Consider the following 144,179-nt stretch of genomic DNA (forward strand, 5'->3'; position numbering starts at 1 on the left):
GCTCCCCATCATACCTACAAAATGATTCAAAATACTTTTGTACTGCTTCATTTTCACCTTGATTATCCATCAATCTCCTCTACTTCGATCCATTGCAATTCAGTAGCTCAGGAATATCTGGCCTGTGACTTGCTCTTTAGAGAACATACCTCCAATTTGACCTTGGACAAACTAATTGGCATTGCTCCATACCCATGGTCATCAGACTATGCCCTGCAGACCAAAGCCAGCCTACAACCCTTTTTTCTGCTGCCCAGAACTAAGAATGTTTTTTGTTTTGCGGTACGCGGGCCTCTCACTGTTGTGGCCTTTCCCGTTGCGGAGCACAGGCTCCGGACGCGCAGGCTCAGCGGCCATGGCTCACGGGCCCAGCCGCTCCGCGGCATGTGGGATCTTCCCGGACCGGGTCACGAACCCCTGTCCCCTGCATCGGCAGGCGGACTCTCAATCACTCCGCCACCGGGAAAGCCCCTAAGAATGTTTTTTACATTTGTAAATACTTGGAAAAAAATAGAAAATTATTTATGAACATTGGTGTTCATAAATAAAATTTAACTGGAACACAGACACAGTCACTCATTACATCCTATCTAAGGATGTAATGAAACAAAATTCAGCTATTTGTAGTGAGGTAGATGGACCTAGAGTCTGTCATACAGAGTGAGATAAGTCAGAAAGAGAAAAACAAATACTGTATGCTAACACATATATATGGAATCTGGGGTGGACAGAAATAAAAAAGCAGACATAGAGAATGGACTTGAGGATATGGGGAGGGGGAAGGGTAAGCTGGGATGAAGTGAGAGAGTGGCATGGACATACATACACTACCAAATGTAAAATAGATAGCTAGTGGGAAGCAGCTGCTTCACATGGGGAGACCAGCTCCATGCTTTGTGACCACCTAGAGGGGGGTGATAGGGAGGGTGGGAGGGAGACGCAAGAGGGAGGAGATATGGGGATATATGTATATGTATAGCTGATTCACTGTTATACAGCAGAAACTCACCATTGTAAAGCAATTATACTCCAATAAAGATGATAAAAAAAAAGTGAATATACACACACACACAAAAAGAGTAGAAAACCATAAAAAAAAATAAAGAAGAATCCACCTGCCAAGGCAGGGGACACATGTTCAAGCACTAATCCTGGAAGATCCCACATGCCACAGAGCAACTAAGCCTGTGTGCCAGAACTACTGAGCCTGTGCTATAGAGGTCGCGAGCCACAACTACTGAAGCCCACGTGCTTAGAGTCTGTGCCTGGCAGTGAGAGAAGCCACTGCAATGAGAGGCCAGCGCACCACCACAAAGAGTAGCCCCTGCTCGCCACAACTACAGAAAACCCGCGCACAGCAACGAAGACCCAATGCAGCCAAAAATAAATAAAATAAAATAAATAAATTTAAAAATAAAGAAGAAATCACTCATCAGCACCTGATTCTATTCAAGATTGTTTTACAAGCCAGGGGATTCTGTGGTTCATTTTTGGTAATTTTTTTCCCTAAGAATTGCTGTAATTGTAAACTGAAATATTTTAGAACAGGCAGAGCTCTTAGTTTATATTTCTAAAAACATAAACGCCTCAGTTTATATTAGATTAAGAGGAAGCCATTTTTCCCTTTCCAAAGTCAAAGCATACCATTCGCAGTCCTCCTGCCTTCTCTTGCCATAACTTCCTTCTTACAAGAAGAGGTCAAAAGCATTGTTCCATGAAAATCAAATGGAGGCTGGTAAAGCATCCTATTGCTTCTGTATTTCCAGAAATATTTGCTCTTCTCAGAGACAACTGGTCACAACTGGAATAAGGTGTTTCCTGAGAAACTTCTGGATCTCCTTCCAAGAACGTTCTTGTGCAGCTACATGTGGGATCACCTCTCCTCCCCAGTGCATGAAGAGGTGGAGATTGGAGATCCTCCAGGCACAGCACGGTGGGGAGTAGGGGGGCTCTATCAGGTGGCCTACCCCTGGGTAAGACAGCAGGGTCCAGTCATTCTTCCCATGTCTCCTCAGCTGTTCTGTGGCTTGCCCTGCATATACTTTGCTGTTGACATTCATATCTTCTTCTCCCACAATGAAGAGGAAATGTCCCTGGGCCTTTTCAATGGGGAGAAAAAAATGTCTCACTGGCTTCAGCTCTAGTATCCTCAAAAATGTGCTGTAACTCTACTAATCCTAAGGTACTGATGGATAGTGAATGAGGAGAGAATGGCCAGAGCTGATTTATGTGACCATGATATACCTGTGGAATGTCAAGAATAAAGTTGGGCCCGTTAATAAGCGCGGCAGCTGTGACTTGCTTTAGTGAATAGCCATGGAGAGTCCAGTCTCTGCTGTTTTGGACATGGAGACTACCCCAATACCCAGGCTAAGGACCTGTAAAAAACAAAAACCCCAATTAAATACAATCCGGAGACCAGAAGGGGGAGCTCTCACACCCTGCAACAACAGCAGAACCCAAAAGGTAGAAAGACTGCTCTTCTTTCCAGGCAAGAACTCAGCCAGTGAAAAGCCTTGGGCTCTTTGTTTACCGTAAGCCCTCCCATCTTCCTTTTCCCCTCCAGAAAATCCTTCTCCTTCCCTTGCTGTGCAGGGACTTGCACATGCTTCACCATGGTTTCAGACCCCAAATTGCAATCTCAGCCGATCCTGAATAACTCCATCTTTGCTGGAGAAATATCTGGCATTCTATTTGTTTTAGGGCAACATTTGGTGGCTCATACAAGGCCAGAGGAGACCCCCAAAGGTTCTAGGGCTGGCGAGCAAAGAGTTGCAGTATCCATGGTTGAGCCCTTTGTTGCTCAGTGCTTCTCTTGCTGACCCTGGAGTTTGAGGGTACATCTTTCTCCTGGATTCGAGTCCTTGTGGTCTGTAGAATAAGAATGTGGTCTGCCATATCAGTAAACAAAAGATGTTGTGGCCATCAAGCCATCAGTCATTTACAGCCGCACCTGCCCACCCCCAACCCCCCACGGAGAGCCCTGAGGAAACTTGGGATGGAAACAAAGAGGATGCTGGCTTTAGATAGCTGAGGTGCATATCAAAGGAATGATTTCAGTGAGCCCAGACTATTGCATCTTCCTGTACTTAGAAAAGCACTAAATTCATTAACTTGAGATGTCTGGTTTTATTTAATTAATAGTAATCTTTTGCTGTACCAGGTTTTTGTTGCAAAACTCCTACATATCCTGGCTTCTCCCTTACCTCTTCAGAGCAGTCCCTCAGAGCTGAGAGACTGTTCCTGGGCTTAAGCCCTCAGTTTGTCTGTCACAAAAACATAATTCTCAAATTTGAGGTTGTGCTTTTCTTTTTTCTTATTTTCTTTTTTTTTTCAGTTGACACCTCTTTGCATTTGAAGCTCTTCAGGCTGTGTGCGGGATCTATTTTAAAGTTTCATTGTTTCTGGTTAAGGCCTTGCTCTGTATGCAAGTATTCTTTTGACACTTCAATCTGATTCTGAGATCAGACAGTTTCAACTGAAATAGGCCGAGAAGCTGTCAGCTGAGTTCCTTCAGGTACAGGGGCTGTTTCACTGAAACTCAGTCAGTTCAGCCATCAGCCCTTCCTTTGGAATAGGAGCTGTTCCATGGGAACTAGCTGAGAAGCCTTTGGCCTGGCTCCTCCAGGACCAAGCTGTTCCCTTAGAACTGGCTGGTATTAGGCCTGCAGACACTGTGAATGCAAGCTGTTTAAATTGAGCTGTAAATTGTTTAAGCTGTTGGAAAATTATTCTATTACTCTAGAGAAAAATCTCTGAGAAAAGGGATCCCAGTTATATAAATATTTTGAGGGCACACCCCCTCCCCCGCACTGAGACTCTAGCCAATTTTATATTTAAAAACCTTGGTTCTTCCTCATGCACATTTCTAATTAAATGGACTGACCTGACCACAGGCAATTTAGAATATCAATGGCCATTATGGGTAATTTTGAAATCCCTGAACTTATTTTCTTAAAACCAAATTGGATTACAAGAGCTCAAAAATCTTCAGGACTGAATGGGATGTCTATTCTGACTGGTATTTTGAGGTGATGGAATAAAATTTACGTTTTGAGTCCAGACAAGAAAATTTAAGCGTAACATAGTCCCTGTCTGTATTGGGCCCTCCCTATGTGCAATGTGCACCCGATTATACATTAACCAAATTGCCTCAAAGCAGGAATGCCTGCTTGACCATAAAGATGAACCTTTTCCCTTCTTCATACACCAGCAATGTAACTCCTTGAAAGACAACATCCTTTTTTTTTAAATTTTTTAACATCTTTATTGGAGTATAATTGTTTTACAATGGTGTGTTAGTTTCTGCTTTATAACAAAGTGAATCAGCTATACATATACATATGTCCCCATATCTCCTCCCTCTTGCGTCTCCCTCCCAACCTCCCTGCCCCACCCCTTTAGGTGGTCACAAAGCACGGAGCTGGTCTTCCCATGTGATGCAGCTGCTCCCCACTAGCTATCTATTTTACATTTAGTAGTATATATAAGTCCATGACACTCTCTCACTTCGTCCCAGCTTACCTTCCCCCTCCCCATATCCTCAAGTCCATTCTCTATGTCTGAGTCTTTATTTCTGTCCACCCCTAGGTTCTTCAAAACCACTTTTTTTTTTTTTAGATTCCATATATATGTGTTAGCATACAGTATTTGTTTTTCTCTTTATGACTTACTTCACTCTGCATGACAGACTCTAGGTCCATCCACCTCATTACAAATAGCTGAATTTTGTTTCTTTTTATGGCTGAGTAATATTCCATTGTATATATGTGACACATCTTTATCCATTCATCTGTTGATGGACACTTAGGTTGCTTCCATGTCCTGGCTATTGTAAATAGCACTGCAATGAACACTGTGGTACATGACTCTTTGAATTACAGTTTTCTCAGGGTATATGCCCAGTAGTGGGATTGCTGGGTCATATGGTAGTTCTATTTGTAGTTTTTGAAGGAACCTGCATGCTGTTCTCCACAGTGGCTGTATCAATTTACATTCCCACCAACAGTGCAAGAGGGTTCCCTTTTCTCCACACCCTCTCCAGCATTTATTGTTTGTAGAGTTTTTGATGATGGACATTCTACTGGTGTGAGGTGATACCCCATTGTAGTTTTGATTTGCATTTCTCTAATGATTAGTGATGTTGAGCATCCTTTCATGTGTTTGTTGGCAATCAGTATATCTTCTTTGGAGAAATGTCTATTTAGGTCTTCTACCCATTTTTGGATTGGGTTGTTTGGTTTCTTGATGTTGAGCTTCATGAGCTGCTTGTAAATTTTGGAGATTAATCCTCTGTCAGTTGCTTCATTTGCAAATATTTCCTCCCATTCTGAGGGTTCTTTTCATCTTGTTTATGGTTTCCTTTGCTGTGCAAAAGCTTTTAAGATTCAATAGGTCTCATTTATTTTTGTTTCTATTTCCATTTCTGTAAGAGGTGGGTCAAAAAGGATCTTGCTGTGATTTATGTCATAGAGTGTTCTACCTATGTTTTCCTCTAAGAGTTTGATAGCGTATGGCCTTACATTTAGGTCTTTAATCCATTTTGAGTTTATTTTTGTGTATGGTGTTAGGGAGTGCTCTGATTTCATAGTTTTACATGTAGCTGTCCAGTTTTCCCAGCACCACTTATTGAAGAGGCTGTCTTTTCTCCACTGTATATTCTTGCCTCCTTTATCAAAGATAAGGTGACCATATGTGCATGGGTTTATCTCTGGGCTTTCTATCCTGTTCCATTGATCTACATTTCTGTTTTTGTGCCACTACCATACTGTCTTGATTACTGTAGCTTTGTAGTATAGTCTGAAGTCAGGGAGTCTGATTCCTCCAGCTCCATTTTTCTTTCTCAAGATTGCTTTGGCTATTCGGGGTCTTTTGTGTTTCCATACAAATTGTGAAATTTTTTGTTCTAGTTCTGTAAAAAATGCCAGTGGTAGTTTGATAGGGATTGCATTGAATCTGTAGATTGTTTTGGGTAGTACAGTCATTTTCACAATGTTGATTCTTCCAATCCAAGAACATGGTATATCTCTCCATCTGTTTGTATCATCTTTAATTTCTTTCATCAGTGTCTGCATACAGGTCTTTTGTCTCCTTAGGTAGGTTTATTCCTAGGTATTTTATTGTTTTTGTTGCAGTGGTAAATGGGAGTGTTTCCTTAATTTCTCTTTCAGATTTTTCATCATTAGTGTATAGGAATGCAAGAGATTTCTATGCATTAATTTTGTATCCTGCAACTTTACCAAATTCATTGATTAGCTCTAGTAGTTTTCCGGTAGCATCTTTAGGATTCTCTATGAATAGTGTCATGTCATCTGCAAACAGTGACAGCTTTACTTCTTTTTTTCCGATTTGGATTCCCTTACTTCTTTTTCTTCTCTGATTGCTGTGGCTAAAACTTCCAAAACTATGTTGAATAATAGTGGTGAGAGTGGGCAACCTTGTCTTGTTTCTGATCTTAGTGGAAATGGTGTCAGTTTTTGGACTATATATCTTTGGTGAACTTTATATAAAACATCAGTGTGCCATTTTGATGTATGATCCTTTGTTTTGAGAATGTATATAACTGTGCCTTTGACTTCTAAACAAGTGGAACAGTCCTCAAAAGGAATAGTCCTTTTCCTTTCTGAAAGACTGTCCCCTGGGTTAAAATCCTCAGGTTCGCTTGAATAAAGTTCTCTATTTCTCCTTAAGATCAACTGTTGATTAATTTTTCATCCATAGTGACTTCCTAACATTATCAGGAGTCTACAATTGCCTCTCTGCAAAATAAGATTTTAAGATTAACTGAGGCAAATGAATGATTTAAAAAGATAAAATGGCTCCTGAAGCCTCAAACTCTTCTTTGGCTTCTTCATCTCAGCCTTTGCCTCTGATGCCGTCTTGTCTCCCTCCCTCACTCATGCCCAGACTCTGCCCCAGGCACCATTTTCCTCCTTCCCTTCAAAGCCACCTACACCTCCTCTATACCCTCAATTTATTCATATGAATTCTCTTACCAAATACCCTTTTTCTCTGAAACTCTCCCCATACCCTTTTTCTCTGAACTTATCAGAGCCAGTCCCTTTAAAACTAAGCCTTCTGAGGATGCAAAGCCTTTATTTTTTATATTTCCTGAACTAAAGCTGAACTGTGAGCCACAGTCAAAGATTTTCCCAAAGTAACCAAAGATCCTCACAGGTTTGGTAAGTAATTTAATATAGTCATTCAAACTTATAAACCTGGTTTTTCTAACGTATATCTACTAGTTTATATGCTTGTCGGTGAATGCCAGGCCCAGCATTAGATGAAAACTCCTGATTGGGAAAATCCTAAGTTCCCTCTGATGGAGAAAATTTTCACACATTGAGGTATGGAGAAGTCATCTCGGCTTATACATTGTTCAGCTTGAACTTTGTGTGAACTAAAACAGCCTGTCAAACACACACAACACATCTGCTTTTTTTTTTTTTTTTCAATTTAAGAAAATGTAATGGGATGTGGAGAATATAGTAGTAGTTGGAGGGGGGAGGGCTGCTAGCTTGCCCTTTTTACAATGTGTACAACTGCATTAAGATTTTATAACAAGAGTGGCATTTATGCTTCTTAAAACTACCTTCTATAGTGGAGTACAATACAGAAAAAAAGACACTTCAACAAGAGAAATATGGAATGAATCATAAATCCACTTGATGACAAAGGAAATCAAAATGCTTAAGGAAAACACAACTACATCAAATACTACCATGCACTAAAATTAATCTGACAAACTATGTACACTTCTAGTAATTTTTTTCAAACAATGGTAAAAGATGTGAAACTCTAATTCATTAGGAACAGATCAATCTCTATTTTGCCTGAGTTTCAAACTTTCTGACAGCATCAACTATTCCACTATATTAGAAACAGCAAGCAGTCTTACGTACTGCATCCATACATCATGGACTTTCTTGCAATAAAATGTTTTTGTGTTTTTAACTTATCGTAAACAAACTCACAATCAGGAGGGGAAAAAAAAACAACACTTTTTCCAACTCCCACGTTCTGAATGGGGTTTTAGATAAAGAATCAATGTTTGCCAAAGAGAACAAGAATCTCTGTAAGCATTAAAGCTTCGATGATATAGAAGCCCTTTGTATACATCCCAGTTTTTATCACCAGGTTATTTTATTTTAGATGACCTACACTATGGCTCAGAAATATGTTAACTTTTAACAGGACTCATGACCTAACTCACTAATTACTTCTATCTGTTTAGTCACTTGTACAATCCATGTTTTCATCTTGGCTTCAACCAAGTCTTATAATTTTGTTGTTTTATTTTTACAGCAGTATTGAATGTCCTATAAGTACCTCTCCCAGTTCTATCTGGAAGCCTGTATTAGAGAACAAGCAACAACAAACTTCCTGACTACATACCCCCGGCTTCTCCAATAATACTTAAACCCCTCAGCCAAGAATGTCTTTTTATGGCAGGTCTGGCCTGGGGAGATGGTGATGGACCTGTTCTCTAACAGTCCTATCAAAGCAAGGCCCTAAAGGACAAAAGACATAAGGAAAGTCAAGTTAATTATTCTTACATCTGTCCACTCCCTCTTGGGTCATCAACGCTCAGGTTCTACAGGCACACTCAATAACCTAAGGTGTCAAAGGGAGCCCAACAGTTATCTGCCTTACTTGCCCATAACTGACTAGGCTCTCCAGGTAATTATAAATGCAATAGTATTCTTAAGACACAAGAACTTCCTCTTTGACTCAGAAGAGTAAGGAAACATGTACAATATAAGTGTGTAAAGCAATAAATTCTAATCAATGTTGCAAAAAATGCTGTTATTGTAACACCAATCAGCTCAAACTAACTTTCTTAAAACATTTTTTTTAGGATAGGCTGGCTAACATTCAAAAATTGCCCATATAAGTTCTTAGCTTACATTCTATTTAAACATTTCTAGAGCAAGTAGTAACTAGAATAGACAAAAAACAGACAGTATATCTGGACCTAAACCTAAATGTGAAATTGGGTCCACAGGCACACTCTTAACCATTTTTCCGAAGAAGTATTTTTAAACGGCTTTACCATGCAGAGCTATGGCTTCCCGGAAGGGTTGCAAATCAGTCTCTACAGATGAGCTAGTTTCCGTTGAAGTAGCTCGGTTAGGGGACACTACAGTCAGTCTTGGGGGACCTCTAGAGTTTCGCGGTGGAGGAATTTTTCCACACAGGAAGCTGATCAAATCTTCTCTACGAATAGTTCTTCTGCGCTTTTTAACCCAAGCCAACACATCTTTATTGCGTCGCTGACAGCCAATCTGAATTCCAATATCAAAACTTCGCTGATGGGTATCCACGCTTTCTTTGTAAAGGTTGGTGACGGCAGTGGCTGCATTTTGGAAGGGAACCCAAAGAGAAAGTCCTGGCTGCTGACACACTCGGTCTTTGTAGAGCTGGGCCACGGCGGTGGCCGAGTTCTGGAAGAGGTGCCACAGCTTCTGCTGCTTGTGCTCGGGCTGTGCGGCGGCCGCCGCCTCCTCCTGCAGCTCAGGGGGCAACTGCTCGTCCTCGGACAGGCACTGCCGCTCCCACTTGGAGAACCAGTGCTCGGGCCCGTGCTCCTGGATCTCGGCCTCGCCCTCCTCCTTCCGCTCCTCCATCCTCCGCGGCCTCCCGCGGCCTCGCAGCCGCCGCGGCCACGCCCTGCTAAGGCGGGGCCCCCGCGGGAGCGTCGTCGTCGAGCGGCCCGGCGTCGGGGCCCAGCGGCCTGCGGCGGCTCCTCGCGGCGGCCCAGGCCTCCTGCACCCCGACGGCCTGCGAGCCCCGCCCCGCGGCCCCGCGCTGCCCGGGACGACCCCCGACCCGGTCCTCCCCACCCCCGGCCCCTGCCGAAGTGCGCTGCGGACCGGATGAACACCGCCGCCTCTCGCCTCGCCGGCCTGAGCACGTCTACCGCCCCGCCATGGCGCCGCGGCCTCCCTACGGCCACCGCCGACAGCTCCGCGTAGCCCTGCTGGCACCGCCGAGCCTACCCTGAACACTGAGAAACGTAGTTGTCGCTGACGCCGTCGTCGACGCCTCTGCGGTTGCTGGTCCCCGCCCACATGCTGACGGGGAAGCACCGCCAACTCGACCCCGGCTCCCCTGCCCGGTTGGGGCGCGCCAGATCCGAGGGCTTCTATTGGTCCAATCCGACCGGTTCCGCTTGCCGGCCTCTAAACGCAGCGCCGTGATTGGCTCATCGGCGTGTCCGCCTGACGTAACCAAAGAGCAAGGGGAAGGGAGTGAAAGGAAGGGTGAAGACGGGGAAGGAGGGGGAGGAGCTGACAGTGGTTGCATCCGAGCCAACCTAAGGCGGCGGGGGGAGGGGGGGATGAGCACAACACATCTGCTTTAACCATTAAAGAATGTCTGTTTTGAAGATAAGGATAAAAAAACTCCCTTCTTATGACATCCATATTAACACGCCCTCAAAGAAAAGGTTCACTTCCCAGACACCAGGGTCCTGTTGTCTCACTCTCTATATACTAAACCTGTCTGTTTTGGACACTTGAAGAATATACCCCTGTCGTGTTTGATGTATGTTCTTTGCTCTGATAAGGTACACGACTATGCTAAAAACCGTGCTTCAACTGAGCAGTTTCTTAGAGTTATCTGAGAGGCTGTCTCCTGGGCTACAGTCCTCAGTTTGGCAAATAAAACTCTTTTCTATTCCTATTACAGATTGTTATTGATTATTTCCATCAACACCTAAGAGTAAAACACGGAGACCAACCTGCTAACTTACATATGATCAAGCTTGGGCAATTGCTAGGTGACTTTTTCAAAACCTGTTGATTGGAACAAAATTCAGGCTTTTACATGAAAACCTGATGAATCTGCTCATGACTATTACAATCGACTTCAGATTATTTTTAAAGAAAATTCTGATCTTCTTTTAGAGGTTGATTCCACTCAGATAGCGTTAAACTTTATATTTATTAATGGGCTGAACCAGGACCATTCCCTTCTAGTAAAAAGAACCAGGATGGGATGGGAAACTAGAGTTTTCCACTCCAGAGTCTAGTGAATCTGGCAAACCAGCTGTCTCTCACTCTAAATGAGTCACCTCAATGAAAAACCACTGAAATTCTTAATCTTCAACTCCAGCAAACGAAGGTCCCTAAATGAAACCAAAACCCTCCCAGTTTGCCACAAAGAGCTATTGTCACAAAAAGCCAGGATGTCAGAAAAAAGACTGTTACAAATTTAAGCATTTTAGGCACCTTCTGCCCTCTAACCAGTCTTTCCAATGTCCTCTGAATTCTCAACAATGGGGCTCAGGGGGACTACAGGGGCTCTTCCTAATCTTCCCACTTAATAGAATTGGAGAAACATTTCTCCAGATTGGGGATGAATCTCTTCCAGTCCTAACTGACAGTGGAACCACAATCTTGGTACTCAGTGCCACTACTACAAAGCAGTCCCTGCCTTGGAGTACTAAAACAGTTCAAACAGTGGGATCTCTAATGAACCCCAAGAGCTTCCTATCTCTGAACCTATTCCCTTTTGTTTAGGCCCTTTGAGAGATACACACCCTTTTGTCCTTAGTTCCTCTGCCCTTATCCATTTATTAGGTCATACTTCTTAAAGAAGTATGCATGGCAGAGTTTCTTTATCCCAAAGGGAGGAAGTAATTCTAGATTTGACAATAGTCATCAAAGTAACCAATCATGTAAATTAAATCACCCTTTGACATCTTTAATTGCTTCAGCTCTGACAGTCCTAGAGCTGATTCTGAAAACTCTGATTATTTGTCCCTATTGAATCAGCTACCACCCTCCTACGGACAAAATCTCCACCTGATACTGGCAAAATTTACAGCATGCCTCCCATCACGATTCAGATAAGTCCCTCAAAACCTCTTCCCAGAATTAATCAATACCCTATAAGTAAAGAAGCCCTTCAAGGCATGAAGCCCATAATAGAAGATTACAGGTCTCAAGACACCATTATCCCTGTACTAATCTTTCTAATACTTCTATTTAACCTGTGAGAAAACCTAAGGACCCAGGATGGAGGTTCATCCAGTACCTCCAAGTAATAAACAACACTGTTATCCCTCGACCCCCTGTTGTTCCTAACCCTCATATGTTACTAACATCCATTCTCACTGGAAGTGAATTCTTTACTGTAATTGATTTATGCAGTGCATTCTCTAGTATTCCAGTTGACCAAGCCAGCCAATAACTTTTGCCTTCACTTGGGAAGAAAAACAATTCACTTGGACACTAATGCCTCAGGTTTAACTGATTCCTTATTTCTCAAATCCTGAAGGCTGATCTGGATGATATAAATTACCCTAGAGGTTCTATTTTGTTGCAATATGTGGATGATTTGCTTCTTTGTTCTACTTCTCAAGCCTCCTCATAGGAAGACAGCATCCACTTGCTAAAGCTTTTAGCCTCAAAGGGACATAAAATTACCAAAGAAAAACTGCAGTTTGTCCGAACCCAGGTTTAGGGCATCTGATATCAGAACAAGAACTACACCTATATCCAGGTAAACTTTATAGTGTCCTAAGTTTCCCAAAACCCCAAACTAAACACTATCTGTGACTATTTCTTGGGTTAGTTGGTTATGCTGAAATGAGATCCCAAATTTCTCTCTTACGGCCAAACCTCTGTATGTTTTATTCAAGAATAACAACCCCAGCGAAATTTAATGGGAAAAATCAGATGACGTAGCTTTTAAGGCCTTAAAGGAGAGTTTGAAGAAGCCACCTGCCCTGGGGCATCCCAATTATCAGATTCGCTTTTTCCTTTTTGTATATGAAAAAGGAAATATCCTTGGGGTACTCATCCCATAACACAGGGACCACCATTGACCCATAGGGTATTATAGCCAGCAACTGGACCCTGTAATATGGGGATACCTGCCTTGCCTTAAAGTCATTAGGCCCCAGCTCTTTCAGTTAAAACCACTGAGAGAGACAGGAGAAGATGGCAGAAGAGTAGGACACGGAGATCACCTTCCTCCCCACAGATACATCAGAAATACATCTACACGTGGAACAGCTCCTACAGAACACCTACTGAACGCTGGCAGAAGACCTCAGACCTCCCAAAAGACAAGAAACTCCCCACGTGCCTGGGTAGGGCAAAAGAAAAAACAGAAAAAAGAATAGGGACGGGACCTGCACCAGTGGGAGGGAGCTGTGAAGGAGGAAAGGTTTCCACACACTAGAAACCCCTTCGCGGGCAGAGACTGCGGTGGACGGAGGGGGGAAGCTTCAGAGCCACGGAGGAGAGCGCAGCAACAGGGGTGCGGAGGGCCAAGCGGAGAGATTCCTGCACAGAGGATGGGTGCCGACCAGCACTCACCAGCCCGAGAAGCTAGTCTGCTCACCTGCCAGGACGGGCGGCGGCTGGAAGCTGAGGCTCGGGCTTTGGAGCTTGGATCCCAGGGAGAGGACTAAGGTTGGCGGCGTGAACACAGACTGAAGGGGGCTAGTGCGCCACGGCTAGCCGGGAGAGAGTCTGGGAAAAAGTCTGGACCTGCCGAGGAGACAATACACTTTTTCTTGCCTCTTTGTTTCCCGGTGTGCGAGGAGAGGGGATTAAGAGCGCTGCTTAAAGGAGCTCCAGAGACAGGCACGAGCCGCGGCTATCAGCATGGACCCCAGAGACGGGCATGAGACGATAAGGCTGCTGCAGCAGCCACCAAGAAGCCTGTGTGCGAGCAGAGGTCACTATCCCCAGCTCCCCTCCCGGGAGCCTGTGCAGCCCGCCACTGCCAGGGTCCCGGGATCCAGGGACAACTTCTCTGGGAGAACGCATGGCGTGCCTTAGGCTGGTGCAACAGCACACTGGCTTCTGCCGCCGCAGGCTCGCCCCGCATCCGTACCCCTCCCTCCCCCAGGCCTGAGTGAGCCAGAGCCCCCGAATCAGCAGCTCCTTTAACCCTGTCCTGTCTGAGCGAAGAACAGACGCCCTCAGGCGACCTAAACACAGAGGCGGGGCCAAATCCAAAGCTGAACCCCGGCAGGTGTTCGAACAGAGAAGAGAAAGGGAAATTTCTCCCAGCAGCCTCAGAAGCAGTGGATTAAAACTCCACAGTCAACTTGATGTACCCTGCATCTGTGGAATACCTGAATAGCCAACAAATCATCCCAAATTGAGAAGGTGGACTTTGGGAGCAAGATATATTATTTTTTCCCCTTTTCCTCTTTTTGTGAGTGTATATGTGCATGGTTCTCTGCGATATTTTGTCTGTATAGCTGTGCTTTCACCATTTGTCCTAGGGTATTGTCCGTCCATATTTTTCTTCTTTACTTTGAAAATTTTTTTCCTTAATAATTGTTTTTTATTTTAGTAACTTTATTATATCTTACTTTATTTTAGTTTATCCTCTTTCTTTCTTCCTTCCTTTCTATTTTTTCTCCCTTTTATTCTGACCCGTGTGGAGGACAGTCTCTTGGTGCTCCAGCCAGGCGTCAGGGCTGTGCCACTGAGGTGGGAGAGCCAAATGCAGGACACTGGTCCAGAAGAGACGTCCCAGCTCCATGTAATATCAAACAGTGAAAATCTCCCAGAGATCTCCACCTCAACACCAACACCCAGCTTCACTCAATGACCAGCAAGCTACAGTGCTGGACACCCTATGCCAGACAACTAGCAAGACAGGAACACAGCCCCATCCATTAACAGAGAGGCTGCCTAAAATCATAAGGCCACAGACACCCCAAAACACACCACCAGACGTGGACCTGCCCAAAAGAAAAACAAGATCCAGCCTCATCCACCAGAACACAGGCACTAGTCCCCTGCACCAGGAAGCCTACACAACTCACTGAACCAACCTTAGCCACTGGGGACAGACACCAAAAATAACAGGAATTACAAACCTGCAGCCTGCGAAAAGGAGACTCCAAACACAGTAAGTTAAGCAAAATGAGAAGACAGAAAAACACACAGCAGATGAAGGAGCACGGTAAAAACCCACCACACCTAAAAAATGAAGAGGAAACAGGCAGTCTACCTGAAAAAGAATTCAGAATAATGATAGTAAAGATGATCCAAAATCTTGGAAATAGAATAGAAAAATGCAAGAAACATTTAACAAGGACCTAGAAGAACTAAAGAGGAAACAAGCAATGATGAACAACACAATAAATGAAATTAAAAATACTCTAGAATGCATCAATAGCAGAATAACTTGAGGCAGAAGAACAGATAAGTGACCTGGAAGATAAAATAGTGGAAATAACTACTGCAGAGCAGAATAAAGAAAAAAGAATGAAAAGAACTGAGGACAGTCTCAGAGACCTCTGGGACAATTAAACGCACCAACATTCAAATTATAGGGGTCCCATAAGAAGAAGAGAAAAAGAAAGGGACTGAGAAAATATTTGAAGAGATTATAGTTGAAAACTTCCCTAAAATGGGAAAGGAAATAGTCACTCAACTCCAGGAAGCACAGAGAGTCCCATACAGGATAAATCCAAGGAGAAACATGCCAAGACACATATTAATCAAACTATCAAAAATTATATACAAAGAAAACATATTAAAAGCAGCAAGGAAAAAACAACAAATAACACACAAGGCAATCCCCATAAGGTTAACAGCTGATCTTTCAGCAGAAACTCTGCAAGCCAGAAGGGAGGGCAGGACATATTTAAAGTGACGAAGGAGAAAAACCTACAACCAAGATTACTCTAACCAGCAAGGATCTCATTCACATCTGATGGAGAAATTCAAACCATTACAGACAAGCAAAAGCTGAGAGAGTTCAGCACCACCAAACCTGCTTTACAACAAATGGTAAAGGAACTTCTCTAGGCAAGAAACACAAGAGAAGGAAAAGACCTACAATAACAAACCCAAAACAATTAAGAAAATGGGAATAGGAACATACATATCGATAATTACCTTAAATGTAAATGGACTAAATGCTCCCACCAAAAGACACAGACTGGCTGAATGGATACAAAAACAAGACCCGTATATATGCTGCCTATAAGAGACCCACTTCAGACCTAGGGACACATACAGACTGAAAGTGAGGGGATGGAAAAAGATATTCCATGCAAATGGAAACCAAAAGAAAGCTGGAGTAGCAATTCTCATATCAGACAAAATAGACTTTAAAATAAAGACTATTACAAGAGACAAAGAAGGATACTACATAATGATCAAGGGATCAATCCAAGAAGAAGAGAGAACAACTGTAAATATTTATGCACCCAACATAGGAGCACCTCAATACATAAGGCAAATACTAACAGCCATAAAAGGGGAAATCGACAGTAACACATTCATAGTAGGGGACTTTAACACCCCACTTTCACCAATGGACAGATCATCCAAAATGAAAATAAATAAGGCAACACAAGGTTTAAATGATACATTAAACAAGATGGACTTAATTGATATTTATAGGACATTCCATCCAAAAAACAACAGAATACACATTTTTCTCAAGTGCTCATGGAACATTCTCCAGGATAGATCATATCTTGGGTCACAAATCAAGCCTTGGGAAATTTAAGAAATCTGAAATCTTATCAAGTATCTTTTTCGACCACAAAGCTATGAGACTAGAAATCAATTACAGGAAAAGATCTGTAAAAAATACAAACACATGGAGGCTAAACAATACACTGCTTAATAACGAAGTGATCACTGAAGAAATCAAAGAGGAAATCAAAAAATTCCTAGAAACAAATGACAATGGAGACATGATGACCCAAAACCTATGGGATGCAGCAAAAGCAGTTCTAAGAGGGATGTTTATAGCAATACAATCCTACCTTAAAAAACAGGAAACATCTCAAATAAACAAACTAACCTTGCACCTAAGCAATTAGAGAAAGAAGAACAAAAAAACCCCAAAGTTAGCAGAAGGAAAGAAATCATAAAGATCAGATCAGAAATAAATGAAAAAGAAATGAAGGAAACAATAGCAAAGATCAATAAAACTAAAAGCTGGTTCTTTGAGAAGATAAACAAAATTGATAAACCATTAGCCAGACTCATGAAGAAAAAAAGGAAGAAGACTCAAATCAATAGAATTAGAAATAAAAAGGGAGAAGTAACAACTGACACTGCAGAAATACAAAGGATCATGAGAGATTACTACAAGCAACTCTATGCCAATAAAATGGACAACCTGAAAGAAATGGACAAATTCTTAGAAAGGCGCAACCTGCCGAGACTGAACCAGGAAGAAATAGAAAATATGAACAGACCAATCACAAGCACTCAAACTGAAACTGTGATTAAAAATCTTCCAACAAACAAAATCCCAGGACCAGATGGCTTCACAGACGAATTCTATCAAACACTTAGAGAAGAGCTAACACCTATCCTTCTCAAACTCTTCCAAAATATAGCAGAGGGAGGAACACTCCCAAACTCATTCTACGAGGCCACCATCACCCTGATGCCAAAACCAGACAAAGATGTCACAAAGAAAGAAAACTACAGGCCAATATCACTGATGAACATAGATGCAAAAATCCTCAACAAAATACTAGCAAACAGAATCCAACAACACATTAAAAGGATCATACATCATGACCAAGTGGGGTTTATGCCAGGAATGCAAGGATTCTTCAATATACGCAAATCAATCAATGTGATACACCATATTCACAATTTGGAGAAAAACCATATGATCATCTCAATAGATGCAGAGAAAGCTTTCGACAAAATTCAACACCCATTTATGATTAAAAACCTCCAGAAAGCAGGCATAGAGGGAACTTTCCTCAACATAATAAAGGCCATATATAACAAACCCAGAGCCAACATCGTCCTCAATGGTGAAAAACTGAAACCATTTCCACTAAGATCTGGAAGAACACAAGGTTGCCCACTCTCACCACTATTATTCAACATAGTTTTTGAAGTTTTAGCCACAGCAATCAGAGAAGAAAAGGAAATAAAAGGAAATCAAATTGGAAAAGAAGTAAAGCTGTCACTGTTTGCACATGACATGATACTATACATAGAGAATCCTAAAGATGCTACCAGAAAACTACTAGAGCTAATCAATGAATTTGATAAAGTAGCAGGATACAAAATTAATGCACAGAAATCTCTGGCATTCCTTTACACTAGTGATGAAAAATCTGAACGTGAAATTAAGAAAACACTCCCATTTACCACTGCAACAAAAACAATAAAATATGTAGGAATAAACCTACCTAAAGAGACAAAAGACCTGTATGCAGAAAATTATAAGACACTGATGAAAGAAATTAAAGATGATACAAACAGATGGAGAGAGATACCATGTTCTTGGATTGGAAGAATCTACATTGTGAAAATGACTCTACTACACAAAGCAATCTACAGATTCAATGCGATCCCTATCAAACTACCACTGGCATTTTTCACAGAACTAGAAAAAAAAATTTCACAATTTGTATGGAAACACAAAAGACCCCGAATAGCCAAAGCAATCCTGAGTGGAGCTGGAGGAATAAGGCTCCCTGTCTTCAGACTATACTACAAAGCTACAGTAATCAAGACAGTATGGTAGTGGCACAAAAACAGAAATATAGATCAATGGAACAGGATAGAAAGCCCAGAGATAAACCCATGCATATATGGTCCTGTTATCTTTGATAAAGGAGGCAAGAATATACAGTGCAGAAAAGACAGCCTCTTCAATAAGTGGTGCTGCTAAAACCAGACAGGTACATGTAAAAGTATGAAATTAGAACACTCCCTAACACCATACACAAAAATAAACTCAAAATGGATTAAAGACCTAAATGTAAGGCCAAACACTATAAAACTCTTAGAGGAAAACATAGGTAGAACACTCTATGACATAAATCACAGCAAGATCTTTTTTGACCCACCTCCTAGAGAAATGGAAAGAAAAACAAAAGGGACCTAATGAATCTTAAAAGCTTTCGCACAGCAAAGGAAACCATGAAGAAGATGAAAAGACAACCCTCAGAATGGGAGAAAATATTTGCAAATGAAGCAACTGACAAAGGATTAATGTCCAAAATTTACAAGCAGCTCATGCAGCTCAATAATAAAAAAACAAACTCAATCTAAAATGGGCAGAAGACCTAAACAGACATTTCTCCAAAGAAGATATATAGATTGCCAACAAACACATGAAAGAATGCTCAACATCATTAATCATTAGAGAAATGCAAATCGAAACTACAATGAGATATCATCTCACACCGGTCAGAATGGCCATCATGAAAAAATCTAGAAACAATAAATGCTGGAGAGGGTGTGGAGAAAAGGGAACCCTGTTGCACTGTTGGTGGGAATGTAAATCGATACAGCCACTATGGAGAACAGTATGGAGCGTCCTTAAAAAACTACAAATAGAACTACTATACGACCCAGCAATCCCACTACTGGGCATATACCCTGAGAAAACCATAATTCAAAAAGAGTCATGTATCACAATGTTCATTGAAGCTCTATTTACAATAGCCAGGACATGGAAGCAATCTAAGTGTCCATCAAGAGATGAATGGATAAAGAAGATGTGGCACATATATACAATGGAATATTACTCAGCCATAAAAAGAAACGAAATTGAGTTATTTGTAGTGAGGTGGATGGACCTAGAGTCTGTCATACAGAGTGAAGTAAGTCAGAAAGAGAAAAACAAATACCGTATGCTAACAGATATATGTGGAATCTAAGGGGAAAAAAAGGTCATGAAGAACCTAGGGGTAAGACGGGAATAAAGACACAGACCTACTAGAGCACGGAGTTGAGGATGTGCGGAGGGAGAAGGGCAAGCTGTGACAAAGTGCGAGAGTGGCATGGACATATATACACTACCAAACGTAAAACAGATAGCTGGTGGGAAGCAGCCGCATAGCACAGGGAGATCAGCTAGGTGGTTTGTGACCACCTAGAGGGGTGTGATAGCGAGGGTGGGAGGGAGGGAGATGCAAGAGGGAAGAGATATGGGAACATATGTATATGTATAACTGATTCACTTCGTTATAAAGCAGAAACTAACACACCATTGTAAGGCAATTATACTCCAATAAAGATGTTAAAAAAAAAAAAAACACTGAGAAAATCGTTGTGGGATCCCCTTTAACCTTTTTTGTACTTCATGCATTAGAAGCTTTCCTGAATTCTCATCACTCTCAACATTTCTCAGTCAGCCACTTCACCCTCATGAAGTCCTTTTGTTAACTGCCCCTCACATAACTCTTCTATTTTGTATTAAGCTTAACCCTGCTACTCTTCTCTACATCACTGACGAAGTCCCTTTTGACAGCTTAACACTGAGAGATCACCTCCTGACTGCTCATAATGATCTACAGGAAAATCTTTTGAGTAATGCTGACCTCTCATGGTTCACTGGTGGTTCTTATTTAAAAGGTGCTAGTGGCAAATATTGTGCTGGGTAAGCTACTTCAACTCCTTTGATGTTGTTGAGGCTGAATCTTTACCTATGGCTACTTTGGCCAAACAGGCTGAATTATACACTCTTACGTGGGCTTGTACTTTAGACAAGGACAAAACTGGCAATATTTATACTGATAGCAGATATGCTTTCAGAGTAACTCATGATTTTGAAATGTTGTAGAAGCAACATGGCTTCCTTCCTTCCAGCAGAAATAAAAATTTAAATGGCCCCTATGTTCAGAAATTTTTACCTGCTGCCTTAGCTATTATTAATACTTTGGGAGCATTCTAACCCTGACTCTCTGCAAGCTAAGGAAATCACCTTGCAGAAATCATTTCCGCAAAAAAAGGCTGGCCTTAAAGGGACCAGCTGCAGCCAAACCTTTGTCATGGTCTAAAGAGTTATTTCCCCGAGTGGTAACTTAAGAAAACTCGCTAGAAAAGTCCAAAAATTGGCCTCAGAAAAGGAAAAACAAGATTGGAAGTTCAACAATTGTTGGTTTGATAAAAAGAGAAACCTCTGATTTAGACCAAGTAACAACCCAGTCCTACCAGAGACTCTAAAATTCCCACTCCTCACCACTGCACATGCATTAAACTACAGATCTACTGACAAAATGACAACATTCATGAATCAATATTGGGGAAACACTAACTAACCCATGAAAAGTGCATACCTCACTTGTCCCACTTGTCCAAAATACAAGCCAGGGAAGCCTGTTCATACTGCTGCCAGACATTTTTAACTGCCTAATAGACCATTCGAGGTCTGACAAATGGGTTTCATACAACTTTCTCCACCTCAAGGATATAAATATGTTTTAGTCATGGTCTGTATGTTTTCACAATGGACTGTTGCCTTCCCTTACAGACAGGCTACTGCCTCTTCTGCGGCTAAAGTCCTTTTGGAAATTATCTGTACCTCTTCAATTTCATAGTGATCAAGGAACCCTTTTACTGACCAGGTGCTTTGATAAGTCTGTGCTGTTTGGCTGGTTTTACACATTTCACTGTACTTTCTGCCCTCAAACCTTTGGCTTAGTCAAACACACCAGTGGCATTATTAAGACTCAGTTAGCAAAATTGGTACAGGCCCTCTAAGTACTTTGACCAAAAACATTGCCATTGGTCTTGCTAAATCTCAGATCCATACTTTTTGGAACCCATAAACTCTCACCCTTTGTGACAGTCAAATGACACCCAACGTTTTAGCTCTTGCTTCTTTTGACCCACAACTGATAAAAGAAGAGATACTCCAATATTGCAAAGGCCTAATTGCTTCTATTAAAAATAACTATGTTTTGGTAGAGCAATCTTTTCACAGTGTACTCTTGGGAGACAAGGACCTTATGATTCACATTCTGTAACCTGGAGATTTCATCTACTGGAAAAGACACTTCCATAAAAGCTCTCTTTAGCCTCACAGGAAAGGCCCTTATGCACCAAACTCCAAGGAACAGACTCTTGGATTCATGTGACACATCTAAAGAAAGCATCGAACCCTTAGTAGACCTGCACATCATCTAGTGACCTGAAAGTAAAGATTTCCCAGAATTGAAGCAGATGACATCAGATGAGACAACTTTCCCAAGATATTCAGACCAGGCCTATTGGAAGTTTGCCAAATTTTGATGATGACATAATGCTTTAGATGATCTTGATAACATATGGATTTTAGATTAAAAGTGCCTGATAGTTGTCCTTCCTTGTTACTTGCATGGTACCTCAACTGGTTTCCAATCTATGCACTTGCCCTCCAGTGTGAGACACTACACCCAGGAAAGGTCCTTTCTGGCATTGAGGGACAAAAAGCTGCTGAAACTGGAAAACCTGACTCTTGATCAGTGATGTTTTCAGAGAAAGATCTTGATCTAAAGGGGCAAATGTAAAAAATTAATAAACTAGAAACCTCAATTAAATAGAGTTGGGAGACTAGAAGGGGGAGCTCTCAGGCCCCACAACAAAGTCCAACTAGAAGAAGAAATACTCCTCTTCTTTCCTGGCAAGGATTCAGCCAATGAAAAGTCACAGAGTCTTTGTTTACTATAGCTCTTCCCCCGCCCACTTCCTTTTCCCCTCCATAAAAGTGCTCTCTTTCCCTTGCTGTGTCGGGAATTACATGTGGCTCTCCATGGTTGAGACACCAAATTGCAGTTCTCTGCTGATCTCAAATAAACCCATCTTTGCTAGAGAAATATCTGGAGGTCTATTTGTTTTAGGTCAATAGTCCCGAAAATAACAGAAATGAGATGTTGATTCTATCCATCATTTAGCAAAACCCTACAATCTCAAACAACCAAAGAACTTCAATGGCCAGTGGGAACAAAGCATGTACTAATCCCACCCACACGCCCAGTTCTAGAGTTTTGGAATATGTAACTAATGTCCAAGGAAAATGCTCCTTCAAGAATATATCAGGTTCTACTGACTGAATACTATGGATTTAACATTGCCGATAATGCTGGTGTGTTGACTTAATGTCTGAAACTGCCACAGCCATCTTGTGACCTTGAGGAGAAGTCCAGGAAATTACAGAAATGTCAATCCAGTCTCCTCAGTAAGAAACTCCACTGAGTTTCCAAACTAAAGCTAGAACCACCTATCTCCAGATCTGTTACATGAGAGAATAAAATGCCTTATGTTGATGTTGTTTAAGCCACACTCAGTGACTTTTCTGGAAACATAGCCAGAACATTCCTAATGTATTCACCATGGGAGGAACACGTGCTAAAACTCAGGAGCAGTGTGTTCAGGTAACCATAGTAGCTCTTCATTACTTGAGTTTAGAGTATCAGATAGGAGGTAGCAAAATAAGGCTGGAAAAGAAAACAGCAGCTTGACAGGGAATGACTTTGAAGAACATGCTAATAAGCAGCCTTTACTCTTTTCCTAACTACAGAGGGGAATCAGGACAGATTTTTAGGAGAGGCATAAGATAAGGCAAAAGTACGCAGAAGTCAGATTATGGAAAATTTTATCTAACATGCTAGGAAGCCTGACTAGGAAGCCTAGTAAATTGGGAGATGGCTAAGCAAGACAGTAAAATAACTGTGCTCTAGAAAAACCAGTCTTATGATTCTGACTTGCAAAATTGGAGGCAGAAAAGCCAAGCTTATTGCAATGGTACAGGCAAGAAATAATGGTGCCCTGAGCTAAGCAGCACCAGCAGGGAAAAAAAGGAAACGACAATAAGTTAGTTATGGGTGCAGAATATGCAGCTCCTAGTTACCAATTTGGTATAGGAGAGCAAAGGAAAAGAAGGAGTTAAAGTTTTTGTTGTTGTTGTTCTTTATGGTATGAAATGTTGTTTTTTATGGTACAAAATAAAGTTTTCATTCTCCTTGAGCACTGGCCCCATACAAGGACAGTTTCAGAGAGTCACATCTCTTCTAAAGCCTTACTGATTCCCTAGATTTTCTTAGGAAAAAAAGACATTTTATTAAGTAATGTTTGGGGGTTTTTTCTTACTATTTAGAAAAATATGAATGAATGTACTATCTAGCTGACACAAATGTGAGAAATTCTTATGGTAAAGGGGAAACAAAATGAAACAAATTGAGTCATATATACACTCCATTTTTCATCCTGCATATTAAGAGAAGTGGCTTGAACCACCCAACCCCCTGCCCTTTGGGTTAAAAGAAACTTTCAAGCTCTGAAATTCTATATCAAGTTAAAAGATATAGTCACAGTTATGGCAAGGAGAGATGAGAACTCAGAATGGATTTGGCCATGGAAGATAAAGTAAAAGCCAGTATAACATGGATGAACAGAAAAAAGGTGACTCAGATATATGCAGGCTTTATCTAATTTACTTCTGGCCTTTGGCAGAACACTAACTCTTATTACAACTTCTGCCACCAAATTTTCAATTGGGGAATTTAGAGTCCTTAGAAGATACTTCAAATCAACAGATGGAGAAATAAGACTTTCAAGGAATTGAAGTATCTGAGGTCTATCCTCCTGCAGAAGAGACAGTGTGAAGCAGGTTTAATGGAAATACTCAGAGTCTAGGAAAGAAATCAGGTTTCCAGGCCTGGCTTAGTCACTAACTAGCTATCTGTGTGATACTGGTAGAAAGAATGATAGAAAAGTCACGCAGCACCTACAAGGTGACCCAAGCTAAAAGAGTATAAAGCAGAATCACATAACATTTTAATTTCTCATCTAAGCCAAGCAGAGGGCTAGCACAATGATAACAATGCCTATTTGATAGTTCAAGGACAATTCCATTATCTGCATCAAAAATAGCTATTTAAAAATTCAGTGCATCAGTAGATTGTCAGCAATTGTTGCTCATCTTACAATTGCAATTCTCACAGTACTTTGGTGATCCTTATATGAGAAAGGATGCAGTACAGAGTCTTAATTACTTAGACTGCTCCTTATTAAGAAAAAAAAATTAGCAATAAATAAGGGCTAACATGCATCGACCCTCTTACAACAGCAAAGCACATTTTAAAATTTAAAGGTACGTGGATTAGAAAGTACTATAGCATTATGTTTAAGACCTGTCAAGTAACTAAAAATTCTGACCCACTCTTCAAAGAAATAGATTATCTACCTGGTTAAGTATGGTGATTTAATAATTATCAGAGAAGGTGATAATAATAATAACTGATCAGATTTATTGAGTATTTAGTGTTGCCTGTTACTCTAATAAGCACTTGGCTTCTAGTATTCTTTTTTTTTTTTTTTTTTTTGCAGTACGCGGGCCTCTCACTGTTGTGGCCTCTCCCGTTGCGGAGCACAGGCTCTGGACGCGCAGGCTCAATGGCCATGGCTCACGGGCCCAGCTGCTCCGTGGCATGTGGGATCTTCCCAGACTGGGGCACAAACCTGGGTCCCCTGCATCGGCAGGTGGACTCTCAACCACTGTGCCACTAGGGAAGCCCTAGTATTCCTTTTAATTCTCACAATAACCTTATGAAGTAGTGTCACTACAATATTATTTAATAGAGGAAGAAACTGAGGATTAGGGGTTCTTAATAACTTGCCCAGATTCCCACAACCAGATGGGATGGAGCCAGAAATGAAACCCATTTCTGTCTGAATCCAAAGCCAATGCCTTTGATTCCATGACAGACACAGGCTAACTATGCATTTCATCTTTCTGAGCAGAAGACACGGGATACAAAATAAATCATGTGAATAATATAAATATGTAATAGAATTTCAAGTTCACTGAGGGAGAATCATACTTGGAAGTTAAAAGAAGTCACAGAATATCATGCTTATTGAAAAATAGGGATTGAAACTGACTGAAAAGGTCAAATTTATCTTAGGATGTCTCAGGAGAAAGTTGGCATCTTCCTCAAAATATGCCAAATCTCCTTTCTCTAGTTGGAAAGGGAGGTCTTCATAGTCACAGTACGCCAAGGCCAAGACAGCAAAGCCCTGACTGGCCAGGAGACTGGCTCGGATTTCAATCAGTCCACCAATACCACCAAACAAATCAATAACCACTGGGAAACGGCCCTCTCCTGAAAACAAAACCAAACCAAAAAAAACCACAGAATTGAGTATGAAGGGAAGGTGAGAAGACAAATATGACAACATGAAGAAATGCATCACAAATCTTAGAATTGATGTATAAAATTTCAATAGAATTTCCACATTTTCAGCCTTTTTTTCTGGGGCAGAATTAAAGCTGATTGAGTATATAATGGAGCATAATATTCAGAAGTTTCACTGGACACCATGTTCATTGACATGTTTAATCTCTACAGCCAAAGAGAATTCAGGACTCTTAATGAGTCATATCTATAGTGCTGGAGTAAAGACAGCCAAAGAAATTAGGCAAGGGCTTCTTAACCTACACAAATAGGCTTCAGGAAATCAGCGAAGGTCCTGAAATTACATGCAAGACTATACATTTATATGTGCATTTTACTGATGAGAGCACCCACAGATTTAATTGGGTTCTCAAAGAAGTATATGGCTTTAAAAAAAAAAAGTATTGAAATGATTATGTTAGCTAAAATCCTGATTTAACACTGCTCTGTTACACTCATCTGACTATACAGTGACGAAATTTTACACCAGAATAGGGATGGTCAGGGTATCATTCTACACTCACTGTGTAGGCAGCTTGCTTCCAAAATAAAGCAGAGCTCACATACTGAAAGTAATTTATCATACCCTTATTGGGGATATACTATTATTGTATAAGTGATTTTAGCTAAGAAAGCCTGATCCTATCCATATTTGAAAGGGGTGACTTGATTTAAAGGAGTACTGGGAATTGTCAAAACAAAATATTGCTATAAAAAAAAAAAAAAAAAAAAATATTGCTATATTTTCTCACCTTGAGAAAAGGAGAAATAAAGTGATACTGAATACATCTTGGTTTAAAAGTACCACTTGAATACATGAATAGGGATGTTTTTGCATATTCTGATTGACAGTGCTTAAGAGTACTGAGCCTCTTATTCTGGAAAAATGTTGTTGAGAACTTCTTTGAGACCTGACTCAACCGTTTTTGGCTCCACAGAACACAACCCTTTTCTGTACACCAAGAGAATAAGCACCCAAATCAGGAGACCCAGCACACACAATGTCTAAGAGAGTTCACAAATAGCACACCCTAAACCAGCACATCATCCCAAGGTGAAAGGCCTGAACTAATATTCAGGTTATTTTTAATAGATCTTTATTGGAGTATAATTACTTCACAATACTATGTTAGTTTCTGTTGTACAACAAAGCGAATCAGCCATATGCATACGTATGTCCCCGTATCCCCTCCCTCTTGAGCCTCCCTCCCATCCTCCCTATCCCACCCCTCTAGGTCATCGCAAAGCACTGAGCCAAATATTCAGATTCTTAACTGAATATTAGCGTCAAGGTGGTTTGTGCCACTTACTTCCTGATCCCCACACACAATAAAGCAGTCTATATGCTAAATACTGGGGGTAAAAATTTTTCAAATTTACCCAAAAAGGTGCATGGGTCATGGTGAATTTGCAAAGGGAAGCTTTTTTTCCTTTTACGCCATCTTACACTCTATGCTGTCAGAAATCACCTCTAACACTTCAGGTTTCCTTAACCCATCTCAGTTCTAGAAGGTGACTATTAAAAAAAAAAAAAAAAGGCAGGGAGAGAGAGGGAATACATCCTGATGATGTGACGGCTGTGTCTCAAATCAAAGCACATGTCTGAATAAGGCAACCTCAGACACACCTGAAACCTGGACCTACTGAGGGCTACTTCTGGGAAATTAACTTTGCTTCATTCAGTCCCCACAATAAACTCTGAGAAATGTACCAATAGATGTTTTGAACCACTTTTTGGTATGTTGAGATCACTATGAGAAACTGAATGTTCTGCAAAGTTTTATAGCCATTAGGGAGCATGTTATATTAGCTGCTGATTTATGGAATATCCTATAAATATGCAATATTTATGGAACTAGAGGGTATAAAGTTTCTTTGCATCTATAGTTCTTGCAATATTTCAACCCATTGTATCATCAGCTTATTGTGACAATCATGCAATGACCTATGCCTAAATTAAAACTCAGACATGACAGAACCCCCAAAAGAAGCTGGGATACAGTTCCGTATCAGGATGTGGGTCTTCAGATAGCTAGGCTTCAATGTGAATGAATTTCACATAAATCCAAAGCTATGGAAATCTCATAATGCAGGGACTCCATAAACTACTGTTATATCCTTAGCTCCAGAATTGCTGAGATAAAATTTGAGTTGGAATGAAGTTATCACCACGTTCTTGTTCTGACCCAAAGTTAACTCTGATTCTGAGTCAGGAAAGGAATGCTCTCTATTTTATCCACATCCAAGTAAACTTCTAGGAGGATAAGGGATTTAAAAGAGGAAAAAAAAAAAAGATGACAATAACCAGGGCAATTCCACTCACCTGGAGGGAGAAGGAGGGCTCCTGGATGGAGAAGGAGGGCTCCCCGAAGGCAGCTTTCTTTGACTTGAATTCGGGTGACACCAGGTGCTACATACCACCTCTCCAAAGTCAGGCTGACCTTTGGAGTAGTGATGGTGGTGTGGGTAACCATTACATCTGAATCATAAAGTTTTAATTGGACCTGCAAGGGGTTATTCATAACATCTCTTTTCAGCAGTTTAGTTAATATCTTCTCAAGTTTCAGGGACCAGAGGAGACCCATAGGGTGGACTCCTACACAGTCACCTCCAAGAGAAGATGCATGCTCTAGGTCCACCTCACCAACTTCACTGGCCCTAGAGTAGGCTTGAGAATGAAACAGGATTCCCTTTTCATCTTCCAGTGACGTCCAAAGAAGCACTATCTGAAATGGAGTCAGGTCTTTAGCTATGCGCTGGCTCATCAACACGAGTGCACTTGCAGGGGTAGCTGTCAGCTGAATCCTTGTTACAGTGTGGCTCCTTGGATGATTCTTCACTAATGCCTTCAGTAAACCTCAACACAGAAAGAAATATGGGAGAATGAAATAAGGCAGCGATAAGGTTAACGAAAAGTAAACTGGACCAGGAATCAGGCTGCTTGGGATTCAGCTCTAACTCTCCAGTTACTTAGCAAATACCCTGATATAATCTTCAAGTTCAAGATTCCTAGGAGTGTTCAACAAATTTCTGGAAGATATATAGCAAGGTGATAAGTTTCACAACAATAATGATCCAAGGCTGAGGAAGCAGCAGTCAAAATATGCATGAATGATATTAACACATCCAAGGAAAACATCACAATCTGCCATCTAGAGCCTTTGAAAAATCAAGTACAATGGAGAATAGGAGTGAGAGGTGGGGTTGAAAACAGGGGGACTTGATGACCGTCTCTATGTAAGAAACAGGTGACTCTACTACTAATCCCCTCCCTGAGTCCTGCAAACAGAATGCCTTGGCATCTAAAATTTTACCTACAAGAGCACAAAAAATAGAATGTTCTTTCAAAAGAATGAGAATAAAGTCTCTCAGGAGAACAAGGAGGCTGACATATTGCTCCCTAGGAAAAAAAAATACTCATAGCTTCCTAGTTAGGATTTACCCAGTCCTAAGCAAAACAAGAAACTGACAAGCCCTTCAGGTACACAGAAGTGTTTTTGTTTTGTTAAACTCATTAGATTGCCAAGAATGCAAAGAATCTAAATGAATTAAACTCTAGCAAGTGACAAGCTCCTCATAGAAGAGAAGAAATTTTCACTCCTACGTGGTGACTTTCAATTATGAAGAAGCAACAAGAACAATAACAAAAACCCATAGAGAAAAATAAAGAGAAATCCATAGAAAATTTAATGCACTTAAGATGCAGATCGTCAGACTAATAATTGAAAAAGCAAATTGCTGTATTTTTAGAAAGGTATTGTCAAGATAAAAGACACAGACAGATTGAAAATAAAAGGGAAGAAAAATATAGGCACAGATACTGAACATAAGAAAGCTAGTGGGGCTATATGTATATCAACTTTATATCAACTTATATCAAGACTATATACAGGACTTCCCTGGTGGTCCAGTGGCTAAGACTCTGCACTCCCAGTGCAAGCGGCCTGGGTTTGATCCCTGGTCAGGGAACTAGATCCCACATGCTGCAACTAAGAAGTTCACATGCTGCAACTAAAGACCCCGCATGCCACAATGAAGATCCCACATGAAACAACGAAGATCCTGTGTGCTGCAACTGAGACACAACACAGCCAAATAAATAAATATATTTTTTAAAAGACTATATGTAAGTGTATATATATATATATTTATTTATTTATAGCCATTTATGTCAAGACAAAGAGTATTACTAGAGGTAAAGGGGGATATTTCATAATAATAAAGAAATCAAGTCATCAAGAAAATATATTTTTAAACGTATATACACTCTGTAATAACAGAGTTTCAAAATACATGAAGCAAAATTGAAAGAATTTTTAAAAATCCACAATCATAGCTGAGAATTTTAGCAACTGTCTCTCAGTAAATGACAGTTCAAGTCGATTTTAAAAATTCAGTAAGATACCAAAGATTTGGACAACACTCCCAACCAACTTGATCTCAATGACATTTATAAAACACTATACCTCAAAACTGAAATATATATATTCTTTCTAAAGAAACCAAGTACTGATTTCTGCTTAGAATGTAGGCAGCTAGAAAGAGTGTTGTTCCATCAATAATAACAAGCAAATGTGAATAATCTTGAAAATCATAACTTATATTGAATCTGTCAGAGAGGTGAGGTTGCAGGGACACTAACTAGCCTGAAATGTAAGAAAAGAAGGGTGCCTTCATGATGAAACAACCTTGTAAACCTGCAGCAGAGCACAAGATGGGGCCTCCATACAAGCAGATAACCGGAATTCAGCTAAATTTTCAGTGAATTGCTAAAGGCTGTGTGAGCTAGCATAAACATAGAAAACACCCAGAAGCTGCAGACACAAGAGGAGTTTGCACCCAATAACAGGCTCTTCTTTATGTACCTCACCAGATGGTTATGAGAAAGATTGGGGTAGGACAAGAAACTGGAAAAATGTTTCCTGACTTGGGCAGTCCTGGAGGAGGGCAGCAGCCACCACTGCAAGAAAGGCACAAAGCCCCACCTGAACCTTTTTTCCCTGAGGAATAAAATCCTTAAGCCACTAGGAGAGAGGATGACCAACTGAGCCAGTTTCTTGGGACTGAAGCATTTCCCAAGATGCAGGACTTTCAGAGCTAAAACCGGGACAGTCCCAGAAAAATCAGGAGGAGTTGGTCACCCTACTGGAGAAAGAACACCAAGTCCTGTCACTCTCAAGGCACAGGAGACCTACTGTTGCTGGAGGCAGGAAAAAATGAATAGGGAAAAAACAAAAAGCAAACAAAAAAACCCTTACCCCTGGAGAAGGACAGGAAACCATCCTGGACTCAAATAATTAGAGGTCTCTCATCACTTGGAGAGGGCAGGATCACTGAGAAATCTCCACCCCCAGACAGTGGGGCACAGGGCTTGTCAAAGACTGAGGCTCATCTAGGATAACAGAAAACTATCATGACCTCCCCACCACCAGGCTAGTGAACACCAAGTAACAACCAACAACAGTCTACCATTTAGGGTGTGTAAAAACACGGAAAGAGACACTTTCTAATGTGCAGGCACACAGGAAAGGCCTAAAGTTGAGGGTGGAAAGTGAACATTGAGAAAAATCCTCTAGCAAACCTACCTCCTTCTAAACACAATGTAACACCAAAAGATTTTGAAGTTGGTGATTATAGCGAATATAACTATGGCAAAAATGACAACAAAAAAAATGAGCTCAACTCTTGACTAGATTGACCCCACTAACAGACCAGCAGAAGAGGTATTTCTAGTTCAAGATGTAAATATTTATATTGATTTTTACTGTTCTATATACCATGTCTGACAATCAATTAAAAATTATGAGATGCAACTCAATTGCAAAAATAAACAATCTGATTAAAATATCTAAATAGATATTTTCTCAAAGAAGACAAACAGATGGACAACATCACTAATTACCAGGGAAATGCAAATCAAAATCACAACTGTTAGGACAGCTATTATCAAAAAGACAAGAAATAACAAGTGTTGATGAGGATGTGGAGAAAAGAGAACACTTGTGCATCACTGACAGGAATGTAAATTGATACAGCCACTATGGAAAACAATACGGAGGCTCCTCAAAAAATTAAAAACAGAACTTCCTTATGATTCAGCAATTCCACTTCTGGGTATTTATCCAAAAGAAATGAAAACACTAATTCAAAAAGATATCAACAGCCCCAGGTTCATTGTAGCATTATTTATAATACCCAAGACATGGAAACAACTTAAGTGTCCACTGATGAATGAATGAATAAATAGTATATATATATATATATATAAAGTATTATTCAGGCATAAAAATGAAGGAAATCCTGCCATTTGTGACAACATGGATGGACCTTGAGGGCATTATGCTAAGTTAAATAAATCAGACAGAGAAAGACAAATACTGTATGATCTCACTTATATGTGGAATTTAATACAAAACAAAATACAAAACAAAAAACCCCCACTGAACTCATAGATACAGAGAATAGGTTGGTGGTTTCCAGAAGCAGGGGGTAGAGGGTGGGCAAAAATGGGTGAAGGTTGTCAAAAGGTACAAACTTTCAGTAATAAAATAAAATAAGTCCTGGGGATGTAATTTACAGTGTAGTGACTATAGTTAATAATACTGTATTGTATATTTGAAAGTTACTAAGATAGTAGATCTTAAAAGTTCTCATTGCAAGAAAAAAATTTTTTACCTACCGGTGGCAATGAATATTGGCTAACTTATTGTGGTAATCATTTTGCAATATATACATGTATCAAATCATTATGTTGTCTACCTATAACTAATATAATGATATATGTCATTTATATTTCAATAAAAAAGAAAAAAGCTGAAATTCAAGCACAGGATTTGATGGTAAAAGTAGCTAACAGCCAACAAATGTTCAACCAAGCCAGGTATGTTATGTCAAGTTTAGGACCAAACCTGGAAGATGAGATGGGGACATCTGATGGATGCCCCCAACAATTTTCACTCCCTAGAAGTTTCTGAACATTCTGTATTTGTTGAAGAGGCCCACCCTTTGCCCACTAAGAGCTAGAACTACCCTCTCTCCCTTTCTCCCACCCTAACATGAATAAAGACCATATACAGGTCTTCCCCCATAAGGCAACAGGTGCCTTTGGAAGCTGTCCCCATTCTGGCTACCAGGCCTATAATCAAAATTGAGTCACAGCATAACCTGGCTGGGGCTACGTAGGGCCTGATGCAGGGAAAAAAATGGACTATATACAAAAGTTGCTGCACAACCTAGCCAAAAATAAAAACTAAATAATTGTCAGACACAAGAAAGCAAAGAAAAAAAAATGGCAAAAGACAAAGCATCAACAGAACTAGACCTGGAGAAAACCCAGATAGAACAAGCAGAGAATTTAAAATAACTGTGATTAATATTAAATCTTGCTATAGACTGAATGTGTATATCTCTCCAAAAATCCATATGTTGAAGCCTTAATCCATATTGTGATGATATTTAGAGGTGGGGCTTTGGGGAGGTAATGAGGTTTACATGAGGTCACGAGGGTGGAGCCCCTGTGATGGGATTGATGTTCTCATAAGAGGATGAGGAAGCCAGAGCTTGCTCACTTGCTATCTCTCTGCCATGTGAGGATACAGCAAGAGGACTGTCTATAAACAAGAAAGAGAGTCCTCATCAGAACTCAGCTATGCTAGCACCCTGATCTCGGACTTCCAGTCTTCATAACTGTGAAAAATAAGTTTCTATCGTTTAAGTCACACAGTGCATGATAGTTTTTATAGCAGTCTGAACTAAGACAAAGCTCTAGTGAAATGGGTGGACAACATGCATGAATAAATAGATAATTTTAACGACAACAACAAAAAGGAAACCAAAAGAAATCATCAAATGGGAATGCTAGAAATAAAAATAAAAAAACCCCACAGCAACAGAGATAAACAATGATTTCAATGGTCTCATCCACAGCACATAGCTTGGATAAAATCACCAAACTTAAAGATAGGTCTAACAAAGAGGGAAAGAAAAAAAAAGCAAAAAGAAAAAAGGAACAGAGCACACAAGAATTGTGGGATGATAAGAAATCATCTAATATACATGTACTTGGAAATTCAGAAGAGAGAGATGATGGAACAGAAGAAATATTTGAAGAGATAAAGGCCAAGAATTTTCTAAAAATTGTAAAAGACATCAATCACAGACAAAAGAATCTCAGAGCAGCCCAAGCTGCTCTCATTTTTTTTTTTTACATTTTAAGGCAATCGGAGGAAGAAAAAAAACAAAAAATAAAAAACCCCACAACCCACATTACATACAGAGGAACAAAGAAAAGCTTAAGTATACTCCTTAACAGAAACTATGCAAGTCAGAAGAAAGTGCAATGACAAATCTTGCAGAAAGAAAGGTTTAAAGAACATAAAACGAGAATTTTATATGCAGCAAAAATATCTCTCAAAAATGAAGGAGAGTGGGAGGGAGACACAAGAGGGAGGAGATATGGGGATATATATATACATATAGCTGATTCACTTTGTTATAAAGCAGAAACTAACACACCATTGTAAAGCTATTATACTCCAGTAAAGATGTTTTAAAAAAAAATGAGGGGCTTCCCTCGTGGCGCAGTGGTTGAGAGTCCGCCTGCCGATGCAGGGAACACGGTTCGTGCCCTGGTCCAGGAAGATCCCACATGCCGCAGAGCGGCTGGGCCTGTGAGCCATGGCCACTGAGCCTGCGCGTCCAGAGCCTGTGCTCCACAATGGGAGAGGCCACAACAGTGAGAGGCCCACGTACCGCAAAAAAAAAAAAAAAAAAAAAAAAAGAAGACAAATGCATACAGTTTTGCAACTTCCTGTGAACCTATAATTATTTCAAAATAAAAAGATTTTCGAGACTTCCTTGGCAGTCCGTGATTAAGACTCCACTCTCTCAATGCAGGGGACATGGTTTCAATCCCTGTCAGGGAACTAAGATCCCACATGACACATGGCATGGCCTAAAAAATAAAAAAAAAAATTTAAATAAAACAAAATAAAAAGATTTTCAAAATAAGGGAGAAACAAACATTTATCATACTAAAACTAGTAGAATTCATTACTAGGAGACCTGAACTACAAAAAAAGTGTTAAGGGAAATTCTTCAGGCGGAAATAATATGACACTAGATAGAAAATTGGATGTACCTTGAAAGAAATGAACATCCCTGGAAATGGTTAAAATAAAAGCTAATATAAAATTTTTCCCTTATATTTAATCCTCTAAGTGATAATTGATTCTCTAAGACTCACCTGTCCAATAAAGTTCACACTAGTCACAGGGAGCTATTTCAAGGGAACACTTGAAATGAGTGCCCTACATAATTCACGGCATGGGATTTCCCTGGCAGTCCAGTGGTTAAATCTGCCTTCCAATGCAAGGGGACGTGGGTTTGATCCCTGGTCAGGGAACTAAGATCCCACATGCTGTGTGGCAACTGAGCCCACACGCCACAACTAGAGAGAAGCCCGCGTGCCAAAACAAAGAGCCTGCATGATGCAACGAAAGATCCCGCATACTGCAACAAAGATCCCCTGCGCCACAACTAAGACCTGATGCAGCTAAATAAATAAATAAATAATTCATGGGTCAAAGAAGTAATCATAAAGGAAACAGGAAGACATTTTTTATTGGAGGATATTGAAAACAAATTACCAAAATTTATGTGAATTTAGTTTTTTGAGGGCAGTTACCAGCCTCATCTGCAGACACTCATACTATCAAAGTCAGGGGCAGAATGAACTATAAACTCATGCTTTGTGGGTTCCAGCTTATCCTTTCTCTGTTCTATACCCATCTTCTCTTCCTAACTGCCTGCCCTACAAACTTCAAGTTCTAAAGCTCCATCATTAGATGCAAGGACAACAACCCTTCAGAGGCAGTTAAACCAGTTCCCACAATGGTGTAAGGTCAAAGTTTTAAGAATTATACACCAGTGGAGCTGGAGAGGCTGAAGGAAAGATTATTTATTGTTAATTGATACTTCAAGCAAGTTAAGTTCTGAAACTGCTACTGGATATGCCACATGTTAATCCTTGGGCATTTTTATAGAGAGAACTTGGTGGTACGGCAGAACCTGGCACTACTGCAGTTGAGGAATGAATAGGACAGCTTAATTAATTCAAGAATGAGGAGAGCAATACGCTGGTAGCTGAAAGAAGCGTCAAGGAGGAGTTTGCTTTGTGTCCTACTTTGGGTTCCTACAGAAGCCTACTTTGAGGTAAGAACTCATGAACAAGTAGTTTATTTTGAGGCGATTCTAGGAAGTGGAATGGAGAAGAGCAATTAGAAATATCCAGTAAATGGTTCATTGAGGGTTTCTCCTGGTAGTGGTAGGGGAAGGGTTGCGTTAATTTCCCACCACTTCTAACCTGCCACGTGGAGAGGTAAAGCTGAATCTGAATCCAAGTTTCGGATGTTGTGAGTCAGGCCTGTGCACTAACCACAAATGCAGGTAGGGGTAGGCAATGCCTTTGTATTTTGTTTTTAATGAGTGTGTATGTGTGTGTATTGAGAGAGAGAGAGAGAGGTAGATATGAGATGAGGCATGAATACATGCTGAGAATCAGCCTAGAGAGAGAGAAGCACTGAGAATCAGAATTTGATGGTGAATAAGACACTGTTCTCTGAAAAGCTTAAAAACAAGTGATTTTATAGCCCCAAAGTACAATATTTTACTTGTAAAACTATTCAAGAAATTGAGTACTTAAGGTCACACAAAAATACATGGCAGAGTCAGGAATGGAGTTCATATCTCCAGCTCTGAGTCGTAATTGATTAGAAGTTCAACAAGAATTTATCAAGGGTCTATATGTGATAATCACTAGGAAATTAGTATTTGCCCTAAATAAATCTAAAGATGTAGTGTTCCTTCCACACATTATCAGTTAAGCTTCTCTTTAAGTATCACATGAATCAACCAGTGTATCCATACAGAAAGAAATGGAGAAGTCATTAACTTTAGTTCAATTTATACTTCTTTTCAAATGTTATCTCTTTTTCCTTCATTCCTGAATTGCACAAATATGACATGTAGTCAACCTTCAAGAAATATTTTCACAGAATGCAATTCTAATGTATCATTAGTCTCACATTAAAAGAAAATCATCCTTCAAACAAAATAAAAATAGGACCACAATTCAGCTAAGAGAGTTTCTTCTGTAATATTCCAGGAAACAGTCTTTAAAATAAGAGAGAAATATAAATGGAAATGGGGGATATAGAATAAAGAAAAGTTAATAATTTCAGATAGCCTTTTGTTTTCCCTCAGAAATATAATTTCTGGCTTGATGTCTTCATAATCACAAGTCTCTACTGATATCCTTTCTAAACAAAATTCAACTGAAAAGATATACCCTTACCTAAACACTCTTGGAACTCCACAGCTCTCTGAGATTATAAAATGAGTAAAAAGACTATCTGTCCTCATGAACTGCTAAATTTCAAACACTGGAGTTAAAAATCAGATTTACTTCTCATGCAAGAGCTGATTTTAACCCACCTCCAATCAGACCAGAAGAGACAGCCCTGATTACAAGACAAAGTACCTGACTTTTTCTTCTTGAGCCCTTTTTTCTAGCAGTAAAAGGAAGAATGGCACTACCTAGAGCTGTCCTGGTCAAAATCTCAAATATGTCTTTTGAGTTTAACCAAGCTAATATAAGTGAAATACCAGGTTACTGCCCACTTCTTGCTCTAGTTTCCTATTAACTTTTAAAACTTATAGAATCCAGTCCCCTCCATTTTTCTCTCTTTTCCTTCTCTATGCTCTCTAAATTTTCCCCTCTTAGGAATAGCCCTTACATTTGCCCACATATTTTATTAATTTGTTTAATTAACAAATTTGACCTCTATTGGGCATATCTTTCATCTACAAATACAGAAGAAGTCAAGGGCTTTGACCTGCTACCAAAGGGTTCTGAACTAGCCAAGAACTACAAATGTAGTCACAGTAACCGACAAAATACTTTTTCTCGGGCACAATTTCTACTTTCAGAATTTGGCCAACACCAAACCTTCCACCAATTCCCTTCCCCTCTCAACAAATTAACAGGGGTTCTTGAACTAGCTATAGAATGGAGCATTAGTGGGATTTTTCATGACAAGAAAATAAAAGTACTATCTCCATAAAACTGTGAGCCCTTATTTATTTGAGGTGATGGACAAAGCATTTCAAAATTACAAACTTAAGGAAACTATTAGTAAATTTAACTTCCTTAGTTTTAAGGACTGCTGATCAGCCAAATACTCTATAAAAAACTTTCAAGCTCAAGCCACTAACTTGCAATAGACTTATGCTACACATAAAACTGATGAAGAATTATTAAAGAGAATACATAAAGAATTCCTTAAAAAATCAATTTATAAAAATCTCAGTTGAATGTAAGAAAAAGACTTACACAGGAACTTTACAGAAGAGGAAACACAGTATAAGCATGTGGAAAAAAAGGCTTAATCTCATTAGTCATCAGAAAAATGCAAATTAAAATCATGGGATATGTTTAGACCTACAAGATTGGCAAAAATTAAAAACTCTGAAAACAAGAAGGGTGGGTTAGGAAGTGGATCACCAAGACTCGAACTCTACTAGAGGAATGTAAATGGGTGCAACCACGTTAGAAAGCAATTTGGCACTATCTACTAAATGTGACAATACAAATAACTTTTGAATCTGCAATTTCATTACTAGGGATATACCCAAAAGAAATGTGTGCACAAGTGCATCAAGAAATATGTACAAAAATATCTATAGCAGCATTTTTCAAGATATTAAAAAAGGAAACAACTAAATATCTATTAACAATAAAATGAATGAATGAATTTTGGCATATTTATACAGTGGCATACTATAAAGCAATAAAAATAAATGAGTCACAGCTACATGTAAGAACCTGGATGAATCTCAACAAACTTAATACTGAGTGTTAGATGCCAGTCGTAAATGAATACACATAAATACACATAAATGAATCTTATAAATTTATATGTGCTAAAGTAAAACTATAGAACATACTTTTAGAGTAATTCTTCAAACAAAAGCAAGGAAGGGATTATCAAGCTTCAGGATTGTGGTTAAAAATTATTAGTGTAGTTCACATTGACAGACTGCAAGTAAATGGAGGAAAAATAACATACCATGAAACAGTGAGCAAAAGAAACCCAAAGTGGCTATAGTAATGTCAATAAAGTAGATTTCAAGACCAAGAGTACTATCCGAGATAAAAGGTAGTGATGACAAGATCATAAAAATCATAAATCCTAATAAAGGATTTCAAAATATATGGAGCAAAATTTGACATATTTAAAGGTAGGAATAGACAATTCCATAATCATGGTTGGAGATTTTAACATACCTCTCTCAGCAATGGATAGAACAACTTAACTAAAATCAGTAAAGGCATAGATTTCAACAACACTGTCTGTAACCTTGACCTAATTGCTATTTGTATAACACTAAACCCCACAACTTCAAGTGCACAAGGTATGTTCAGCAAGATAGGCCATAAACTGTGTCATAAAATTAATCTTAGTAAATGTAAAAATATTGAAATCATAGATTTTCTTTAACCACAATGGAATTAAATTAGAAATTAATAACAGTAGGATATCTAGAAAATCCCCAAATGTTTGAAAATTAAACACACTTCTAATAATTCATGGGTCAAGGAAGAAACAACATCAGAAACAGAAAATACTTCAAACTGAATAATCATGGAAGTACAATATAAAAAATTTGAGGATAAAGTTAAAGCTAAAAAGGGAGGTTTACTGTTTTAATAGTTATATTAGGAAAGCAGGTCTTAAATGGCCTAAGGCTTTACCTTAAGAAGCTAGGAAAAGAAGAAAGTAAACTCAAAGTAAGTAGAAGGAACTAATAACAGCACATACCAATGAAATAAACAATAGAAAAAAATTAACAAAGACAAAAATTGGTTCAACTTCAAGCTAGACTGGTCAAATTAAAAACAAGAGAGAATACAAATAACAAATACCAAAAATGAAAGATGGTTTATCATTGCAGATCACAGCAGACATTAAAAGGAAAATGAGATTATAACAACTTTATGCCAACTAATCTGACAACTTAGATGACATGAATACATTCCTTACAAAATAAAATTTACTGAAAAATTGTTTCAAGTAAAGATTAAGGAGACATGATAACAAAATGTAAAGCATGAACCAGGAATAGATCCTGGATCAGGGGGTGAAATTGCTATGGAGCTCATTACTGGGACATTGTTGAAATAGGAATATGAATAGTGTATTATTAGTGTTGCATCAGTGTTAAATATTTAGAACTTGATATTCCATGATAGAAGGAAGCAGAAATTTGATGGCAGCTGCAGTCTGCTCCTGTACAACTAAGATTAACACTGGAATTCTATGGAATCAGAAGTTAACTTTACTGACTACTTCTGAATTCATAAACCATTCAAGTAAAACCTTTAGGACCTTTGCACTGTGAAACAACCTAATTAAAATGAAAGTAATTGTAGATAAGATTTATTTCATGCATGCAGATATGATTGAGTTAAAGGTACCTGTCACTTTATACTGTAGGATGCACAAAACACATAGTAATGGGATTACAAATCAAAGAAGCAGGACTAAGTTGGCCATTCCTAGGTTTAGGGTCAAGACATTTACAGTGGGAGGAGCTTCAAGACGGTGGAAGAGTAAGACGTGGAGATCACCTTCCTCTCCACAAATACATCAGAAATACATCTACATGTGGAACAGCTCCTACAGAACACCTACTGAACGCTGGCAGAAAACCTCAGACTTCCCAAAAGGCAAGAAACTCCCCACGTACCTGGGTAGGGCAAGAGAAAAAACAGAGACAAAGGAATAGGGACGGGACCTGCACCAGTGGGAGGGAGCTGTGAAGGAGGAAAGGTTTCCACACACTAGGAAGCCCCTTCATGGGTGGAGACTGTGGGTGGCAGAGTGGGGAGCTTTGGAGCCACGGAGGAGAGAGCAGCAACAGGGGTGTGAAAGGCAGAGTGCAGAGATTCCCGCACAGAGGATCTATGCCGACCAGCACTCACCAGCCCGAGAGGCTAGTCTGCTCACCTGCCGGGACGGGCGGGGGCTGGGAGCTGAGGCTCCGGCTTAGGAGGTCAGATCCCAGGGAGAGGACTGGGGTTGGCTGCGTGAACACAGCCTGAAGAGGTAACTGCGCCACAGCTAGCTGGGAGGGAGTCCGGAAAAAGTCGGGTGCTGCCAAAGAGAAAAGAGACTTTTTCTTGCCTCTTTGTTTCCCGATGCGCCAGAAGACGGGATTCAGAGCACCGCTTAAAGGAGCTCCAGAGATGGGCGCGAGTCGCGGCTATCAGCGCGGACACCAGAGACGGGCATGAGACACTAAGGGTGCTGCTGCCACCACCAAGAAGCCTGTGCGCAAGCACAGATCACAATCCAGACCCCCCTCCCGGGAGCCTATGCAGCCCGCCACTGCCAGGGTCCGGTGATCCAGGGACAACTTCTCCAGGAGAACACACGGCGCACCTCAGGCTGGTGCAACATCATGCCAGCCTCTGCTGCCGCAGGCTCGCCCCGTATCCGGACCCCTCCCTTCCCCAGGCCTGAGTGAGCCAGAGCCTCCGAAACAGCTGCTCCTTTAACCCCGTCCTGTCTGAGCGAAGATCAGACGCCCGTAGGCGACCTACACGCAGAGGCGGGGCCAAGTCCAAAGCTGAACCCCGGGAGCTGTGCTAACGAAGAAGAGAAAGGGAAATTTCTCCCAGCACCCTCAGGAGCAGCCGATTAGAAAGAGAAATTTCTCCCAGCACCCTCAGGAGCAGCGGATTAAATCTCCACAATCAACTTGATGTACCCGGCATCTGTGGAATACCTGAATAGACAACGAATCACCCCAAATTGAGGAGGTAGACTTTGGGAGCAAAGATATATATATATTTTCCATTTTTCTCCTTTTCTGAGTGTGTATCTGTATGCTTCTCTGTGTGATTTTGTCTGTATAGCTTTGCTTTTACCATTTGTCCTAGAGTTCTGTCTGTCCATTTTTTTATTTGTTTTGTTTAAGAAAATTTTTTCTTAATATTTATTTTAATAACTTTATTTTATTTTATTTTACTTTATTTTATCTTCTTTCTTTTCTCCCTTTTATTCTGAGCCGTGTGGATGAAAGGATCTTGGTGCTCCAGCCAGGCATCAGGGCTGTGCCTCTGAGGTGGCAGAGCCAAGCTCACGACACTGATCCACAAGAGACCTCCCAGCTCCACCTACTATCAAACAGCGAAAATCTCCCTGAGATCTCCATCGCAACGCCAAGACCCAGCTTCACTCAAAGACCAGCAAGCTACAGTGCTGGACACCCTATGCCAAACAACTAGCAAGACAGGAACACAATCCCATCCATTAGCACAGAGGCTGCATAAAATCACAAGGCCACAGACACCCCAAAACACACCACCAGACGTGGACCTGCCCAAAAGAAAAACAAGATCCAGCCTCATCCACCAGAACACAGGCACTAGTCCCCTGCACCAGGAAGCCTACACAACACACTGGACCAACCTTACCCACTGGGGACAGACACCAAAAATAACAGGAACTACAAACCTGCAACCTGTGAAAAGGAGACCCCAAACACAGTAAGTTAAGCAAAATGAAAAGACAGAAAAACACACAGCAGAAGAAGGAGCAAGGTAAAAACCCACCAAACCTAACAAATGAAGAGGAAACAGGCAGTCTACCTGAAAAAGAATTCAGAATAATGATACTATAGATGATCCAAAATCCTGGAAATAGAATAAAACAAATACAAGAAAGGTTCAACAAGGACCTAGAAGAACTAAAGAGGAAACAAGCAATGATGAACAACACAATAAATGAAATTAAACATTCTCTAGAAGGGATCAATAGCAGAATAACTGAGGCACAACGGATAAGTGACCTGGAAGATAAAATAGTGGAAATAACTACTGCAGAGCAGAATAAAGAAAAAAGAATGAAAAGAATTGAGGAGAGTCTCAGAGACCTCTGGGACTACTTTAAACGCACCGACATTCGAATTATAGGGGTCCCATGAGAAGAAGAGAAAAAGAAAGGGACTGAGAAAATATTTGAAGAGATTATAGTTGAAAACTTCCCTAATATGGGAAAGAAAATAGTTAATCAAGTCCAGGAAGCACAGAGAGTCCCATACAGGATAAACCCAAGGAGAAACAAACCAAGGCACATATTAATGAAACTATCAAAAATTAAATACAAAGAAAACATATTAAAAGCAGCAAGGAAAAAACAACAAATGACACACAAGGGAATCCCCATAAGCTTAACAGCTGATCTTTCAGCAGAAACTCTGCAAGCCACAAGGGAATGGCAGGACATATTTAAAGTGATGAAGGGGAAAATCCTACAACCAAGATTACCCTACCCAGCAAGGATCTCATTCACATTTGTTGGAGAAATTAAAACCTTTACAGACAAGCAAACGCTAAGAGAATTCAGCACCACCAAACCAGCTTTACAACAAATGCTAAAGGAACTTCTCTAGGCAGGAAACACAAGAGAAGGAAAAGACCTACAATAACAAACCCAAGACAATTAAGAAAATGGGAATAGGAACATACATATCAATAATTACCTTAAATGTAAATGAATTAAATGCTCCAATGAAAGACAGACTGGCTGAAAGGATACAAAAACAAGACCCGTATATACGCTGTCTACAAGAGACCAACTTCAGACCTAGGGACACACACAGACTGAAAGTGAGGGGATGGAAAAAGATATTCCATGCAAATGGAAATCAAAAGAAAGCTGGAGTAGCAATTCTCATATCAGACAAAATAGAATTTAAAGTAAAGACTATTACAAGAGACAAACAAGGACACTACATAATGATCAACAGATCGATCCAAGAAGAAGAGATAACAATTGTAAATATTTATGCACCCAACATAGGAGCACTTCAATACATAAGGCAAATACTAAAGGCCATAAAAGGGGAAGTCGACAGTATCACAATCATAGTAGAGCACCTTAACACCCCACTTCCACCAATGGACAGATAAACCAAAATGAAAATAAATAAGGCAACACAAGCTTTAAATGATACATTAAACAAGATGGACTTAATTGATATTTATATGACATTCCATCCAAAAACAACAGAATACACATTCTTCTCAAGTGCTCATGGAACATTCTCCAGGATAGATCATATCTTGGGTCACAAATCAAGCCTTGGTAATTTTAAGAAAACTGAAATTGTATCACGTATATTTTCCGACCACAACACTACAAGACTAGATATCAATTACAGCAAAAAAACTGTCAAAAATACAAACACATGGAGGCTGAACAATACACTACTTAATAACTAACAGACCACTGAAGAAATCATAGAGGAAATCAAAAAATACCTAGAAACAAATGACAATGAAAACACGACAACCCCAAACCTATGGGATGCAGCAGAAACAGTTCTAAGAGGGAAGTTTATAGCAATACAATCCTACCTTAAGAAACAAGAAACATCTCAAATAAACAATCTAACCATACACCTAAAGCAATCAGAGAAAGAAAAATAAAAAAACTCTAAAGTTAGCAGAAGCAAGGAAATGATAAAGATCAGATCAGAAATAAATGAAAAAGAAATGAAGGAAACAACAGCAAAGATCAATAAAACTAAAAGCTGGTTCTTTGAGAAGATAAACAAAATTGATAAACCACTAGCCAGACTCATCAAGAAAAAAAGGGGAAGATTCAAATCAAAAGAAGTAGAAGTGGGGCTTCCCTGGTGGCGCAGTGGTTGAGAGTCCGCCTGCCGATGCAGGGGACGCGGGTTCGTGCCCCGGTCCGGGAAGATCCCACATGCCGCAGAGTGGCTCAGCCTGTGAGCCATGGCCGCTGAGCCTGCGCGTCTGGAGCCTGTGCTCCGCAACGGGAGAGGCCACAGCAGTGAGAGGCCCGCGTACCGCAAAAAAAAAAAAAAAAAAAAAAAAAAAGAAGTAGAAGTGAAAAAGGAGAAGTAACAACTGACACTGCAGAAATACAAAGGATCATGAGAGATTACTACAAGCAACTCTATGCCAATAAATGGACTACCTGGAAGAAATGTACCAATTCTTAGAAATGCACAATCTTCTGAGACTAAACGAGGAAGAAATAGAAAATATGAACAGACCAATCACAAGCACTCAAATTGAAACTGTGATTTAAAATCTTCCAACAAACAAAAGCCCAGGACCAGATGGCTTCATAAGCAAATTCTATCAAACATTTAGAGAAGAGCTAACACCTATTCTTCTCAAACTCTTCCAAAATATAGCAGAGGGAGGAACACTCCCAAACTCATTCTACGAGGCCACCATCACCCTGATACCAAAACCAGACAAAGATGTCACAAAGAAAGAAAACTACAGGCCAATATCACTGATGAACATAGATGCAAAAATCCTCAACAAAATACTAGCAAACAGAATCCAACAGCACATTAAAAGGATCATACACCATGATCAAGTGGGGTTTATGCCAGGAATGCAAGGATTCTTCAATATACGCAAATCAATCAATGCGATACACCATATTAACAAATTGAAGGAGAAAAACCATATGATCATCTCAATAGATGCAGAGAAAGCTTTTGACAAAATTCAACACCCATTTGTGATTAAAACCCTCCAGAAAGTAGGCATAGAGGGAACTTTCCTCAACATAATAAAGGCCATATATGACAAACCCACAGCCAACATCGTCCTCAATGGTGAAAAACTGAAACCATTTCCACTAAGATCAGAAACAAGACAAGGTTGCCCACTCTCACCACTATTATTCAACATAGTTTTGGAAGTTTTAGCCACAGCAATCAGAGAAGAAAAAGAAATAAAAGGAATCCAAATTGGAAAAGAAGTAAAGCTGCCACTGTTTCCAGATGACATGACACTATTCATAGAGAATCCTAAAGGTGCTACCAGAAAACTACTAGAGCTAATCAATGAATTTGGTAAAATAGCAGGATACAAAATTAATTCACAGAAATCTCTAGCATTCCTATACACTAATGATGAAAAATCTGAAAGTGAAATTAACTCCCATGTACCACTGCATCAAAGAGAATAAAATATCTAGGAATAAACCTACCTAAGGAGACAAAAGACTTGTATACAGAAAATTATAAGATACTGATGAAAGAAATTAAAGATGATACAAATAGATGGAGAGATATACCATGTTCTTGAATTGGCAGAATCAACATTGTAAAAATGACTCTACTATCCAAAGCAATCTACAGATTCAATGCGATCCCTATCAAACTACCACTGGCATTTTTCACAGAACTAGAACAAAAAATTTCACAATTTGTATGGAAACACAAAAGGCCCCCAAATAGCCAAAGGAATCTTGAGAAAGAAAAATGGAGCTGGAGGAATCAGGTGCCCTGACTTCAGACTATACTACAAAGCTACAGTAATCAAGACAGTATGGTAGTGGCACAAAAACAGAAATATAGATCAATGGAACAGGATAGAAAGCCCAGAGAGAAACCCACGCATATATGGTCCCCTTACCTTTGATAAAGGAGGCAAGAATATACAGTGGAGAAAAGACAGCCTCTTCAATAAGTGGTGCTGCTAAAACTGGACAGGTACATGTAAAAGTATGAAATTAGAACACTCCCTAACACCATACATAAAAATAAACTCAAAATGGATTAAAGACCTATATGTAAGGCCAGACACTATCAAACTCTTAGAGGAAAACATAGGCAGAACACTCTGTGACATAAACCACAGCAAGATCCTTTTTTACCCATCTCCTAGAGAAATGGAAAGAAAAACAAAAATAAACCAATGGGACCTAATGAAACTTAAAAGCTTTTGCACAGCAAAGGAAACCATAAACCAGACAAAAAGACAACCCTCAGAATGAGAGAAAATATTTGCAAATGAAGCACGTGACAAAGGATTAATCTCCAAAATTTATAAGCAGCTCATGAAGCTCAATATCAAGAAAACAAAGAACCCAACTCAAAAATGGGCAGAAGACCTAAATAGACATTTCTCCAAAGAACATATACAGTCTGCCAACAAACACATGAAAGAATGCTCAACATCATTAATCATTAGAGAAATGCAAATCAAAAACTACAATGAGATATCATCTCACACCGGTCAGAATAGCCATCATCAAAAACTCTACAAACAATAAATGCTGGAGAGGGTGTGGAGGAAAGGGAACCCTCTTGCACTGTTAGTGGGAATGTAAATTGATACAGCCACTAAGGAGAACAGTATGGAGGTTCCTTAAAAAACTAAAAATAGAACTGCCATATGACCCAGCAATCTCACTACTGGGCATATACTCTGAGAAAACTGTAATTCCAAAAAGTCATGTACCAAAATGTTCACTGCAGCTCTATTTAGAATAGCCAGGACATGGAAGCAACCTAAGTGTCCGTCAACAGATGAATGGATAAAGATGTGGCACATATATACAATGGAATATTACTCAGCCATAAAAAGAAATGAAATTGAGTCATCTGTAGTGAGACGGATGGACCTAGAGTCTATCATACCGAGTGAAGTAAGTCAGAAAGAGAAAAACAAATACTGTATGCTAACACATATATATGGAATCTAAAAAAAAAGTCATGAAGAACCTACAGGCAAGACGGGAATAAAAACACAGATCTACTGGAGAATGTACTTGAGGATATGGGGAGTGGAAAGGGTAAGCTGTGACAAAGTGAGAGAGTGTCATGGACATATATACACTACCAAATGTAAAATAGATAGCTAGTGGGAAGCAGCTGCATAGCACAAGGAGATCAGCTCAGTGCTTTGTGACCACCTAGAGCGGTGGGATAAGGAGGGTGGGAGGGAGAGAGACAGAAGAGGGAAGAGATATGGGAACATATGTATAACTGATTCACTTTGTTATAAAGCAGAAACTAACACATCATTGTGAAGCAATTATACTCCAATAAAGACATTAAAAAAAAAAGTATATGTACAAGGTGGGGTTCACTGGTGTATTGTTTATATGTGCAAAACATAGAACCAATCTGTATGTTCAGGATGAATTAAATAGCGTGTATCTTTCAATGAAGAATCAAGCAGTAATTCAAAATGACTCTGGAGAAATATACTTATTAACAGAACAAATACATATTTTAAGAAAGAATAAATCAATATGCATCGTATTATACAAAACCACTTTTGTAAAAATACATATTTTAGGTGTCAATAATTATTATCACCATGTGAAAGTTTTTTTAAATTTTGGTTATCTGTGTTTTCTAATGTTTCTACAATTAACTTGTACATTGTATGTGTGTAATTAAAAACAAGTGTAACAAGAAAAAAAGTTAAGTTTTAAAAAAAGACAAAGTGGAATGACTTCTGAGTAGGAAGGCGTTTTATGGCACACCCACACTCAAAAAACTAGAAAAGCCAAATTAAAAAATAACATAAAAGCAAAAAAGTGGCAACAATTTAAAATCCAGTAATAGAATATCGGTTGAATAATTATGTAACATGCATTTATGGAATATGCTATTAATCAAATCTATTATTCTTAAGACTATTTAAAGATGAATAGAAATACTCATGGTGTGAAGGGGTCACAGGACAGGATGTCATAGCAAATTTTAAAATACTTGTTTTCACTTGTTAATATACAAGAATGTTAGGTGATTATCTGGTGGATGGAAAAGGTATTTTTTCTCTTTCCCAATTTTCTAAAAAAAAGTGCTACTTTTATAAATGACACGTTAAAATTAAAAAGAAGAGAGGGAGAAGTTTCTTTTATGCTGCTTGAAATATATACTGTTGTTAAAAAGGAGACAAACCCAAAATGAAGTCATTTGTGCTAAGCCACAGGGCAGCAAACCCAGACAATATCTAACCTCATCATAGACTCGACCTTCCCCAGGAGTGTGACCTTTAATCAGCCAATCTGGAATTTCCTGGTCAGCGCTAGGAGGTAATCCACTGATAGACCCTATCCATACCCCTTAAAGAGGGTGATCTTGCCTAAAACAATGCATTTTTGCTAGTAATTTCTTTTTTTCTGCTTCCTCTCTGCCTTTAAAAACCTTTCCTTTTCTGAAGCTCAACAGAGCAGCTCTCTATTGCTGGAAGGGATGCTGCCTGATTCATGAATCATTTAATAAAGCCAATTAGAATCTTCTAATTAATCAGTTGAATCTTTGTTATTTAGCAGTTTGTGTAAGACCATCCATTCTACTAACCCTGAATCTCTATTTTATTAGTTTTTATGTAAGCATACACACTGAGTTCAACGGCCCAACAGAGTAAAACTGCTAACACTTTTATATAGAAATCATTTAATTTTTTAAAAAGTAAACCTTTTATATGTTTTTAGTTATCTCAGGAAACAAGTTAGCAAACCTAATTTAATCTTTCCAGGAAAACTATAGGTCATTATTCTGATATATTATATTGGGCTGTAAACCAGTGATGTCCTCTAGAGTTATTGATGAATATGCAGTTTACCTTCCCTACCAGCTAAACGTTCCAGGACTGCGGGTGCAGGGGGCAGTACTTGTCTCCCACCTCAATACTAGCTTTTAGGGTCATGGTACTCAAAACATCATCAGAATAACCTAGGGGCTTTATAGACAATTTCAGGACCCACTTTTGACCTACAGAATCAGAATCTGCATTTAAAAAAGATCCCAAGTGATTCATAAGCACATTAAATTTTGAGAAACTGCTCCAGGTTATGAAGGAGTAATTTCTTTGGCCCTAACATTTACATGAATGCTGGCTTTGCAGCTCTCCACATGAAACCAAGTGCTTTTCCACACTGCCCTCACCATCTCTTACTTCCACCTTGCCCTTTGCACATTTTTCTGTGTCTCCAGATTAGAAGTAAAAGTTGTGTGGGAAACCAGATAATCAAATCCTGTATATAAAATTCAAATGTTTCCACGCTGAACCCATTTCACATAGAAGCAGAAGGGATAAACAGCTCTAATGTTTAAGTTCCAGGGCTCCAAACACTTTGACATTCCAGGTATTTCTGAAGTTCTTCAATGTAGAGGTTATTGAAAATCTAATTGTCCACTGATGACATTTATAGGGCATGACCATACTGTAACTTATTTTTCTAATAAACATACCAGAATTTATACATCCAACTAATTTCTTCCCTCTTCAAAGGAGTCACCCTAGAAAAGAAAATAAATACAATTTCCTTTGTTTAAAACCTATCACTTTTCTTTCAGAATTATCTGTAGTCAAGATAAAATATATAAGCAATTCCTTCTTCTTGTGTCATTACTCTCTAGCCATATCTAAAGTCTGAAAAAGAATAATTCCTAATTTTATCACTTTCTCATTTTTTATCATTCAGATCATCTGGTTAGCTCACTATTTGAGTAATTTCCACAAAATTAAGTACATGTAAGTCTGCAGACTTATCACCCTAGTGGATACTCAAGGCCACTTTTTAAAAGTTACAGAAAAGAAAAAGGGTTTGAAATAAACACCATCTCCTTTGTTAATTTAGGTATAGAATCTGTTCTATCTTTTACCAAAATAACACATATTCTAACTTTTTCATTTATAATACTTAAATTAAGAAAATGAAAAGGCAGAAAAGCAAATTTCACATTAAAAAAATTACAAACACACTTTAAGAAATCTACTTTAATTCCAAGAGGTTAATCTAGATTGAACAGTATTATTTTCTACTATTTCTACTTATACAGTAAAGCGAATACTGAAACAACTTTCATAATACAGGACACAGATTTTTGTTTCTTTTATAAATGTTACCTTGTTATGTAATATATATTTTCGTAAATTATTAATGACCTGGTTCCATTAAAAAAAAAGTTTCAGCAAATGTGAAAAGAAAATATTTGTCGATTCATGATGATTAAAAAAAAGGGAGACGATACATCCTTCCACAGAAAAAAGTGGATTTACAGACCAGTTCTGACAGCATTTCACATGGTAAAGTATCAAAATGTCTGATAAGCAGCCCCCTTCTCAGGTGGAAAAAAAATTATTTCAACATGTTCCTCCTTTAAACTGCTCAGTAACCCCAAGTGATTTTTAAATTGGGAGGCAGATTACTGGCAATAAGTTCGTCAAATTTAGATCTATCCTGAACAGGCACATTATAGAAATCAAGGACATCTCTGACCCTGCACATCTGGTGAAGCCTGGAGTTAGGCACTGCATGGCCCAAGTCATCAGCTAAACGTGCCAAGAAGCTGAACTTCAGATGAACATCTTCCAGGGAGATGTCCTGCCAATTGTTAGGAACAGATGAACCAAAAACTTCTTTGACATGAGATTCCAAACGACTGTGGAGATCTTCGGGTGGTATGTATGTTCGGCTTCGTAAGCGTGGACACACCAGAATAGGTTCTTTCTTCACCTCTTCTACTGTCTCAGCCACCACTGGCTGTTTCTCTTTTCTGGAATGATCAAAAACAAATATGTGCATCTTTAGTTCACTGCATTAAAGAAGCTGACCAACAGAAGACCTAATTTTGCCCATCAATCTAAATCAATATACTGCACACTTACTACTCTTCTGGGCAGTGTTGAGAGAAGAGTCAGATAGGCCCCTGCCCTTGGAAGTTTATAGTTGAACTAAACTGCCACAAAGAGAAAACAAAAACTAATTTCAGATCTTACATGCTATAAGAATTCCCAAGAATGGGTGAAGAAGGTAAATCCTCTGGGATTTCCGGTCCTCCCAGATCCAAACCCAATCTACCTCTCTAACCTCATCTCCCACTAATCTCCTATATACATTCTATGCCTTACCCAAACTAAACTACATTCTGTTTCCCACTTTCCTGATATCACATGTTAGCTCAAGTTATATCCTATCTGAAATAACTATCTTTCATCTCCACTTACAGAAATCTTATTTATCCTTTAAGTCCTGGGACAAAACTCTTCTCTCTCAAGCTTTACTCAATTTCCCCAATCAAGTATAACTGTAAGCTTCTCTGATCTCTCATAGTACTTTTTTTAAATTGAAGTATGATTGATTTACAACATCATGTTAGTTTCAAGTGTACAGTACAGTGATTGTTTTATATATATATTCTCTTTCAGATTCTTTTCCTTATAGGTTATTACAAAATAGAATTCCCTGTGCTATACATTACATCCTTGTTAGTTACCTATTTTATATATAGTAGTGTGTATATATTAATCCCAATCTCCTAATTTATCCCTCTCCCTCACTTTCCCCTTTGGTAACCGTAAGTTTGTTTTCTGTCTGTAGGTCTATTTCTGCTTTGTAAGTAAGTTCATCTGTATCCTTTTTTTTTTAAGATTCCACGTATATCAGAGCACTATATATTACTCTCAGAGCATACTGCATCATACCTCAGTTTTAATTTTATTTACATTCTACTTCTCTTACTAGGTCAGGGTTTCTCAGCCCAAACATTATTGACATTTTGGACAATTCTTTGCTGTGGGAAGCTATCCTGTTCACTGCAGGTTGCTCAGTAGTATCCCTGGCCTCTACCCACTAAATGCCAGTAGCATTCCTGTCCTCCAGTCATAATAACCAAAAGACATGGTCAAATGTCCCCTGGTGGGCAAAACTGTCCCCAGTTAAGAACCACTGTGCCAGATTATAAACTCCTGAAAACAGAGATGTTTATTGATTTTGGGGTCCTTTAAAACTGCTTGTGTAACTAGTACTGAGTACATGGGCCAATGTGAAGGAATCTGTCTTGACACATTATTTCAGTGCTTATACGTTCATAAACTAACTCCTGTCTTCTATGGAGTTGGTATCTGATTGGGATTGATCATCCCTACAGAAATTGGAGGGTACCAGAAATGAACAATGGCTAGTCAAGAAAATCGTTTGTAACACTATTCCTCTGTGCCTACTCAAAGACTCTTCCAGCTATTTATCCCTCTTTCTGCATCAATTCTTTACCAATTTCTCCCTATCTACTAGAGTGTCCCCATGACACACAAATATGCTGTAGGATCTCCCATCTTTAAAGGAAATTCTCCCCAGATTCCATGTTCCACTCCAGCTTCCTTTATAACAAAACTTCCCAAAAGAGTTGACTATGCTTATAGTCTCTACTTCCTCACCTCCCATTTTCTCCTCAAACTACTCCAGTCACATCTCATCATAATGAAATGTAATCTATTCCTTTCAACTCAGTAATCTCTTATACCGGCATACCTCATCTTATTGCACTTCGCAGATATTGTGTTTTTTTAAAAGCTTAAGGTCTGTGGCAACCCTGCATCAATCAAGTCTACAGGCGCCATTTTTCCAACAGCATTTGCTCACTTCGTGTCTGTCACATTTGGGGAATTCATGCAATACTTCAAACTTTTTTGTTATTATTATATTTGTTATGGTGATGACCAATGATCTTTGACTTACTATTGTAACTGTTTTGGGGTGTCACAAACCATGCTGATACAGACAACAAACTTGATTGATAAATGTTGTGTGTGCTCTGACTGCTCCACCAACTGGTTGTTACCTGGTCTCTCTCCCTCTCCTAGACCTCCCTATTCTGAGTCACAACAATACTAAAATTATGCCAATTAGTAACACTTCATCAGCCTATAAGTGTCCAAGTGAAAGGAATAGTTGCACATCTTTTACTTTAAATCAAAAGCTAGAATGATTAAGCTGAGTGAGGAAGGCATGTTGAAAGCCAAGACAGGCTGAAAGCTAGGCCTCTTGGCCAAACAGTTAGCCAAATTGTGAATGCAATGAAAAAGTTCTTGAAGGAAATTAAAAGTGTTACTCTAGTGAACACACAAATGTTAACAAAGCAAAACAGCCTTATTGCTGATGTGGAGAAAGTTTTAGAGGTCTGGATAGAAGATCAAACCAGCCACAATAGTCCCTTAAGTCAAAGCCTAATCCAGAGCAAGGCCCCAACTCTATTCAATTCTATGAAGGCTGAGAAAGGTGAGGAAGCTGCAGAAGAAAAGTCTGACACTAGCAGAGTCTGATTCATGAGGCTTAAGGAAAGAAGCTGTCCCCATAACATAAAAGTGCAGGGTGAAGCAGCAAGCAGAAGTTGCAGCAAGTTATCCAGAAAATCTAAGATAATGAAGGTGGCTACACTAAACGACTGATTTTCCATGTAGACAAAACAGGCTTCTTTTGGAAAATGTCATCTAGGACTTTCATAGCTAGAGAGGGGAAGTCAATGCCTGGCTTCAAAGCTTCTAAGGACAGGATGACTCTTGCTAGAGACTCATGTAGCTGGTGACCTGAAGTTAAAACCAATGCTCATTTACCATTCTAAAAATGCTAAGGCCCTTAAGAATTATGCTAAATCTACTCTGCTTGTGATCTATAAATGGAACAACAAAGCCTGGAAGACAGTACATCTGTTTACAACATGGTTTACTGTATATTTGAAGCCCACCGTTGAGACCTACTGCTCAGAAAAAAAGATTCCTTTCAAAATACTACTGCTCATTGACAATGCAACTGATCACCCAAGAGCTCCCTGATGGAGACATACGAGATTAATGCTGTTTTCATGTGTGCTAACACAACATCCATTCTGCAGTCCACAGAGCAAGGAGTAATTTTTACTTTCAAGACTTATTATTTCAGAAATACATTTTGTAAGGCTACAGCTGCCATAGATAACGATTCCTCTGATGGATCTGGTCAAAGTCATTTGAAGACCTTCTGGAAATAATTCATCATTCTAGAAGCCGTTAAGAATATTCGTTAAAAAAAAGAATATTCGTGATTCATGGGAAGAGGTAAAATATCAACATAAACAGGAGTTTGGAAGTTTCTAACCCTCACGGATGACTTTCAGGGGTTTAAGACATCAGTGAAGAAGTAATTGCAAATGTAGTAGAAATAGCAAGAGAACTAGAATTAGAAGTGGACCCTAAAGATGTAACTGAATTGCTGAAATCTCATGATAAAACCCCATCATCGAAGAGTTGCTTCTTAAGCAAAGAAAATAGTTTCTCGGGATGGAATCTACTCGGGCTAAAGACACCGTGACGATTGTTGAAAAGACAACAAAGGATTTAGAACGTTACAAAAACTTAGCTGATAAAGAAGGCGTAGAGTTTGAGAGAATTGATTCCAATATTGAAAGACATTCTACTGTGGCTAAGGTGCTATCAAACAGAATTGCATGCTACAGAAAAATCATCATTCAAGGAAGAGTCAATCAATGCAGCCAACTTTGTTGTCTTATACTAAGAAATTGCAAGACACCCCAACCTTCAGCAACCACCACCCTGAACTATCATCAGCCATCAACATCAAGGCAAGACCCTCCACCAGCAAGAAGATTATGACTCTCTGAAGGCTCAGATGATGGTTAGCATTTTTAGCAATAAAGTATTTTTTTAACTAAGGCATGTATATTGTTTTCTTAGACATAATGCTATTGCACATTAAACATACTACAGTACAGTGTAAGCATAACTTTATGTGCACTGGGAAACCAAAAAATTTGTATAACATGCTTTGAGAGCCTCACTTTATTACCGTGGTCTGAAAACAAACCGCAGTACCTCCAAGATACACGCCTGTGCTCTAGTTTTCCTCATAATTTACCACTTTCTGAAATTATATTTGTGCATTTTTTCCTCCACCATTACATGTGCTCTATGAAGACAAAGATTTAGTCTGTCTTATTAACAACTGTATCCCTCACACCTAGATGCCCAGCATATAGTAGACACTCTAGAAATACTTGTTGAATGAGCGAACGAAACAAACTTGAAGGAGATTTGAGAGATAATAATAAATATTAACCAAAATAGAGGGGAAGCTAATAAATGCATAAGCTGATGATAAAAACCCTTTTGCATTGAAGGAGTTTTTGTTTGAAATCTAAGAGGGCATATATTGGAACCCTAAGGTTCCTACAAATTTTGATGTCCTAACACTGAGTCAAATAGACTTACCTTTACAAAACTTCACATGGTATTGTGGGAAAAGCAGTAGATGGGGAGTTAAGAGGCCTGAGTTCCAGATCCAGCTCTGTCATAAACTTACTTTCTTTTAGCAAAATACTCCCTTTCTGTGCGGCCTCAGTTTTCTCTTGCCCAGAGTACTTACGCTTTGAGAAGGGATTTTGTTTCCGCTGCTGTATCCTACTTAGAGAAATACTGTGCCAGGACACCTGTCTAAAAACCATTTGCTGAGTGAATCAATGAACGAACAAAATGAGGAGATTGCACTTCATCTCTGAATCTTGCTTGTGAAGAAATATACCCCGCAAATGAATTTAGTTCATCGAGTACTTTCACATTCATGTTCCTGGGCTGCTCGTCCCAAATGAGTCACTTGTTTCCCGACACCGCACTACACTCTGGAACACACGGCAGTACAGTTTACTCAATAAATTAACGAGTGAAGTGGAAGGGTAAGGGGGTGGTATTTCGGTTCTAAGATGAGTAAACTGACGCCAAAAGAAGTGACGGGACCCCACCGCTCGCGGAAACCGGCGCTTAAGCTTCTGAGCTCAGAACCCTAACTCACTTTCCTGCCCCTTCCCTGGTGGCGCAGGACCAGGGTCCCGTCTTAGTTCATCCTTCTCAGTTTCCCTCCTTACTTTCCGTTAGCATGACCCACGGTCTAACCTTCCACTTTACCTGAATCGAGACCAAAAATCTCTGCGTGGCGCCCCTGAGACTATCCACGTGAAGCTTCTTCTGGCAACACCGCACACCCAGAGACCCGCCATGTTCCATGAGAGCTTCAGGACAGAGCTCCGCCCCCAGCCGGCAGTGACGCCGCAAGATCAGCCAATCAAATGTAAGCTTAGTGGCAAGTGTTCCCTTTTTTCCTAGGTTAAGACTCACCAGCGGCTCCCTCACCCTTTGCACTCCGGGAAGTGTAGTTCGGTAGCCATTGCCGGGGGAGGCTGGACCCAGGAGCTCTCTCGTAGCATGACGGGAGTTGTAGTTGAGGGGCGCCCCGGGAACGTTCCGGGTGACGCCTTCTGGTCCGGGGGCGGGCGAGCATAGCGTTCTTTGGCTGAAAGCAGCAGGAACTGGCAACCGGGAGGAGGCTCTAGCGAGGCCTGAAAGCGGCGCAGCCAGGCAGGGGAGGGGTTTCGGGGTGGGGGCGGCCAAGTAGCGCATCTGACATGCTGCTGGGGTCGTGACCGCTCGGGGTCCGAGGCAGGACCTGGCCAGATCCAGCCTGGAGGCCTCGCCTTCTTCGGGCCTAATCTTCAGCGGCCGGGTAGGCCTTGCCAGAGGCTCCTTTTCGTGCGGCCACCCCGGATTCCTGCCCTGATTTTCTGTTCGAGAGATGGCCTCGCCTAGCCCCCCGCCAGAGCCAAAGGTAAGTCGCCCCTCCGGGTATCCCCGTTCTCTCGCCGTTCCCGAGCTAGGCCGCGCCACCGCCCCCCCACCTCTCGGGTCGCGGTCTTGAGGGCCAGCGCGGTGCAGTGAAGTACCCCCTGATACACTGGGGCGCCGTTCGCGATCAAACTGACGACTGGCTCCGTTTTTCAAAAGTGACTTGATAAATCAGCTAAAGAAAATTGGTAATGCTCCAAACTATCGTTTTCATTTACGAGTGTTTACAGGTGAGGTATCTTTTTTGATCCCCCCCTGTGTCTTCTACACCTGCCGAGATGCCTGGACCCAAAGTAGACGCTTGGAGAAATCTGAATTGAAACGGGTCTCAAGGCAGTGCTTGTAGAGAATCGAGTGGGGCAATAAGGCGCAGGAAAGTGGGGAAGGCCTTGGGGCAGCTTACTAAAATTCAAATATTAGGGCATAATGAGTAAATCAGAAAGCCTTATCCTTAGGTTCCTCACTACAGAGGACAAAGATCCAGCTCAGTTATCCTCTAATTTGATGTGCTTGTCTGAATTCTGTCGGTTCCCAGAATTGGGCCCCATTTGGAACTCTTAGTATCATGTTCCTCCTAGCCTACCGGGCCCTGACAAGTGATTGTTTCTGCTACTTTCAGTGGTAGAATTGTCCTTGAGACAAGAACTGACTACAGAAATCATACTGTTTCAGGGGTTGCTGACATTTGAGGATGTGGCTGTGTTTTTTACCCAGGAGGAGTGGGATTATCTGGATCCAGCTCAGAGAAGCCTGTATAAAGATGTCATGATGGAGAATTATGGAAACCTGGTCTCACTGGGTAAGAATCTGCTGTTTCTCTGATGAAAATATCTAAGAAACTATAAGGAATCAGAACACTTGAACTAGCACCGTACCAAACTGATTTGTTCCAAAGTTCTGATTCAAACGTTTCAGCCATGAATTGTTTCCATGACTCTCATCCCTACCGTTCTTGCAATGACCAAAATACAAGCTTTTCTGGCTTCCTATCTTCGTAATCTCATTCCCATATTGCTCTGTACTTTCCCTCCTGGCTCATCCTCCCACTGCTTTCCTCCCACCCCTTTTCACTCTGCCTTCTGGAGCCCCTGTTCCTCTTCACATAATGTTCCCTACCCCTCCTGGCCTTAACTGAAACCTGGCACTTTCCCAAGGACACCACTTCTCTGGCAGGGGCTGCTTATTCTCCTACATCCTCTTCCTTCCTCTCATCCTTTGTCTCAAGGCTGAAAGGGAAAAATAATTGTTCTCCTAACTTTTCAGTACTGTTCCCAAAGCATTCGTTTTCCACCTTCAAACACAGTTTCTCTCTTTTGAGGTCTCAGCTATCTTGCCCTACCCTCTCAATTCCTTTTCACTATCATCTGTCAGCTTTTTTTGGTTCCTCACATAGATTTTGTCACATTTCAGAATCTTCTCTTTGCTAACCCATACCATCGATCATGCTGTCATTATTTCAGCCTCACTGTATCTTGACCATATTGTCTTCAGGGACCCTGCTTTCCATTTTTATTCAGCACCTCACATCAATGATCCTACCCTCAATTTTGTCATTACAGGCAAATCTTAAACCCCAATATCTTATACTTTGACCAATATCTTATTTTTATTCAGGCAGTAGATGTTTATTGACTATAACTAAACAGGGGTTACCAAAACAGACATGATCTCTGCCCACGTGGAGCTTACTGCAAATTCTTACCTGTCTACTTTTCCTACCAAACCTATTCTTTTTTTTTCTTTAATAAATTTATTTATTTATTTATTTTTGTTTGCATTGGGTCTTCGTTGCTGTGGGTGGGCTTTCTCTAGTTGCGGTGAGCAGGGACTCCTCTGTTGCAGTGCGTGGGCTTCTCATTGCGGTGGCTTCTCTTGTTGCGGAGCACGGGCTCTAGGCGTGTGGGCTTCAGTCGTTGTTGCACACGGGTTCAGTAGTTGTGGCTCGTGGGCTCTAGATCACAGGCTCAGCAGTTGTGGCACATGGGCTTAGTTGCTCCATGGCATGTGGGATCTTCCTGGATCAGGGATCGAACCCGTGTCCCCTGCATTGGCAGGCGGAGTCTTAACCACTGTGCCACCAGGGAAGTCCAAACCTATTTATTCTTAATCTTTCCTGTTCCTTGACTTCTTTTTTCCCCCAGGCTCTCGACTGCCTCCTGACTTCACCTCCTTATCTAATCCATGGACCTATATATAAAATGATCACCAGCATGCTCTCTTGCCACCTTGTCATTATGTTCTACCCATTCTGCAAACTTCAAATCCTGTACTGATTATAAAATCTGCCTTTTCTTTTCTCCTACCTGAGTTGCTAAACACAGCAAGAGAAATTTTTTATCCATACGGATTGGTGCCCTGTATATATACATGGATTTTCTTTCTTCTAGTCTCCACTGGGTTTTTACATTTCAGCAAATTTTTTATCATTGATTTGCTCATGCCCCTGTTCCTTTTAGTGACTATTCCAAAAACTTAGAGAGTTTTCCTTGGGTGCATCACTCAGTGGTGGACCTCACCTTCTGTTTCACAGAGAAGATAGTGGCCACCACACATGAACTCTCAAGTTTTCTGCCCTTCATTGCACACTTAAGGTTGCCTGTCTTCTCACATTCTCCAAGAATTGATTAGTCTTTTTTTTCTTATAGTTTCAGTCTCTATTCTTTCTCCCCTGGTACCTTTATTCTGATGATAGATATGTTTGTGGCTCTAGAGCTCTCCTTTGAGCCACAGTCTCTCTTGCAGCTCCCTGTAACCTACTACTTGTTTGCTTCACAGCCAGATTTTTGTAAGAGTAGTTAAGGTGTGTTCTCTACTTCTTTACCTCCCATTATCTCTAATCCCCTTTTTGTGCCTCTACACCTTGCTCAGTTGTTTAACATTGGTGTGTAATAATCCAATTATCAAATGCAGTAGACTCTTTTTGGACTGTATTTAATTCTCTATAGATATTTGAAACTTTTTATTGCTTCCTTCTATGGCCTTGCATTCTCAGACTTCCTCTCAGACTATATACCTTCTTTGGCAGACCTTATTTACACTCAGGTCATCAGCTACTGCTATGTGATGGTATGTCCCAAATCTTAATCTCTACTTAAGAGAGGCAGTATGGAGCCTAACTGTCCAAGTAAAAAATCCTGATTCCACCACTTACTAGCCTTGTGACTTAACCTTTCTGTGCCTGTTTTTTTTTAATATAAAATGTAAATAGTAATAGCACTTACCTCTTAGGATTATTATGAGCATTAACTTAGTTAATATATGTAAAGCATTTAGGACACTGACCAGCATGTAGTAAGTACAATATAAATGTCAACTGTTATCTTCATCATCATTGTCATTATCTTCTCTGTTGAACTCCAACTTCTTAGTCATCTCCTTTTGAAGACCACATAAATAACTCAGATAATCCACTAAGATCTCAAGGGCCTCCTCTTCAGAATTAAGTACTCCTTTCTCTGTGGTATCTTGTATACACTTCCATTGTTGAATTTATTTCAGTGTACTATAATCATTATGTTATTTCTCTAAATAGACTGATCTTCAAGAGGACAGTAACTGTATTTTTTTTCATTTGATTTCTCCAGCACTTAGCACAGAGCCAGGCATGTATTATATGCTTCTTAAATATTTGGGTGACTGAGTGAATATAATTTAAGACTCAATATCTTTTGACAAAATTATTGCATTAGCCTGTAAACTAGCTCTGTGCTTCCAGTCTCCCTTTATTCTAATATGTTCTTTTTACTGCCACCAAAGTGATTTTGTGTTATTAACTGCTTATAACTTTTGGTGATTTCTGACAGCTTAAAGGATAAAAATCTTAATTTTTTGTCCTGCATACTAGCACCTCGTTATACAGCCCCTGCCTAGCTTTCTAGCCTCTTCTGTTATTTCCAGGATACCACTTCAGTCTCCAGCCATGTCAGGCTAGGTATTTTTTTCCATTTAGCTATGGTATCTCTGAGTCACTGACAGCTTTTTCCACCCATATGGTGCCCTGGTTGATAATACCATGCAAATGCCCAGCCTTGCCTGTGCCTAGTACTGTAAAATGGCAGTGAGCCCATCTGTGATCTCCTACTTTTAGGCTGTCTTCTTTATTGTAGCTGAAATACAGCTTTTCATCAGTTATTATTTCTCCCCTCACAACCTGTTCATCCTCCTCTGTAAACTCTATATCCATCCCCTTGATGAGTGCTCCCTTGATGAGAGATTACAATTATTAAAAACTATTCCACTATAGTGTTTTCCTCCACTTCATCCTGTTGCTCTACTTAACACAACTCATCTAGCTTTGTAATTTTGCCTTTTCAGTCATACCTATCCTTTCTATTTTTCTTTAAAAACTTTAGGAACTATATTGATGATACAGCTGACAGCTTGATCTCTTAGTTCTTGATCTTTCAATTCTTTCAGCTGAAATAGACTTCTTTGGTTTTAATGACTTATCTCCAGACAACTTGAGCCAGATTGGACCTTGACAGAATTGGGAATTGCTGTACCTGTAAGACCTTAAATTCAGTTTTCCTCCTTTAATTATAGGCTCTTTCCAATTATTTGTTCAACTACTCATTCATTCGGTAAATAATTATAAAGCACTGTGCTAGGCCTAGGAATGCAAGTCCTTCCCCATTCTCTCATTCTTTTACCTAGAAAACTGAGATGCAACTGGGTACTCTAGAAAAATTAGCTATGACCAGACGATGGGAACATACAAGCACGGCAGATACCTCAGAAGGTGGTTATAGCTACCAAGCCCAGGTCTAATGGCTAGTCATTTCTAAGCTGCCATGTGTGGAAGCCTAGACTCACTTATTTTACCTGTCTTTCTGTTTGACCTATTTGTTTTCATGCTTGTGCCTCTCTGTTATATTTACTTCAGCAATACATTATATTTCATGTCTGGTAAGATTAAGTCACTTATATTCTCTTTCAGGGTATACAGTTGACCTTTGAACAACACGGATTTGAAATGCTTGAGTTCTCTTATACATTATTATTTTTCACTAAATACGTAGTACAGTACTACACAGTCTGTGGTTGGTTGAATCCGCGGGTACAGAACCATGGATATGGAGGGCCAACTGTAAAGTTATATATGGATTTTCAACAGTGTGGAGGGTCAGTGCCCCTAACCCTCGTGTTGTTCAAGGGTCAACTGTACTTAACTAGTTTTCTGCATTCTTCTGGTTGAAATTTAGATTACTTGGGGTTTTTTAACTGGCTTGTGGGATTTTTGTTGGAATACAGTTAGGTTTGTTGGTTGGTTTGGGAAGAAATAAGATCCTTATAATGTTGACTCTCTTTAGCAATTTGGTTGACTCTATTTAATTGTCTATGTCCTTTAGAAAAATTGTATGGATTATTTTTATGAATCTTGCATTTCTTGTAGATACATTCCTAGGTTTTATGGGTTTTATTATCATGAAAAGTATATTTTATTTTTCTATAATATTTACTAACTGGTTATTCTTGGTGGTAAGAACCAGTATTTGTTTTATATGTCAGTCCTGTTATCACTATTATATTTCATTTAATTCTTTTAGGAATTTTGGGTAGGCATTCATATCATCTGTGAATAATGTAATTTTGTATTATTCCTTTGAGTAAAACCCTGGAACAATATCCACTGGGTAAGCATTATGAAGAAACTTTACCTTCTCAAAAAGAACTTACAATCCAATGGAAAAGAGAAAGTTAAAAGTACAGTGTAATAATACTATAATGCAGTCATGGACAAGGGCTGGTGATCAAAAACAGAGCGCTTAAATCATCTATTGGACTAAGTGAAGGCCTTATGGTTGCTTTGCATTGAATCTTAAAGAGAAACCAAGAGTTGCCCAAGTAAACAATGTTGGTGGACATTTCATAAATGAGTTATGCCAAGAAATGGCATAAAAGACTAAAGCACGAGCAATTTGCCCACTTGAAGTGTGAGAGCTTGGGTAGGAGGGTGAATTAAAGCTTAAGAGACCTCATGAAGTGCTGAGCATCATTGTGTAAAGGGATTTGATTTGATTTTAGAGATAATGGAGTGCTAGTGAATCTATAAGTGGTGACATGATTAGAATTCCATTTTATGAAGATCTCTCTGGATTCAGTGAAATAGATACAGCCTAAAGACAAGAGCCAAGGATTATTAGATGGCTTTTGCAATAATCCAAGGAAAACAGAGAGAGAAGGCAAATGCTAAAGAGTAGAATCATTGATTTTGGTGATTGATTAATGGTAAGAAAAAGGGAGAAATCTAGGATGATTTCCTGCTTTGGGACTTTAATGTGATGGATGATGATGCCTCTCAAGGGAAGATGATTAGAGGTGGGGACAGACATGACAGCAAATGATGATGGTCATGTTAATTGTGAGCTCTTTTTGAGACATTTAAGTGGCAGTATTCAGAGGGTGTGTATATAGAGCAAGATAAGGATGTAAACATGGGTAACAATAACCTTAAACAGTTGACAAAGGAAGAAAAATACATGAGAGAAATGTATTAGAAAAGGGCAAAGAAAAGAAGTAGGTAGGGACCTAGAATATAATAGCACAGGAACAAAAACAGTGTCAAGAAACAGGAATAGTCCACAGTATCAGATGCTGCTGAGTAAAATAAGGACTAAAAATGCCCATTGTATTTGTTATTTGAAAGTCATTGGTGATTTAATGAGAAGTTTCTCTAGATTCTGGAAACAGAAATCAGATTTTATAGTAGGTTGTAGAATAGATTGAATGGGAAGAGGTTGGTCATTGAAAACATAGGAAACGGAGAGGTACAGTGTTAAGATTTTTTTCAAAGCTTGGATTTCACCTAGAAAAGGATTTCAGGTTTCAGGATAAAGTTGGATATATTTGTATGTTGGTAGGAAGGTGTCAATGGAGAATACAGATTGAAGAAAGAGGAAGAAATGGTAATAACTGAACAAGTGCCCAGAGGCAAATGGGATCAGGAGAGAGTAGATGAATTAGCTTTGGGTAAGAATGGGATATATCTTCATGTACCACTGAAGGTAATTTTATAGGTAGGAGGTAGAATGGTGAGGGAGTTCTCTCATACTTTTTCATTGAGTGAAAGAAAACACAGTGTACTGAAAGTGAATTTGAGAGAGAGCACTGTAAGTAGACTTAGGCAGAAATAAAGTTTCTTAGGGAAATAAGAAGTTTTTTTGGAATAAAATAATGACTGAAGTGAAAAGAAACTTCAAAGATGACTCCACAGTTAGAAGACTAGAAAATTGAAAGAAAAGAGGAAGTCTAAAAAGGGAAATTGTTTAGGGCCAAATATAAATTTGGTGGTGATACAATCTTCTCATGGAGTTATCCAACAGACAGCAAGAGACAGAAAATCAGGATAGTCGTCAGAGGCAGACTTAAGTGTCCTCTATGCTGCTCTGTTATATCATAGACCATTATGTTATCTTTCTTCCAACACATGCAAGATTATCATTTCTCAGATGTCATGCAGAATCTCAGTTAGAAATAGATGGTTCCAACTTGTGTCTTATATCTTTAAAGCCATGAGAATTATGTATACTTGAAGAATGTAGTATTTGTGGTAGGTGAAGTCATAAGCTACCACAGACTGTTCTTTTTCTTAGTTTCTTCCATTAGCTCTAACCATGTTCCTTTTGGTTTTTTCCTGTTTTTCTATATCATAGAGTCTATTTCACTTCAACCCAGTTTTTTAAAAGCCATTTGTCTCTTGATGTAGGAGCTATTTTACTTAATATTTTCTTTACCATATTATATTCTTTCCCCATTTGTACTTGTCACCCATTCCATTTGGTAGGGGGCTTCTTGCCTTATCTCTAAATCCTAACTCATTATACAATGCCTGGAATGCTTTTGATCACAATAAATAAATTCTTATTAATGAGTGAATTGTTGTTTCCCCTGGTTTTTGTCTTTTATCCTTCTCAGCATCATTTTATGTGTTCTTTTCTGTCAGTTATTTGGTTTATTCACATTCCCATAGTGCTACCTCATCCTAAATTTTCCTGAACCGACTGTTTTCTTCCCATGTTATCCTTTCTTCCTTAATAGGCTAGTTTATCCTGCCACTACTTGTTTTACTTCTTTGTTTGCCCATCTTACCTTGCATAATTCGCTGTTGATTTATCAGCCCTTCCTCCTTTCTTCTGCTGATGCATTTTGTGCCTCGTAAACACTCTTTTCATACCCTTTCTCCAAGAAAAACATTTCATTTTATCAGATAACTAATACTAAATATTTATATAGCTTGTACTGTTTGCCAGGTAGTTATAAATGCTTTATGTATATGAACTAATGTAACCATCACAAGGATGCTGTGATGTAGTAAACTACATTTTATGCACATAGTAGATCATTTATCTTAATTATCTTATTTTTCTGACAGTTTCTCCTTGCTGGCAAGAGCTAGGCTGATGTTTCTATTTTCCATTTATCATTCCAGATGTTTTGAACAGAGATAAGGATGAGGAGCCAACTGTGAAACAAGAAATTGAGGAAATTGAGGAAGAAGTGGAACCACAGGGTGTAATAGTTACAAGAATCAAAAGTGAAATTGACCAGGATCCTATGGGTAGAGAAACCTTTGAACTTGTTGGTAGGTTAGATAAACAGAGAGGAATCTTCTTATGGGAAATACCAAGGGAATCTTTGACCCAGGAACAAAGAATGTTCAGAGGAAACACTAGCATTATCCGTAAGAGACAAAATTCAGAAGAGAAATGTCATAAATGTGAAGAATGTGGAAAGGGTTTTGTCCGCAAGGCTCATTTCATTCAACATCAAAGGGTCCATACGGGAGAAAAACCTTTTCAATGTAATGAATGTGGGAAAAGTTTCAGTCGCAGTTCATTTGTTATTGAACATCAGAGAATCCACACTGGGGAAAGGCCCTATGAGTGTAATTACTGTGGAAAAACCTTTAGTGTGAGCTCAACCCTTATTAGACATCAGAGAATCCACACTGGAGAGAGACCCTATCAGTGTAACCAATGTAAACAGAGCTTCAGCCAGAGAAGAAGCCTTGTTAAACATCAAAGGATTCACACAGGTGAGAAACCCCATAAATGTAGTGACTGTGGGAAAGCCTTCAGTTGGAAATCACACCTGATTGAACATCAGAGAACTCACACTGGTGAGAAACCCTATCACTGTACCAAATGTAAGAAAAGCTTTAGTCGAAATTCATTACTTGTTGAACATCAGAGAATTCACACTGGGGAAAGACCCCATAAATGTGGTGAATGTGGGAAAGCCTTTAGATTAAGTACATACCTTATACAACACCAAAAAATCCACACTGGTGAGAAGCCTTTTCTTTGTATTGAATGTGGAAAAAGCTTCAGTCGGAGCTCATTCCTTATTGAACATCAGAGGATCCATACAGGTGAAAGACCTTATCAGTGCAAAGAGTGTGGGAAAAGCTTCAGTCAACTTTGCAACCTTACTCGTCATCAGAGAATTCACACAGGGGACAAACCCCATAAATGTGAGGAATGTGGAAAAGCCTTTAGTAGAAGCTCAGGTCTTATTCAGCATCAGAGAATCCACACCAGAGAGAAGACTTATTCATACAGTGAAACCGAGGAAAGTTTTGATCCAAATTGCAATCTTATTATACAGCAGGAAGTCTACCCTAAGGAAAAATCTTATAAATGTGATGAATGTGGGAAAACTTTTAGTGTCAGTGCTCATCTTGTACAACATCAAAGAATCCACACTGGTGAAAAGCCCTACCTATGTACTGTATGTGGGAAAAGCTTCAGTCGGAGCTCATTTCTTATTGAACACCAGAGAATCCACACTGGTGAGAGACCCTATCTGTGCAGACAGTGTGGCAAAAGTTTTAGTCAACTCTGTAATCTTATTCGACATCAGGGTGTTCACACAGGTAATAAACCCCATAAATGTGATGAATGTGGGAAGGCCTTTAGCCGGAACTCAGGCCTTATTCAGCATCAGAGAATACATACAGGAGAAAAACCTTATAAGTGTGAGAAGTGCGACAAAAGTTTCAGTCAACAGCGCAGCCTTGTCAACCATCAGAAGATCCATGCAGAGGTGAAAATTCAAGAAACCCACGAATGTGATGCTTGTGGGGAAGCCTTCGATTGCCATATATCTCTTATTCAGCATCAAAAATTGCACACTACATGGATGCAGTAAACATAGAGAAATACTTAAGCTTGGTTTGACTTGAGACCAGCTACCCAAGTGCAGTTTCAGTATGGCTCAACGTGAGTCAAGATTTAGATAAAGCAGGTTCTCTTTGGCCTCAGGCAAATGGTTTCTAAAGGTTCTGTGAATAATAGGCAGCTGCCCACAGGCAGTTGATTTCCATTACTCTTTGTTTTGACGATCATAGAGAAGGACTCAGTAATTTAAGCATCTTTCTTTTACAAATCTTTCAGCAGAGAGGTTAAACCCAGGTTCAGAGCACTTAGTTATAATTAATAAAGGGAGAAGAACAAAGTTACATTGGCATAAGGGAGTTGGAAGCAGCTGATGTTAGAAAACTAGTATAATTGCTCAGAGTCCTCTGGCACCATAATATATGGTGGTTCTTTCAGTTCCATGACATGTTTGGCTATGCATGCCAAGTCCAATAATTAAGCATATGCTTAAGTTTTCAAGGAAACAAACCCCCCATTTTTTAAAAAACTGGCACCCAAAGCTTTTGTCATTGTCTAATCCAGTTGTTGGCATGTGGGTTAAAGGCAGTTCCAATGCCATGTGATTCCCAGATCTGTAAAATGAGTGGACCATTAATTTTACATATTAAGTAAATGTACAGATTATGTAATTAACAAACCTAGCAAAGGTGTTACCAAGGAGCCTTTGGGAGTGCCTTTTCTTTTTTCCCAAGATGGGCCCAAAAAGGTGGAGGAAGACACTGTTCTTTTTGTGTCCTCCAATCTGTGAAAGATATTTGTAGTCCTAGACAAATTAAATCTTATTCCTCCATTACCAGTAGCATGTGAAAGTGTAAATATTTTGATTACCAAGAGTTGGAAATAAAAAGACCTGGAATCTATGCTAGGAAGCTGAGATATTTTGGTATTGCTTTGATTTTTATGGTAACTAGACTTTGCATGCAATTTTAAAATCCTTATTTCTGGTTCTAGGGCTTCCTTAGTTAATGGTTATTATAAACGTATTCAGCTCTTCTAATCATTAAACCTGTTTTGTTTTTTGCTTTGTGTAAGAGTTATTTGTTACTCTAGTGTAAAATCTATCCTGTCAAATATATTACAGCATTTAAAGGTTAGAATCAAGGATTTAAAGGAAACTGCTCTCACTTGTTCTACCTCTGACTTGTTACCTTTTCTGGGATAGTTCAATTAAGGTTAAATCCAGGTTCTTTAGTTCCTGAGTATATAATTCCAAATCGCCAGGACTCGGTAATTCTAATTTCCTAATAGTTTAAGCAAAAGACCTCACTTTCAACTATAACCTAGACATTCTAAACATCACCTCCAAACTTTCATCTTCCCGTCTCTGAGTATGTGCGTATGTGTGTGTGCATGCACACATAAATGTGGATGTTATGGTATGTGTAGAAATACACCTCTCTGTACACTTCCTTATTCAAATTAATTACTCACAGTTACCATACAGTTAACTTTTTAAAACAGAGTTTGTAACTCAGTGAATAGTACAAAAGGTAGCTGATAATGCACTTAATTTTTCAATAAAATTATCCTCCTGCCCTAAATCTCCCTGTTTTACTTGTTCTGCACCAGTGGTTCCCCAGCCCAGAGTCACAACTAATAATGAGGTTCTTAGAAATCCAGAGATGGAATCCTGTGTTTTGAAAAACCTAACACAAAGTATATGTTTTCACTGCATGCACACGAAAACATTTCTCTGCTTTTTGCTGAAATTGCACTGTATCGTATGATTGTCTTGCTGAGCAGAAGTTCTGGCTGTTGACCTGACTGTAATTTGGGGCCATGGTCATTTGAGATATTCCTAAAAGTATGTAATTTTTAACATCCTTGAATGTGAATCTGGAGTGACAGCTCCAAACTCCAGTAACAGCGAAACAGTTCTTGCTTATGTATACAATTCATTGGCTGTAAAAATCATAGCCAAAAAAGGTGTTTTTTTTTTTCTTAAAGCAAGTACACTGCAGTATACACTGCTGTTTTACAAGAAAAAGATAGAAATGTGCAGAGGACTTTAGAGAGGGATATGAAGTGCCAGAAGATGAGGGAAGGAGAAAAATCTTTCAAGAGGAAATAATGCCTAAGATGAGGCTGTAAGACAAGTACCAGGAAAGATGAATACTGTCTGAAGACGAAGTTGTGAGAGGATCTGGCAGCTACAGAGTGAACTGATTGCTTGGTGATGGGAATGTGGCAGGAGGTAAGGTGCCCATAAACAAGAGTTATAGTGCTATAGAGATAGGACTTGATTTCTCCTGAAATCCTGTGGTAATGTTTTCCTTGTAGGTAAGTATGGTGTGTATAAGAAAAGGACGCATTTTAAGAATATAGCGCAGTGGATTTTCACAACTAAACCTCTATATAACTGCTACCCAGCTTAAATATTACTGGTACCCCAGATTCTTCCCTTGTGTACCTTTCCAAATACTACACAACACACATCTTGTGGTGCCTCCACTTTAACTCAGGAAACAATGTGGAAGTGAATAGGAGGGAAAAAATTGGCTCTTGACCTTTTTAAGATCTGGGGGTCTTATCCTCAGGAAGTTGCACAAAGTAAGCATTCAAGGGCCTGTGGTTTCCATGTTAACTTCAAGAGTCTCTTAGAGTAGTACTATTGAGAGATTGTGGTGTCTTTAAGGCAGTGGGAATGAAAGGAGATGAACTTGAGAAATACAGAGTAAAACCTGATTGCTAATTGGATGAGGAAGGTGAAAAAGTAAAGATTCAAGGTGGGTTTGGGTGGTTGGTATTCTTACTAAAAGGGTGGGGGAGGACAGTGCACCTGGTATGGAGTAAGGAATTAATTACTAAAGTTTTTGAGCGTGCAATGTTTGGCTTATCTGTGAGACAGACACGTCTGAAGATAATTGGAGATGTGGACATGGTGCACAGGGAAGATCTAGGTTAGAAATTGATTTAGGAATTCACGTGTTTAGACACAGAACTGAATTAAGTAAGATTTAAGGAAAGAATAAAGCAAGAAAAGAAATCCAGGGATGGAATCCTGAGGCCCACTCTTGTTTAGTGGATTGGCAAGATTCAAAGGAGACAGGAACAGCCAGAAGTATCAAAAACCCAGTACATAGTGATAACTAGGAAAGTGACCTAGAAGAGTGCTGCAGAGACATCAAAGAAAGGTTGAAGAGTGTCCTTTAGATTGGATTATTAGAAAGTCATTAATGAGTACTATAAGAACAGCTTCTGAAATTGGGAAGGGCCAGTTTTCAGGGGCTTAAACGGTGTCTGAAGAGTGTAGATCATCAATTCTCAAATACTATCAATTCATGGTGAAAAGTTTACTATTCTACATTCAAATGGTAAAAACAAGGACAATAGAGTAGCTTTGTAAAAAAGCTAAATTGAGGGCTTCCCTGGTGTCGCAGTGGTTGGGAATCCACCTGCCAATGCAGGGGACGTGGGTTCATGCCCCGGTCTGGGAAGATCCCACATGCCGCGGAGCGGCTAGGCCCCTGAGCCATGGCGGCTGAGCCCGCGCGTCTGGAGCCTAGGCCCGCGTACCGCAAAAAAAAAAAAAAAAAAAAAAAAGCTAAGTTGATTCAAGAACTTAATCTTTTTCTGAAATAATGCCCCCCTTTTAAAATAAAAAAGTCCTTTCATGAAATAATAGTAATTTTGGCCTGTTGAATGTATGTCTTTAGTTAAAAAAAAATGGCAATCCTTTTTTGATTATTCGTCTTACTTAATTTTACTGGTCTGTAAAAGGGAATAAAAAGTAGATTGTGAATATGAGGAGGGATATAGATCAAGATTAAAGAAAAAAAGTATTTTTCCATTCTGAATAGATAGCCAGTTGAGGGAGAAGTTGAAGATAAAGGAGAGCAAATGGAAATTTAGTTATTAGATAAGCAAAAATGAATTTTAGCACTAATGGAAGGATTTACTATGGAGGCTTTCTTCCTCCCATTTGCGAGAAAAGGAAAGAGGACAGATTTAGTGTCTGGGGGAAGGGGAAGAAATAGAATACACTTGAGATGACCCATTTCCAAAAAATAGTCAAATTCATGTTTTGAGAGTCAGAGAAGGAGAGGGGTGGCCACCATGAGGGGTAGAGTTGGGAGCCTTGTCAATAGGAAAATTTGGAGTAGCAATTACGGACAATGGAAGAGAGAACCAAACAAAAACTTGAGGCGGGATTGTGGGGTTTTGTTTAGGGCCCCACTAAAGTAAAAGACTGAACTTTTAATGGCATTACTCAAATTCCTTATGTGAATTAACACATGGAACAATTTTGAAAGAAAATTAGGGTTAAAGTAGATGAAGCAAAAAAATATTAATTAGTATATCTTTTGGGGTTCTCCAGAGAAGCAGAACCAATAAACCAATAGGATGGATGGATGGATAGATAGATAGATAGATAATAAGAATTGGCTCATGTGATTATGGAGTACAAGAAGTCCCATGGTATGCTGTTCATAAGCTGGAAAACTGAAAGCCAATGATGTAATTCAATCTGAGTCCAAAGGAGCTTAAGAACCAGAAGCGTTGATGTCCAAGGACAGAAGATGCATACCCCACTTGGGCAGAGAACGAATTTGACCTCATTCATTTTTGATTCAGGCCCTCAACAAATTGGATAATCAAATCAGCATGGTTGAGGGCAATCTTCTTTACTCAGTCTAAGGACTTAAATACAAATCTCTTTCAGAAACACCCTCAACAGACACACCCAAAGACAATGTTTCACCGACATCCTTTAGTCTAGTAGAGTTGAAACATAAAATTAGCCATCACAGTAGGTAACAGTTAAAAATGAGCAAGTGGAGAGGGTGTGGAGAAAAGGGAACCCTCTTGCACTGCTGGTGGGAATGTAAATTGAAATAGCCACTGTGGAGAACAGTATGGAGGTTCCTTAAAAAGCTAAAAATAGAACTACCATATGACCCAGCAATCCCACTACTGGGCATATACCCTGAGAAAACCATAATTCAAAAGGACACATGTACCCCAATGTTCATTGCAGCACTATTTATAATAGCCAGGACATGGAAACAACCTAAATGTCCAACAACAGATGAATGGCTAAAGAAGATGTACATATATACAATGTAACATTACTCAACCATAAAAAGGAATGAAACTGGGTCATTTGTAGAGATATGGATGGGCCTAGAGTCTGTCATACAGAGTGAAGTAAGCCAGAAAGAGAAAAACAAACATTATATATTAACACATTTATGTGGAATCTAGAAAAATTGTACAGATGAACCTATTTGCAGGGCAGGAATAGAGATGTAGACATAGAGAACGGACATGTGGACACGGGGGGAAAGGGAGGGGTGGGATGAAATGGGAGATTAGGACTGACCTATCTGCATTACCATGCGTAAAATAAATAGCTAGTGGAAACACGCTATAAAGCACAGGAAGCTCAGCGTGGTGCTCTGTGACGACCTAGACGGGTGGGATGTGGAGTGGGGGTGGGAGGGAGGTCCAAGAGGGAGGGGATATAGGTATACATATAGCTGATTCACTTCATTGTATGGCAGAAACTAACACAGCACTGTAAAGCAATTATACTCCAAAAAAAGAAAAATAAATAAAACGAGGTGAGGGAATTCCCTGGCGGTCCAGTGGTTAGGACTCGGTGCTTTTACTGCTGTGGGACTGGGTTCAATCCCTGGTTGGGGAACTAAGATCCTGCAAGCCACACAGCACGGCCAAAGTAAATAAATAAATAAAATGAACAAGTGAAAGGAGTCCTTGGTGGCAAAAAAATTACTGTAATACTCCATTTCTCTGTAATTTTGATGAGTGAGGCCTTTCACTTTCATCTGTCTTCCTAAAGGAGGATGTCATCAGCAAATCTAGGGGCATACACAGCATACCCAGTTGAGAATATTTTCTTGCAGAGTACATTTCAACTTAAAAAAAAATCTAGCTCAGATATTCCAATCATTTTTTGAAGTTACTGTTCCTAATTTGTATTGGTTATCCTTCCTTCTCCACCTCCTTCAAAAATGTTTTGTGGCCTTGGGTATGGTAGGGATGAGCTGATTGGTTTTTTCCGTTTTTTTTTTTTTGTTTTTGGCTGTGTTGTGTCTGTTGCTGCGCGTGGGCTTTCTCTAGTTGCGGCGAGTGGGGTCTACTCTTCGTTGTGGTGCGCGGGCTTCTCATTGCAGTGGCTTCTCTTGTTGCGGAGCACGGGCTCTAGGCACATGGGCTTCAGTAGTTGTGGCTCACAGGCTTAGTTGCTCTGCGGCATGTGGAATCTTCCTGGACCAGGGATTGAAACTGTGTCCCCTGCACTGGCAGGCGGATTGTTAACCACTGTGCCACCAGGGAAGTCTGCGGGTTTCTTTTTAATTAAGGCCATCTCTATAACCTTGACGCACGGACAAACAGAAAAAGGCCAGATACATTTACTTTACTGCACAAATGGTACAAGTCCAATTAACATGTATTTTTTAAAATATCTGCCAGGTACTATGTTAATAGTATAGGTATTATTAGTTGCATAGTGGCATTCAGCAGTCCTTTATTCTCTTCACTGGGGAGTAAATAGCAAGTCATATGTATTCCATAGCATAAAGACTGGGTGTAAAAAAATCACCCAGCTTTCCAAGACACATAGTTTAGATACATTTTGTACAAATAAAACATAGTTCATATCTTTGCCTGTGCTATTTCCAGTCCAGGAGCCATGTTCTCAAGAACATACTTCTTATGTCAGCCCAATGACTAAGATAAACCTCTATATCACATTGACAGTCATTGTGTCCCTGGATCCAAGAACTGCACTCTGACTTCTTTGGCCTGTAAATTCCCCCAGGGTAAAACCAGGGCAGGACAAGGAAAAGTTGGAAGTGGCTGCATAAAGATGCCTTGACCTTGGATATCATAAGAGAGAAGGGTAGAATTCTCTGACACATGAGACCTCGGGCTACAGCTTAACCCTGGTTGTTGTGAACTGCTGGAAGAATTAGTGCTATGGTTAGAATATGCTCTATATTTCACTGTGCCAGCATACTCAAAGGGCTGAGTCTATGCATGTATGTAAGCCTCTTTTTGAGAATTAGATGTAAAAGAATTTTGAATTTTCATTTGTCTCAGTGATTGCCTCTCAAGTTCCAGTATAACAGACTTATTAGAATGCTAAATAGCTATGCTACGCAAGGAGAGTTTGGGGGTGTTGTTTTCCCCAATCTAAAGATGTCACATCCACTCACTGGCTTCCACCACCAAGAGGCTAGGCCCCATGTTGAATTGTTATGATGCACACTTAGCTGGCTTCTGGTTTCCTCCCAATCTTCTACATTCTAAAAACTAATTTTCAGCAATACCCTCTATTATGTTATTCCCTGCTCAAAATTATTCACAGGTCCCTATTTCTCATTACTTCAAGGCAAAACTTTTCATAAAATCCCTGTCCTATCTACCCTCCCACTCTACTGTGCCACTCCACTTGGCCTCACCATTTTAACCTAATTTCCCATAATTTCCCCAAAATACACAATCTGAGCTCTAGTCAGGACACAGTTTTCGTCTTCACTTCCACTCAAATGCCTGTGCCATTCTTCAAGAGCCAACTGACAGAGAAAAATATATTTATTCATGACTTATATATCTGGCACTTTGCATAAAATATTGCTGACCTAACAGCAACGCTATTTTATAGATGGGAAAACTGAGACTCAAGATCCCAAGATCATATAACTAGCAATAAACTGTCTGCAATTCATCCCACCTCCTTTGATTTCGGCACCTTGCCTATGCCACTGTAATTTAGCACATTACTGTATACGATTTTGTTTCTTAACTGTATCCTTGCCTTCCTCATCACAGTGGTAAGCATACAAGGACCATGTAGTATCTTTACAGCACCAAGCATACAGTAGTGCTAAATCAATACTTGCCGACTGATTTTATATATGTCTACATATACTGACACCCAGTACTGAGTGTTAGACTATTTCAGGAGCCTTAGGACAGAGTATGTTACAGCTAGAAAACCATATATGAGTAATGAAAAAAGAGCTGTAACTGACTGTGTCGAGCTTTGCCATTACTCCTGTCTCAATTCATCCTCTCTAGAAAATAGGCTTAGAGAATTGGTAGCATTACATGAGCCCTCAGGGCTCTGAGCATGGATAGTTCATCTGTTACTATAGAAGCATGGCAGATATTGTTCTAAGGACAGGTTCAAATTTTTTTTTTTAATTTTTAAATTTAATTTATTTTTTTATACAGCAGGTGGTTCAAATTCTTTATCCAAGATCTTTGAGGGTATATGTGTTTTGGAAATCTGTATCTTTCATATTTTAGAGAGCAAATATATGTTTATGCTATACATTGTATAACTCCCTCTATAGGATCTGAGTCAGCATCTAAGATCAGACACATCTCTGCTTCCCATCAAGTGGAATCAAGACAGCCTTGAGTCAGGGTTTGCCACCAAATAATCTGCTGCAAACTTTTGAGAAAATTTTTGGTTTTTACAGCTTTTTGGATTTCAGAATTGTGGACAAGGGATTTTGAACATGTAATTGAGATGTACTGATTCATTTAATCTCTCAATAACTTGCGATACTATTATTTTGGAGCTGAAGAAACTGAACCACAGAAAGGTTGTATAAGGTGTCCAAGGTCACATGGCTAGGAAGCAGCAGAGCCAGCGTTTGAACCTAGACTGTCTGACTCCAAAACCTGTGCTTTTCACCACCAGGAGTACTGCCTCCCCAGAGGACTTTTGCAAATCACACTAGCCTAAATCTCGCCTACTGTTTATGTGACCTTGAACAACTGCCCTAGCACAATGAATGCCAGTTTCCTCCATTGTTGCTGTGAGTGAAATGTAGATGTCAGCTGGAGTCCTTTACCCCAGGACAGCTAGACCAGACAGTCTCGAAGTCCCATTCCTGATTTGCCTAAAGCCTGCTCCAAGATTTCTGCAAGTTTTAGAGGCTTATATTCTCATTGTCACAGTTGGCTTCTGCTTCTGCTAAATCAATTCACATTATGAATCATTATGAGTCATCTCAGCATCTTGTTTTTGTAAAGGATGATGTGGACTCATATGTGAAACTCAGCTCTCCCTCTCAAGAAGACAAATATGTTTATACGGTTGATATTTCTCCCGTTCTCAAAAGTCTTTTAGTCACTTCTCCACAATTCCACGTTGCCCTAGCTTCTCCCTGCCTTTTCTCTTTCCCCTCCTTTCTCATTTCTTCCCTTCTCCTCACTCATTTTCCTGCCCCTTCCCTCCCTTCTCTCCCTCTTCCTTTGCAGAGCAAAACCAAATTCCTCTTTTATTTCTCCCAGCATTTAATTTTTTCTTGGCCTCGGCTTTTGCTCCTTATGCCTTCAAGGTATCATCTTCTCCCAGTGAATTATCGAAGCGTTTTCTCACACAAAGGCAGTTCCTCTTCTAAGAGTTCCTTCCCTTTTGTCACCCTGTGATGTCCAACCTAAATGTCACCTTCTCCCTTTCTGTCGCCAGCCATACTGACAGACTCTCCTCTACACTTCCCAACCCCCAGTCAATGGCATTTGTGTTTCTGGCTTAGCCACTCAAACTTAATTGTCTGGTATGCAAATACCATGGCTACCCTAAAGCTGAAACTTCTTTTAATTACTTTCAGTGCCTACTACCAGGTTTTATTTTTAGTAGGTGTTCAATAACTACTAGAATAAATCTGACAGTGTACCAAAAGCTAGGACGTAACTAACATATTCACTCAGTGATCACACAGTTAATAGGAACTGCAGTCTGTAACACTTGTCTTCATATTACCATGAGTGAAGGAAATTACTGGGGTTGAGGTTTCAAAGACAACTGTAGTGCTTTAGTCAGGAAAATATATCAGATGATAGCCAGGGAAAATGCATTATATAAATCCTCACGCTGAGTGAAATGTAATTCAGCCTCGACCAAAAGACATAAATAGCTCAGCCTTGATTACAAATTCATACCCAACCCATAAATGAGAACCTGAAAGGTTTCTTTACAACTTAGGGTCAGTGATGCTGAATAAGCTCTAGATAAAAATTTTCTGGCAGAAAAGCTTTGTCACACCAGGTGTTACCAGCATTTAGGACAGCTTAGCACATCAACTACTTGCTGACTGAGTGGATGAATACAAAAAGAAATGTAAAAGACCTATAGCACTGGTGGCAGAGGTATTGAACACTGCCTGTTGCCCTGCCCTTACCTTCCTCCATGGCCATGTGTCCATTACAGAAGAAAGAGACCGGAATTCTAATCTCTCAACTCTAACCTAAACCCCTAAATATATGACCTTCAGCAATTAATTTAATTTTTCTAGGCTTGGTTTTATCATCTGTAAAATGAAAGCCTTGGGTTAAATGACCTCTAAGGTAGGTCTGAATTGCTTATATGAATATATAGTAGTTGTTTTTAGACAATACAGATACGTGGAAATAAACACTCAAACACTGTAAGAGCACGTATGTACAAATCTTCCCTGTGCCCCATTTCCAGGTCTTTTTCCTCAGAAGTCCTTTTGAACGAATTCTGCTTTATTATTCTAAATCATATGCTCATGCCTCTATTTCCTAATTTATTTACTCTAAATAATACCATTTATCTTTGTACTCTTCAAGACAAAGAATTTACTACCTTCTCCTATATTTTAATTATAGGTATGAATATTTTAATGATTTATATCCATTTCCCTTGTTATTTTAATAGACTTAAAGCACTGTTTTTTTTTCAAAGCACTATTTCTTAATCCATCAATTTCAAGTAGTATCCTGACTCCCCACTAAGTAAATTAGTGTTCCCTTTGCTTTCCTTCACTTCTCCTCCCCCTGAATTTCCCACCTCCTGTCATTTAATTACTTTTTTTCCCACCAAAATCATTACTTTTATATTGTCCAAAGTTATAATGTTTAAATTCTCTCTTGTAACTATGGTGGTCTTTAATGCTTTTTCTATAGGTTAATTCTGAAAACTGGAAGTCAATAAGGTATAATTATGTGAATATTTCTTACTGCAAAACGAGGTAGTGTGCTTGGATATGCAGAGGAAGATGCAGTCCTATGTCACCAACCTGGGCCACTTGAAGAGGAATGCTCCAAGCATCAGAGTCACAGTGATTCTTTTATTACACTCCATATGTTGCTTGAAATCATTTGACATTGTAGCTTGCTTCACATTATGAATAGTTTTCATTTCTAAATACCCTGAAACTTGAAATCTAGCTTGGTAGTTCTCAAACTTGGCTGGAGCGTGGCCTGAGTATCTGGGTTTTTAAATTTTGGTTATTCCAATGAGTAGCCAAAGTCGAGGATCCTGACCACTAATATCAGTCGCGTCTGTGGAGTCAAAGGTAATGAAATATATTGAGCCCTTTGAAAGCAAGAGCAAAAAGTAAAACTTGATACAAACTGAAGGTTTGTAGAACATTTTATTTCTTTTTTGGTTGCAGCTGTCTCCTTCATAACCTACCACTGCTAGGACTGTTTAATAAGACACAATTCTCTGCACTCAGCTTATGAGGTGTTTCATTTGGTTATGTGGATGGACAGTTGATACTGTTTTAAAGTTTATTCTTTTCTTAGATGGATACTGTGGGCCATGGGGAGCTGGAAGTGTTGTAAGGAAATCACTGTGTGAAATTTCATCAGATCCTTGATATTCAGACTTAGGTTTCAATAACTGATTTTTTTCCTTGTGTCTAAGAACTTAACATGCATTGTGTTTCCAGTAGTTCCAACCTAATTTTGTCTAATTTCCAGGGTCAGTCGAAAGGTTGTTGTTTCCTTTCTGCCCTCCTACCAAGACACCTAGAAGCGCCAGAGCCTGGCTGGTCGGCCTCGGATTCTAGTAGGTATAGCAGGCTGTGAAGAGCGACTGGGTAGAAGCAGCACCAGAAGAGCCCGTGTGAACATACTGTCCTTTGGCTGCCTGGCAGTTAGCCTAAAAAACAAGTGTGATAGAGGAGACCGAGTTAGAGCAACCCTCTGCTTGACCCTCTTTGCTTCTCATTTGAAATCAGCTTCACCTTCATGTGAGTTTTCTCTGTACAGTGATTTTGCTAAATATTGCTGCTGATACCATTCCTTTCCTTCTATAATGTTACTTCCATTTTTAATCCCAGTTTTCTGAGCATTTCTCAGGCAAGCCTGAGGTTGTGTTACCGAGAAGGTTTCTTTTTAGTACTAACAATATTGCAACAACAGTAATAGAAATTCAAGTTAAGAAACTTCTCACTCATATAGTGATAAGGAAATGGAAATTTCAGTCCCAATTTGGGAACCTTGGAATAGTTGAAACAGTCTGCTAGAAAACTGACCAGACATAAGGTCAAGCATCAAGCAGATGCAGCTAAAGCTTTACTATAGCAAAAAACAAAATTTTTTTAATACATTTTCCATTTTCTACTTATATTTGTCCATAAGAATATATAATTTTTATGTAGTTGTTATCATAATATCATTTGATACCCTGTGTAAATTCCAGTTGAAGGTGAGTTAAGAATTATGAAACCTGTAATAATACTCAAATGCCACTTAGCAGTACCCCGTCTTCAAGTCTCTGTTGCTATTGTCCAATCTCTCCAGGACTTATTTCTACATCTACAGTGATTTTCAAAGTTAGGTTTCATGGACTTAAGCACTTGTTAGAAACGGAAATTCTCTAGCTTGACCCCAGAGCTTCTGAATCAGAAACTCTGTCGCTGGGTCCAGCCACCTGCGTTTTAACACGCCGTTCAGGTGATTCGGATGCATGCTCAAGCTTGAGAACCGCAGCTCTAGATGATAAACTCAGCATCCCTTCTTCTGTGTGGATGACCCTTTTGAGCCTTACTTTCATAATCCCTCCATCCTATTAGCTATATTAGCTTCCCCCTCATCAGCCACACACCAGCACAGCCATATCCATCATCATCACAAGATAAAGCACTACTGTAAAATCTCACACCTCTCTTATGCCCCTGAGATGATTTTTTTAGCTTCTCTGTACCCTTCCTTTCCTTTAGTGCCTCATCATCAAACTTCTGGCTACACCTGATTCCTTGCCCAGTCTCCTCTGTCATCAGCAAGCCGAATAAAGCTGTCAATCAAATTTTGGTACTGTTTCATCTCCCTGTTAAACTTGGATTCTTCAACCCTGCTCTTTCCCATTTAGGTTGATATGAATCTTGCTACATGCATACGAGAGCTATTAGGAACGTTCAGGATCTAAGTTAATGTACCACAAACTCTCATTTCAGCTGCATCTTGCTTGATGCTTGGCCATAACCTCTGGTCAATTTCCTAGCAACTACTTCAACAGCTATTCCAAGTTCCCCACTGTAAAGACTGAAATCTCCATACCCTTATCATTCTCAACAGATGGCCTCACCTGTAATCAGTGATCAACCATTGCATCTCTCCACCTCTACAGACCTGATTCCAAACCCATTCTGTCTCTTCTTTCCTATCTCTCCCTCCTTTCTAAGACCTACTCTGCCACCCATATTTAATATTTAGTCTCATGCAGTACTGTTTCCTCTAAGTCCTTGTCCTCTTCTAATCTTTAATCTCTCCTCTGGCTCCTTCTGCTTTACAGTTAAACGTGACAATCTCTCCTATCTGGCTAAACTCTAAGCTCCCTGAAGGCAGTGGCTGTGTCTGCTTTGTTCACCCCAGTGCTTGGCTCCTAGTAGGTATTCAAAAAGCAATTTTAGTAGCTAAATAAGACCATTTTTCGTCCTCATTGTTCCTGGTAACCTTTCTGTGTCTTTTCCTGACGAGCGTCTTGAATGGGCACCTTTCCTTCATTGACCCTGTTTTGTTAAGGGTCACTGATATGCCCCTCAATGACAGTATCAGCCTTTTCTCTGCCTTAATTTTTAACCTCTTTGTAGCGTATTGTTATTGACCTCTTGAAACTTCATTCATTTGTTCCCAGAATCCTTGGTTCATCTTAATATATTATTGCTGCTTGTCTTGGTGGCTTCTCCTCTTCATCTTCCCAAAATAAAACGTGCCCCAGGTTCATTCCTTGGCCCTCTCATCTTCCCTCTAAAGTGTCTCTGTGGAAACCGTCCTTCAATCTACCATCATCAACTGTACTACCAGTGCAGATAATTCAAAACTCTGCAGCCTTAACCGTCCTACTCAGCTCTAATGCCACATTTGAAAATGCATGGTAGACAACTCTCTGGAGATACCTTCATGGCCTGAAGAAAGCAATGCAAGCAGGCCCCAAGTATCCACTTGATCAAGTAGATAAGAGGTAGTAGCATCTTACCAGGGCCCGCTTCATAAAAGCCTCCTGGGTTGCCTTCTTGTTTGCAGCCTTGCCACTCCAGGCAGCCAGTGCACTGGCCTGCAGGGCCCGTCCATAAGAGAAACTTAGTTTCCAGGGCTTTGGTAGAGGGCAAAGGTTGATAGCATTGAGGTTGAGAGTAGCATCCTCTTCACTCATGCCACCAGACAAAAAGCAGATGCCTGGAAGGAGAGAAGCCATTCCACACCACTAGTCCCAGTATGTACCCTGCTTGAAAAAGCAAGCAAGGAGCCTGAAAGAAATGTAATGTCTCAATCTTTCCTCCAATTGATTTGCATGGGACTAGGTTGGAGAAATTAGTTTGCCTTTGCTGAAGCTAGTTGGACTAAGGAGAGAAGGGTTTTAGTAAATAAGAGGGCAGTGAAATGTTGAGGAAATCAATGGATTGTGTGCATTTGGACAGACTCAGCATAGGTGGTATCATGGAGTTCAAGAGGGAAGTGCTGGCTGCATGTGAGATATCAGAGGTCTGTTTCATGGCTAGAAGCAGACTACTCCTGGACAAATGCAAATGCTTATGGCACTCCTTCAAAGAATAAGGACTAAGACCTCAAGTCAGAGAAGAAAGAAAACCTTACCAGGAACAGCTGCAGGAACAGTACGGTAGAGAGCTGTGACAGTGGCCATTGCCACCTGCTCTGGAGTATACTTCTTGGTGGAGGCATGTCCAGCAGTCACCATGTTGGGCTTCAACAGGGTGCCCTCCAAGTAAACATGATGGTCATTCAGGGCCTTGTAGACAGCAGCCAGGACCTGAAGGACAAGAGGCCCAAATAGGTGAAACCTAGAGCCAGCCGTAGAGTTACCTGACCTTGACACTTCTACACTGCAGGGACACAGGATGAAGGAATTCCCATACGTTACTTGGCCAAAGCTTCCCAACCAGCCCCTAGGCTCAGTCAGGGTAATGCCTGCAAACCATAGCCATTGAGCACAGCCAAGTTGGCCTGTCCCTGCTGCCCCTCCCCTAACTGCTCACCGCATGGACTACCAGCATGGCTCTGCTTCCTAGAGGCCCTTCACTCCTTCCTTCCCATTACTCCCTTTGGTCAGTCAAACCTGCCTTAATTTAGTTAGTTGGGGACATGTAAACTGGCCTCCATTCTCCATCCCCATAGAAGCTGAGTGATCATAAAAATAAACATTTTAGAGACAGAAGTGCTTTCAGATCTCATTTCAGTCTACCTCATTTTGCAAGTAGAGAAACTGAGGACTCTCTTAATCTCTTACAGATATATTGTGGCTAATTTAAAGTCACATGTGAAAAAATTACTTTCTAATTATATTTTCTCATGGAAGCCTCAGCTTATTTTAAAGTTTCTTAGTTTAAACATAATGGAACTGAGGTCCAAAAAGGTAGTATGACTTGCCCCAGGTCCCACAGCTGGGAACATGGATGCTCAAACCCTAATCTTGGTAATGCAGATCCTGTGCTTTTTCATAAGGAGTGTACCATGTGCCCAAAAAAGTACAAGGTTTGATAATACCTCTTTACCTTCTCAGTGCTACACAGTGATTCTAACTGTAGAATACCTCATATATAACAGCTGATATATGTTAAGTAACAACGGTTGTTTAAAACAGATTTTTCAACTGGCATTGGGACCTTTATATTTAAGACTTACCTTCTCAGTAACATACTGGCAGTGTTCCATGTCATGGTCTCCATCAGCAATTACCTCTGGTTCAACAATGGGTACTAGCCCATTCTAAAAAGGAAAATGGAGTGGACAGAATGAAGCTCTGTTCACTAGGATCCTTTCTTTAAGAAGATATTTAACAGTTGTAATTGGTACAAGGTTGAAGCTCTTATGGAGATTTACATATAGGTGACTTAAAGGCAATGAAATTTAATGGGATGTCTAGTAAGCATTTGTGGCTTAGCCAAAAAAGAACAGTGAGGGAAAAAAAGTTTTCCTGGAAATGGGGTAAAATAAATTCAATTTATTTTCTTAATTTCTATATCTTATTCTAGAGACTAATCTAGCTAAATCAGAACCTAGCTGTCACCCTTTTAGGGCCATCAAGCTTAAATCACCAATAAAGATGCCTCTTGTATGAATTAACTAAGGAATTCAAGCAGAGTTTACAATTCTGACTGGGAAGCTCCAGGTACCCAGAACTCAGGTAACCTCAGCATAGCACCTGCACAAGCAAATCAGACTTAACCTGGATCCCAGAGACACTTCAACATATGTTGGAAACTTTAGCATCAAGCTACCATCCTCCAAGAAATTATATGAATTGGAACCAGATCAAAGCTGTCACCCTTGAGCTGGGGACTTAAGAGGATCCTGTCCTTGGACATGGTGGAGCATAGACAAGCAGATGCCCTGCCCTCAAGAGCCTATGCTTTTAAGACTCAGTTTACAGTGCTTTGGTAGAGGGCTACACTTGATGGCATTTGCCTTTTGGACTCATAGTTGACTTGTGGAACCAAATCTTACCCTACTACACCTAGTAAAAGCAGTGAAAAATGCCATCAGGATATACTGGTGAGAGAAAAGGAGGGGGATCACGTGTGGTTACAGTAAAATTAGAAAGACGGGCTTTGAAGAAAGCTTTCGCTTCCTGTATTTTAGCCCAAAGGGAAGGAAAAGCACCTGCTGACAGATGCTGGCATAGCGGGCCAGGGTGTTGGCATTTTCCTGGATAGCAAGGTGGGATGGACACTGGTTGTCAATCTTCAGCACAGCACGCCACTTCCCAAAGTTAGCACCATCTTTCTTATACCGAGCACAGCGTTCAGAAAGGCCATCAAGCCCTGCAAGTCACGAGAGAGAAAGGCTTCTCTGTACCCCTGACCCCTGGGGCTGCTGATAAAGTGAAGTTCACCCTTGGCTTAGCTTTCAGTCGTACAGCTTGAGGACCCAAGACATCCAGGCAAAGAAATATTACATCCAGCAAAGAAATAAACATCCCAGTACTGAGCCAAAAGACCTGGGTTAATAAATATGGTTTTGACATATAATACATATTGGATAAGAAGAATAAAGGGAACTAATATTTATTTAGTACTTACTTTGCTCCAAGGCATGATTCTAGGCATTTCGCACACCTTATCTCATTTAATAATCATAACAAACCTAACAGCTGTTATACTGTTATGACCTAATAGTCATATTACACAACCTTCACAGTTGTATATTCATTTTGCAGATTTGGAAACTGAGGCTCTGAGAGGTAAAGTAACTTCACCAAGTTTGACAGAGCTGGGATTCAAATTCTGCTTAGATAATCCAATGCTATGGTTCATACTTGTCTACTTGGGCAGCGATGTACCTTGCAAAATTATCTAAGCAGTAAGTGATGGAAGCAGCATTCAAACCCAAGTGTGTCTGATCCCACAGCTTGGACTCTTTCCTCTCTACTGATGCTAGATTTTTCTAAAATAATATTCCCAAGTATAAAATATCTTCTCTGTGCAAGACACTGTGATAAGCACTCTACGTGCATTGTCTAATTTAATCCCCACAACTATTCTGCAAAGTAGATATTGTTATCCCATGTTAACTGAGACTCAGAACATTTAAGTGACTAGCCTGAGGGCACACAGTTACTAAATAGAGGAGCTGGGGCTAAAGAACAGGTGTGTGGCTCTAAAACCAGTGTGATAATTCATATTTTGTTTTCCCTCAATCACTTCTTTGCTTCCTTCATTTCTGGCATATACTGGCATGATTCGTATCAGTGGGCAATGTCCTTACCTTGAATGGTGGTTTCCTTGTTTGTTCCTGCAAGGGGAGCACCTCCTTGGTCTAACTGTGAATATAAATAATTAACAAGTTATTAGCAGGTGTCAGGTATCTCAGTAAAACACAAGCAGAGCCCCTGGTGCTAGATATTAGTTCTCATCTTTCACAAACCAAGGAGTTGAATTAGGAAGGTATTGTATATTAGGCATTGAGGGGACACAACTCAGTCCACAGCAGAAGGGAAGTTACCTGGAAAGAACAATGTAAGACTGTCAACCCTAAGAGGAGGGAAAGTATAGAAAGCACAGGGCTGGAGCTTGGAAAGTAAGAAGTAATCTCATAGTACCTGGGATGCAGAGGTGCCATGTAAGAGCCACTTCCTTTAAATTATTCATTCATTTATTCAAGAGACATTTATTGAGCACTGCACATGCCAAGCCCTATGCTATTACAGGAGATAAGAAGAATAAGGATGCAGCCTCTACTCTCAGCATAACAGAGGCTAAGGTCATGAGCCCAAGAGGTAGACAGTCTGGGCCTGAACTGGCTCCAATTTTGCCTTGCTGTGGGCGAATTATACTAGTTGTAATTCTGTTTTCTATCCTCATCTCTAAAATAGGGATAATAACTGAGTTTACCTCCAGAGGTTGTGAGGAGTAAATGAGTGCTTGGAGTTGTAAGCACGTGACAAATACTAATGATCACTCCAGAAGTTCACGTAGTTTTGGAAGACCCAGTTACAATAGAACAGTAAAGTGTTTTAACAATAACAGCTATCATGAACTAAATAATAAGGGTGCGACAGGAACTGTTTTACAAACTCATTTCATCCTTATAAGAACCTGATGAGGAAGGTACTATTATTCCCATTTTAGAAATGAAAAAAATTGAGACACAAAGAGATTAAGTACCTCATAGAAAAATGGTTGAAGGAAGAGGGTACTGGAAAGCTCTAGAAGAGGATCTGGTTTTCAGTGGGAAGGTGATGATGGAAAGGAGTGAGAAGAGCAATTAGATGATGAGAGTGGGCCTCGTGTTGGCCGTGACTCAGCCACTGTGTTGGGAGTGGGCCTGTGGTGAGGTGGGAGCGAGATGTATTCACCTTGATTCCCACCACGATCCCTTTTTCCTTGAGGATGTCTCTGAACAGCCTTCCCTGGCTGTCCTTCTGGTAGAGGGTCTCATGGAAAAGGATCACGCCCCCAATGCTCTGGCTGATGGAATCATCCACGGTGAAGAGGATTTCGCGGAACTGCCGGCGGTTCTCTTCAGTGTTCTCCACCTTGATCCTCTGCAGGCGGCTCCCCATGGTGCCTATGTGGGCGAGTAAAGGCAGCAAAAGGAGCAAGCCAGGGCTCCCCTGCCGCCCTCCTCCAGGCCAGCTAGTGACCCTCACCAGGATGGACAGCAACACTCTCTTTTTTATTCAGATCATCAGAGCTCCTGGTGGACAGCAACACTCTCTTTTTTATTCAGATCATCAGAGCTCCTGCCTCGTTTTCTGCCTCCCCAGGGAAAGACTGTTGTTGCTGTCAGGATGCTGATGAGGAAGTGCATGGTCTGGTCGTGTCAGGGTCAGGGTGGAAGCCACCATAGGGTCCAAGTGGGGCTGCACAGCCCTCAGGCCTCTCTGGTCCAGCCCTGATCTGACTGGATATACAGAGAGTGGAAGGAGGGGTAGGGCAGGCTCTTGACCTCTCTGGCTTCTATAATTTTATGGTGGGCCATGCAGGCCACCGTAGCTCTCCCATGTGCCATCCTGAGCTGCTCTCAGTCACAAGCGCTGCCCTGTTCCTGATGTGGACGTTTCCCTGCTCTCAGTGCCCTTCCTTGGCTGACTTTACACTGACTTGTCATTAGCGGCAGAGGTCTCATCCTGCTTACTGAGCTCCTGGCCTTGCTACAGCTTGGATTCAAATGATCCCTGGCAAGGGGGTCTTAAAATGGAGGGCTTGAGCCTGTTTGCTTGGTGTTCAGAAATGTGCCTTCTGGAATGACAAGACTCAAAAGGTCTAGGCTTACTGAGTCTTCCGCTCCCACTCCTGTATATATAAACCTTTACTTCCTCTGAGAGGAAAGAGAATATGATTATCAAGTTGCCTTTGCTAAGTGTAGAATCAAGAGTATGGTTGTTGTGTGATGTTTCTTGCACTCACCTACAGACTCATCTGCAGCCAGGATCCCCTTCCCACTGGCAACAATGCACTGGGCAATCTCTGAGAGCTCCTTCTTCTGTTCTGAAGTGAGGGCTGGAAATTGGTAGGCCATGGTGACAGGTCTGGAAAAGAGTTCAGGAGAGTTAGCTGTGAACAGAACTGTGGGTTGCTCAAATGGACTCATGACCAAGACAGCAGGTGTGCAGAAGAGCTCCATAGGCCCCTCTGACATTTCTGGTCCATTTCCACAACTGGCTAAATAAATGAGGTCTGTTCTGTTTTGGGTTTTTCCCCCTTAAGCCTAACTAGCTGCGATTAGCCATAATGGATGAAGGTGGGATGACAAATTTCATGGTGATCCTGAAAAGAATGCCTTTCAGGAAACTTTTGGGATCACTGATCCTGAGACCAAACCAGCTAATGAGTATCCACTTAAATCTGACAAATAGAGGGCATGGCAGTAATTGACTATCTCTTTATTCTATGGATTCCTGGTACCATAAGGGGTTGGATGGCTTGAGGCCAGGACAGTGAGGCTTTCAGCCTCTGCGGCCATTCCTCACTTTGCTCTGTTAGCCTGTAGTCCCCGCAGAGTATTCTCTAGGCTGCAAGCTTGAGAGGAGAAACCACTATTTGCCCTTGAATTTAACCTCCCTTCAACTTTGAGACATAGAGGGTGGGGTGTGTCTCCTTTTTCTTATATTCAACCACCTATGAGACCGTTTGGGGCAGATGCAGAGGATTTTCCCTAAGCATTTCTGGGCTGGAGATTCCCATTAGCTCTAAGGATGCCGACGTCATATGTTGATTCCTGCTCCAGTAATTCGCAGCTTCACTGCTTTAGCAAGGAGAGACTGGCTCAAAGATCCCCTATCCAAGCAAGTTCTTAGCAGTGGTCATTTGAAGGGGATCATTGCTCGTGTTCGGCCGCCACTTTGGGCTAGTCTTGAAGATGCAAGCTCACAGGACTCTTATCTTGGATGTAGAAAGAATGGCTTTGCATAGGTTGGATTATCAAAGAATAAAAATGGTAGTAAAGATTATCTTGAGCGATTTCCTATCCAACCCTGTGGCCTCCTCCTTTCCCCAGTCTCCTCTCCCCTCATACACTCATACACAGGGTAGATGCCCTGTGTCTGCTTTCTACTTTCTGGAAGCCAAGGGACACCTCAGTTCTCTTTTGATCCATTCGACAATGAGGTAACCAGGACAGGTATTATCTTCATTAATTAATGAACAAGCTAAGACTCCGAGAAGTTAACTGACTTGTCCAAGGTCCCAGCTAGGATGAGGCAGAGTCCCCCACCCAGTTCTCCTTCTCATGGCAAATTGATTTCTTCACATTTTCTGTATCCCTTCAAGGTAGGCTCTCAGAACTCTGTCCCTTGATATGAGAAGTCAATGGCTACTGAACTAATTCCTGAGATGGTATAACTAGTGGCACTCTTACTGTGGCTACTCTCACTTCAATACTTAACCCCAAGGAATGGAACCACGATGCTGTCATTGGGGTACCAGGACAGGTTAGTGGGCAGTGATTTCTAAAGATGATTTTCCAAGGCCCTTCACATCCCAGCCAACTGAAGATAGTATTTCTTCTGTTTATATATTAATTCCTAAATTGTAGTTAGGGACTGTTAGCTTTGGACCTGGCTACCAGATCTTCCTGGCAGATAAAAGCCAACCTGAGGTTGGTAACCGTCAGGCCAAAGTACAAATTTTCTCTCAGTTTAGATATCTGCACAAAGGAATTGACAACTACCAAAAAAATAAAGATGTTTCCTTAACGAAATAAAAGGAAAACATAGCCCAATAATAGCGAATGATCATTTATTGCCAAGCACTCTGCTAATCGCTTTACATGCACTGTAAAATTTATTCCTCACAATAATCTCAAAAGGTAGTCAGGCTTCCCCCTTCTCCCACCCTCTGCCATATAATAGATAAGGAAAGAATATAAGACAGTTTAATTATTTGTCCAAGGACAAATAGCTAATAAGGCACAAAGCTGGGATAAAGGGCAGTACTAGTATTCCCTCTTTCAAGTAAAGAGTGAGACTGATGAAAGTAATTGGCCTTTGGATGACTCTAATGTCCTTGATGACACCCCCAGAGTACCCAAAATCATTGGGCTGTGGATCATTATCCTCACATCACATTACCAATTCATAAATATCTGACACGTTCACATGGAAGTATATCAGACAGACCTGGGCTCAAGGACCAGCTCTGCCTCCTCTTCACTGGGACCATGGGCAAGGTGGTTAACTTCTCTGAGTCTTACCTTACTATGGATTAAATGGCTATAATATCTGCTCTGGTTGTCTCACTGCCAAATGGATCACATGTAATCTGTGAGCACCCTGCTCACTGTAGTTGCTCAGAATATATTTGTTGAATCACATGATAAACATGAAGACGCTTTATAATGCATTATGAAAATGTCAGGTATAAGTATTTCTCTCTTTTTTAATTTAAAAAAGTAATTGCCTAAGGGACTTCCATATTTCTGTTTACTACCAAGCTATTTTCTTCAGTCTGAGTGTGCTGACTCAACCAGAAAAGAAAAACAGAGAAAAGGTCAAATTGAACAAATACTGTTTATGAGAAGTTAAACTTCTACAGAGGGATTAAAGTTCTGTACCACATCAGCACAAATGTTGCTTTCCTGTTAATCATAAAACAGGGTCACAGGCCACTGTTCACCACTGGAAGAGAGGAGGCCAGCTGGAAGTGGGCAATGATAGAGAATGATTTCTGTGCCCCTAAGCCTCTGCTTACTGAGGTCTCAAGCCAACTTTTCAAAAAGTGTGACAGGAAGTTGTTCACATTATATGATTAAGTAAAAAAATAAAGCAAGTTTCAGAAAAGTATGCAATACATAATATCACCCTTTTTTTAATTAAAAAAATGGTATACACACATACTGTTCATGGGTCTATATAAGCAGATAATAACTACACTGAGGTTACTCCTGGGGAATGAAACAGGGTGGGGTGACTCACAGTTCACTTTATGGATTTTTTGTAATGTTTGATTTCTCAGAGAGTAAGTTTACATATTACATTATTTACTATACATAATATATTAACAGGTAATATTGATATATATGCAAATCTGGGAGAAGGTTGTGAGTACAAACATATATGAATAGAGGGCAACCACAGAAAAACAGAGCTATAAGTGATCTCAGAGATATCTGTATCAACCCTGCTAACTTTAGAGATGAAGAAATTGAGGCCCAGGAAGAATATGTCTGATGCCCCGTCTAAGCTGTGATGTTTCAGGACTGTAAATCACATGCTATGGGCTTATGACTCGGAATTCTTTTCCCAATCCTTCTTTAGCAGAATAACAGATGAAATCCTATAGTATAATTCTTTCTGCCTTCTTTGAAGAGGTTCTGTGAAAATATAATAATTTGTAAAATACCAATATTTAACTCCTGGAGGAATATAAGGGAGTAGAAAATCCATTTGCTTCTCCATGTACAAGGCAGATAGAGTTTCAAGAAGACATACATGAAGGGCTTATTCACTGAAAGCCCATGATTGTCAGGCACTGCAGGCAGCACTTTTTAATAGACAGATGCAGGAAGATGCCCACAGCTTTGTTACATATCTGATGTCACAGTGGTAAGTACAGTGAGATGCTCTAGAACAGCCTGATCCTTGGAGCCTTTGAACACACATGGAGCAGCTCAGAAAGAGACCTGAGTGTTGCTCTTTCCTCTAAATTGGCACCTAAGCCAAAGGAACTCCTAGGTTTACAGCAACTACACTGCATTCCCTGCCCCAGCACCTCAGGTCTAGTCTGGGCCTGGGTTGTCTGCAGATGAGCCTTGGCTAAAGTGATGGTGGCAGCAGCGCTAGAGTCCCTGCTGGATCCACATTAGCTAACGGAACCCTAGGTAACTATGTAAAGAGAAGTTTATTTTAAAAGGCAACATATCCTCACCTATTCTTCAGATAGTAGAACAAATGTACCAAAATACAACAGCAGCTTTTGATTCCAAATATCTGAAGCTGTAGGATCTTCAGAGTAGGAAATGTTATAGAAAGTATCAAACAAGGGAAAGGTTTGACAATTCATAATCAAAGGACGACTATACTCTGTGATGCCTGTTCCATTTTCTCATTTGAGCAGTGGGTGAAGACGAAGGGCAAAACAGGCCAAGAGTTCATTTCTGTGACAAAGAAACTTCAGTGCTAGTACTAGTAGGTGTGGGGAGAGAATGAAGAAAATGACATAAGGCGATAGATATGTAAATAAGTCATCGGAATAAGCAGTTGTTATGGAGGGAGTAGAAATGAACAGGAATCTCAAACACTGAGTAGAGCCCAACCAAACAGGAGTATTCAAGATGTTTTTCCTTCGCCAAAGCCTCAGAAGAGCCCTCCTACAGGTAACACTGGTAACTGGCATCAATCCTGAGCATTTGCCACCACTCAAAGAGCCAGGGGAGGTAGGGAGAAAAACAATCATTTCAGCAGATCACCATGTTTTCAGCCACCATCACATTTTTCCTGAAAACAAAAGCAAACAAACTTTCCCCTCGCCAGGCTTAGCGCTATCATTAACCCCTGACTCCCTGGTGCAGTCCTGAGAGACAAAGGAAGTTCTTTTACTTACAGTTTGAGAGAGGAGAGTCCTCTTAGGTCTGTCAGAAGCTGTGGATGAGGCAGCAGCTGCCAAATAGGATGAATCTTCAGGAACACACAGTTTTTATAGACTTCTCACCCAAGGGTTTTTTTTTGTTTGTTTTGTTTTTTGTTTTAACTTTTACCCTCCCCTTCCCACCTTGGCCTGGTAGAGAGGTGTTTAACCAATAACTCTGATTGGCTCATAAACAGCCAATCCTTCTAGTCATGCTCACACACTCTCTGTACTCACAGAATGTTAAAGCTATAAGTGACACCTGGAGACCTTGTAGTTCTCAATCCAGACTCTTCATTTTACAGGTGAGGAAACGGAGACACAGAGGATTAGGATCGGTAATGCAGTGAGTGGATGACTGGGCTCTGGAGTCCACCAAGGAGAACTGGGAAGCACGTTAGCTTAGCTCCAGCAATTACTACACACATTACCTTGGTCAAGTTTTTTTCACTTCTCTGAGCCTGAGTTTCCTCCTCTCTAAAGTGGGATCTGAATTTCACAAGAGCATTAAGTGAATTTATAAAGTACCTGCATATAGGAGGCATTCAAAGATCCTTCCCAGTTCCCCCAAACCAAGCTGGGCTCCCTGATGTTTTTAATGTCAGAACACAGTATCTTTTACTCTATTCTCATTCTCTCTCAACCTGTACATTTTTGTCTTTAAAGGTGGTAAAAACTAGAATAAAACTTAAAGTGACTGATGCAAGCCATCAGCTCCCCTAGTTACAGCACTGTCTAGGTACAAGTTCATTCTACAGGGTTTTTTCTCTGAGCATTAAACCAAAGTCTAATTCAAGAAAAGGCAAATAAAAATAGTGTATGCTTCCTGAGGCAAATAATCAAATAAAAGTAGTGGAGGAATCTAAGAATAATGGAATGACCATGATCACAGGAAAGTATACATTCTCAGGAACACATTCCTTTGGAATAACTCATAAAATAGGAGAAAAGACCCTAAAAAACCAAAGTGCTCTATGGTATAAAGTGTAACACTATAATGAGTGAAATATCAATGAAATGAAGGAAAAAGAAGCAGGGAGCTGGGTTGTCTAAATAGAGCTGAAGCTCAGACAGCTTCTAAAAGTGGAGAGTGTGAGACATTGAAGGTGATTATTGAAGGAAATTGAAATGTTTGGAGCACAAAACCGAGGCTCATTTGTCTGGGGAAGTTTGGCCAAGGTCTGTCCTAAGGGTAACCGAGCTTTAGACCAGCTGAAGTTCCCATCAGCTCTCTTGACTCCACCTGCCTCCACAAGGCACACTTTTTGGTTTCCCCATCTCCACCTGGTGCTTGATTCATCAGACCAAGATGATTGATCTGGGGACATGTTAGAGCTCATCAAATTTGATTTTGTTAAAGGAGAAAGGAGGAATAAGAGGAGGATGCTGATGAAAGAATGGAGACTGGGGTTAGTGATCATTGTTGGGGGCCAGGGCTGGGGTGGTCAGAACCGTAACTGAAACATTTTACCTGCTGAGAAATGCATGGTAGAAATAATTTTCCTTAGGCTACTAGTACTAATTATTCTTGTTACAACAATGACAACAATAATAATAGCTCTTCTTTGAAGTTCTATGATGCACCTGGTTCTTTTTCTACATGATCTCTAATCTCAGCACCTCTCTGAGGAAAGGTTTATTAGCCCCACTTTCTGGATAAGGAAAACTGGTTCAGAGGTCAAGTAACTCGCCTAGAGTCACAGGACAGATAAAGGGAGTGCCTGTCTCACTGCAAGTCAGTGGTCTAAAGCAGAGCTGCTTACGTTTTGGTGACCTCAGACTGCAGAGATTAGTTCTTTCCCTCTCCACCTCCCAGCAGCTTATAACCTTGGACGTTAAAACTATATTAATCAGGGAAGAATGACTTGCATCGGCAGACCTAGAGGGCCCTGGTCTGCTGAGCATCGCTGCACGTGAACAGCAGACTGGCCAGGCATGTCCGAGGAGCATAAGTACACCTGTCCCCGAGTGGTGCCGCCTGCTGCTGCTCCCATGGCATCAGCATTCGGCCACTTCCAGGGTCTGATGTGCAGCTGAAACTCAAAGTTCAGCAAAGCAAGGATAAGGCTTAATGGACCTTAGAGAAACTGCAACTCCTGAGGAACACAGACTGCTTGCAGCTTTTTTTTCGGTAAACGGGCCTCTCACTGTTGTGGCCTATCCCATTGCAGAGCACAGGCTCCGGATGCGCAGGCTCAGAGGCCATGGCTCACGGGCCTAGCCGCTCGGCGGCATGTGGGATCCTCCCGGACCGGGGCACGAACCCGTGTCCCCTGCATCGGCAGGCGGACTCCCAACCACTGCGCCACCAGGGGAGCCCTGCTTCCAGTTTTTTAAATCTCTTAACTCAGTAAAATGTTCAAAATTGATATATCATGATATGTGGACTTGGAGGCTGTGAAACATTGTGGAATCCCCCAACCTCTTTAGTCCTCAGTTTCACCACCTGTAAAATGGGCTAGTAATGCCTCCATCAGAAACTGATTAAGAAGATGAATGAAACAACACAGGACTAGGAATTTAGTACAGTTATTTCATTAAATAATTGGACCTGAATGTATAATTCTGATTTAGAGGCCTCTGAATGCAGACTCTTCTCACAGGCAATCATAAGACGGTATCATTCAGGATCACTACTTTCAAAACCTCCAACAACTGCCTCATTTATTCTCCACTGTCTGTCCCACTCTAGATACTTCCAATTCGAATATGATTTTTACATGAGTTAAATGTATTCATGCACAGTATGAGGTCTGAGTCCACAAACTTGCACGTGCAAATAAATCTCATGTTTCATAGAGTTATACTCACTGTAGTATTAGTAACATTATAGACAAAGAACTTTCATAAAAACGGGCTACATCTACACAATGCAAGGAAGAACCATGGATGGATCAACATGACATTTAAAAACATCGTTTCTAATTTGTGGGACAGACATTTTTCTTATTGTATTGCAACCTGCTTTGGTGGCTGGGATGGTTTCAGGACCCTGAAACCAGCAGTCACTATCTGGGTCACAGAGGGAGGGCTAGTTGTTATCTCAGCATATTTCACAAAATTGTTATTGAGGTTCTGTGTGTACGGCACTTTGTTAGCTACGGGGACCTTTTGTAGAGAATAGACAATGAATAAGACTGGCCTGTTCTCAAGAAACTTATAAGAGATGGGAGGAGAGGGTTGAGGTCAGAATCAAATTAAACCAAACCAAGTAAGAGAACGTACATGAAAGTATCAAGAGACAGTTGTGGCGGTGGTTGTTATTGCAGTGTTCATGGAAGACTCTATGAAATACATGACTGAAAAGTCTAGATAGTCTGGATTTTTACAAGTCTAGGTCATCTTCCATATCAACTGATTCAGCCCATCAGACTACAGAACCTATGTGGGTCTCCCCAGCATCCAGCACCATGCCTAAAGCACAGTAGTCACACAATCAATTTTTGTGAATAAATGAATCAATAAATATATGAATGCTTTCTCATCAATCTCAGAAAAGTCTGGAGTTACTGTCTTATAATTCTTACCCCAGAGAACTTTGAAATAATTAAGAGGTAGAATATGACCATTACTTTTCTCTAAAACTATACTAGGTTCTGAAAGCTCTTCTATCACTGTTTATTTGGAATTTCACAGGCATCCAGGCTGCAGCTCCCCTGAAATGGTACACATGAACCACAGTCCCCTCTTCCCTTCTAAAAAAAATTGTGGTAAAATACACATAATATAAAATGTACCACCTTAACCATTTTTAAGTGTTCAGTAGTGTTCATTACATTTACACTGTTGTGCAACCAATCTCCAGAACACTTTCCATATTGCAAAACTAACACCTTATATCCATTAGACAACAACTCTCCACTTCCCCCTCTACCAGCCCCTGGAGACTATCTTTCTACTTTCTCTCTGAATTTGACTTCTCTACGTATCTCATATAAGTGGAATGATACAGTTTTGTATTTCTGTGACTGGCTTATTCACTTAGCATAATACCCTCAAGTTTCATCCATGTTGTACCACATGTCAGATTTTCCTTCTTTTTAAAGGCCGCATAATATTGCAGTGTGTGTGTATACATATCATATATATATATCACATTTATAGGATATAGAGATATAGATATCACATTCTGCTTATCTCTTCATTGGTCTGTGGACACTTGGGCTGCTTCCACCTTTTGGCTATTGTGAATAATGCTGCTATAAACACGGGTGTACACTTATCTCTTCAAGACTGTGCTTTCAATTCTTTTATGGTCCCTTTATTAATTTAGCAGCTTGATTGAAGAAGAAGTCACATACTATATAATTCACCTATTTAAAGTGTACAATCCAATCATATTTGGTATATTCACAGAGTATTAAATGTCAGTTTGTAAGAGAAATGTGGTAGGTTTTTTAAAAGCTCAGAATCTGAGGGTGTAAATTTAAAGCATCAGAATGAAGCCCAGGGTCAAGAGCCATTTGGGTGCAGCAGACATGGGGCTGGAAGAGTCAGGGATCACCTTGCATTGCCTCATGGTGATGTTTTTCTATATCACTGTGAAGTCTGAATTGCGTGTATTCTAGGAAGACTAGAGTGCCTGTGTATGCTTATGTAACTCAGGTAAGTAAATTTAAAGTTATCCAAACCCTAGGGTTTAGAATACCACCCCCTTGAGACTAGAGAGAAAACTGAAACTTGAAAAGTGATAAAGAACTTGAGGTTTTCCTTGCCTGAGGAAATGTGTATGTGCAGTTAGGATGCTGCACAGGCAGAGTGAATTGGAAAGAATGGGCTGGAGACTTTCAGAATTGCTGAGTGAGCAGTACTTATCTGACAGGAAAGAGTTACACTGTTGTCAGCTGTGACCACCACTGTCATTTTCTCCTAGTCCCTCATGGTGGGTTGTTTACTGCTTTGTCAGTGTTTTCTCTTGGTCTTTTGCTCAATCATCTCAAAGTCCATTTTTTCTCTCACTATCTAATCAGGACTGTCAGGTACTTATGTCATTTATGACCTCCAGCATAACACTTCTTTCACTCTTCCTTATCTCTTTGGTGAAACTGCCTGGGGGTTTAGTTGTACCCCTGACTAGCCATGGGAGTGAAGGAAACTGCCTTCTCCCAGTCTCCCTTTTCTGATGTGTAAAGTGGACCTAGTGATACCATTCCTGTCTGACTCTACCACGTTGTTGCTCTGATTGAACAATATCATCTATTTTTTCCTTGTTTTTGCGGTACGCGGGCCTCTCACTGTTGTAGCCTCTCCCGTTGTGGAGCACAGGCTCCGGACGCACAGGCTCAGCGGCCATGGCTCACGTGCCCAGCCGCTCCGCGGCACGTGGGATCTTCCCGGACCGGGGCACAAACCCGTGTCCCCTGCATCGGCAGGCGGACTCTCAACCACTGCGCCACCAGGGAAGCCCCTTGAACAATATCATCTAAATGATTGCTATAGAATTACAAAGTGTAATAAACCATGTTACTTCATGGAAGCAGACATTACACTGCTCTGCAGTGTGTACACACACACACACACACACACACACACACACGTGACAATCAGAAAACAAGGTTCTGGCCTTAGCTCAACCCTGAATAGCTGGATGACATGGCCCAAGGAAGGGCACTGCCATTTGTTGAGCGCTTACTTCTTACAGGGCCTTTTCTAGGCACTTCAGGAAGAAAACTTCATTTAATCACCAGGGTAGGTACTGTTTTGGAGAGGAGGGAGTTGATCCTATCTCTGGCTGAAGAGATATTTCACCATTAGTAAGCAGCAGGGCAGGGACTGAAATACAGATCTGCGACTCTAAAGCCAGCCTGGGACCTTGAACCCATCATCTGCATGGTGAAGGCAGGGGTCCCTTCTAGCTGCGATATTCTGTGGTCTTTTCCCCCGAAACTGCATGTTTTTTACATACACAGTTGTCCAAAAACAATGGAAATGGTTTTAAACAACAATATAAGAAAGTTAAATTAGACCATAAAAAGTTTTCTTTGGGGAAGTACTGTTGAAATGGGTTATTTATTGACTAGAATTACTCAAAATACTGGTGTGTATGAAAGAAACTGGTTGGTTCTAACTCCTTGTCTCTTATTCCCCTGCTCTTTGGGTTTGTTTTATCACACCTCAGCACTCTTTAGGAATGAAGAGTGCCAGGCTGACTAGATCCAGAATTACACTTTCCTGGAAAGCTGGACTAAAGGCCTAGACACTGAGGGGCTGGCAGCCAACCAGTATATGCAGATGGCAGGCCAGTCAATTGCTGAGTGACCACCTCAGTGTCACCTACCCTCTCACAAAAGGAGGAACAGGGTCATTCAGCCTCCCAGGTAATTAATCCAGTCACCTACAAGCTCAACTTTCTGCTTTTCTGAAGGTCTAGCCATAAATTTTTTTGGCAAGTCAATACAATTTAGTCATTAAGGATTTGGACTTTGAAGTCAGCTAAAACTTGCTCCCAATTCCAGCTCAGAGCTTCCTGGCTGTGTTACTTTGGGCAAGTTCTCTAACTTTGTTGAGCCTCAGTTTCCTCAGCAGAAAAAGGATAATAATAAAACTTAACATTTTGTTGGAGGATTAGATTGAATAATGAACCAAAAGAGTTAAGTATAATGCCTGGCAAAAATAAACTACTGGATAAACAGCAGCTCTTGTACTGCCTACATCGTCATCATTCTTTTCTCCTCTCCACATTCTCCAAATTCCCTTCTCTCTTTCAGTTACCAAAGAGTTGTTCCAAAATTTTTGCTTCCACAGCATCCAACCTCATCATCTCCTGTGCCTTCATCCTGGATCCTACTCTCAAAAGCTTTCTCCATTTAATATGCAGAAAAATTAAGCTGGATGCTGAGTGCATCTCAAAAGTTGCATACCGGGCTTCCCTGGCGGCGCTGTGGTTGAGAATCTGCCTGCTAATGCAGGGGACACGGGTTCGAGCCCTGGGCTGGGAGGATCCCACATCCGCGGAGCAACTGGGCCCGTGTGCCACAACTACTGAGCCTGCGCGTCTGGAGCCTGTGCTCCGCAACAAGAGAGGCCGCCATAGTGAGAGGCCTGCGCACCGCGATGAAGAGTGGCCCTCGCTTGCCACAATTAGAGAAAGCCCTCACACCGAAACGAAGACGCAACACAGCAAAAATAAATTAATAAATAAACTCCTACCCGCAACATCTTATTTAAAAAAAAAAAAAAGTTGCATACCTATACCCAAGAAGAGGTACCCTCCCCCTTAGAAGGTGGTGGAACGCTGTGGATGAGGAACAGCGTTTTTCACCCAGTATGTGAACCAGAGAAAAATATGACTTAGCCACCGAAAGAGATGAAGAGAGGTTGAAACAGGCTTGAGAACACTGAAGAAAATGGCAACATTATTTGTGGAAAGCATAAAGGGGAATGAAGGAGAGGAGATGAATAAAGAGAGAAGGCCATGCACCCAGGCTTCTGGAGTTAGAAGCAGATTGAGTGGCAGGAAGGGTCACCCTGCCAGGCAGGCAGACAAGCTGACGTCATTAGCACCCCTGTGCCGTACCATTCACGATGCATGACTGGCCTGCCCCATGGCCACTGAATGCCTGTCCTCTGTGGCACAGCTGACTCCTAGGCATGCTAGGTCCTGCTGGGCTGCCAGATGGAGGTGTGAATGATAGGCTGGAACAAATGATCTCTGTGGCAGAGAGCCTAGAGAGGTCCTCATCCAATCACTGGCACCCCAGCAGAGGAGGCTGCATGCCGAATGGTCGTGACCAGGCAGCAGATGCCCTGGTTCCCCTGTAGTGGGGGATAAGGGGAGCATTCACCCTTTTTTAATCTGCTTCCTGCCTGAGGCCTACCCTCTTCTCCCTCTCATTTTTTGGCCCCCCTCTGGCCATTTGCCAAGTGAGAACAGAGATCTTTCATCCCAGGGAGGAATGTAAAAACTGTCACTTAAAAAACTGGGAAGAGAAAAGGCAGTCACTTATTAAAAATAATTATATTCTAGAATGCAACGGTCAGAGAAAACAAGAGTTACCTCTTGCTAGAGCTCTTGCTCACATGTGTGCAGGTAAACTTGCCAGTCATTTTCTTCCATGTCTTCTCCTCTCCCCCACCCACAAAGGCATGTCTCTAGGGTCTTTTCCCTCATAACTTCTCCCACAACCAGCCCAGACCTATGAGGTTAGCTGCCTATAGCGGTTCTGCAAAACTGAAGGTCCCTTTTGGGTCTAGTAGGAAAGAGTAGGCAAGACCACAAATAAGTATATATAACTGAGATCTCAGCTCTGCTCTCCTTGCCTTTTTAGATCCACATACAGTTGGCTCAAACCTCCATTCTATAACCCCCAGAAAGCCCAATGCCTCCCCCCAATTCGAGGGAATTTCCCAAGGGGGCTCTGGGAATTTATGAAGGTCACGCTGGCTCAGAGCTTCTCCTTTCACTAACAGTTCAGTCAAGCATACGGATCATCCCTCCAGCCCCAGTGCACCAGCCCTGTCCAAGCCTTGGTGACCTAGACGGGGAGCTCCACTCTTTCATTAGACTTCCATAAAAAGGCAAAAACAGACAAAAAGTTCACTTGCACAAAGCCCTTCGGTAGTGTTAAAAGATAAACTGAGGAAGATTAAAAATTTAAGAATTTATCTGAGCAATGCCAGGTGGTTAGAAGCGCCCTGCAGAAGGGAGCTGGGGGAAAACTTTTATAGAGAAAGTGTGGAAGCCAAGTAAGGAATTTATTGACTGCCTATAGCTTAAAGCCTAGTTGGCTGGTTGTGACTGGTTGTCCTTAGGTTTCGATTTCCCATCCTTGAGGCACTTACAGGTTTAGATTCTGGCTTGCTTACACACGTGCTACGGCATTAGAGCCAGCTCTGTCTCATGGCCTCCCTGCTTAACTCATTTAACAGCAGACATACCTAAAGGTTTGCAAAGAGGAAGGGGAATTACACGGCGGCCACAGGACAATTTAAACTGAGCATGAGTCACCCCTAATCCCAAGTCCTCTGAAACTCCCACCAGAGGTCAGATGCCGCAGTTTCCATTCCTTTCCTCCCGCATTGCTCCCCCTCATTTCTTCCCTCACAGTTCGCCCCTTGGAAGTCTGAATTGTTCTTACTCTACCAGTTGAGGCAGCACCCCCGCCCCCCCCACCCCAGCTCACCTCGACACCTTCGTATCTCCAAACAAATCCACTTGCTCGGCTATCGACAGGGCTGTCTCCTCTGCTAGTGACGCGCGCTCTGAAACACCGAGACGTCCCCTACCGTGTTCCCCCTTCCTTAAAAGGCGCTTTTGATGTTACGTCACAATTTTCGTTTCTCATTTCAGGATACTCCAAGGTTGTGTAGCGCGGGCCACGAGAGCGGAAAGCCTCTTCCCAGCGAGCTAAAACGAATACACTCTTTCTGAGGGAAAAACGGAAATGCGGATGCACTCACCGGAGGTGGGTCTGTGGCAAGTTTCCTGCTCTGACACAGAACTTCCGGTGCGTGTTGTTGGCGAGGAACCAAGGTGGGCGACAGGCTGCGAGGACCGGCAATCCTTCCGTGGGCCTGTTTCCTCCCGCCCACCGCCCTTCTTCTTTGTGACTGAGAGTGAAACAGAACCAGAAAACACCAGAGGAGAATTAACAAAGGACAAGTATTCCTTTATACCAGATGATGTAATTTCATTTTCTTGAGCTAGGCATGACCAGGACAGATGGTGGCCCTGTTCAGCCAATCCTGCCAGGAAGAAAGGCAAGGGAAGAAATGGACAATTCTGAACCTTAGGTTATTTTTTATTTTTATTTTCTTTGCGGTACGCGGGCCTCTCACTGCCGTGGCCTCTCCCGTTGCGGAGCACAGGCTCCAGACGCGCAGGCTCAGCGGCCATGGCTCACGGCCCCAGCTGCTCCGCGGCATGTGGGATCTTCCCAGACCAGGGCACGAACCTGTGTCCCCTGCATCGGCAGGCGGACTCTCAACCACTGTGCCACCAGGGAAGCCCCTTAGGTTATTTTTTTATAGACTTCCACCTCCTTTAAACTGGGTTGTAAAAATCCAGCCCACACAGGAGTGACCTTTCTCCATGTTTGCCTGTGAAAGCCAGGAATAGCATTGTTTTAATTTAGGTATGTATCAGGGAGATTTTTCTCTTGGCCAAGGAGGGAGTCTAGCCAAAGTTAGAACTATGTGGCCATTAACGTACAGACTGCACGTTTTTTGGCATTTCAGGCACCCATTTAACATGAAAAAAACAATTTTTGTATTGGCTTCCACACCCGTGGTTCTCTGCTGAGGAAAGGCTGGTCTCCTATTTAGGCTCATCCCGACAGATTCCTCAACTTTCACCAGGACCAGTGCCAGAGGCCAGGAGGGGCTGAGCTTCACATTCAAGAAAGACCTCAGATTCCCTTTAGATGTTGTTGCCAAATGAGTTAGACGCACAGTTATTTCTTTGTGTACGTGTTCAAAACATTAATTTACTAAATGTATGCATTCAAATTATACAACAAATTTGGTAACTCTGGCTTTGCCATTTCTTCATTTTCAATATATTTACTGGAAGTTTAAAATTACAGAAGTAGCCTGGATCTCTCGTGGCCTCTGAGAGGCGGTGTCCCACACCTACCTTGATTGTTTATATATACAGAGAGATCTTTATCCCACAAAAAAAGGAGTATAAACTTGGGCTCCATTCCCCTGATTATTTATCAAAAGATCACCTGAAAGAAATATTAGGAAGGGATTCTTTGAAGAATATGTAGTCCATCCAGTTTGATGATATCAGAGGTACAGAGAATGGGCACATTGCATACCCAGTCCTACACCTTTGCTTCTGGAATTGTTCTGGGTAAATAGCACTAGTGTGCTTTCAGTGTGAGACCATCTGACTTGCCTGAGGGCCATCATCAAAAATAGTTGTGTGCCCAGAGATAAACCCACGCACATATGGTCACCTTATCTTTGATAAAGGAGGCAGGAATGTACAGTGGAGAAAGGACAGCCTCTTCAATAAGTGGTGCTGGGAAAACTGGACAGGTACATGCAAAAGTATGAGATTAGATCACTCCCTAACATCATACACAAAAATAAGCTCAAAATGGATTAAAGACCTAAATGTAAGGCCAGAAACTATCAAACTCTTAGAGGAAAACATAGGCAGAACGTTCTATGACATAAATCACAGCAAGATCCTTTTTGACCCACCTCCTAGAGAAATGGAAATAAAAACAAAAATAAACAAATGGGACCTAATGAAACTTCAAAGCTTTTGCACAGCAAAGGAAACCATAAACAAGACCAAAAGACAACCCTCAGAATGGGAGAAAATATTTGCAAATGAAGCAACTGACAAAGGACTAATGTCCAAAATTTATAAGCAGCTCATGCAGCTCAATAACAAATAAACAAACAACCCAATCCAAAAATGGGCAGAAGACCTAAATAGACATTTCTCCAAAGAAGGTATACAGACTACCAACAAACTAATGAAAGAACGCTCAACTTCATTAATCATTAGAGAAATGCAAATCAAAACTACAATAAGATGTCATCTCACACCAGTCAGAATGTCCATCATCAAAAAATCTAGAAACAATAAATGCTGGAGAGGGTGTGGAGAAAAGGGAACCCTCTTGCACTGTTGGTGGGAATGTAAATCGATACAGCCACTGTGGAGAACAGCATGGAGGTTCCTTAAAAAACTAAAAATAGAACTACCATATGACCCAGCAATCCCACTACTGGGCATATACCCTGAGAAAACCATAATTCAAAAAGAGTCATGTACCAAAATGTTCATTGCAGCTCTATTTACAATAGCCCGGAGATGGAAACAACCTAAGTGTCCAGCATCGGATGAATGGATAAAGAAGATGTGGCACATATATACAATGGAATATTACTCAGCCATAAAAAGAAACGAAATTGAGCTATTTGTAATGAGGTGGATAGACCTAGAGTCTGTCATACACAGTGAAGTAAGTCAGAAGGAGAAAGACAAATACCGTATGCTAACACATATATATGGAATTTAAGAAAAAAAAATGTCATGAAGAACCTAGGGGTAAGACAGGAATAAAGACACAGACCTACTAGAGAATGGACTTGAGGATATGGGGAGGGGGAAGGGTAAGCTGTGACAAAGCAAGAGAGAGGCATGGACATATATACACTACCAAACGTAAGGTAGATAGCTAGTGGGAAGCAGCCGCATAGCACAGGGAGATCAGCTCGGTGCTTTGTGACTGCCTGGAGGAGTGGGATAGGGAGGGTGGGAGGTAGGGAGATGCAAGAGGGAAGAGATATGGGAACATATGTATATGTATAACTGATTCACTTTGTTATAAAGCAGAAACTAACACACCATTGTAAAGCAATTATACTCCAATAAAGATGTAAAAAAAAAAAAACAATTCCACGTATAAGTGATACCAGAGGTATTTGTCTTTTTCTGCCTGGCTTATTTCACTTAGCATAATGCCCTCCAGGTTCATCCATGTTGTCACAAATTACAGGATTTATTCCTTTTTCTTAAACATTTTGTACTCTTTATATTCCTTTCTCTCCTTGCTAATAGTCTTCAGTTAATTTGTCTCTTTCACTTTGGTGTGGTTTTTCTTATTCTCCCTATTTTTTAGGCCTATAATCTACAAAATGTTTACGTATATTGATTTTTGTTTTTCTTCCAACTCAAATATCCCTTACCTTATGTTCATTATTGTTGCATTTGGTCACCTTTCTTACTTTAAATTATCATAATTCAAAAGTTTTTCTGTTCTGTTCACTGTTTATATCATTATTTTTGTTGCTTTTTCTTACCTTCTTTTTTCTAACAATTCATTCCTGTGGGGATAGGCTAACTCAGACCAGAGATATTTCTACCTTGATTGAAATCAGTCAATAAAGTCCATGGAATAATAAAAATGTTAAAAAAATATAGTTGTGTGCAACTCACTCCCTGGTCATTGTCCAATAAAATACCATCACAGACTGTTTTCATTATGAAGTGCTCAGACAGAAATTCTTGTCTAATCTGAGAACTAAGAATACTTAGTTCTTCTCCTGAGCAACCAGTTTAATTTTATCTTATAATGTTGTGAAATTGCCTAACTGGCCAGGTTTCCATTTCTCTTTGCCTGCTGGTTCATTCAGAGACACATTTTTGATCTACCCATACCAAGTGGTGGACCACTGTGGTTATTTAGTTAATTGTAATTAGTTTGACTACTTCTTTTCAGGTTTATCTCTGGGCTTTTGTTTTTGGCGTTTTAGTATATGTTTGTTTTTTATTTTATTTTGGTTCTTAATATTTTGGTCTAATCCAGATGTATTTTATCTTTGTGAATGGTATGAGGCAGGAATGTAAATGTGTTTTTTCCCCAAATAGTAAATTGAAAGTCGTGCATGTTCTTAAATTGCAAATAACAGACTCTACTTGTCTTAGCTTGGGTTGCTATAACAAATAGCATAGATTGAGTGGCTTAAACAACAACAAACATTTTTCTCACAGTTCTAGAGGCTGAGAAGTCCAAGATCGAGGTATATCCAGGCAGGTTCACGTTCTGATGAGGACTCACTTCCTGGTTTGCAGATGACTATCTTCTCATTGCATTCTGACATGGCAGGGAGGAGAGAGAGGAAACAGGCTCTCTCCTGTCTCTTCTTATAAGATCACTAATCCTATTCATGAAGGCTCCACCCCTATGACCTAATCACGTCCCAGGGCCCCCACCTCCTAAGACCATCACACTGAGGGTTAGGATTTCAACATATGGATTTTGGGTAATTCACAGACTTCTGAGAGAGCCAGAGAACTAGACTTTGTAGGCTATACAGCCAAGAACAAGACAGGCATGGTCTACATATCCAGAAGAAATACCAGAAGAAATACCTGACCACACCACAGGATAGTTCCAGTAAAAAAAAAAAAAACAAACTTAAAAAAAATAAAACTGATTCAGTGGGACACTTGCAACTCTGACATGGCTGCTCCAAAGGAGCAAACATTTTTGACACCACACTTGACAGACGAGTCTCTCTGAATATACCCCCTACATGGCTCCCTTCCACATCAGATGTCGATGGTGGGGGGAGATATAGACTCTAAGTCATATGCCTGGTTTATGGATTCTCTTGGGAAAGCAGGACTTGCTTACACAGTGAGACATAATTAGAATGTCAGGAGGGTATTCAAAATATGTTGGACAGCCATAATGCAGAGTTCCACTACATTAATCAGTTATCTCAATACTCCTTCTAAAACAATTCAGCTTTCCTTTGAAATGCTGCCCATAAAATATTGATTAATACATAAATTGTAGATGCATGCATAGCATGAACACACACACACACAAATGTATTGCTTTCTATTTTTCCACTGATGCATTTTTGTTTATCCTTGTACTACCCAACACTTTTATTGTAGCTTTATGATACATTTAAATATCTAAAAGAATATTTCCCTACAATCTTCAAAGATTTCTTGGCTCTTCTTACATTTTAATTTTCCAAACAAACTTTAGACTGGTTTCATGAAATTCTCAATCTGGCATTCTGATTGAAATTATACTAAACTTATAAACAAATAAGGAAGTAATTGATGTGTTATTAAAGTTTACCATCAAGAAAAATAATATGCCACTCCATTTACACCTTAATTTTTGTAATTCACTAAATTTTTATAGTTCTTTTGCTAATTAGCCTTTTGCATTTCTTGTTCAGTTTATCCTAGGAACTTTGGTTGTTGCTGTTGTTTCTATGATAAGTGGAACATTTTTCATTATATTTTAACTTATAAATGCTGTTAGAAATCTATATATTATAGAAAAGTTCTCTTTAGTAACTCACCTCCTTTTTGACATCCATAACTAGTTCTAATTGTTTTTCAGTTGATTATCTTCCACTGGAAAAAAAGTTTAGTCTAAGACAAATGATATCGGGTAGAAATAATGAACAATTATCATCCTTTTCAATCCCTTCTTACTTATACATTGGTTGTGACTTACAAAAAAAGGCTAAAATTTTGTGATAATAGTGTGCTTATTTTTTTCATGATAATGTTATCAGGGTTTCATTAAGTGTAATATTGCCTTTTAGTTTGAGACATGAGATACTCGTTCTTTTAGAAAATTATCTATCTTCATTCACATTAATAAGAAAGAAAGAAAAAAAAAACATTGAAGCAAATGCTTTCGCTGGCCAGAGGCCGCGGGGCGCTGCAGGAGGTGCTGGGTCCGATTGTCGGAGGCAACTCTGCCCCAGCTGGGCATGGGGTGCGGGGTCGAGGCAGAGACCCTGTCCGGCCAGGTTGCAATCTTGTGATGGCAGAGGCTGTCGCTGGGCCTGGCGGAGTTGGGGCGCAGCAGCAGTGAGAAGGAGCGAAGTGCCCAGGGATTCTGAAGGGAATGTGCTGACACTTTGCCTGTCCCCGGAGCCCGCTCTAAGCAGGCCGAGAGGCCACTAGGCAGTGCATGAGGATGCCGTGGCCCAGGCAGCGGCCCAGTATGCAGAGTTAGAGTCCAGAGGCCGCAAGCGCCAGCACTTGCAGGACATCAGAAAGCAGAACCATCTGAGTATTTGGCCTTGGAATCTAACGTATGTGACCTTCCCAGAGCAGGAACTGTTTTCCTGATCAAATATCAGATGGATGTGCAAGAAAAGAGGATGAGTAATCATATAAACCACATGTATCCAGACAGCTTACTAAAAAGTATAGTTCATCAGTAACCATAATTCTAGGTGCCAGTACAGTCAGCTGAATTAACCTTAGAAGTATGATACAATGTGTGACCGCAGCAGTATACTGCAAGTAAAGAAGAGAAGCTGGGAGAGATCCCTGGGTATAGATATAAACATAGATAAGGATATAGATATGTATCATCTTCTCACACTTCCAAAAGCAAAGGAAGCTATGCAAGCACTTGTGAGTAATAGGAGAGTAATGGAATGTGCATGCAATCAATTACTTAATAAGACATTAATAAAGGAAATGGAAAAACTGTTTGTACAAGTAAGATATAGCTTTGAACTGCCTCTGCAACCCCGCCCACACCGTCTGATAAAAGGAAATTAAAAATCTTTTCCTGGAGAGGGCAGACATCAGAAGCAAGAAGAACTACAATCCTGCAGCCTGTGGAACAAAAACCACATTCACAGAAAGATAGACAAGATGAAAAGGCAGAGGGCTATGTACCAGATGAAGGAACAAGATAAAACCCAAGAAAAACAACTAAATGAAGTGGAGATAGGCAACCTTCCAGAAAAAGAATCCAGAATAATGATAGTGAAGATGATCCAGGACCTCGGAAAAACAATGGAGGCAAAGATCGAGAAGATGCAAGAAATGCTTAACAAAGACCTAGAAAAATTAAAGAACAAACAAACAGAGATGAACAATCCAATAACTGAAATGAAAACTACACTAGAAGGAATCAATACCAGAATAACTGAGGCAGAAGAACGGATAAGTGACCTGGAAGACAGAATGGTGGAATTCACTGCTGCAGAACAGAATAAAGAAAAAAAAATGAAAAGAAATGAAGATAGCCTAAGAGACCTCTGGGATAACATTAACTGCAACAACATTCGCGTTATAGGGGTCCCAGAAGGAGAAGAGAGAGAGAAAGGACCCAAGAAAATATTTGAAGAGATTATAGTTGAAAACTTCCCTAACATGAGAAAGGAAATAGCCACCCAAGTCCAGGAAGCGCAGCGAGTCCCATACAGGATAAATCCAAGGAGAAACATGCTGAGACACATAGTAATCAAATTGGCAAAAGTTAGAGACAAAGAAAAATTATTGAAAGGGAAAAACGAAAAATAACATACAAGGGAACTCCCATGAGGTTAACAGCTGATTTCTCAGCAGAAACTCTACAAGCCAGAAGGGAGTGGCATGATATACTTAAAATGATGAAAGGGAAGAACCTACAACCAAGATTACTCTAGCTGGCAAGGATCTCATTCAGATTCGGTGGAGAAATGAAAAGCTTTACAGACAAGCAAAAGCTAAGAGAATTCAGCACCACCAAACCAGCTCTGCAACAAATGCTAAAGGAACTTCTCTAAGTGGGAAACACAAGAGAAGAAAAAGATCTACAAAAACAAACCCAAAACAATTAAGAAAATGGTCATAGGAACATACATATCGATAATTACCTTAAACGTGAATGGATTATATGCTCCAACCAAAACACACAGGCTTGCTGAATGGATACAAAAACAAGACCCATATATATGCTGTCTACAAGAGACCCACTTCAGACCTGTCTACAAGAGACCCACTTCAGGGACACATAAAGACTGAAAGTGAGGGGATGGAAAAAGATATTCCATGCAAATGGAAATCAAAAGAAAGCTGGAGTAGCAATACTCATATCAGATAAAATAGACTTTAAAATAAAGAATGTTACAAGAGACAAGGAAGGACACTATGTAATGATCAAGGGATCAATCCAAGAAGAAGATATAACAATTATAAGTATATATGCACCCAACACAGGAGCACCACAACACATAAGACAACTGCTAACAGCTATAAAGGAGGAAATCGACAGTAACACAGTAATAGTGGAGGACTTTAACACCTCACTTACACCAATGGACAGATCACCCAAAATAAAAATAAATAAGGGGGCTTCCCTGGTGGCGCAGTGGTTGAGAGTCCGCCTGCCGATGCAGGGGACGCGGGTTCGTGTCCCGGTCCGGGAGGATCCCACATGCCGCAGAGCGGCTGGATTCGTGAGCCATGGCTGCTGAGCCTGCGCGTCCGGAGCCTGTGCTCTGCAACGGGAGAGGCCACGGCAGTGAGAGGCCCGCGTACAGCAAAAAAAAATAAATAAATAAATAAGGAAACAGAAGCTTTAAATGACACAATAGACCAGATAGATTTAGTTGATATTTATAGGACATTCCATCCAAAAACAGATTACACTTTCTTCTCAAGTATGCACAGAACATTCTCCAGGATAGATCACATCTTGGGTCACAAATCAAGCCTCAGTAAATTTAAGAAAATTGAAATCATATCAAGCATCTTTTCTGACCACAATGCTATGAAATTAGAAATCAATCACAGGGAAACAAACATAAAAAACACAAACACATGGAGGCTAAACATACATTACTAAATAACCAAGAGATCACTGAAGGAATCAAAGAGGAAATCAAAAAATACCTAGAGCCAAATGACAATGAAAACATGATGATCCAAAACCTATGGGATGCAGCAAAAGCAGTTCTAAGAGGGAAGTTTATAGCTATACAAGCCTACCTCAAGAAACAAGAAAAATCACACAAAAACAATCGAAACTTACACCTAAAGGAACTACAGAAAGAAAAACAAACAAAATCCAAAGTTAGTAGAAGCAAAGAAATCATAAAGATCAGAGCAAAAATAAATGAAATAGAAACAAAGAAAACAATAGCAAAGTTCAATAAAACTAAAAGCTGGTTTTTTGAGAAGATAAACAAAATTGATAAACCATTAGCCAGACTCAACAAGAGAAAGAGGGGGGGCTTCCCTGGTGGCGCAGTGGTTGAGAGTCCGCCTGCCAATGCAGGGGGCACAGGTTCATGCCCCAGTCCGGGAGGGTCCCACATGCTGTGGAGTGGCTGGGCCCGTGAGCCATGGCTGCTGAGCCTGTGCATCTGGAGCCTGTGCTCTGCAACGAGAGAGGCCACAACAGTGAGAGGCCTGCGTACCGCAGGAAAAAAGAAGAAAAAGAGGGAGAGGGAGAGGACTCAAATCAATAAAATTAGAAATGAAAAAGGAAAAGTTACAACAGACACCGCAGAAATACAAAGTATCCTAAGAGATTACTACAAGCAACTCTATGCCAATAAAATGGACAACCTGGAAGAAATGGACAAATTCTTAGAAAGGTATAATCTTCCAAGACTGAACCAGGAAGAAATAGAAAATATGAACAGACCAATCACAAACACTGAAATTGAAACTGTGATTAAAAATCTTCCAACAAACAAAAGTCCAGGACCAGATGGCTTCACAGGTGAATTCTACCAAACATCCAGAGAAGAGCTAACACCCATCCTTCTCAAACTCTTCCAAAAAATTGCAGAGGAAGGAACACTTCCAAACTCATTCTATGAGGCCACCATCACCTTGATACCAAAACCCGACAAAGATACTACAAAAAAAGAAAATTACAGACCAATATCACTGATGAATAGAGATGAAAAACTCCTCAACAAAATACTAGCAAACAGAATCCAACAACACATTAAAAGGATCATACACCATGATCAAGTGAAGTTTATCCCAGGGATGCAAGGATTCTTCAATATACGCAAATCAATCAGTGTGACAGACCATATTAACAAACTGAAGAATAAAAACCATATGATCATCTCAATAGATGCAGAAAAAGCTTTTGACAAAATTCAACATCAATTTATGATAAAAACTCTCCAGAAAGTGGGCATAGAAGGAACCTACCTAAACATAATAAAGGCCATATACAACAAACCCACAGCAAACATCATTCTCAATGGTGAAAAACTGAAAGCATTTCCTCTAAGATCAGGAACAAGACATGGATATCCACTCTCACCACTATTATTCAACATAGTTTTGGAAGTCCTAGCCACGGAAATCAGAGAAGAAAAAGAAATAAAAGGAATTCAAATTGGAAAAGAAGAAGTAAAACTGTCACTGCAGATGACATGATACTATACATAGAGAATCCTAAAGATGCCACCAGAAAACTACTAGAGCTAATCAATGAATTTGGTAAAGTTGCAGGATACAAAATTAATGCCCAGAAATCTCTTGCATTCCTATACACTAATGATAAAAAATCTGAAAGATAAATTAAGGAAACACTCCCATTTACCATTGCAACAAAAAGAATAAAATACCGAGGAATAAACCTACCTAGGGAGACCAAAGACCTGTATGCAGAAAACTATAAGACACTGATGAAAGAAATGAAAGATGATACCAACAGATGGAGAGATATACCATGTTCTTGGATTGGAAGAATCAATATTGTGAAAATGACTAAACTACCAAAAGCAATCTACAGATTCAGTGCAATCCCTATCAAATTACCAATGGTATTTTTTATGGAACTAGAACAAAAAATCTTAAAATTTGTATGGAGACACAGAAGACCCTGTATAGCCAAAGCAGTCTTGAGGGAAAAAAATGGAGCTGGAGGAATCAGGCTCCCTGACTTCAGACTATACTACAAAGCTACAGTAATCAAGACAATATGGTACTGGCAGAAAAACAGAAACATAGATCAATGGAACAAGATAGAAAGCCTAGAGATAAACCCATGCACCTCTCGTCAACTAATGTATGACAAAGGAGGCAAGGATATACAATGGAGAAAAGACAGTCTCTTCAATAAGTGGTGCTGGGAAAACTGGACAGCTACATGTAAAAGAATGAAATTAGAACACTTCCTAACACCAGACACAAAAATAAACTCAAAATGGATAAGAGACCTAAATATAAGACCAGACACTATAAAAATCTTAGAGTAAAACATAGGAAGAACACTCTTTGACATACATCACAGCAAGATCTTTTTTTGATCTACCTCCTAGAGTAATGGAAGTCATAACAAAAATAAACAAATGGGACCTAATGAAACTTAAAAGCTTTTGCACAGCAAATGAAACCATAAACAAGACGAAAAGACAACCCTCAGAATGGGAGAAAATATTTCCAATGAATCAATGGACAAAGGATTAATCTCTGTAATGTATAAACAGCTCATGCATCTTAATATTAAAGAAACAAACAACCCAATCTAAAAATGGGCAGAGGAGCTAAATAGACATTTCTCCAAAGAACACATACAGATGGCCAAGAAGCACATGAAAAACTTCTCAACATCACTAATTATTAGAGAAATGTAAATCAAAACTACAATGAGCTATCACCTCACACCAGTTAGAATGGGCATCATCAGAAAATCCACAAACAACAAATGCTGGAGAGGGTGTGGAGAAAAGGGAACCCTCTTGGACTGTTGGTGGGAATGTAAATTGATACAGCCACTATGGAGAACGGTATGGAGGTTCCTTAAAAAACTAAAAATAGAATTACCATATGACCCAGCAATCCCACTACTGAGCATATACCCACAGAAAACCATACTTCAAAAAGACACATGCACCCCAACGTTCATTGCAGCACTATTTACAATAGCTAGGTCATGGAAGCAACCGAAATGCCCATCGACAGACGAATGCATAAAGCAGATGTGGTACATATATACAATGGAATATTACTCAGGCATAAAAAGGAATGAAATTGGGTCATTTGTTGAGACGTGGATGGATCTAGAGACTGTCATACAGGGTGAAGTAAGTCAGAAAGAGAAAAACAAATATCGTATATTAACGCATGTATGTGAAACCTAGGAAAATGGTACAGATGAACCGGTTTGCAGGGCAGAAGTTGAGACACAGATGTAGAGAACAAACATATGGACACCAAGGGGGGAAAGCCACGGGGGGTTGGGGATGGTGGTGTGCTGAATTGGGCAATTGGGATTGACATGTATACACTGATGTGTATAAAATTGATAACTAATAAGAACCTGCTGTATAAAAAAATAAATAAAATTAAATTAAAAAAAATTTTTTTTAATTCGTCTCCTGAAAGAAGATAACTTTGTTTTAGGCCCCAAGTTATTTCTACACATTAGCTTTCAAATACAGTATCTAACACACCTTAAAATACAAGCAGACAAGTGAACTGAAAAACATAACTGAAATCAGGAACTTGCTGGATAAGTTTAATAGCAGGTTAGGCATAGATGAAGAGAGAATGGGAATTAATGAACTGGATTTAATGGTCAGTAGATATATCTAGCACAAAGCAGAGAGAGAGAAAGAGAATAAAAATATATAGGAGTGTGTTAAAGACATAGGGAATCAGTAAGAAGTTCTACCCTACATATAAATAGATTAGCAGAAGGAGAGAAAAAATGAGACAGACGTAGTATTTGAAAAGAGTATGGCTGAAAAATTTCCAAACTAGTGAACCATCAATTCACAGATTTAAGAAACCCAGTGAATTCCAAGCAGGACAAATATTTTTCAGAAAGTACATCTAAATGATTTATAGTAAAACTGTAAAACAACAAAAAGGAGAAAAATCTTAAAAGCAACCAGAGAAAACATAACTTTCAAAGGAACCACAGTCAGACTTACAGCTGACATCTCAACAGCAACAGCAGAAGCCAGAAGAAAGTGAAATGTTATCAATGAGATAAAAGAAAATAACTGCTAATACTCAGTGAAAAAATGCTTCAAGAATGAAGGGGAAAGGATGTATTCTATCCAAAAGAAGGTACGAAAGGACAGAAAGAGAAACAAAAAAAGGAAGAGATAGTGCAAAATAACATAGTAGAAATAAATACAAAAATCTCAATTGTGATAAATGTAAATAGATTAAGGTCTCTGATGAATATATCCTTATACTAGGTTTTTTAAAAAAAATCAATATATTCTGTTTAAAGCAACACAGCTAAAATGTAGAGTCATAAAAGTTCAAAGCAAAAGAATGAAAAAAGTTATGGCAGGCAAATAACTGATGTAACTATATTAAGTTTGAAGAAGTCTTTAAGGCAAAAAGCATTAATAGAGAGGCTTACTACATAATGATAAAAGGATTTATTTACCAGGAGCAAGTAATTTTTATCTTATAATTAATGCAACTAATAATAGAACCTCAATCTACAAGAGAAAAGCAACTATATGGACAAACAGATGAATCCTAGGACCATGGGGAGATTTTATTTACACTTTTCTTAGTAGTTTTTTAAGGATGTAAAAGTTTGAACAGCATAATTAACAAGTTTGACCTAATAGAGCACTGCATCTAATAACTGCAGAACATACATTATTTTTAAGGACGTTTAGAACGTTTACAAAAATGGACCACATCCCAGGCCATAAAACATGTCTTAGGAAATTCCAGAGGCTTACTATGTTATATAAACCTTAATATGAGTAAATTAGAAATTAGTATCAAAAATAACTAGAGGGCTTCCCTGGTGGCGCAGTGGTTGAGAGTCCGCCTGCCGATGCAGGGGACACGGGTTCATGGCCGGGTCCGGGAAGATCCCACATGCCGCGGAGAGGCTAGGCCCGTGACCCATGGCCACTGAGCCTGCGCATCCGAAGCCTGTGCTCCGCAACGGGAGGGGCCGCGACGGTGAGAGGCCCACGTACCGCAAAAAAAAAAAAAAAACTATAAAAAAACCATGTGTTTGGAAATAAACATATTTCTGATTAATCCATAGGCCAAAGAAAAAAAATCATAATGGAAATTAGAAAATATTTTGAATTAAATAATGAAAATAATTTGTATTAAAGATTTTGGGATGCAGCTAAAGTAGCACTTGTTTTTTTTTTGGCCTTAAGTACTTCTATTAGAATAGCAGAAAGACTAAAAATTGAGCTATGCATGCTACTTAAGTTCAAAAAACAGAATAAATCTAAAGAAAGGATATGAGTAGAAACAAATGAAACAAGATAAAAGTTGGTTCTTTGAAAAGACAAATGACAAACCCTCTGCCAAGATTATTTATTTTGCTTTCTTCTTGTCTTCATCAACGTTAAGAATTTTAAAAAGGGTTTTAAAAAGGCAACAAGGATATCAAGAAATTTGTTGCCCACATATTTGAAAACCTAACTAAAATGGACAATTACTGGAATAATATAACAAACAAAATTGACTCAAGAAGAAATAGAATAACCGTTAAAGAAATAGAAACTTAAGTTGCTCTTACCACAAGGAAAAAATTGTATGGCCACAGTTTTATTGGTTTGTTTTAACCATAGAACAAATGCTTCTGATTTTACTCAATAATATTCCAGCGTGCAGAAAAAGGGGACACTCCCCAACATATTTATGAGACTCACAAGAACCTGAAAGTAAAACTTGAAAAGATGGTATGAAAGAGAAAAATTACAGCCAATCTCTTTAGTGAACATAGATGGAAAAATTCTAAAGAATATCTTAGCCAATTGAAGACAATAAATCGTAAAAGTGACCACGACGTCGATTTATCTCAGGGTTGCAAATGTACTTTATCATGAGAAGATAAAATAATATAAGTAATGATATTATCAGATTACAGGGGGGAAAATAATCATCTCGTAGTGAAAAGGTGTTAGAAAAAACTCATGATTCAAGGCTTGTTACCAACAGAAGGAACTGTCCTTAATCTAATAAAAGGATCTATGAAAAACCTGTAGCAAGCATCCTAGTTAATGGTGAAATATTAGAAGCATGTTATTTAGGATAAGGAATAAAACAAGGGTACCCAATATCACTACTTCTGTTCAACATTATCCTAGCCAATGAATTAAATGAATTAAGACAAGAAAGAGAATAGAAAGTATAAAGTTTAGAAATGAAGAAACAAAATTGTTCATTATTTGTAGGTGATAAGATTGTCTACCTGAATGGAATAATTATTAGAATTAATCATAGTTTAGCAAGGTTATAGGATACAAAATCAGTATATGAAGATCAATTATCCTTACACTGCAAACAGAAAATGTATCTTTTATAAAATAATTTTCAAAAGCATCAAACACATAAAATAGTTAGAAATAAGCCTAAGAAATAGGTAAGATCTCTATGGGAAAATTTAAAAAACTTTTTAAATTTAAGTTTTAAAACTTAAATATAATTAAAAGTTTAGTTTTTTAGTTAATCTAGTCTCATTTCGAGTGCCACATGTGACTAGTAGCTACAGTATTGGGCAGGTAGACTTAAGCTTTATGGTTACAGAAAACTAAGCAAGTTTTTTTAGTTTGTTGCAGAGAAGTATGATATAGTGATCAATATGACTTTCAAGCCTAGAAATATATTGTATATAAATCTATTTAGATAGAATTCTGTGAGGGAAGTGGAAAAGGACAATATACATGTTCTGAACTACTACGTGTATTTTTCTTTAAAGGATGATAGTGAATATTTAATCACTGTAATATTTGTATGTATTTAAAATAGTGACCGATAGTAAAACATTGGATATTACGTCATTTGGAACTCTTTAAATTTAGTTGGAAATTGTATATGTTAAAGTGCAAAGGTACATAGTTCCTCAAAATTATTTGTGGAAACACACGGGCACAGTTTGAAGACAATATGTTAAGAGTACCTGCTTAAGAATTTTTCTTCAATGGATACATATATTAAATCTTCTCATCTTTCAAAAAATAAAAACAAATGTTGAATATTATCAAAGTCTGGTGTCTTTTTTTAAATGATTTTTTTACCTGTTGATATAATGTAGATTTAAAAATCATTAATTACTTTTGTATTTTGTGTATCCCTGGAATATTACTCCAGGGTCCCTTCAAGGTCACATAACCAAAAGCAATTAAAAAGTAATTCAGATTTATTCATATTTCTCAAGGAACATTAATGAAAGTCAAGCTTATAACTACAGCAACACTTCTTTAAATCTCCTTTTGTTTTTATCTTATATCCCATGAGCTTCAGAGTCACTATCGCACACTCTCCATCTCCACTCTCCTCCAAAACTCTCCTGACACACCTCTCCAGATAGAATCTTCTCCATCCCCCTTCATGTTTCTTGTGCCCCTCCACATTTCTTCCCAACAGGAAATGGAAGTCAAAACTTTTGTTCCTGATCATCACTTATAGGACTCTTGAAAATGGCTGAAGGACATATGGGCTCTATGCCTCTGTTTCTCAGTAATCCTTTACAGAAAGACATTTAGAGTCCTCTGAAAAATGTGGTTGTTTTCACACTCTGGCTGCTTTTCTCGAAAAATCCTCATGGAGAATTCTTTAAGAATAAGTGCTTGACTTTGTTACTGGACTGAAATTTGTTTGGCTGTGTTGTAGTAGTAGCATCGAATATAATGATACAGTATTTTATACTATATTGCCCCCAGGGAGGGCACTGGCACTTAGTATGGGACTGAGGAAGGGCACTGCATATATATAGTATACATATAGTATACACATTATATATATATATGTATATATATACTGCATATATATATATATGCAGTTCATGTCCTTATTATATGTCCTCATAAATGAATAAACTTGCCTTCATGATGTATGTATTTATGTTATGATTCTGGTTAAAATGTCTCATTCTGAGAGACAAATCTGTTCTGAGTCTGTAAACAAAATCTAGTTTCTAATCCTGCAGGGTTGTAGTTCAAATATATGCTGTGAGAGATTTACTCTTTGAGGGCTGTAGTCTTGTTCCCTTGATCCCTGTGATAAACCCAGACATACCCATTTAGCTGAAAAAGTGCTTCTAAAAGATATTATATGCAGAGTTTTACATTCGGCTTTTCTCATGTACCATTACATCTTGAGCATTTTCCTATACCACGGAATATTCTTTGAGAACATAATTTTAATGGGTCTATAATTTTCCAGAATATAGGTATGCATTTATTTATTTAACCAATTTCTGTTTTGGAAATGCGGGTTGTTTCTAATTTATTTTCTGTAATTATAAAAAGAGATGAAGTGAGTATCCTTATACTTAAAACTTTTTATACATTTCTGTTATTTTCTTAAGCTAAATTCCTAGGACTGGAAATACTAGATCCAATTGAATGAATATTGTGGCCAACTGCATGTTGTTCCCAATACCCATTTTCCCCTTCTAAAGTAAAAGCATTTTAGCTGAGTATATAGCTGCTTGGCTAAAGATAGTTCCCAGCCGGCCTCAAAGCTAGATGTGGCTGTGTAACTAAGTTTCGGCCGATGGGATTTGAGTTTAGTGATGGGGGCCCATAAAGGAATTCTTCTTCAATTCCTTGGTCTTTCTCCAGCTCTTCACTGGCTGGAAGATGACAGAAGCTGAAGCAGTCAAATTGAACCCACAAGTGGAAGTCACATTTTGCAGATAGCAGCAGGGCCAGCTACAATTTGTGAGGCCCATTGCAAAATGAAACTGCAGGGCCTCTTGTTCGAAAAGGAGAGGAAAATTGCCATTAAACGTAGTAAAATTTAAAGTTTTCTCTTCTCTCCATGCTCTTTCTTTTGATTTTTCAGGGTATTATTTGTTGCTATTTAGTGTTGCTCTAAGTAAACTTAAAACCTAGATCATTAACATGAATTTTACCATTCATTATATTGTGCGATGACAGTTTATAAATGCAAATATAAGAGCATTTAACTCACATGCAGAATCACCAAAATTACATGATGTGTTTTGTAGTTCCTACATGTATATGTATTTCATTCTCATCAGAAGATTTTAAATGCAGCACAAAACTAACTCAAATGTTTTTGTTTCACTTCTTCATACACACATATTGAGTAAGGAAAGATTGAAAGGAAAAAAAGACTATAGGTTTCCCTTTCTTTCTATGTTATCATTTGCAGTGTAAGTGGCTTGTTAATACAGGGAAGTAACACAAGTAAGAAAGGATGTGATAAGATTCCTTAGTTGTTCGTGTTTCTTAGAGTATCAGTCTTCTTTCTGGATTAGAAGCAAGTTCTAGTTCAAATGGAGAGCATGGCCTCCCGGGACTGCCAGGACTGTCAGTGCCCTCCCTCAATCCCTTCCTTAGTCATCAACATAACACACTTATACTCACTTTGAGTTTCTCTGAACTTCCATGCACTGTAGGTCCACTGGAATTCTTCACTCATGGAGCATTCCCAACATGATATGCAAATAGAGTGCAGGAATGACAGACACGTATTGTGTATTCCTCTGCTCACATGCATGTTCCATTGTCCCAAGGGACTTTGCTTTTAAAACACAAGTTCAAACATAAGATTATTAAGAATTTCAAGGTTGCAACAGCAGCACATTAAACCAAGCTCTGGGCCCTTCTGAGTGTGGGGCTCTGTGGAACTGCACAGGTCAAACACCCATTAAGCCCGTCCCAGACTGCCTACCTGCTGGGTGTTAAGTGAGATTGAAACACACTTCTACGCAGTTTAAGCTGTTGTATTTTGGGGTCTCTTTGTTACACTTTGTACCCTGACTAATGCGAACACTTTTAGTTCTCAAAACATCCCTTTCTACAACCTGGGGACCATGTGCTACAATGAGTACTCTTAAGTCATACTTTTAATATTTTTGAAACAGGAGTGAATCTTATAATAAGTGTACTTTTAATATATTGCTTTTACTTTTTTTGCCCTAAAAAGCCATTAAAAGCTAGAGATTTAGTGTGCCTTTTATAATTGAGGGCATCTTCAAATCAAAGAGAGAGTATATTTACAGAACTTTAGATTCATAAAATGTTTTAGCTAGTAGGCATTAAAGATTAGATGATCCAGCAGATTTTAAAGACTTTTTTTTTTCTTAAACATGGCCTTTTTTGAAATAAATCTTTAGAGAAACTATATACACACCAACAGATAAAAGCACTGTGGGGTGATAGGTAACCAAGAATACCCACCCCTCCTCTCTGCTGACCTACACTCTAAAAGGGACATTTAGAGAGCAGTTTGAAACATAACGAAAAGATGCAAGCCAGTTCTTTCATCTTTGGCTGGTGCAAACCACTAAGCATCTTTTTAAAATAACTTTATTGAGATATAATTGACATAATAAACTGTACATTTGTGAAGTATAACATTTGATGTCCTGACATATCTATACATCCATGAAACCATCACTGCAATCAAGATATTGATCATATCCATCACCCCTAAAAGTTTATTTATGTACCTTTATAAACCTTTCCTCCCTACCTCACCCTACCCCATCTCCAGGCAATACTGATTTGCTTCCTGTCACTATAGAGATTAGTCTGCATTTTCTAGTGTTTTACATAAATGGTATCATTCAATATATACTCTTTTTTTGGCCTGGCTTCTTTCACTCAGCATAAGTATTTTGAAATTCATCCATATTCATCCTTTTCATTGCTGAGTAGTATTCCATGATATGGATATTCTTCACTGTATTTATCCATTTGCTGCTGATGGACATTTGAGTGGTTTCCAGTTTTTAACTATGACAAATAAAGCTCTGTAAATATTCATGTACAGGTCTTAATGTAGATGTATCTTTTCATTTTTCTTGGGATAAGTACCTTGGAGTGGAATGGCTGGATTGGATCAAATGATATGTGTATATTTAACTTTTCAGGAAACTTCCCACTTGTTTTTCAAAGTGACTACCATTTTATATTCCCAACAGGAGTATATGAGAGTCTAGTTGCTCTGCATCCTCACCAACACTTGGTATAGTCAGTTTAAGAAATTTTTAGCCATTCTACTGGGTGTGTGATAGTATCTCATTGTGGTTTTAATTTGTATTTCCATAATGACTAATAATGCTGAGCATCTTTTGGTGTGCTTATTTGCCATCTTCTGTGGTGGAGTGTCTGTACCACTACTTATAAGTCTTTTAACTCTAGGTTTTTTTTCCTTGTAAAGTTTCTGCAGTAATGAGAATACCTTGAGGCATTTTACACTCTGTCTATTCTAAAATTTTGTTGACAGAACTATTAGATGAACAGCATTATTAGTTGGAAACAAAGAAGATCTGTGTTAACAGAGAACTATCCAAATCGGCTGATATTTATGGCAAAGCCAGAGACTATTCACACTCATTCAAGCTTGCAAAAGTAAAGGTGAGTGGGGAAATAATGGCATATAATTGGGAGACAGTGGGAGAAGTTGAGAGAAAGAAGCTAGGCAGGGTAATATTGATTTCGCACTATCCAAAGCTCTCCTCCCACACTGTCTATATCATGGCCAACCCTTCATAGTCTTGTTTTCCCCCATTTTTGTTTTCATTATTATGGATGAACGTTTTGTTATTTTATAGCAAATATGTTAAGGAGATGGGAACCCTAGTTCAGCAGAGGAAACTAGCTATAGGCTATTCTTTGTGGTAAGATTGCCAAGAATTTTCAGTAGTGGGCCACTTGATCAGAAATCCATGTGTACACAGAAGAAAGTTTATCCATATGCCAGTGTTAACGTATAGCAAGTTTTGTATTTTGAAAAATGACTTTATACAAAAGTGCAGTAATAAGCCTAGAGTTTGACCTTGTCTCTCTAGAAAGCAGGTGGAGTGAGGGCACTGATCTAGATCGGAGACAGTTTGTCATGGAGTGGAAAGGGTGTGAGCAGGGTAAAGCACGGAAAGGCCTGGGCAAGGGCAGAAGTGAAGATAACATTTAAAGTGAAGAGGAGAGAAGAGCTAGTCATGTAAGAGACGAAGAGAAGATAGACAACTTTCAGCCAGCTCTCCTTCCATTTCCACCTTGGCCTGTAGGGGAGAGGGCATTTCTGCTGCTCCCACACCTTCTGTCTACCCTTCTGACTAGCTTCTTTCTGAGGGAGGAAGAATTACTCAAGTGCTCAAAGCACAGGGTAATTACTAAACACATTTAACTAGAGAATGGAGTCTCTAAGCTGATGTTCCCTCTTTTGCGATTAGAGTCCCCTATTTCAGTTCACTGGATCAGGGTCTGACCATTCTTTCTTCTACATATGTGCTCTGCATAAACTGTCTCTGGTCTGTTCCAGACCTTTCCATCACCCCTGAGTGATGGAAACAATGGAAGGTTCTTTAGGATTCCAGACCTAAACAGCATAATCTGACTTGGCTTGACAAAGATCTCTGCACTGGGAGACAATTGGGTGCCTATCAGTTAATAAAAAGGTATTTTATTTTCATGCACACATTCCTCAGTCAGGAATCACTGAAGAGGTTTGAGTGGTAGGATTTCAGCCCCTAAACTGAAACTCTGACATTTCCATAATTAATCCTAAACAAGGTCCCAATCCAAATGGAGCTCGAAAGAGGCAAAAGTAGTATCTAAGACAGAAGGGCCAAAACTAGGGTCAAGGTGACGGAGAAGTTCAGAGGGTAAATAGAAAGTGGAAACAGGTTCCCTTTGAGCTTCATCTGTGGGTAGAGAGGAAACCATCATTCATCCATCCATCTACTCATCCATCCATTCATCCACTCATCAACACATTTCTGAGTTCCAGGCACTGGGCTGTGACTTTTATGAAACAGTAGTGAACAAGTCGGACACTGTCTGAGGGAGGAATGGGAGAAAACTGGGAGTGTATGTGAATTTGTCAGGAAAAAGAAAAAAAAATCAGAGAGAATGAGAGATGGCACAGCATTTCCCCCCAATCTTGGACTTGTTGAAACTCCTACAGAAAGAGAGATTAGAACTAAACAAGGGAGCTTACTCATGAGCAAGTCTGGGGGACTCTGGGCGCAGTACTGATTTGAGGATCAGGTGACGAAACAGAGCACAGAGTTGGAGAAGGGTTATTGTTTCCATTTTTTCCAAGAACCCAGCACTTACCTGTAAAGTAGATATTATTAGCATTCACCAAAATCTGTTCTCTTCGCCTTTATATATATGGAAGACCTCTCGGCACTTTTCGGCCCTCTTGTAGTTGAATGGGCCCGTGGCACTGGCTACATGCAGTCTAAAGCAGAGAAGAGCTGGTGAGGAGCCATTAAGCCCCTTATCTGGTGAGTATCCCTGTAAGCCTGCTTGGTTGACCAGGGAGGTTTCCTGCTCCCAACGGGGCAACTACAGGACACTGCCACAAAATCTAATAAAGATCTGGGCACCCTTTAGGGCAACTATTTCATGTATAGCAACACTTATAAGTGAAATACCTGCCCTAAAGCGTGCCCAAATCTTTATTAGATTTTGTGGCAGTGAGAAATAAACATTTGTCATGGCAAGCCACTGACTGAGACACTGGCTTTTGTTCTTGCTGTGCTAGTTTAGCCTAGCCTGGAGAACTGAGTTTGTTATGCATTAAAAAATAGTAACCTTAGCAGAGGCATTGATGTTCCCCAAATGGTTATCATGAGCAGAGGCAAGACAGACGCCCTTTAGAGTTACTTTAGAGTAACTAGGCAATGTGGAGCCATCGGAGAGGAAAGATAAGATAGATGCTGTGTGATGATTGTGGCTAGCAAACTGCTATGAGAGAACACAGATGTAAGCTTTCTCTCTGGAGATTCCCAGAAATATTTGAGTGAGACTTTTAGGGGGTGGGGAAGAGTGTGTCAATGAAGGAAACTATGCATTCTTTTTTTTTTTGCGGTACGCAGGCCTCTCACTGTTGTGGCCTCTCCCATTGCGGAGCACAGGCTCCGGATGCGCAGGCTCAGCAGCCATGGCTCACGGGCCCAGCCGCTCCGCGGCATGTGGGATCCTCCCGGACCGGGGCACGAACCCATGTCCCCTGCACTGGCAGGCAGACTCCCAACCACTGCGCCACCAGGGAAGCCCGCATTCTTTGATACGAACATGACTTCATTTGTGTCCACAGTCTAGTGAGACCTGGTGTCCCTAGGTATTAATTGACTGAGTTGTGGGATACCTTTTGTTGGGGAGAGCTTGCAATTCCAATTCTAGCTGGCAGAGCTGATTGTAGTTCTCCTCTTCATCCTTATTCCTTTCTTGAAGAGTAAACTGCCAAATACTTTTCCTATCGCTGGAAATTTTGGGATCTCCCTAGGATAGATGTTGGACTCACCTGTAAACTTCCAGGGATTATGAGTTCTCTGGGTGAACATAATTTGATTTCAATTTCATTGTCTTCTCTTGAAACTGAATACAGACAGGAAAATACTTTCAAATGCAGACATATTAAGGTTTGCCTGCCAAAGAGAGTTTCAGAAATTTACAACATGGTCCATACTATGCATCAGAATTCATGTGACCACTTTACAAAACTGTGAATTTGGGAAAAAAAAAAAAAAAAAAAAAAAAAGCTCTTCATGTGCCCCAAATCAATAATTCAGGACAGTTTAACAATAGGTAGAAAGCATAGTTTTCAGTTGTCAACTGGTCAATCCTCATATCTAATTTGAGTTTGAATATCTGTACTTCCTTAAAACTAGCAACAACAATCTTGTTCCCATGATGTTTCACATTCAGTTGCTCAGATGCCCTGTCATATCAGAAAGAAAATGCAATCTTATGGGCCTCTAGGAATCTGAGAAGCTAAGCTTCTCACAAGCTAAGCTTCTCACGCAAGCCACAAGGGAATAAGTTGTGGTTGGGCTCTTCCCATTTCCCTTTGCCTCTGATTGGTCTAGGAATGGGCCTGTGGCCCATATCTGGCAGATGAGACAAAAGGAGAGGTCTGTTGGGAGACTTCCTGAAATTGTTTTCCTGGAAAAAAACCACAGAACTTCACAAGAAGAAAGGACTTTACTCAGTCTTTTCATTCTTGTTTTGAATGCAGCCCTGTGAGGACCTGATATTTGAAGCTGCAATAGCCATGAAGCGGCAAAAGATGGCAGAACAGGACAGACAGAGTCTGGGTCCTTGATGACATCGTTGCATTGCCGAGACTGCCTTCCGCAGACTTCTTGTTAGGTGAGAAAATTAAACATCATTATTGCTTAAGGCCCTGGGAGACTGGATTCTGTTATTTGCAGCTGAATGCATCCTAATGCTACAAGCAGCCCGTGCTGAAACCAACCTGCAAAATTCACAACACACTCTCCTGATGTATGTAAAAGAGCACTCTGAACATCTCTTTAAGAGAAGTAGATTGATAACAGCATAGTTTTCATTTGAGACGTCTGATCTTTGGCAAATGAAATCAGAATTTTCATAGGTAAACCAAACTTACTGGCACATAGTTAGAAATGATTAGTGAATGCTTCCTAACTAGTTAAGAATTACATTTGCTGAAAACACAGGTCTTTCTCTTATTGTTTTGTGTTATTCTGCTTAGTTCATTCATATGTGGGAATCCTTGAAGGTAAGGATTAGAGTAGTTGAAGAGTTATGAACAATGGCTGTGAATTAAGAAATATTCCACTGTTTATGGAGCAGCAACTTGACCAGCTAGCCTTAGAGCCAGACTGACAACTTTGGCCAATACTGTTTCAATGTGAATCGATAGAAAATAAGAATTTTTAAAAGGAATGAGTGTCTTCAGGCTTGCAGATCCATATGGAAACTGATGAAGGCAAGCAGAAGAAATTTGTGGCCCTCAGTTAAACATTCTTCATAGTTCAAAGAAGGGCGCTCACTCACAACTTGTGGTGCCTGAGGAAGTCATCAGAAAGCTCCAGGAGACTGGATCTAGCTTGCAGTCAGCTGTGGAGACTACAAGCCTTGGAAAGAACAGACTTTACACAAGACACCCAAAGGCCACAAGCCTGGGCAAGGGCAATGACCTGGCAGGAAAGCATCAGTTTTCACCTTAAAGGAGTGAGGACAACTGTGACCCTCACAGCCCTCTCTCCATTTGAGGATCAGCACGCTTTTGTCAGCAAGATGAGATGGACAGTAAGACATTTGGAGTGAGGTTTTCTTGATCCTTTTTTGAGGTACGGCAAGGTGCTGCAACAAGGTGTGTCACCCCTGGGCAAGCAAAGTTCTTTGGAAGTCAATTTTATTCACTTTCAGAAAAAGATGTCACATGAATTTGGATTAGAAAATAGGATATTAAGAGGCTTGTTTTTCCAGAAATGCAAGGAAAAGAAATAACCCTTCAATGATAATTTTCTGGATCTTCCTCTTACAGCAAAAGATACATATATTCTACCGACAGCACCTTCTCCAAGAGTTAACTCGCCCTCCTTATCTCCCTCTAGCTGGGACAAGTTCACTCCCCTTCACCCACACCTCTCATTCTTTTCCTGTAAATAAATGTTTATGTAAAAAATTTCCTTTGTTAGTTAGAGACTTCTTTGGTGGACCATGTTGTCCTCGGCAAAAGTGGTTGCAGAAGAGTTGAGGAAGTTGGGGTACCTTAGACTCCTGGCACTTTGGGGTAATTTACAGACAGCATCCTGTGATCCTACCAACCCAGGACTCACCTTCCTGTACTAGCTGCCCCCTTGGATGCCAGGGTCCTGAAAGGAAGAAACCATGTCTTATTCACTCAACCTTGTGTCTGCAGCATTCAGCACCGTCCCTGTCACCCCAAATGTAAATTAATATGAGACATGACACCTGGTGCCTTTTACAAAACAAAAATTCTTTGTCTTAAAGGGCTCCCGAGTTGCAATTCAGAATTTTAATGTGTGTCTGCTTTAGTGTGAGGACTAATGTTTAAGTGTGACAATAAGGTGTTAATTTGGCTGAAACAGTTCTTTTCTTCCTTTGGTGTTAACAGGTAAATGAAAAATAATGTGGTTCTAACCTCTTCAAAGCCTTTTCTGTTTCAAATACAGGAATGTGTTTCAGCTAATAGTTCAGCTGGATTAAAAAAGAAAAAAAGCTTGAGTTATCTGAATGTTGCTAATATGAGTTAGGCATTTTTTAAGTTAGGGATAAACAGCTAAATTTAGATTTACTTATGATTAATTTGTTTGATGTAGTTCCTTGCAGAAAAATACATGAACTACAATTTGGAATGTGACAGATACATACTATTTTTTTAATAACTTTTAAAATATGATTGCTTCCTGTGCACATTGCAGGAAGAAGATGTAATCCTACCTCTCCTTTATCATAAACCTCATGGGAGGGGGAGCTAGATGGAAGCCAAGCTACTTTTGCTGAACCCCAGCTAGTTATGGATTCTGGATCTGTATGTACTGGGGCTGGAAAGGGGTTTGGTTGGAGACAAGAGTAATTGCCCAAACATGTTGCTAGAAAGAAATCTACAAACACTGGTTTGACTTGTGTTTCAAAAGTATGAGCTGCTGGCCTGTACAAGCAACCAGTGTTAGGTCCTCGGTCACAGCAATGCCAGGGTTTACATTTTTTCTGGATAAAAACAAATTGGGGTGGGGTGCATTCTTTGTCTAACATGTTGCCAGTGCATGAATTTTGCGGAGGACTCAGCTTGCTCACATTTAAACAAAGCTACGCTAACAGAACCTAAAGGACACACAAGTAATGCACCAGAAAAATGATCCTTGTAAGAGTTTCCTGTCCCTCCCATCCTCTGGGAAGGTTTACCTCTCTATTCTTGGTTTGTGTTAAGTCATAATGTTTTGGAAAGCCCACCACTATCACCCAGAGCTACATGGTAAGACTTAAACCATCTCTCCACTTACTGATAGAACTTGAGAAGAGTTCATTGGTGCCAGGTGGTGATCTTTCCTTCATTCTCTTTCCAGCCTCTTGCCTAAAAGTCCTAGAATAGGCCATGGAGCCACCAAGGGTGGTGGTCATTGTCTAGGTGATTCCCATTGGTAATACCAGGAAGATGCAGCAGTTGAAGCCTGAAGGAGAAAACCCAGCCCTCCCCTTAGAATAACACACAGGGACCCCCCCACCCCACCAAAAACACAAACAACCACGACACACACACTGAAAACAAAACCCTAATAACAACAGAGGAAAAAGTAGCTGTGTGGTGGTGTAAAAAGTTCCTTTTTGCATTTGTCATTCCCTTTGCCTGGAAAACACATAAAAAACTTCTTTTTACAGGTGTCAAAATTGTACATCATAACCAGCCCTCACTACCTGGATCCCTCTTTGTTCCTCTCTTTCTAATTTTCTTCCCTAGTCCCATTTCTTTTCTTCCAGTAGTCTTTTTTTCTGGAGGCAGTTCCACTGTGGATCCCTTTGCTCTTTTTCTCCCTTCCTTTTTTCCTTTCTTTCTCCCTCTACTACCACAATCTCTCTCTCTCATTCATTTCCTACTATGTCTCAGGTATTGTTCTAGGTTCTAGGGATAGAGCAGTGAATGAAGTCTAGAAGACCCCTGATATTCTGGAACTTATATTCTGGGGGGGTGTAGAATAGAGGAAAAAAACAAAAATAATACATTTCAGGTAATAAGAGCTTTGAAGGGAATCAAACTGCATAACGTGATAGATGACCTGGTGGTTGGGAAGGGGAAAGACTGCTTTAGATGGGACGGAAAGTCTGTTGGGGGAAGAGGGATTAAAATTTAATTGATACCTATATTACAGGAAAGATTCAGCTAAGAGAAAAGCATTCCAGACAGAGAGAATAGCAGTGAAAATTCCTTTTGTAGTAAGAACTGCTATAACAAGTCCGAGGAAGTTAAAGAAAGCAGGTGTGGCTAGAGCTTGGAGAAGAAGGATGGAAGTGGTTAAGAAATGAAGTTTTGCAGGGGCAGGTCACATCTGGCCTGGAAGGTAATGTAGAGGTTTGTATTTTATTCTAAATGCAATAGGAAGCCAGGTCCTAGCAAAGGGATGAATTATTTATCCAGAACACTGACTATCCATTGTTTCGTTCCTTTGTATTCTCCATAGGCTGGTCCTATAAAGATTTCATGACAGTGGGGCAGACATAAAGGATTTATTACATAAGGGAGTTTGGGACACACAACAGTTGACAAATGTGAGACTCTCTGCTTCACTCTACATCTTTGTCTACTTCCCCCATCTCTCTGAGCTACCCATTCCTACATACTTATGCCATCGGGTCCTTGTTTCTTTTTGATAAATTCATCATTTGCCTTTATATTTTCATCTGTTTTTACCCCCAAATTATTAACATAGATGCTTTTTTTTTTAAAATCACTCATCCATGTTTCTGCATAGGTTGTTAGGGAAAAGATCAAGAAAAGTTGCTGAATTTTAACCCCCAAATCCCCATTCACTGCAGAGTGATGACTCACAACAATGTTGTAATCCAAGTACTGTAATGACCTGGAAGCCACAGCACATCTCCACCGCAGTTATATTAAGTACTTTAAAATTGCATTTCCAATCATCTTTGATGTAGTTCCAGGGTTTTTTTCCCAAACAAAATCCAACCTAAAAAAAACAGTGCCAGTTAATGAGCATTTCTCAGCAAACTCATTGTAGCTGGGATAAAAATATCCAAATGGATCATGTGACTTTAAATTACCCAATTTTATATTGTGTTACAGTAATTCACAATGCATCATAGTGTATATAAAAACCCCACGGTAATCAAATCCAAAGAGAATGCCTCTTTACCTAAATTAAGTTACCAATTAAATAAATTTCCCCAAATGAGGACTGTATCCAAGGTAAATTAAATTAATCCTATCATTATATTCATCCTACTTGTATTCTCCAGTTGCACTATAGTATTCTCACCACTTTTTTAAAAAAAAAGAAAGCACAATTCAAATGTTTCCATTTAAGAAATACAAGACTCATTTATGAATTTTTAAGCAAACACCCCATACTTTTGAATGGCTCACACCCCACAATAGTGTGTGTGTGTGTGTGTTCGATACTATTCACCACATCAGAAAAACTCATCTGTAGAAACAAGAGAACGACCAGTTTTCTCAGGATGACTTGGTGAAACAGGTGCATTTATTTGAACTGATAAGTCTATGCAAATACAGTCAGTCACAATAGGGCTTCTTAGGCCTGACAATAATTTAACTTCTGAAAAGTATGCAGGACTGTTAGAGGCCTTTACCCTGCTGGTAAACTATGTCCCTTGATATTGGAAGGGGACTTCAGTTCTCCCCTAGCCCTCTGCTTAGGATTAAATGAGAGACTTCAGCTTTAATTAAATGAGAGACAGCTGTCAGCTGTCCTAATCCAGGACAACACACACAATTTGGACTCTAGGAATGAGAGACAAAAGGAAGGGTGATCTAGAAAGTGGGTAGGGATAAAAGTGGGTAGCATGTTTGCTTCTGCAGAAAATGTCCAAGGATGGCAGACTCTAGTTAAGATCAATGGGGGAAGATGTCTTAGTGTGTAGGTAGAGAAATAAGACAAGGCAAAGATGACTTTAGCCATCGAGAATGAAGGAGTCAGGGGAAGGAATGTCTGCATGTGGTAGATAACTGAATTAGAAAGAGCAGAAATGGAAACCAGCAATGATTCTGATCTAGGGCTTGGCCAGCTTACATGTTTTGTCATTGGACACAAACTTTTCATAAGGAGATCCAATCACTAATGCAACAAACTCAAATGAATTCTAGGTTGAGGGTGGTTCAATTCTCAAACATGGGGCTGAACCAGTTACTGGGCAAGGAGAGATGAAGGGGTGGAATCTGAGAATCTCAATAAGTCATCTAGTAGCTCTAGTCACTTTGTACATTCCTGGGGGATACATAACAGCTCACTATAAAAACACAACATATATTGATACCTGTTTGTTCCCCAAGACCAACACCACAGTGAGGTTTTACCACCTTAGCTTACAGAGACATTATTTAGTCCAGGTTACAATCAGATTTCACAAAAGAGAATTTGACTACATAGATATTTATAAAATGAATGCAGTTAAGAAAAAAGTACAGGGGCTGGAAGTCAGAAAATCTACTACATTCCAGTCCTCTCTGCTGCTGTTCAGCTGTGTGAACCTGAAGAAATCCTTTAACATTTCGGGGCCTGTTTGTTCATCTATAAAGTGTGGTGATGAACCCCTGTTACTCTTTCAGTGTTCTCGAGCAGATCCCAAGATGTTAGCTCACTGTGGAAACTTAAAAGCAAAGGGAAGATGTGGCACTGAAACAAACTGGACAGCTGCTTGCACTCTAATATAATCATCCATCCCCACAAAGGGACAGTTGGCCACTGGTTTGATAAGTATTGTCAAATGAAATTTACTTGTAACTTTTGAGAAGAGTAGTTTTCAGATGCTAGTCTTGGAATAAGCTCAAGAGGAGTCTCGATCATTTCCAGTTGAATGAACAATTCTTATCTTGAGCTGCATATCCTTCCGAAGTCACAAGGAAAAGTCAGCCTTTATTCTAGTAGTGTTTGGTCTGGAACAGCTGCTCCATAGGTGTCAGCCCTATGCCCCATATCATACTTTAAATAATATCATTAATACCTTTATCCAAAATACACTTGCGTTTCATATGCTTATTATAGGAGAGAGAAGAACTAATATTCACCAAGTGCCCTCTGTGAGATAAGCACTTGTTAGTGTTCTACATACATTCTGTCATTTAATCCTCAAGGCAACGTAAAAAAGTAGATATCACTGTCCCCATTTTACAGGTGACAAACCTGAGACTCAGAGTGCTTATGACTTGCCCAAGTTCACACCACTGGGACCTAACAGAGATCTGAAATAAAAATTCAGGTCTTCTGACTTCAGTCCATGCTTTTTCTTCTATAACATCATGCTACATAGAAGAAAAAGAAGTGAAGGTGAATGATTAGCCAGCAAAGTTAGGGAAAAGGATATGCTATTAGTAAAAAGCTCACCCATTCTATATCATTCTGCAATGTCCAACTTTCAAAGAATCAGATTATGATAGAAATCTTCAATATTAAATCACTACTAAACATTAAGCAATCTGACTTTGAGGATCCAGAAGGTGATTTCAGATCTTGCTGTGCCTTAAAGTTCTCACAGACAACATTGATTATCAGTGCACTACAGATGTGTGGAAAAGAAAACGCCAGGTAACAAAAGCCGGGTCACCTGCCTCCAAGATGCCGGGCCCTGCGCGGCTTTATTACTCCAGGTCAAGGAAACAAATAGAATCTATCAACGTGGTCCTGCCTCTTGGGACATATATTCTAAACATACATCCATTCTTATTCCCAGTGAGAAAGAAATCATTGCAAAAGAATCTCACCTTTCACCAAATTCTACGCTTAAAATCCTAAACTGGTCATATCACTGTGTACAATATTTTTGGCAGTCACAAACTCTGTCATGAAGCAGAGCGTAAAACAACTGGAGAATATAAGTGGTATTTACATGCCCTTCTTTGGGTGGGTCAGACTGCATGAGGCAGTGTGGCTGTGTGGAGGGCGAGAGGTCTGGACCCACGGTGAACAGCTTGCTCCTGCCAGAGAGTTACCAAAGCCAAGGTTCTGGACTTGTATGTTCCTCAGCCATCCCAGCGTCTATATCCCTAGCAACCCTAAAACAATGAAATATCGGCAAACAACCATGTCCAAATAAAGAGCTCAATAGTTGAATCTCCAAGAAGTGGCCAATTTCAGAAAGGCATTTCTTGGCAGGCTAGAGCAGACTTGGGTGAAAGTTGTACCGAAGGCTGGAGAAGAGCCCGATGTGTTTCACGAGATTGGGCTCTACCACATAGGCCCGCTCCCCCTTGGCCCTCAACAGTGAGTACAGTGCCATGTCCTTGCCGAAGCCCTTGTGGCAGTACACCTGGGACAGGTAGGTGAGGGTCCGCCGGGCCGCCGGGGCAGGGAAGAGCATGGCCGGGGTGCAACACTGTGAAGCAGGGACCACATTGTACAGGGAAGGACTCAGCCGCCGCAGCTCCAGGAAATAGTGCCGGCCCACCAGCTCCACCAGCCCCATGCTATACAGGGAGAAGAAGAGCATGACGGGCCAGCTAAACCCCGGCCGGCTGGCAAACCGCATGTATATCCAGGTTAGTAAGGGCCCCAGCAACATGCCGACACCGACCCACTCCAGGATCCTCATGGGCTCTGGGTTGATGTAGTGCTGGAGTCTCTCGGGGTGATAGAGCTTTAGATAAAGGGCATCTCTGAGGTGCGGCTCGGAGAAACGAGCCCGCAGAAGGTGCTCCAAGACTGGGAAGATCTGCTCTTCTGGAACGGCGTCGTCTTCCACCATCAGGACGTAGTCTGGGTTGTAGGTCTGCAGGGAGGATTCCAGGCAATAGACGTAGTCCTGCTTCTCTTTCTCAAACGAGTTGGTCGAAGGGTCGTCGCCGTAGTCATCTTCAGTGCCCTCATAGCGGTTGGCCACAGGGACGTACTTGGACAGCAGCTTGGCATCGAAATGGCTCACACTCCGCTCCACGTTGCACAGGAAGAGTTGGTGCCCCTCACACTGCGGGCCGCATTGTTGAAGAAGCCGGTGGAACTGGGACACCACCTGCAGGACGTAGTGGAAGCCAGGTTGCCTGTCCACAGTGATGATGGTGATGACCAGCCAGGGGCGGGGAGTGGCCTGCCAGACAATGGGCACCGAGCCATTGGCAGAGGGCAGCTCCTCAAAGTAGTGGAGGGCAGCTTCACCCTCTTTCAAGCTTTGCTGCAGGAACTCTTGGCTCATTTGGTTCAGATGCCAGTGGCGCAGGTAGAAGTAAGAGTGCAGAAGCCGGTGACAGGCCAGGGGGGCCAGCAGACCAAAGGTCACCACCGTTAAGATGAAGAGCTGGACAGCAGTGCTGCCCCAGGAGAGCCGCCTCAGCCTCCGGAGGAGCATGGCAGCTGGAGAGCTTGAAGTGCTCATGAGGTCGACTTCTGGTCAGGTCTGGTCCCAAGAACAAACCATCCTGGACCTCAGGCCAAAATCAGTGCAAGGCAAACCTAAAGAGAGAAAAGTAAAGAATGGTATAGAGCTTTAAAAAATCCAGGGATGGAACTCAGCACATGTCAAACCAGAAATTCTAATTCTAGGCTCTGTACCTACTAGAGACTTAAGTATTTTCTCCAGTATACTCATCTTTGGTTGTATCTGTTAATGATCTCTGGGATTCTTTGATCATTTCTATGAGTAATGAAACCTTGGTGCATCCAACCAAGTCTTCACACCTACAGATGCTTAGTTAAGGTTTACAGTGTCCCAGAAAATCACCAGATAGGCTAGCAAAATCATTATTTCAATTCAGCAGCTACATAGCCACAGGTTCTTAAAACAGACACAAAAACGCAAGGCACAAAGGAAAGACGCATTTAAAGTAAGTTCCAAGGTAAGTACATTGTAAGTACTTGTGGACTAACGGTGCATAGTCGTTTCTGAAAACTTTTTTGCACATCCCAAACAAGAAAAGGACTATTTAGGATTCCCTAAAATGTCTTTATCAAGATCTTCCATTCCTATTTCTCTAACCTCATGCAACTATACTTAAAATTACATGTTAATTTAATCCTGATTGTTCTTCCATTTTATAATTTACAGAATTGCCATGGGAACCAGTGAGAGAAAGGATCTCTCCCCCATATTCAAGAGAACTCTAGAGCCCCAGACTTTGGGAGGGGAGGAAATATCTGAAGGAAGATCTATAAGCAGCTTTTCAGTGAGGTGGGGAGAGGGTAGGCAGAGATGAAGATGAAACAGAAAGTTGCTGCAAGCCTGGTCCAGGAAGGAATGTAGTGTGACATCATCTCTCAGAGTACAAGCCTGGAGTGAATACCAGCTCAGCCACTAGGTGAAAGGTCACTTCACCTCTCCACAGCTTGGATTCCTTACCTCTAAAATGGAGGTAATAATAATACCTATCTCACGGGGTTACTGTGAAGATTAAATATGTTACAGAGCAAAATCATACAGAATAAAAATGCCATTAAAATATATCCATATCGATTCCAAAGGCAGTGCTTAAACCACACAAGACGTTTTGTTCTTTCAACATCCTTCAGGATAGAGATGGAGACAAAAACATGACTTAAAAAAATCCTTGCGGCTTTTAAATCTGGTCCCCAAGATGGCGGAAGAGTAAGACGCGGAGATAACCTTCCTCCCCACAGATACACCAGAAATACATCTACACGTGGAACAACTCCTACAGAACACCTACTGAACGCTGGCAGAAGACCTCAGACCTGCCAAAAGGCAAGAAACCCCCCACGTACCTAGGTAGGGCAAAAGAAAAAAATAAACAGAGACAAAAGGATAGGGACGGGTCGTGCACCAGCGGGAGGGAGCTGTGAAGGAGGAAAAGTGTCCACACACTAGGAAGCCCCTTCGCGGGCGGAGACTGCGGGTGGCGGAGCGGGGGAGCTTCGAAGCCGCGGAGGAGAACACAGCAACAGGGGTGCGGAGGGCAAAGCGGGGAGATTCCCGCACAGAGGATCAGGGCCGACCGGCACTCACCAGCTGAGAGGCTTGTCTACTCACCCGCCGGGGCGGGCGGGGCTGGGCTTTGGTCGGAGCGCGCAGGGAGAGGACTGGGGTTGGCGGCGTGAACACAGCCTGCAGGGTGTTAGTGCACCGCGGCTAGCCGGGAGGGAGTCCGGGGAAAAGTCTGGACCTGATGAAGAGGCAAGAGACTTTTTCTTCCCTCTTTATTACCTGGTACGCGAGGAGAGGGGATTAAGAGTGCTGCTTAAAGGAGCTCCAGAGACGGGCGCGAGCCGCGGCTAAAAGTGCGGACCCCAGAGACAGACATGAGTCGCTAAGGCTGCTGCTGCCGCCACCAAGAAGCCTGTGTGCGAACACAGGTCACTATCCACACCCCCCTTCCGGGGAGCCTGTGCAGCCCGCCACTGCCAGGGTCCCGGGATCCAGGGACAACTTCCCCGGGAGAACGCACGGCGCCCCTCAGGCTGGCGCAACATCACTCCGGCCTCTGCCGCCGCAGGCTCGCCCTGCACTCTGTGACCCTCCCTACCCCCGGCATGAGTGAGCCAGAGCCACCGAATCAGCGGCTCCTTTAACCCCGTCCTGTCTGAGCAAAGAACAGACGCCCTCCGGCGACCTACACGCACAGGCGGGGCCAAATCCAAAGCTGAGCCCCTGGGAGCTGTGAGAACAAAGAAGAGAAAGGGAAATCTCTCCCAGCATCCTCAGAAGCAGCGGATTAAAGCTCCACAATCAACTTGATGTACCCTGCATCTGTGGAATACATGAATAGACAACGAATCATCCCAAATTAAGGAGCCATGTGGAAGAAAGGCTCTTGGTGCTGCAGCCAGGAGTTAGTGCTGTGCCTCTGAGGTGGGAGAGCCAACTTCAGGACACTGGTCCACAAGAGGCCTCCCAGCTGCACATAATATTAAACGGCAAAAATCTCCCAGAGATCTACATCTCAACGCCAGCACCCAGCTTCACTCAACGACCAGCAAGCTACAGTGCTGGACACCCTATGCCAAACAACTAGCAAGACAGGAAAACAACCCCACCCATTAGCAGAGAGGCTACCCAAAATCATAAGTCTACCCCAAAACACACCACCAGACGTGGACCTGCCCAACAGAAAGACAAGATCCAGCCTCATCCACCAGAACACAGGCACTAGTACCCTCCACCAGGAAGCCTACACAACCCACTGAACCAACCTTAGCCACTGGGAACAAACACTAAAAACAACAGGAACTACGAACCTTCAGCCTGCAAAAAGGAGACCCCAAACACAGTAAGATAAGCAAAATGAAAAGACAGAAAAACACAGCAGATGAAGGAGCAAGATAAAAACCCACCAGACCTAACGAATGAAGAGGAAACAGCCAGTCTACCTGAAAAAGAATTCAGAATAATGATAGTAAAGATGATCCAAAATCTTGGAAATAGAATAGACAAAATGCAAGAAACATTTAACAAGGACCTAGAAGAACTAAAGATGAAACAAACAATGATGAACAACACAATAAATGAAATGAAAAATACTCTAGATGGGATCAATAGCAGAGTAACTGAGGCAGAAGAACGGATAAGTGATCTGGAAGATAAAATAGTGGAAATAACTACTGCAGAGCAGAATAAAGAAAAAAGAATGAAAAGAACTGAGGACAGTCTCAGAGACCTCTGGGACAACATTAAACGCACCAACATTCGAATTATAGGGGTTCCAGAAGAAGAAGAGAGAAAGAAAGGGACTGAGAAAATATTTGAAGAGATTATAGTTGAAAACTTCCCTAATATGGGAAAGGAAATAGTTAATCAAGTCCAGGAAGCACAGAGAGTCCCATACAGGATAAATCCAAGGAGAAATACGCCAAGACACATATTAATCAAACTGTCAAAAATTAAATGCAAAGAAAGCATATTAAAAGCAGCAAGGGGAAAACAACAAATAACACACAAGGGAATCCCCATAAGGTTAACAGCTGATCTTTCAGCAGAAACTCTGCAAGCTAGAAGGGAGTGGCAGGACATATTGAAAGTGATGAAGGAGAAAAACCTGCAACCAAGATTACTCTACCCAGCACGGATCTCATTCAGATTTGATGGAGAAATTAAAACTTTTACAGACAAGCAAAAGCTGAGAGAGTTCAGCACCACCAAACCAGCTCTACAACAACTGCTAAAGGAACTTCTCTAGGCAAGAAACACAAGAGAAGGAAAAGACCTACAATAACAAACCCAAAACAATTAAGAAAATGGGAATGGGAACATACATATCGATAATTACCTTAAATGTAAATGGACTAAATGCTCCCACCAAAAGACAGATTGGCTGAATGGATACAAAAACAAGACGCATATATTTGCTGTCTACAGGAGACCCACTTCAGACCTAGAGACACATACAGACTGAAAGTAAGGGGATGGAAAATGGTATTTCATGCAAATGGAAACCAAAAGAAAGCTGGAGTAGCAATTCTCATATCAGACAAAATAGACTTTAAAATAAAGACTATTAGAAGAGACAGAGAAGGACACTACTTAATGATCAAGGGACTGATCCAAGAAGAAGGTATAACAATTGTAAATATTTATGCACCCAACATAGGAGCACCTCAATACATAAGGCAAATACTAACAGCCATAAAAGGGGAAATCGACAGTAACACATTCATAGTAGGGGACTTTAACACCCCACTTTCACCAATGGACAGATCATCCAAAATGAAAATAAATAAGGCAACACAAGGTTTAAATGATACATTAAACAAGATGGACTTAATTGATATTTATAGGACATTCCATCCAAAAAACAACAGAATACACATTTTTCTCAAGTGCTCATGGAACATTCTCCAGGATAGATCATATCTTGGGTCACAAATCAAGCCTTGGTAAATTTAAGAAAATTGAAATCGTATCAAGTATCTTTTCCGACCACAGCGCTATGAGATTAGATATCAATTACAGGAAAAGATCTGTAAAAAATACAAACACGAGGCTAAACAATACACTAATTAATAACGAAGTGATCACTGAAGAAATCAAAGAGGAAATCAAAAAATACCTAGAAACAAATGACAATGGAGACACGACGACTCAAAATCTATGGGATGCAGCAAAAGCAGTTCTAAGAGAGAAGTTTATAGCAATACAATCCTACCTTAAGAAACAGGAAACATCTCGAATAAACAACCTAACCTTGCACCTAAAGCAATTAGAGAAAGAACAAAAAAACCCCAGAGTTAGCAGAAGGTTAGAAATCATAAAGATCAGATCAGAAATAAATGAAAAAGAAATGAAGGAAATGATAGCAAAGATCAAAGCTGGTTCTTTGAAAGGATAAACAAAATTGATAAACCATTAGCCAGACTCATCAAGAAAAAAGGGAGAAGACTGAAATCAATAGAATTAGAAATGAAAAAGGAGAAGTAACAACTGACACTGCAGAAATACAAAAGATCATGAGAGATTACTACAAGCAACTCTATGCCAATAAAATGGACAACCTGGAAGAAATGGACAAATTCTTAGAAAGGCACAACGTGCCAAGACTGAATCAGGAAGAAATAGAAAATATGAACAGACCAATCACAAGCACTGAAATTGAAACTGTGATTAAAAATCTTCCAACAAGCAAAAGCCCAGGACCAGATGGCTTCACAGGCGAATTCTATCAAACATTTAGAGAAGAGCTATCACCTATCCCTCTCAAACTCTTCCAAAATATAGCAGAGGGAGGATCACTCCCAAACTCATTCTACGAGGCCACCATCACGCTGATACCAAAGCCAGACAAGGATGTCACAAAGAAAGAAAACTACAGGCTAATATCACTGATGAACATAGATGCAAAAATCCTCAACAAAATACTAGCAAACAGAATCCAACAGCACATTAAACGGATCATACACCATGAGCAAGTGGGGTTTATTCCAGGAATGCAAGGATTCTTTAATATACGCAAATCAATCAACGTGATACACCATATTTACAAATTGAAGGAGAAAAACCATATGATCATCTCAATAGATGCAGATAAAGCTTTTGACAAAATTTAACACCCATTTATGATAAAAACCCTGCAGAGAGTAGGCATAGAGGGAACTTTCCTCAACATAATAAAGGCCATATATGACAAACCCACAGCCAACATCGTCCTCAATGGTGAAAAACTGAAAGCATTTCCACTAAGATCAGGAACAAGACAAGGTTGCCCACTCTCACCACTCTTATTCAACATAGTTTTGGAAGTTTTAGCCACAGCAATCAGAGAAGAAAAGGAAATAAAAGGAATCCAAATCGGAAAAGAAGAAGTAAAGCTGTCACTGTTTGCAGATGACATGATACTATACATACAGAATCCTAACGATGCTACCAGAAAACTACTAGAGCTAATCAATGAATTTGGTAAAGTAGCAGGATACAAAATTAATGCACAGAAATCTCCGGCATTCCTATACACTAAGGATGAAAAATCTGAAAGTGAAATCAAGAAAACACTCCCATTTACCATTGCAACAAAAAGAATAAAATACCTAGCAATAAACCTACCTAAGGAGACAAAAGACCTTTATGCAGAAAATTATAAGACACTGATGAAAGAAATGAAAGATGATACAAATAGATGGAGAGATATACCATGTTCTTGGATTGGAAGAATCAACATTGTGAAAATGACTCTACTACCCAAAGCAATCTACAGATTCAATGCAATCCCTATCAAACTACCACTGGCATTTTTCACCGAACTAGAACAAAAAATTTCACAATTTGTATGGAAACACAAAAGACCCCGAATAGCCAAAGCAACCTTGAGAACGAAAAACGGAGCTGGAGGAATCAGGCTTCCTGACTTCAGACTATACTACAAAGCTACAGTAATCAAGACAGTACGGTACTGGCACAAAAACAGAAATATGGGGGCTTCCCTGGTGGCGCAGTGGTTGAGAGTCCACCTGCCGATGCAGGGAACACGGGTTCGTGCCCCGGTCCGGGAGGATTCCGCATGCTGCAAAGCGGCTGGGACCGTGGGCTATGGCCGCTGAGCCTGCGCGTCCGAAGCCTGTGCTCCACAATGGGAGAGGCCACAACAGTGAGAGGCCCGCGTACCGCAAAAAAAAAAAAAAAAAAACAGAAATATGGATCAATGGAACAGGATAGAAAGCCCAGAGATAAACCCATGCACACATGGTCACCTTATCTTTGATAAAGGAGGCAGGAATGTACAGTGGAGAAAGGACAGCCTTTTCAATAAGTGGTGCTGGGAAAACTGGACAGGTACATGTAAAAGTATGAGATTAGATCACTCCCTAACACCATACACAAAAGTAAGCTCAAAATGGATTAAAGACCTAAATGTAAGGCCAGAAACTATCAAACTCTTAGAGGAAAACATAGGCAGGACACTCTATGACATAAATCACAGCAAGGTCCTTTTTGACCCACCTCCTAGAGAAATGGAAATAAAGAAATAAACAAACGGGACCTAATGAAACTTCAAAGCTTTTGCGCAGCAAAGGAAACCATAAACAAGGTGAAAAGACAACCCTCAGAATGGGAGAAAATATTTGCAAATGAAGCAACTGACAAAGGATTAATGTCCAAAATTTATAAGCAGCTCATGCAGCTTAATAACAAAAAAACAAACAACCCAATCCAAAAATGGGCAGAAGACCTAAATAGACATTTCTCCAAAGAAGATATACAGACTGCTAACAAACACATGAAAGAATGCTCAACTTCACTAATCATTAGAGAAATGCAAATCAAAACTACAATGAGATATCATCTCACACCAGTCAGAATGTACATCATCAAAAAATCTAGAAACAATAAATGCCGGAGAGGGTGTGGAGAAAAGGGAACCCTCTTACACTGTTGATGGGAATGTAAATTGATAGAGCCACTGTGGAGAGCAGTATGGAGGTTCCTTAAAAAACTACAAATAGAACTACCATATGACCCAGCAATCCCACTACTGGGCATATACCCTGAGAAAACCATAATTCAAAAAGAGTCATGTACCAAAATGTTCATTGCAGCTCTATTTACAATAGCCCAGAGATGGAAACAACCTAAGTGTCCATCATCAGATGAATGGATAAAAAAGACGTGGCACATATATACAACGGAATATTACTCAGCCATAAAAAGAAACGAAATTGAGCTATTTGTAATGAGGTGGATAGACCTAGAGTCTATCATACAGAGTGAAGTCAGAAAGAGAGAGACAAATACCGTATGCTAACACATATATATGGAATTTAAGGAAAAAAATGTCATGAAAAACTAGGGGTGAAACAGGAATAAAGACACAGACTTACTAGAGAATGGACTTGAGGATATGGGGAGGGGGAAGGGTAAACTGTGACAAAGCGAGAGAGAGGCATGGACATATATACACTACCAAACGTAAGGTAGATAGCTAGTGGGAAGCAGCCGCATAGCACAGGGAGATCAGCTCGGTGCTTTGTGACCACCTGGAGGGGTGCGATAGGGAGGGTGGGAGGGAGGGAGACGCAAGCGGGAAGAGATATGGGAACAAAAAAAAATATATATATATATCTGGACTTCCCTGGCAGTCCAGTGGTTAAGACTCTGTGCTTCCACTGCAGGGGGTGCGGGTTCGATCCCTGGTTGGGGAATTAAGATCCCACTTGCCACATGGCGCAGCCAAAAAAAAAGTATATATATAATCTCCCTATATGAATAAACTTAGTAATATTTTAGGAGTAAGTAGGTCTAATAATCTGAGGGAAAACAGACTTCCACCAAAAAAGAGAACTAAAAGGAGAAAGCCAGTATAACTCCAGTAAGGTCAATGCCAAACTAAACAGTGTCTATAGAATAAAAGGTAAACCTCTTACCTCAGAAGCATAATAAAGTTTGCACATATTGGGAAGGAAATGGCCTAGCTTGTGAGTTATCTGGAAGAAGGACTGCCCAGGTACCATACGAGGTTGTTGTGGTGCTGTCTAGTGCTTTCTTACATTCTCCCCTTCTTGGGCACACAGAAAGACCACATCTCCTAGCCTGCTTTCTTCCAGGTGGGGTCATGTGACTAGGGCTTGCCAGTAAAATGTGAGCAACATGACAGTTATGACTTCTGGAACAACGTGGTTGAGAGCAGATGTGCCTTCTTGACTCTCTTTCTCCATCTGCTGGCTGGACAGCCTTGGTGGATCTAGAGGAGGGAGGAGCCACCAGATGGCAGGAGCCTGGGTCCTTGAATGACTGCCTGGAACAGAGGTCCCTCCTACAGCTCACCTCTCAGCACCCGCCCAACCTAGAGTGGGCTGTGTTGTGAGTAATACACAAACCGTTGTTTCTAGCCACTAACGATTTTTTGACTTGCTTATTATTACAGCAGTTAGCCTACCTTGCCATTAGAGTTGTGTAGAATACCAAACTTCTCTCTATGGCATGATGACATAGTAACTCAAGGAAGTAGAGAGATAAGTCTCATTTCAGCAACAGCAGCAGATTATATTGTGGGACCCCAGAGGTGAGACAGATTAGCCCAGTACTAGTAAGAGATCTGCATAGTATTAAAGAGGGAAACAAAGCAGGGAGAGGTTGGAGTAGTATGAGATCCCAGGTTTGCTGTTATGCGGACTTCCAAAGACCTGCAGACTTGCTGCATCGCCCTGTGATGTTCAAGCCAATGGAGTTAATAAATCATGTGGCTGCACATCCCCATGGCCTCGCCAGTTCCACATCACTTCCACTGGAAGCCAAGGGCTGAAACTGGGTTGAGCTCACACTCTACCTTAGTTGATCTTGGGAATGGAGTCATTCAGGTGGCTTCCTGCTCACACTGTTCTCCCTACCCTTGCTATTACCCAAGAGAGCTGTAACCACTTAAAGAAGGAACAAAATACAGTCAATAAGATAAGGCACACAGCTCAGAAAATGCCAGGCACATATAAGTGCTAAGATGACAATGCGATTACGGTGGAAATGCAGAGTTCAGTGTTTGGTGTAAAACTACCATCCAACCTCCTTCAATACCCTATTCTAGTGAGTTTTTGGTAAAGCGAGAATGTGACACACATAGACAATTATCATTTAAGAATATAAATCTGATCATGTCATTCTCCTGCTTAAAACCCTTCTTTACCTTTCCATTGCTCTTTTAATAAAATCTAAACATCTTATCGTGATACAAAAGGCCCTTTATGATCTGGACGCTGCCTTCCCCTGGCATCTTGTTCTACTGCCCTCTTTTCTCTGTATGTTCTAGACTAGCAAAGGGCTAGACAGTAAATATTTTAGACTTTGTGGGCTACGCACTGTCTCTGTTGCATATTCCTCTTAGACTATTTCTTTTTTTTTAACTTTTTAAAAAAATGTAAAATCTATTTTTTAGTGCTCCAGCCACATCAAAACAGGCTGTAGGAAAACAAACAAACAAACAGGCTGTAGACCAAATCTGGCCTGCAGCCCATAGTTTACCAACCCCTGCTCTAGACTAGCACTGTCCAATAGAAATATAA

At 40.3% G+C, this 144,179-nt stretch overlaps 5 protein-coding genes and 1 pseudogene across 7 annotated transcripts; 1 reads left to right on the top strand and 5 right to left on the bottom strand.

The window, feature by feature from the left end:
- Positions 1-1,781: 1,781 nt before the first annotated feature.
- On the bottom strand, positions 1,782-42,193 carry LOC136125100 (bile acid-CoA:amino acid N-acyltransferase-like). The gene is given in 6 exon segments (XM_065879922.1): positions 1,782-2,111; positions 2,113-2,309; positions 2,312-2,378; positions 25,623-25,843; positions 28,239-28,772; positions 42,160-42,193. Coding segments are annotated over 6 exon segments (1,383 nt in total).
- On the bottom strand, positions 9,039-9,626 carry LOC136124468 (HUWE1-associated protein modifying stress responses 1 pseudogene; annotated as a pseudogene).
- Positions 42,194-50,657: 8,464 nt separating the features above from the next.
- MRPL50 (mitochondrial ribosomal protein L50) lies at positions 50,658-56,628 on the bottom strand. Its single transcript, XM_065879616.1, has 2 exons — positions 56,514-56,628; positions 50,658-51,337 (listed from the first exon to the last, which is right to left on the bottom strand). The coding sequence occupies exons 1-2, from the start codon at positions 56,603-56,605 to the stop codon at positions 50,950-50,952; spliced, it is 480 nt and encodes a 159-aa protein (XP_065735688.1). The 5' UTR covers positions 56,606-56,628; the 3' UTR covers positions 50,658-50,949.
- A 392-nt stretch (positions 56,629-57,020) lies between these two features.
- On the top strand, positions 57,021-68,404 carry ZNF189 (zinc finger protein 189). Of its 3 annotated transcripts, none has more exons than XM_065878389.1 (3): positions 57,021-57,210; positions 57,942-58,026; positions 65,656-68,404. In XM_065878389.1, exons 1-3 carry the CDS (start codon positions 57,178-57,180, stop codon positions 67,374-67,376), a joined length of 1,839 nt encoding a protein of 612 aa, XP_065734461.1. In that variant the 5' UTR covers positions 57,021-57,177; the 3' UTR covers positions 67,377-68,404. The 3 variants fall into 3 exon arrangements, with proteins under 3 accessions (XP_065734461.1, XP_065734460.1, XP_065734462.1); XM_065878388.1 differs by having other exon boundaries at positions 57,178-57,210; positions 57,900-58,026; positions 65,656-67,376; XM_065878390.1 differs by having other exon boundaries at positions 57,178-57,210; positions 57,945-58,026; positions 65,656-67,376.
- Positions 68,405-78,746: 10,342 nt separating this feature from the next.
- On the bottom strand, positions 78,747-92,182 carry ALDOB (aldolase, fructose-bisphosphate B). Its single transcript, XM_065880002.1, has 9 exons — positions 92,122-92,182; positions 87,490-87,611; positions 86,436-86,647; positions 85,346-85,400; positions 84,242-84,402; positions 83,264-83,347; positions 82,217-82,391; positions 81,600-81,799; positions 78,747-79,280 (listed from the first exon to the last, which is right to left on the bottom strand). The coding sequence occupies exons 2-9, from the start codon at positions 87,599-87,601 to the stop codon at positions 79,185-79,187; spliced, it is 1,095 nt and encodes a 364-aa protein (XP_065736074.1). The 5' UTR covers positions 87,602-87,611; positions 92,122-92,182; the 3' UTR covers positions 78,747-79,184.
- A 40,733-nt stretch (positions 92,183-132,915) lies between these two features.
- On the bottom strand, positions 132,916-134,127 carry PGAP4 (post-GPI attachment to proteins GalNAc transferase 4). Its single transcript, XM_065879796.1, has one exon. The coding sequence runs from the start codon at positions 134,125-134,127 to the stop codon at positions 132,916-132,918; it is 1,212 nt and encodes a 403-aa protein (XP_065735868.1).
- Positions 134,128-144,179: the final 10,052 nt, after the last annotated feature.

Source organism: Phocoena phocoena, chromosome 6, assembly GCF_963924675.1.
Source record: "Phocoena phocoena chromosome 6, mPhoPho1.1, whole genome shotgun sequence".
Classification (NCBI taxonomy): domain Eukaryota; kingdom Metazoa; phylum Chordata; class Mammalia; order Artiodactyla; family Phocoenidae; genus Phocoena; species Phocoena phocoena.

What these genes read in the sequence shown, in the direction of transcription:
- MRPL50 (XM_065879616.1), bottom strand. Translation starts at nt 56,605, where the DNA reads ATGGCGGGTCTCTGGGTGTGCGGTGTTGCCAGAAGAAGCTTCACGTGG. An exon ending in GATTTTTGGTCTCGATTCAG is followed by an intron (nt 51,338 to 56,513) that starts GTAAAGTGGAAG and finishes TGATCATTCCAG; the next exon opens with AAAAGAGAAACAGCCAGTGG.
- ZNF189 (XM_065878388.1), top strand. Translation starts at nt 57,178, where the DNA reads ATGGCCTCGCCTAGCCCCCCGCCAGAGCCAAAG. An exon ending in GCCCCCCGCCAGAGCCAAAG is followed by an intron (nt 57,211 to 57,899) that starts GTAAGTCGCCCC and finishes ATACTGTTTCAG; the next exon opens with GGGTTGCTGACATTTGAGGA. An exon ending in TGGAAACCTGGTCTCACTGG is followed by an intron (nt 58,027 to 65,655) that starts GTAAGAATCTGC and finishes TTATCATTCCAG; the next exon opens with ATGTTTTGAACAGAGATAAG.
- ALDOB (XM_065880002.1), bottom strand. Translation starts at nt 87,601, where the DNA reads ATGGCCTACCAATTTCCAGCCCTCACTTCAGAACAGAAGAAGGAGCTC. An exon ending in GGCTGCAGATGAGTCTGTAG is followed by an intron (nt 86,648 to 87,489) that starts GTGAGTGCAAGA and finishes TCGCCCACATAG; the next exon opens with GCACCATGGGGAGCCGCCTG. An exon ending in ATGCCAGCATCTGTCAGCAG is followed by an intron (nt 83,348 to 84,241) that starts GTGCTTTTCCTT and finishes TTTCCTTTTTAG; the next exon opens with AATGGGCTAGTACCCATTGT.
- PGAP4 (XM_065879796.1), bottom strand. Translation starts at nt 134,127, where the DNA reads ATGAGCACTTCAAGCTCTCCAGCTGCCATGCTCCTCCGGAGGCTGAGG.